Source organism: Macaca mulatta, chromosome 1 (assembly GCF_049350105.2).
Source record: "Macaca mulatta isolate MMU2019108-1 chromosome 1, T2T-MMU8v2.0, whole genome shotgun sequence".
In the NCBI taxonomy this organism is placed as follows: Eukaryota; Metazoa; Chordata; class Mammalia; order Primates; family Cercopithecidae; genus Macaca; species Macaca mulatta.
This window is the reverse complement of record NC_133406.1, coordinates 235,107,563-235,251,741: the sequence shown is the minus strand read 5'-3', so window position 1 is coordinate 235,251,741 and position 144,179 is coordinate 235,107,563. Positions and strand designations below refer to the sequence as shown.

The window sequence follows — 144,179 nt, the reverse complement described above, 5'->3', positions numbered from 1 at the left end:
GACAGTAGGGAGGTGACTAACCCACTCTGTGCCTCATCTTCCTCAGCCAGAAACAGAGTGTAACAGCACCTGCCTCCTGCCATGCTGAAGACACTGAGATGAGCAAGTGCAAGGCTTGGTCACCGCCCCGTCAGTGTGACCTTTTGTCATCATCCACCCTCATCTTCTGGCAGGCAGGGACCCCAAAGCGGGAGGATTAACTTGCTGACACAGGAACAAACATTCCCTGCCTCTGTGACTTTGCAAACATATCAGGAACCACAAGGACCTGGAATTGTTCCAAATGCTACAGTGAGCGAGTCGTAAAAAGCAGACATAATTCTCCTAACACCTGCCTGCTGTGTGCTCTGCAGGTGCTGGGAGGGGCTGGAGGGAGAGGAGTGTCTACTCACCAAGGAGGGGCCAGTGTCTCTCTGTTTCATGAGCTGGGAGGTTTGAAGGCTGAGATTGCAGAGGAGGCGGGAAACATTGTCAAAAAAGGAAAATGGACATTATAGTAAAGTGCTGGACAGTTTCCAAGGCTTTTCACGTGCTTGTTCTCCTTGATCCTCACCACAGGCTCAAGAGAGGAACAGCATGTGTGTCCTCGGTTTACAGGAGAGGAAACTGGGGCTCAGAGACTACCAGGACAAAGCCGACCGGTGCTGGGGTCTTTCCATGCTCCATGACACTTGGAGGGGCCCTCATCTTTCTACCGATAGTTGGCCTCTAATAATGCCAACTATTAATAGAAAGGGCTGAGCTAACTGGAACTTTACTCTGCCCAGTGATGCACATTCAGAGGGACTCTGCAGCTCAGAGACTGGACCAAGAAATGGGGAGTGGGGGTCTGGAGGTGCTGACCCATCCATCACTGTTCCCAAAGCAGCACGTTCCAGAATCTTCTCCTTGGTCCAGCCACTTGCCAGGCACCTCTCTGAGTCCTATCTGAAAGGTACTGGGTCTTCCTGTCCCCAGAATGGGGAGGCAGGGATGGGGTGGTTTCTATTATGAAACTCGAATACTTGGCCCTTTATACTTGGTTGGTTCCTGATAGCCAAGCGGCCAGCTGAGCCTTCACCCCATTCAGAGGTTGGGAAGCCAGCCCTGAGTCACCTGAAGGTTCTGCTGAGGATGCTCAGAGATCATCTGGGAGGAGGGGATGTTGTGGGTTCATTCTCTAGAAACAGGCCCTGAGATAAAGGGTCTGTGTGTTTTCAGGAGAATGTGGTCTGGAAGTAGGGGTGGGGAGGGGAAGCAGGGTAGGAAGGAGAGCCAATCCAGCATGGTGCCGTCTCAGGCACAGCCCCAATATCAGCAGATCATACAAGGAAGTGTGGAGTGGAAGTTACGCCTCAAGAGGTTGTTACAGCTCGAGATGAGGGAACTGGGCAGGTCTCCCCCTCCAGCTGTTGGCCACTGGAGTAGGGCCACCCTGGGGAACATGTCCTTCCCAGTGCTTCTGGCTCCTGCACCTGTGGCAAGGTGCTCCCAGAACCCAGGTAGAGAGGAGGGCCCTGGGCAGGAACATGGGGCCAGGGACACCCACATGAGAACAGCGAGGGTATCCGAGGGCCCTAGGATGAGCAGACCTGCCTCCCTTCCCCAGCTGTGCTGGCTGTTCTCCAGGGGCAGGGTTGTTCTAGAGTTCCCTGATCCAGGAAAATAGATGAGAACACCCAATTGCAAAGAAGGAAGGGACAGCCCATGCTCACACTTGGACACAGCGACTGAGGGAAGACTGGACCAACAACAGGTGACCAGACTTTCTCCTCCACCCCAGCTTCACCATCTTCAACAAGCCTGGTTAAGAGACCAAAATGTGAGTGAACCCCAAAACCCACCCATTTAGTCTCATAATAACTCATTCCATCAATATCGCCAGACACTCACTATGTGTGTAATGTCAGGGCATCATGACAGATACAATGCAACTATCTGTAAAGGAAAAAAATAGTTTTAAAATGTTCTTAAAGTACATTTTAAAATAAGTTAAAGGATGCCATAAGATTGTTTGTAACTCAAAAGACAAATGCTTGAAGGGAGGGATACCCCATTCGCCATGACGTGTTTATTTCACATTGCACACCTGTATCAAAGTATCTCATGTACTCCCTAAATATATATATACCTACTACATATTGATAAAAATTATAAATTAATAATTTTTTACAGAGAAAAATAAAATCCTAAAAATAAAATAAATGTTTTAAAATGTTTATTCTTGATTTAAGAAGTAGCATGCTTGTATTAGTCCAGTTTCATACTACTATGAAGAAACGCCTGAGACTGGGTAATTTATAAAGGAAAAGAGGTTTAATGAACTCAAAGTTCCACATGACTGGGGAGGCCTCATCATCATGGCAGAAGGTGAAGGAGAAGCACAGCACATGTTACATGGTGCCAGGCAAGAGAAGTGCTGAGCAAAAGGGGGAAAAGTCCCTTATAAAACCATCAGACATTGTGAGAACTCACTCACTATCATGAGAACAGCAGCATGGGGGCAACCACCCACATGATTCAGCTACTTCCCACTGAGTCTCCCCCACGACATGTGGGGATTATGGGAGCTAAAATTCAAGACGAGATTTGGGTGGGGACACAGCCAAACTATATCAATGCTAGACTGAGTTTTTATCACTCTACAATTCAACTCACCCAGAGCAAAATCAGAACACCATCCTGTTATCCAAATGAAGAAAACCTTTAGCCCTTTGCAACCCCTGGGTCAAGCCTGTGAATTCAGACTCCATCCCTGCAACATGCCTCTTCTGGTCAGGGTCCAGCACCCAGGAGGCGATGCAGGTGGTAGGCACACGCCCTCCACAGCATGGGGCCTGAGTCAGCAGCAGGAACCACGACCTCCTACCAAGGACAAAGGCCTGGCCGTGCCCTCTGGGCACTCATTGAGAGAAAGGGCGCAGAGGCAACAGGCCGGAGCGGCACCAGATTTCTGGGGCAAAGGGGTCTTTGTGGGTGGTGGAAGTCAGTGGAGGATTCCTGGGGAAGCAGGCCTCACGGGGGCTGGAGGGTTGAAGAAAACCTAAATAAAGGTTGGGATGGGGTGATATATTGATTTCTAGTGGCCGCTGTAACATTTACCACAAACTTGGTGATTTAGAACAATCCAAGCGTATCACCTTACTGTTCTGGAAATCAGAAGTCCTACATGGGCCCCGCGGGACTAAAAACCAGGTTGTCGCAGGGCTGTGCTCTTTCGGGGAGAACTATTTCCTTCATAGTTTATTTTATTTCAGCTGGGGGTTTTTTCTTTTACCATCTACTAACCCAGAATGACTATAAGTCCTAGTTCTTATTTCAGAAGTCTTCTTCGCTGGATTCTTTTGAGCATTCTACCACTCTAGTTTAGCCCCTGCTCCAGAATTAGGAGAACATTGACCCCCAACAGGCATTTCCCCCCTCAACCCACTTCCTTGGCTTTTCCAGCTTCCAGAGACCACTGCCTTCCTTGGTTCACGGCCCCTCCTCTATCTGCAAAGTTGGCAATGACTGGTCAAGTCCCTCTCACATTGCATCACTCTGACCTCCTCTCCTGCCCCCGTCTTCTCCATTTAAGAACTCTAATGACTGTATTGGGCCCGCCTGGATAATCCAGCATCGTCTCCCCAGCTCGGGGTCAGCTGATGAACAACCTGAATTTCATCTGCAGCATCAATTCTTCTTTGCTACATTAGCCAGGGTTCTCCAAGAGACCACATGAGTAGGATGTACATAGATACATAAAAGATTTATTATGGGATTGTCTCATGCAATTATGGAGGCTGAGATGTCCCATGGTATGCTGTCTGCAAGCTGGAGAACAGGAAAGCGGGTGGGGTCATTGAATCTGAGTCCAAAGGGCTGAGAACCAGGAGAGCACTCGTGTAAATCCCGGAGTGTGAAGGCCCAAGAACCAGGAGCCCCGAAGTCCAAGGGCAGTGGAGGATGGACATCCTGGCCCAAGAAGAGACAACGAGAGAATTTGCCCTTCCTCTGCCTTTTTGTGCTACTCAGGCCCTTGATAGATTGGATGACACCCATGCCCATGGGTGAGGGAAGATCTTTTTACTCATTCTACCCATTCAAATGCTTGTCTCTTCCCAAAACATCCTCGGGGACACACCCAGAAATAATGCTGTACCAGCTATCTGGGCATCTCTTAACCCGGCCAAGTGGGATGTCATGCATAAAATTAACCATCACACCATGTAAGGTGATATTATTTACAGGCTCTGGGGATCAGGTCATAGACATACAATGGGCATGATTCTGCTAACCACAGGTTGCCAGTAAAGAGGAAGACATCCAGCCCAGGAAGAAGAGGAAACTGAGCAGAGGAGTGAGGATCTGTTCCAACTATTGCTTCTCAGTTCAACTCAATATACACATCCTATAAGTGGGTCTGAGAAATTGTCCAAAGCAAAGAGAATACTATAAAAAGGAGGAAGATCATAATCTAGCATCCTAATCAAGAGTGGGCTTCAGAATATATCTCTTTGCATGTGTACAATTAAAGGTAACAACACATAATAAGAACAGACCCTGTGCCAGGCACTGTCCCCACATTTTGCCCGGCCATGGCCAGTGAACCTTTAGGTGATATCAGAGTGGACAGCCACCAGTGGAGGCTTATGGCGCCTCCAGAAAGGACAACCAAACAAAAAATTCTCCTCGCAAAACTAGACTCAGTCAGGGGACCGGAGTTTGGGAGAGATTGATGGGGATGAAACATTTGCGTTCAACTAATGCGATCGGATGAAGTTCAATCTTTCCACAAAGGGGTAACAGGGTGTTCAGACAGCCGTACTTAAGTGCTGATTTACTGCATTTCATAAAAGCTGGCAAACCATAAAAGGTGCTATCTGTATTGAATTTCACTTCCATAAGGAGATATAAAACCGATACCTGTCTTCACTGGCACCCAAGATAAATTGTTGTTAATGAACTAATTTTGTTTCCTTGGGATTACAAGAGGTTGAATACTAAACAAATATCACCGCATGACCTGTCTTCCTCTCTGAATTCAGAGCAAACCACTGTTTCCTTCAGATGCTGGGAGCCATGGGGTAGGGAACTAGTGGTAGCCTGCCTGGGGTGACAGTGAATGCAACACACAGGTTTTCACCCAGGTCTCATCCTGCATCTGGGCAGGGGTCTACAGCCCCACCTGCAAAGGGCTCAGATGCCACAGGTTCATGAAAGGAAGTCAAGAGACAGTCCTCCCATTTCCCATTCCCCAATGAACAGCAGCTGGCATTTATGAGAATCTACCTTGTGCAAGCAATTATACTATTCATTCAATCCTCTCAGTGACATGGCAACATGGGGACCCTGATGATTGCCATCTCTGTTTCATCTAAGGTGAAACCAAGACTCAAACAAATGCAGCTAAGATTTGATCTCAAATTTTTCAGTCTACTGAATTCAAGTTCTGCTGATAATCCTGACTTGGCTGAAGGGTGCAGCTGCCTGGTGTAGCACTTCTTCTTTACAATGTTTCAACGTGTTTGCTAAGTGATGTTTGCAGAGGAACTGTGTGCCCCTTCTATTCAATAAATATGTGTTGCACCCCCACCATGTAGCCATGCATCCTTCTGGGTTCTGGGGCAGAATGGCAAATAGGACAGACATTTGCAATCACGAGACTTTCATGCAGAATCATTTCACCTAGCATTTGTCTGTCAGTGGATCCTTTCGCTGTAAGCCTTTTATGTGGTCATCAGTTCAGTTCAGTATGCCGCTGAATACTTATGAAGTGGCATTTGTGAAGCACTTGCCATGGGCCAGGCACTGGCTATGATTAGCGTGATGACTCTTGTCTTCATTTTCTGGATCAAGGAAATAGTAAAGTGAATTTCCTAAGGTCATACAGTCAGTGAGTGTTGAAGCTAACTGCCTGTGTGGCTAGGTATCATTTCTCAAGGACGTGCTATGTACCGCTATGATAGTACTTTACACCTCTGATCCTTTCAGTAATCCTTAAGGTAAATGCTATTGACCCATTTTACAGGTGCAGAATTGGACTCTGTGGCATGATGGGGCTTGTGCAAGGCCATACATCCAGGGAGTGGCAGAGCCTGGGATGGCATTAAAACACAGCTTGCCTAACTTCTACTTCTGCCCATGATGGAGAAACCAGGCTAGACATGGCCTACAGCCATACAACCAGGAGACACGACACAACGTATGAAACAATGGTTATCAGACCCTGGACAATAAGCAGAGCAGACTATTGTTCCCAAGAGAAAGAAAACAAATAAGGTGAGCCCTGTGGTTGCCTAACTTTCTTTTTAGCTTTATGGAGGTACATCTTACCTAAAGGAGGGTCCAGACAGAGCATGGTGAGTTTCTTAGTTCAAGAAGTGGAGATTGGAGCTCAGGGAGATGGACACAGTTGGGCTTTGCTGGGTAAAGTAGTGGAGAGTCATGAAGAGGAGCGTTCCAGAAATCTGCATAAGAACCTCCTTAAGTGTTTGAAGTTGGACACTAAATTCTGTGCATGGAATGAAATTCCACAAGGGTAGGAGCTGTTAGGTGAATGAATCTCAGAGCCCACCCAGGGCTGAGAGACTGTAAAGCTCCAAGTAGTAAGAGTGAAGAGACCTTGGGGAGGACCCAGAGCACTCAGAGAACCACAGAGGGCCACATCTTTGTAGCGGGGCTGAACTAGCCACATAGTAAAGGGTACTCAATACGCCTTCTGCCCTCAACTCTAATAAAACTTAAAAATAAGCCGTTCAAGGATCAAGCTGATCTGCAAACAACTATCTACCAAGCAAAATTATACGTTCTTTAAATGAAGATAGCAAAATCCAGACACCCAAAAATGTAACATGCAAACAATAAAAATTATGAGATATGAAAAGAGGAATAAAAATGTGAATCATAATCAAGAGAAATATCAGCCAATAAAAACAGACACAGAAATAACAGAGATGTTGGAATTAGAAGACAAGGACATTAAAATAGCCATTGTGAATACATTAAATAACTCAAAGCAAAACTAAAACATGATGATGAGAGAAATGAAATTCTAAAAATGTACTAAAAGGAACTTCTAAGGATAATATATATAATGTCTGAAAAAAAGAAATTACCTGAATAGACTGAGATACTTAAAAAAACATCAGATCAGTGACTAGATATTCAGGGGTCTATGGGGAAATAGCAAGCAGTCTAATATATGTGTAACTGGAGATTACAGACTGGGGAGGATAAAATACATTTGAAGAAATATTGACTGTAATTTTCCTAAATTTGATGAAAACTATGAAGTCAAAGACCACAATGGTCAAAACTTGAAGCAGAATAAATACCAAAAAGAAAAACAACAACAACACAAGGTATTTTATAATCAAATTTCTGGACTACAATTCAACACTGGGGACTACAGTGGAGGATAAAATCGTAAAAGCAGCAAGAGAAAAAAGAAGATTAAATAAAGAATTTCTGCTGACTTCTCAGAAACAGCGTAAGCCAGAAGACAATCACAGGGCATTTTTCAAGCATTCAGAATTCAAAGGTGGGGAAAAAGGCCTCCCAAGCTAGAATGCTATATCTATTATAACAAAACCATGATGAAAGCAAAACGAAGACATTTTCAGTTTCACTACATACAAAAACCTGGATCTGTACAAATTAATACAAAGCATGTGAAACAATAAACACTTGGCTAAACATAAAAACATCCTCATGTTTAATTTCTTTAGATGATAACTGATCATCTAAAGAAAACATAATATGGATGATTTGTATGGCTTTTAATATATATAACCATTCATGGCATGGTAACAATTGCTCAAAGGAATTTAGCAAGATCATAAGATACAAGGTCATTATACAAATATCAGTATATTTCTATCTACTGGCAGTGAATCATTGGGGAATGAATTTTTAAAAATGTAATTTACAATAGCATCAAAAATCATTAAGTACTTTCAGATGAATTGTTTTAGTTTCCTTTTCTTAGCTTTATTGTGGTATAACTTGTATGAAATAAAACCTGTCTGTTTTAAGCATACAATTTGTTGAGTTTTAATGGATGTGCATAGTCATGGAACCACCATGACAATGAAGACACAGAATGCTTCCTCCACCACAGAACATTGCTTGGGCCCCTGTGTAGTCAACTCACTTGCTCCCAACTGTTGACCTGTGAATGTCAGTGACTTGTTTTCTATCACAATTGTCTTGCCCTTTTACAATGCTGTATAAATAGAATCATACATTAGAAGTCTCTGGGTCTGGCATCTCCCACTTCACATGATGATGTTAAGATTCATCTGTGTTGCTGGGTGTACCACTAGTCCCTTTGCATTGATGACAAGCAGCATTCCATTATGTGAATTTAGCACAATCTGTTCATCCATTCATGTGTTGAATGACATTTGGGGTTTTTTTTCTGGTTTTGGCTACTGTAAGTAAAGCTGCTATAAATGTTTGCATACAAATCCTAGATATATATTTTCATTTATTGTATTAAAACCCAGGAGTACAATAGCTGGATTACATAGATAGAGTCAAACAGTTATCTGGATAACTGTTTTTCAATATCATTTAAAAAACTGTAAAACCCTCCTTCAGGTATCTGTATCATTTTGCATTCCCACCAACAATTCCAAACCACATGGGAAAAAAGTTTTTATGTATGACAAAATACTTGTATCTAAAATACGTAAAGAACTATTGCAACTTAATAATAAGGAAAAAATGACCCAATTTAAAAACAGGTGAATGATTTGAACAGTCACTTAGAAAAATAATATTTGTAATATTATTGTATACAACATATGATAACATGTATATATACATAAAATAGAAATGTAACTTCATAAACAAATGGACAATAAGTGCAAAAAATGGTGTGCAACACAGTCATCAGGGAAATGCAAATTAAACCATAGAAAGATGCCACAACACGTTCACTAGAAAGGTTAAAGTTAAAAATACTTAGAATACTAAGTGCTGGTGAAGATGTGGAGTACATGGTACTCTTATACATTGCTAGCTGAAGTGTTAAATATTACAGCCACTTTGGAAAACACTGTGGAGGTTATCATAAAGTTAAAAATACCCTTATCATTGGACCTAGCAATTACTTCCCCTGGTAGTTTTCCAAGAGAAACTAACTCCACAGAAATATGTATATACAAAAGTTTATAGTAGCTTTATTAATAATATTCTAAAATTTAAAACCACCCAAAGTCTATAAAAGGAAATAGATCATCAAATTGTGGCATATTCATACAGTGAAATATTACTTGGATGAATCTCAAAAGCATGATGCTAAGCAAAAAAAAAAAAAAAAACCCAGATATACACAGGAAGTCTATATGGTTCTCTTCATATGAAAGTCTAGAACAGACAAAACTAATCAACAGGGAGAAATTTTTGTGTAAATATCCATTCTTTCTAATCAGGTCCTGGGGTCTCTCTCTTGAGAGTGGCTATAAAATCTAGCCCTGACCTGGAAAGCAGTTAGGTTCAAGTGTGTCAGTCAGGTGACACACAGGAGGCAGCACAAAACATATGAAATAACAGAAGCATTTTATAACTTACAGACTACAAAGAGAAGAGGGTAGCACACCTGGCAGGGCCAATGTGAAGGGGAAGCTGTCTGGGACACTCATGCTCAACCAGTGGATGAGGAGCAAGAGAGTTAGAGAGAGACCTGTAATCCAGAGCCTTTACTGAGGCTCAGGGCATTACCTAAGCAGGTTTCCCACAGAGAGCTGTAGTTGGTGGGTTAAAAGCAAGCAGGTGTGAGTTCCACGGGTCACGCTGTACTGAGAGGGAGTCACTGTAGCATATCTGTAAAGTCTCTGTGGGCTTTAGGGAGCAAGAGGGGCAAGTCATGTGGGTTGTGTCTTAGCCCATTCCTGCACTGCTATAAAGAAACACCTGAGACTGGATAATTTATAAGAAAAGAGGTTCAATTGGCTCACAGTTCTACAGGCTGTACAGGAAGTATAGCAGCTTCTGCATCTGGTGGGGGCCTCAGGAAACTTACAATCATGGTGGAAGGTGAAGGAGAAGCAAGTGCTTCTTACATGGCTGGATGTAAGAGGATGTATGGAAAAGCCTGGATGTCCAGGCAGAAGCCTGCTGCAAAGGCAGAGCCTTCACAGAGAACTTCTACTAGGGCAGTGCAGAGGGGAAATGTAGGGTTGGAGCCCCCACACAGAGTCCCCACTGGGGCACTGCCTAGTGGAAGTGGGAAAAGAGGGCCACCATCCTCCACACCCCAGAATGGTAGAGCCACCAACAGCTTGCACCATGCACCTGGAAAAGCTGTAGGCACTCAATGCTAGCCCTTGAGGGCAGCTGCAGGGGCTAAATCCTGCAAAGCCACAGAGGTGGAGAATGGTGGTGGTGGTGGGAGCGGGAGATGTGCCACATACTTTTAAACAACCAGATCTTGTGAGAACTCTATCATGAAAACAACACTGAGGAGATGGTCCTAAAGCATTGATGAGAATTTCACCCTCATCATCCGATTACCTCCCATCAGTCCCCATCTCCAACACCGGGGACTACAATTCAACATGAGATTTGGGTGAGGACACAGTTCTAAACCATATTATTTCACCCATGACCCCTCCAAATCTCATGTCCTTCTCACATTGCAAAAGTACAATCATGACTTCCCAATAATTCATAGTCTTAACTCATTCCAGCATTAACTCAAAAGTCCAAAGTCTCATCTCAGACAAGGCAAAAGTCTCTTCACCTATGAGCCTGTGAAATCAAAAACAAGTGAGTTTCTTCCAAGATACAATGAAAGTATAGGCATTGGTTAAATAATCCTGTGCCAAAAGAAAGAAATCAGCCAAGAGAAAGGGGCTACAGGCCCCAATCAATTCTGAAACCCAGCAGGTCAGTAATTAAACCTTAAAGCTCCAAAATAATCTCCTTTGACTCCATGTCTCACATCCAGGCCACATTGATGCAAGGGGTGAGCTCCCAAGGCCTTGGGCACCTCCACCTCTGTGGCTTTGCAGGATTTAGCCCCTGCAGCTGCCCTCAAGGGCTAGCATTGAGTGCCTACAGCTTTCCCAGGTGCATGGTGCAAGCTGTTGGTGGCTCTACCATTCTGGGGTGTGGAGGATGGTGGCCCTCTTCTCCCATTTCCACTAGGCAGTGCCCCAGCGGGGACTTTGTGTGGGGGCTCCAACCCCACATTTCCCCTCTGCACTGCCCTAGTAGAAGTTCTCTGTGAAGGCTCTGCCTCTGCAGCAGGCTTCTGCCTGGACATCCAGGCTTTTCCATACATCCTCTGAAATCTAGGCAGAGGCTCCCAAGCCTCAACTCTTGCATTATACATGGCTGTAGGTTTAACACCACACAGAAGCCACCAAGGCTTATGGCTTGCACCCTCTGAAGCAGTGACCCAAGCTGTACCTGGGCCTCTGAGCCACGCCTGGTGCTGTAGTGGCTGGGACGCAGGGAGCAGTGTCCTGAGGCTGCACAGGGTGGCAGGGCCCTAGGCCTGACCCACAAAACCAATCTTCCCTCCTATACCTCCAGGACTGTGATGGAGGGGGCTGCTGCAAAGGTTTCTGAAATGCCTTTGAGGCCTTTTCCCCATTGTCTTGGCTATTAGCACTTGGCTCCTTTTCAGTTACGCAAATTTCTGCAGCCTGCTTCCATTCTTCCCGTGAAAATGCGGTTTTCTTATCTACCACATGGGCTGGCTGCAAATTTTTCAAACTTTTACACTCTGCTTCCCCTTTAAGTATAAATTTCAGTTTCTGCTTTTTTTTTTTTTTTTTGAGATGGAGTTTTGCTCTTGTTGCCCAGGCTGGAGTGCAATGGCATGATCTTGGCTCACTGCAACCTACACCTCCCAGGTTCAAGCAATTCTCCTGCCTCAGCCTCCCAAGTAGCTGGGATTATAGGCATGCATCACCAAGCCCAGCTAATTTTGTATTTTTAGTAGAGGTGGGGTTTCTCCGTGGGGGTCAGGCTGGTCTCGAACTCCCAACCTCAGGTGATCCGCCCACCTCGGCCTCCCAAAGTACTAGGATTACAAGCGTGAGCCACCGCACCCGGCCATCTGGTCATTTCTTGAACCCGGGATGCAGAAGTTGCTGTGAGCCGAGATCACGCAACTGCACTCCAGCGTAGGCAACAGAGTGAGACTCCATCTCAAAAAAAAAAAGAAAAGAAAAGAAAGGAAAGAAAGGCATAATAGAATTTTGGGGGGATGATGGAAATGTTCTAAACTTAATTGTGGTGGTTACATAATATATACATTTATTTTAAAAACTTCGTCAAACTATACACTTAAATTTAGTGCATTTTCTTGCATATAAATGAATTCTTAATAAAGATGATTTTTAAAAAACAACTCAGTTTTCCCAGTTCCTAGGCCCCATCTGCATCCAGCGGCCCACTGCACCAGCAGCAGGGGCTACCGGTCTAGGCCACCACTGTCTGGTAGTTTGAGCCACTGCTCTCACCACTTCCTATTCCGGGGGACACAGGTGCCCACTCATCGCTGGTGAAGACGTTGGTCCCCTTTTCACTGGGTTTCTTAGCAGAAAGATCCTCTCAAGAAAAATACGGATCTGTTCTTCCAGTTCCCGTTCCCCCAACATTCATCTCAGTCTCTCCTAGAAAAAATGCTCACAGTGCCTCTTTCTTCCCCAGAAGGAGTTCCAAGTGGAATCAGGATGCCTGGGGATATGTGGCTCCAGCCCAAGGTTGAAGGGTGGGTCTCTCGGGCTTTGGGACCCAGGTGTGGTCCCTCAGTCGGGATCAGACGCTGGATACCCTCTCAGGCTTCTTAGTGGAGTGGGGTGGGGGTAGGATCATCCACAAACACCAAGGTTTGGCAGAGCAAACGCCTCCCGTTCACAGGAAAACAGCCAGGTGGGCTTCCCGGAGGACGGAACACCCAGCCCGAGCATCCAGGGCTCACCTACCACATTTAGGACCTTCCCCCCCACCCACACAGGAGGCAGGGGTGACGCCTGTGACCACCATCACGCAGGACCAGGCGTTGCCAGACACCACACTCTTTCCTTGCTGGAGTCCCAGTATTTTCTTAGCATAACACCCTTGTCATATTTTTTAGATGAAGGCTGAACCATCTCTATCGTGAATCAGACCCAGATGGTTACACATGGCTTTAAGATCCCCAAGAGAATGGGGCCGTCCTCCTTCAAGGTTTTCCCATTGCACTCCTCCTGTCCGTCCCTCTCAGGTGCCTCCTTGTCTGTCAAGATCCCCTTTCCAGGTTCCTCAGGTTACGTGTGGGGCCATCATTTCTTGTGCCCGTCAGACATTGCTGCTGCCTCTGGGGCCAAGTAGCTTCCCCTTTACTTCAGGGATCCCTGATGGAATCCGCATGTGTGGGCGAGTGTGGGGGGCCTGGGGAGCTTTAGGAAAACAGGAGGGAATGACGGAGGAGGAGACAGGGAGGGGACTCCCAGGAGGGAGGTGCTGCTAGAGCTGCTCTCCACCTCCTGCTCTTGTTCTCCACCCCTCGGCTGCTGTCCTTCACCAGGGACTCCTTCCAGCCACTGTGCTTAGGCCGCTCAAGCCAGGAGGTCAGAGGAAGCTCAGGCCTGTGTCCCCCAACCCATGTCATGAGGAGCCATCCTTGCGGGCAAAGCATGGAAGACGCTGGTGCAATCACTATTCAGAGAACACTGGGCTCAGAGAGGTTAGGAGATTGGACCAATGTCACAAAGCAAGCAACTGCTGAGCGGAGCCTCCCCGCAGAGCCCATGCTGTTTGTGATGATATTGCAATAACCACAAGCCAGCTGAGTTCTCCCGGTGAGACTGAGGCCCACAGCTGGGACATCCCCACTCCGCATCCCCCATATCCCGTGCACGCCCCAATGCGAGGCCACCTGGGGGAATGACAGGGTGACTCTGGGCTGCACTGGAAGCTGCATGTGGCGTTCCTCAATACCAAGGAGAGAAAGGTCAGTTTTCTGGGGACCTCTGGTGACCATCAAAAGAGTCAATGAAATTACCGGCAACAATCCCCTAAAGCCATGACCGAAACATAACCACCCAAGGCAAATTCAGTCCGAATCGTTTCCATGACTCCATAACAAGAGGAGACAGCAGGAACACAGCTTCCATTGCCCCCAGCTCCGGGTTCCCCTCATGGTCATCCCCCCTCTTTACTGGTGACACTCACACTGCTCTGGGCAGCCGGGAAGGAGCCTGCGTGGATCTCCCTTTTAACATTTCTACCTGGGCCGTCTGTCTCAGGTCACCATCCAGCCACTATCAAGTTCCAATTAACTTTTTGCCCCAAATTAGACAGGGAGACTCAGTGAATGAGCACTGACTGCAGATGCATGGAGACACTCAGGGCCATTGAGGAGAGTGCTGCCCTGGTTAACTACACTTGCTGATTGCTATTTAATTGCCCAGATGCGTCACGAAGGCACCACGTTTCCCTCATTTAGTCCTGACATTTGTGAGCAAGATGTAACGGTGTGAGATTGAATCAACAACAAAACATAGAAGCTTCTCCGTTTTCCCATCTTCACCAGCTGAGCCCTGCCTGCCTCCTGCCTCTGGGTCATCTCTGAAAGGGACTAAGGGATTAAAAAACTAAGAGGGACAAGGGGGCATTTCCATTGTCTCCCAGCTCCGTCGTCTCCCTGCATCTCCTAACCACACATGACAGATCAGGGAGCAATATCTGGGCACTAGTGGCAGTAGCTGTTGCTACATATCCATGCAGATGCTGAGTTCAAGCTTCTGCACAAGGCACCTCACTTCGTTCTTACAGAAGGCTCCAGATGAGGCATTAGGAGTTCCCCTAGTTTACACCTGGGTAAACTGAGTCTCGGAGAGGAGTAGTGACCTCTCCAGGGCCACGCAGCTAGTAACTGGGAGTGCCACAATTTCAACTCAGTCTCTGTGGCTCTGAAGCTCAGATTCTTCCAATAATCTATCCTGCCCCCATCCCATAATGAACATAAATATTTGGGGCCTTCACACTTAATAGACCTGCACACCCATTATCTCATCTAACCTCATGACAGCCCTGTGACAGAGACATTGCTGTGGGCATTTCACAAAGGCAGAGGTTGAGAATTAGACAGGCTACACATACCAGCCCAAAGGTGCACAGCCTGGAGGGGGCAGAGCCAGGAGCAGAACCAGGTAAGGGATTCTGAATTCTGTTGGACCTACAGAGACAGCATGTCTTAGTCACCCACCAGGCCAGCATAATGTTTAAATACACAGAAGTCTAATGCCCAGGGACTGTCTAATCAACTTATAGGGAATATGGAACTGGACAGAGCTGAGTTCAAGTCTCAGATTCTCCCTTAGAAGCAGGTAACTTTAATCTCTCTGGGCCTCGGTGTCATTATTTGTAAGATGGGGACAATCGTACTCAGTCAGTGTGAAGATACATTGAGACAGCATGTATGGAGAATATGTGCACAGTGACTGGCAAGATACAAACTCAAAAAATATAGCTCATACTTTCTAAGAAAAAAAAAACAGAAAATCTAGGTTCTATTAAGAAAAAAAAAATGATCCCCAAATCTTAGTCGACCTGTTGCAATATTCAGCTCTCTTGCCATAAATGAAGTGAACTTGGTTTTGAGACTGTGGTTCAGAAACCATCCTACTATCTGAGCAGGCTCCAGGCTGACCATCTCCAGCCTCCTGACATACCACATCTGAACCTGGAGCAGACAGACCAATGGCAGCCAGAAGGAAGCCCTCAAGCTTTCTTCAGGGCAGACAGACCCCAGGATCCAAGGCAGGTGGCAAACCTAATGTGGCATCCACATCCCCTGGTCACCAACCTGCCCTGCAGGTCCTCACGCTAAAGCACAGATGATGGAATCTTCCAGAATTAACAAGAGGTTCAAATGGGATAATGTACCCACCCATGACCACATGCCCAACAGTAGAGATATGGTTTAATTATATTGCAATCATAAAATAAAATGCTCTCCAGCACCCAATATAAGCTTGGAGGAGAATAATGTCCATAATAAACATATTTTTATTTTTAGTATTTTTCTATTATGAGACATGTCATACATGCAACTAGACTGAATTTTATGTTTATCTCTCTCTTTTTCTCTTGTGGTTTTTCCACATAAGTGTATAATCCTAAACAATATGTTCTTTCATTTTCTTAGCTTCCAACTTCATATAAATGGATTATATTTATGACTTTGCCTTTGCAGACCAATATTGTTTCTAAGAGTCATGCATGTTTCATTAAGTATCGATATTGGATCTGTGTCTCCACCAAATCTCATGTCAAATTGTAATACCCAGTGTTGGTGGTGAAGCCTGGTGGGAGGTGACCTTGGGGGCAGATTTCTCATGCATGGTTTAGCACAACCCTGCTTGGCACTGTCCTTGCAACAGTGAGTGAGTTCCCGTGAAATCTGGTCTTTTAAAAGTGTGTGGCACCTTGTTCTCTCTTGCTCCTGCTCCAACCATGTAAGAAGCCTGCTCCCACTTCACCTTCTGCCATGACTGTAAGTTTCCTGAGACCTCCCCAGAAGCAGAAGCCACTATGCTTCCTGTACAGCCTATAGAACCATGAGACAATTAAACCTCTCTTCTTTATAGATTACCCAGCCTTCGGTGTTTCTTTACAGCAATGTGAGAACAGACTAATACAAGTATGCACTCTAGTTCCATCACCTTTGCACTGGGTGTCCCTGTGTGTTTATGCATCTCAATTTTTTTAGCCATGCTATTGTGGATGGCATTTAAGTTATTTCCTTTATTTATTTTTTCTATTAAAAATAAGACTGATGTTAAAGTACACGTATCCTGGAGTTCCTCTGGGGTGACATATGAGGACGTGGAGTTGATGGCTTGTAAAGTATGTGCATCTTCAAATGTATCAGACGGCACATTGTTTTCCAAAGGGCTTGAAACCATCTACACTCCCACCAGCAATAAATGAAGCCTGTTTGTTTCATTGCCTCCTCTGGAGCCACTGTCAGACGTATCAGTGAGGGTTCCAGCAGGAAGCAAGCTGTTCCACGAAGAGGCCTTGATGAAGAGAATACTTCCTAAAACAGCAAGAGATTACCGGACAAAACCGAGCTGGTGAGAGATTCTGGTACCACCCCTGGGGTGAAGGGAGAGGGGAGTGTGGGTATTGCCAGAGACCAGAGGAGGACTGCTCTGTAAAAGCTCCAGAAGTGGAGAGAAGCAGCCGCACAGGAGGGGACAAGGGAGGACTCCGGGCTTTCTCCTCCCACCGCATAATCTGTGCTCATCAGAAACCAGCAGGCATGAGACCCAGGTAACTTAGCCCATGGAGGGTAGTGTAAAGCACACAGAGTGGGGAAGGGAAGTTTGGGGGACAGAGAATAGCCAGTCCATCAGATGTTTATGTTTGTATCTATGTGTTGGGGATGAGATGTTTTCTTGTTTTTATTTTAATTTGCATTTCCACAATTACTAGTAAGAGTGGGCATCTTTTCATATATTTCACTGGAGATTCATACCTCTCTCTATGAAATGCCCACTTGTGTCATTTGCCCACTTATTGACTTGTAGGATATCTTTGTGTCTTCTAGATACAATTATTTGTGAGTTACATGGGCAGTAAATAACTTCTCCAGTTGGTGGTGGGCATTTTGCCCTCCTTATGGTGTCTTTAGATATATAGAAGCATTTAAATATTGTCAACTGTATCAATGTTTGCCTTTAGGATTTATTTTACGGTATGTATGTGGGTGTGGATGTGGGTTTGTTAGGGGTGTGGTTTCTCCTAAGCCTTGTTTAGGAAACCAGTCCCTCCCTGAAGTCATACATTCATACCTTCTATGTACCCTTCTAAAAGTATTGAAGTTTTGTTTTTCATTTAAGGGCTTGATACAACATCATTAATGAATGTCATGAGAGAGGGGAGCATGTAATTTTATTTTTCCACAAGTATAATTATTTCAACGTTATTGATTGATTGATGACCCTTCCTTGTCTTCTCTTATCCATAAATACGCAATATATCTAAATGTATTTGAGTATTTTGAAGATATCTTCAACAAAGTTTTATAGCATTCAGTACAAATACCTTGCATATCTTTCATTAGATTTATTCTTAGTTTACTTTTATTGTCATTGCTCTTTGTAAGTTAAATTTGTTTAAGTTAACTGTTAAGTTGATCATTGCTGTTGTACAGAAGTACAATTAACTGGCCAGGCGCAGTGGCTCAAGCCTGTAATCCCAGCAATTTGGGAGGCTGAGACGGGCGGATCATGAGGTCAGGAGATTGAGACCATCCTGACTAACACGGTGAAACCCTGTCTCTACTAAAAAAAATACAAAAAACTAGCCGGGCAAGGTGGCAGGCGCCTGTAGTCCCAGCTACTCAGGAGGCTGAGGCAGGAGAATGGCATGAACCCGGGAGGCGGAGCTTGCAGTCAGCCCAGATCACGCCACTGCACTCCAGCCTGGGTGACAGAGCAAGACTCCATCTCAAAAAAAAAAAAAAAAAAAGTACAATTACATTGTATATTGTCTTATGTCTAGTAATGTTACATCAGGTCATATAAGATCAATATAAACTTTAGTAAAGCTTAATAACTTTACTCAACTCTCTACTTATTTGTATAGTTTGTCTCTAGATTCTTTTCAATTTTTATAAGACAGGCATAGTATTCTGCACATAATGACAGTTTTATTCCTTCCTTCTGATTTGTATATCTCTTATTTATTTTTCTTGTCTTATTGCAGTGTTTAGTTCCTCCAATACAACGTTAAATAGCAGTGGCTTGAAGAAATGCTTTAAGTATTTTGACGTTGAGTATGACATTTGCTACAGGCTTTGAGAATCTAAATGGCTGTTTTAAAGTTTGAGTAAGAAAAGTTTCTGTCATAAATGAACATTGATTTAAGTAAAGCTTTCTCTTTTTCTGTTTACCTGATCATAGCTTTTTGTCCATTAAGCTGTTAATGTGGAAGACATAAATTCAGATATTTTCTATTTTTGCTTTCTGAAATAAAACTAACTTAGTAACAACAGGTTATCTGTTTTATACCTTGCTGCTGTACTTGGCTAACATATTTTTGGGATTTTGGTGTCCATGTTAATGTTTGAGATTAGCCCATAATTTCCCTTTCTCAAATTTGTTTTAATATCAAAATTATATACTTATCATATGTTGATTTTGTAAAACTATTATCTGAAAAAAAGTGCAGAAATAATATTGTCTATTCATTGAATAGTTACCTGAATGTAAAACTCACTGGTACTAGTGTATTCTTTATAGGAATATTTTTAACTAAATTCAATATCTGTAATAGTCATAGGAAGATTCAGATTTCTCTTCAGTCAGTTTTAGTACCTTATACTGTCCAAAGATTTTGTCCACTTTGTCTAAGTTTTCAAATTCACTAGTTTAAAATTGTTCACAGTGTTCTCTTATGATCTTCTGTGCCTATGCTGTATCTAACCTTTCCATGATAAGGTATGGAAGAAAGTGAGTCAAAACATAGCCTATAAAATACCAAGTTACACAGTAAAAGTGTAAGACTGTTTATTGCTGTGTAATTATTTTTGAATTATTAATGATATTTGTTTCCTTCTATATCCTTGTGTACATTTTTTTAATTTTCTAAAATAAACGTGTATTGCTTTTAAAATCAGGGAAGAGACATACGTATCATTTGATTCCAAAAAAGATAAAAATACTTCAGAAAAATAAAGCTGAGACTATTATTAAACAGCATTTGCTCAGCCTTCCTCTCTGTCTGTTTTTAACTCTCCACCACAGACTCTGCCTGTCCTCTGGGCATTCTTCTTCCTTCTCCAATCCAAACTCTCCTGTTGACTGTCCCATTCTCCTGGCCTCCCTGAATGACCCACAGAAACTTCACATTGAACAAAGGAATGACTCCCTTCTCCCTCCCTGCCTATGAGGCAGGCTCCTTCCCTCCCCTTCATGAAATCTCCAGGGAGCTCCAGACCTGGCCTGTTCATTCTCAGAAAACAAAAAGTCTTCCGGTCACATTCGGTCACAAGAAAACTGTCAATTCAGAAATTAAAATGTCCGGTGTGATTTCCTAGCCAAAACTCCAAGCATCCTTTATTTTAAGGGTCCCCACCCAGCCATTAGATGAGCTTGAGGCTGGAGGGTGGAGCAGAGGGAGGGTCATGGCAGCCTCTTCAGGCACTGCCCCATCCCCCGAGTCCTGGCTGTGCCTTTAGACTTAACACTCCTCTAACTGGAGCAGAGACTTGGGTGACACCAATGTCCCCAAGCGTTGATCTCCTCTGGCCAAGAATAGCCTCCAAAATGATACAGAAGAGCTGAGATCCCTGCTAAACCCCACCCTTAAGCCTGGACCCACAGCCCTAAGTGAAAACAACTGACCCCATTTTTCCACCCAAATGTTGCCTTTTGGGCCTGCCCTCCCACCCTCATCCTGTGCCCATAAAAGACTTCAGCTGGCAGAGCAACACCAGCAGCTGAGCTGTGAGCCGAGAAGCAACTGAGCATGGGAGACCATGGATAGACATGGCTACTTCCGACAGTGTGGCTTCGGAGAGGGGCCCAGCCAGAGATGACCAGGCTTCAGGGAAACATCACCTTTCCATCCCCTTTCCAGCCTCCCTTTCTGTTGAGAGCCACCCACCACTCAGTCAAGTCTTCTGCAAGCATCAACTTTCAAACAGTTCATGTGACTTGATTCTTCCTGGACGCCAGACAGGAACTAGGATGCCAAGAGGGCAGGGGCTGCCACCCTGACCCTCCACTGAGCTGGTTGGCATTGGCCATCCCCAGACAGCAGAGCTGAAAGAGCATTGGTTGTAACAAGCTTGGACACTGCTATGGCGCCCACAAAGAGCCTGCTCCAGCCAGAGAGGAGTGACTGGCCAGTTCCAGCATTCATTTGCTCCAGTTCCTGCACTCACTCACTCGCATGCTCCCTACTGCGGGGAGTAACCAGTGCCCAGCTGAGTGAAACAAGCCACTCCATTCCCACCCACAAAGGAGATCAAGGGAACTATCCCATCTCAGGATCATCAGAACCAGTGCCCACTATTGGGACTTACTGTGGGTCCTTCCTGTGCCACCAGGGGAACAGGTATTCATATGATTCATGGAATTTACATAGTTCAGAAAATGTATTTTCCTATCTCTGGCCACTTCATTTTCTCCTCCATCCCTGAGAATCTGACTGTCCACCCCATCTTCAGCTTTCCCTGCATCTCCAGGAAGACGTCTCGGGCAGTGATAGGGTTTGAATCTGTGTCCTCACCCAAATCTCATGTCAAATTGTAATCTCCAATGTTGGGGGTGGGGCCTGGTAGGAGGTGATTGGATCATGGAGGTGAATTTCCCCCTTTGCTGCTGTTCTCCTGATAGAGTTCTCATGAGATCTGGTTATTTAAAAGTGTGTGACACTGCCCCCTGCCATTCCAGCCATGTAAGACGTGCCTGCTTCCCCTTCCCCTTCTGCCATGATTGTAAGTTTCCTGAGGCTTCCCCAGAAGCTGAGCAGATTCCAGCATCATGCTTTCCGTACAGCATGCAGAACTGTGAGCCAATTAGACCTCTTTTCTTTATAAATTACCCAGTCTCTGGTATTTTTTTGTAGCAGTGCGAAAAGGGACCAATACAGGTGACATTTTCAGCATCTCCAGCCTGGCTCTCTCTGCAGTGTCTTTATGGAGCCTTGAAGAAATACTGACATGTCCAATCCCAGGTTGTGGCAGTTGGTGTTGTGGTGGCCCTTCTGCCCCTAAGGTCCAGGGCACTTGCCAATCTCTTTAAGTGGTCCTCTTGAAGCCCCCTAACTACATGCAAACTGAGGACTAAGAGCCCTGCCACCCCTACTTCCTGGAGTTTGACAGCACTGACAACTTTTGGGTATCTTTACACATTAAAAACTTAACTTGTCCAAAATGAAGCCCCTATCTTCGCTAACAAATACCAGCTCTATGCATAGCCTGCCCCTTCTCAGTTGACCATATGCCTTCTCACTAGGGGTAGGTTTTATGGTTTTGTTTTTTGTTTTTGTTTTTTTGAAGCAGTCTCGGTCTGTCACCCAGGCTAGAGTGCAGTGGCATGATCTCAGCTCACTGCAACCTTCGCCTCCTGGGTTCAAGTGATTCTCCTGCCTCAGCCGCCCAAGTAGCTGCAATTACAGGCACCTGCCACCACACCTGGCTAATTTTTGTATTTTTAGTAGAGATGGGGTTTCTCCATTTTGGCCAGGCTGGACTTGAACTCCTGACCTCAAGCAACCCCCCCTACACTTCAGCCTCCCAAAGTGCTGGGATTACAGGCATGAGCCACCATGCCTGGCCTTGGATAGGTTTTGGAGTCATCCTTGACTCCTCTCTCTGCCTCACAATCTCACCTGCTAAGAACCCAAGCTTCAGACCATGTCCAGGATCTCCCCACACCTCTCTTATCCATGGCTGTCACCTGGCCCAGGCCACCTGGACTCTCATATGTTGACTGGGCTCCATGCTTCTGCCTTTCCTGCAACTATTCATGCACAGTACTTGGGGTTCCCCAGTGCCAGCTCTTCGGGGCTCTCCGTCTCAAGCCTGATAATGGTTCCCTATTGCATTATGCGGGGGAAAAGCCAGGTCCTGCAGTGGCTCCCAAGCTCTCCTTGTGTGACTCACTCCCCAAGAGCCTTTCTGTCCTCACTTTCCTCTGCTCCACCTGTGGCGGTCCCACTGACTCCCCATCCTCCCTTGACTTTACCAGGCCTACTCCCAGCTGGGGGCATTTGCATGTGATGCTCTCAGCCTGGAGCAGCCTTGCTCAAACAGATACAGGGCCAGTTCTCTCACTTCCTTTGTGTCTTCCTGGAATCATCACATTCTCAGGAACTTGCTTCCTTTCCTCACCCCCACACACGTGCACACACACACCAGCCCTCCCTAACTCTTTCACTCCAGCCCTTACTGCATCCTCACACACCAGGCCATCTGCCTTCTCATCATGCTCATCATTAATTTCCATCCTCTCCCCGTGTGGAATGTGGGCCCCAGGAGGCAGGGACCTTTGTCTGCTCTTCTCACAAATGAATTCCTGGTACATACAATGCTCATGGCAGACACCCCATTCATGTTGGAATCAATGACCTCTTCCCAGAGAAGGCCTTGGAGTTCCCATCAGCAAAGGGCTGAATACAAGTCCTCAGGGCCTCCCCTGCATGTCCCACTCAGTGTCAGCTGTTACCCACTTTGTGACATGGCTGTGTTTGTCAGCACCATGGCAGTTTGGGCACTCCACTAAACTCAGCCAGGAAGAGTCTCTGGGATGGGAGGATGCTGGCTGTGGATGCTGCTTTCATACAGAAGCAAAGCCATGCACCAGTCAGGAAGCTGAGGCTGAGGAGTGGCAGCTACCAGTGGGGCGGAAGTTGCAGACGAAGCCCCTCTGTTGGTCTTCCTCCTTTTTCCTCCAGGTTCCTTGTCTTCTTCCCCACCTGTGTCCCCATGCACAGGGGCATTGCATTCCAACACAGTCCTGCAGAGAGCCACACCAGGGCTCCAGCTTCAAAAATGCCTCTGGGCGCAGGAGAACTTAGCCCTGAGAGAGGAGGAGTTTGGAAGTTTTCCACCACTTACCTGCAGTTCTGTGGCCTCTGCCAGGCATCTCTTCCCCAGATTGGAAGAAGATGCACCATTTAACTGTGTCATCAAACTTGTTGATAGAAAGCTGACTCCCAGGCTGATTCAAGGCTTGCTTGACGAGTCGCTACCTCTTGGAGATAAATCTCAGTGATGGATCTGCAGCAGAGCTGGGCGTGCCTTCCTGAGAAACATCAGCTCAGATGTCATTCATCCAAGTCCCCATAATCCCCAGCCCCAAACTGCCTCTCGCACCTGCTTCTGACCAATGCAGGGTCATCAACACCATCATCCAGTGGTCACCTCCAAGGCTTTCTGGTGGGACGGAGCCTATGTCCAGGCAGGGGAATGAGCTTCTGGAGTCCCTAGACCCCAAACAGTCAAGCATGTTTCAGGAACTGGCCAATCTCTCCAGAGGGAAATCACAGCCGTTGTCTTACATTTACTGAGTCAATCAGGAGAAAGGATCCCGCCCTAAGGCTTTCCCGCCTCTTACTGGAGCTCCTAACCCAGAGGAGGCCCTGCTAGGCTGGGGAGTGAGGAATGAGAGGGGCTTGGATTGAAGCCACTGGGGAGAAAGGAGCTGTGAAGAGCAGAGCAAGGGAACCGTGCAAAGAAGAGCTCACAGTCTACTGCCTTGGTCTGAATCCCAGCTGCACCACCCCTGCTGGGTGACCCCCTTCCCAATCTGCAGTTCTCTCATCTATCCAATGGGATAACACAATACCTAGCTTCTAAGGCTGTTGTGAGAAATAATTAAGATAATCCATCTGAACAAATTAAGATCTACTGGTGGCAAAATCTGGTATCTGATTCTGGCCAATGTGAGCACCTATTGGGAAGACACAGAGGCACTCGTCTTTGTAAAATGAGAGGAAAAATAGAAGCACAAGATTTCAGGAAGTATGGGGACCAGATGGGGTTCCAGGCACCTGCATCGCAGGAACAATCTCCTGAGGGCATCTACAAATATTTTCCATTTCTGTGTGCATCACATTTCCAGGGAGTCAATTGTCTGAGCCTGGGTCACATGCATAGCCCTGGCCAGGTGTGGGAGGAGCCTCTTGATTGACAGATCCACCAGACTGCATGCAAGTCCAGTGGAATTGCTCCCCAAAGCAAAGTTAAATTTACTGGAACTTAGGGGAATGGATGCTTGGGGGAAAATGGAGGGCAGCACCTTTTCCCTCTCAGATGTGAAGCTCTTTCCATGGTGACCAAAGCTTTGTGGTCGATGCAGGTGAGCAATTGTTATTGCACATGCCAAGCTTTTAAGCCAGGCTTTGGCAAAACAAGACAGACAGACTGGGGGAGAGGGAAGGGTCAGGGTATGAGCCATCCCTGTGTTCAGCTCTACCAAGAAACTTTGAACAACTGCCCATATCACCCCTGAGAGGCGAGACCAACAGACCAGCATCCTAATTCTGTCTTCCCACTGTGCAGCCCTCTGACTTCTCAGAGCTTGTTTGCATCATTGTTTCCTGTGATTCCATTTCATTCCCTCCCTTCCACTGCTCCTGCACCCACAGACATAGCCCAGAATCTCAGCCAGGGTGGTGTTATCCCCATCTATGTATGAGAAAGTCCAAAGCCTCATGTCTGGCACAGAGAAAATATTCAACAAATAGTTTGGGCTTTTCTTGCTGTGCAAAGTAAGGCTCTGAAGAATAAGTGACTTGCGTTAAGAAGCAAAGCAAGATGATTCCGGGTGGGTGCAGTGAGGGCGTGGGAGTAGACGACCTTGAATCCTGACTCGATAAAACTGTCCATTCCCCCAACTGTCGCTCTAGTTCTTGCCCTAGTTTTTTGAGCCAGTCTGGGGGGCTGGTGGGTTAGGAGCTGTATTAGGCCATTCTTGCATTGCTATAAATAAAACATGAGACTGGGTATTTAAGAAAAGAGGTTTAATTGGCTTGCAGTTCTGCAGGCTGTATAGCGAGTATAGCGGCATCTGCTCCTGGGGAGGGCTCAGGAATTTTCCAATCATGGCAGAAGGTGAAGGGGGAACAGGCAGGTCACATGGTGGGAACAGGAGCAAGAGAGAGAGGTGGGGAGAAAATCAGAGTAGAGGAGGCGCTACACACTTTTAAATGACCAGATCTTGTGAGAACTCACTAACATGAAGACAGCATCAAACCATGAGGGGTCCGCCCCCGTAACCAGACACCTCCTACCAGGCCACACCTCCAGCAACAGGGATTACAAGTCAACATGAGATTTGGGCAGGGACAAATGTTCAAACTATATCATTCTACCTCTGGCCTTCCTCAAATATCATGTTCTTCTCACCTTGCAAAATACAATCATTCCTTCTGAACAGTCCCCCAAAGTCTTAACTCATTTCAACACTAACTCAAAAGCCCAAAGTCCAAAATCTCATCTGAGACAACGCAAGTCCCTTCCACCTATGAGCCTGTAAAATCAAAAACAAGTTATTTGCTCCCAAAATACAAGGGAGGGTATACATTGGGTAAACATTCCTGCTCCAAAAGTGAGAAATTGGCCAAAAGAAAGAGTAGCAGGCCCCAGGCAAGTCAGAAACCCAGCGGGATAGACTTAAACCTTAAAACTCCAAAATTATCTCCTTTGACCCCATGTCCCACATCCAGAGCACACTAGTGCAAGGGATGGGTTCCCAAGGCCTTGGGCAGCTCCACCTGTGTGGCTTTGCAGGGTGCAGCCCCCCTGCCCAGCTATTTTCACAGGATGCTATTGACTGCCTGCGACTTTTCCAGGCACAGGGTATGAGCTGTCGGTGGCTCTACCATTCTTCGGTCTGGAGGATGGTGGCTCCCTTCTCACAGATCCACTAGGCAGGGTCCCATTGAGGACTCTGTGTGGCGGCTCCAATCCCACATTTCCCCTTCAGCACTGCCCTAGTAGAGGTTCTCTGTGAGGGCTCGCCCCTGCAGCAGGACTCTGCTTGGCTAGCCAGGCTTTCTCAGCAGATAAGAAGAGTTTTCACCCCTGGGGCATTTGCTGCCTGAAGCCTATTCTCTCTCTCAATCTCTCTGTGTGTGTGTGTGTGTGTGTGTGTGTGTGTGTGTGTATGTGTATGTGTGTGTCTGACTGTCTACCTCTCTCATCTCACTTTTGGTCTCGCTCTCTCTCTGTCTGTCTCTCTCTGTCTCCCTCTCTAATCTCTCTCTGGCTCTCTCTCCCCCGCTCCCATCTCACTGATCTCTCTGTCTGTCTTCCTTTCTAATCTCTCTCTCTGTCTCTCTTTTCCCCCTTCTTTCTCTCTGTCTCTCTCTGTCTGTCTATCTCTCTCTCTGTCTCTCTCTAACTGTCTGTCTCTCTCTCTCTCTGTCTCTCTTTTCTCCTTGCTTTTCTTCTCCTCTCCTCTTCTTTCCTTTCTCCCCTTTCTGGCTTTCCATCCCTCTATTTTCTCTCACCCTTTATCTCCCCCTCCCACTGTCTCCACTCTGTCTCTCTCTTTCTCCCCTTCTATTTATCTCTCTTTTCCTCCCTTCCTCCCACTCATCAACATTCATGCCACACAGCAGCCCAAGTTTGACCCTGGATTTAGTGAAGGGAAAACCTTTCAAAGAAGCAAAATAAGGCCTGCCAGCAGAACCTGAGCCATTTAGATGACTCTTACACTCCCATTAGCGCATAGTGGAAGAAACAGAACATCCCCTGGATCTGGGAGGGTCATGGCAACATCAGGTCAGATTTGCTTCAAGGGAAGAGAAAATCTCATGGAACTTGAGGTTGGAGGCTGAGTTGTTTTTGGTAGAGTTGATGCCACAGAAGAACAAACGTCCCCTTCCTGGTGCCTGCTGAAGTATCCCTTAGGGTTTTACCTCAGTGGGAGGGCCGTTTGAAATCCATTCATCTCCTCTATATTATGTTCTCATGCTGTTAATAAAGACATATCTGAGACTGGATAATTTATAAAGGAAAGTGGTTTAATTGACTCAGTTCTGCATGGCTGGAGAGGCCTCAGGAAACTTACAATCATGGTGGAAGGTGAAGGGGAAGTGTATTCGTCCGTTTTCATGCTGCTGACAAAAGACATGCCTGAGACTGAGAAGAAAAAGAGGTTTAATTGGATTTACAGTTCCACATGGCTGGGGAGGCCTCAGAAACATGGCGGGAGGTGAAAGACACTTCTTATATGGCAGCAGCAAGAGAAAATGAGGAAGAAGCCAAAGTGGAAAGCCATGATAAGCCCATCAGATCTCATGAGACTTAGTCACTATCACAAGAATAGCACGGGAAAGACCAGCACCATGATTCAATTACCTCCCCCTGACTCCCTCCCACGCTCCCATGCTCATTCTGTTTTCCAGATCTGGACTTTAATTTATTCATTTATGTATTGATACCAGTTTACAAATCAAGTAGTCTTTCCATGGCAGTCCTTTGATTTTCATTCCAAGAAACTCATGATCAATTAACAGCACCAAAGACCTTAATTAGCAAGCTGATCATTATTCTTAATGTATGGCAACTCCCTCACTTTCTCTGGCTGTCAAGAGTGGCCACCCAGTCTCTGTTTCTCTGGGATTCCTTTCTGAATTCTGGGAATTCTGGGAGATACAATTCAAGTTGAGATTTGGGTGGGGGCACAGCCAAACCATATCAGGAAGCAAGGCACCTTCTTCACAAGGTGGCAGGAGGAGGTGCTGAGCGAAGCGGGAAGAGCCCTTTATAAAACTATCAGATCTCATGAGAATCCACTCACTACATGAGAACAGCATGGGGGAAACCGCCCTCATAATTCAATTACCTCCACTTGGTCTATCCCTTGATACGTGGCAATTATGGGGATTACAGGGATTATAATTCAAGGTGAGGTTTGGGTGGGGACACAAAGCCCTTTTAGGAGTTAGGCATGATCTCAGGTGCTAGACTCAGACCACCTGGGCTTAAATTCCAGCCTTATTAGCTGTGGGACCTTGAGCTGTCTTTTAAATGTCCTAAGACTCCATTTTCTGAACTGTAAAGTGGGAATGATAATAGTGCCTCCCTTGGAGACGTGTTATAAGGATTAAATGGAATAATGAGTGTACAGTGTCAGCTCTCACCAAATACTGGCTCTCACAGCGATGGTGGGAGTTATGGGTGGATGTGATAAGCATCACCTTGATGACCTCCTTCAGGTCTCTGGTTGTCACACCCCACCCCCACCCCACTCCACCAAAGGCTTCCCAGATATACTTGCTTTTGCCTTGCTACTTGGATGTGAACATGAAGGCTGGGGCTCTCACACTAGTCCAGCCTTGCCTTAGAGCCCGGATTCCACGACTCTTCGTGATTCCTCTGTCAACATGAGCCACAAGGAGATCCCACCTCTTGCTGAGGATACCAAGTACACAACCTGGAATTGGGGAATTGACCAGTAAGTGAACTCAGGATTGAGCATACAGAGGGGCTAAAAGATCTTACCAGGTCACCACACCCCCACTTGACTCCATTCCAACTAGGGGACCATGGGGATGTGTGAGCCCAGAGCCAGTGCCCAAGAGTCCACATTGCAGGTACTTCCCCTTCCTCTGTGCACAGTAAAGCTATGAATAGCATGGATCCCCTGGGAAAGGCTGGGGGAAAGGTCCCCACTGTGCACTTAGGGCTCCCTCCCTGTTCCTTCCGGGACCCCAGATCCCCCTTCAGAGGGCTTTGAGTCTGAGAACTAACTCAGGGGTGGAAATTCTCAGGGCTCATGATTCTACCATGGAATTTTACAGTCATGATTCTGTTTTCCAGATCAAGACGTTAATTTATTCATTTATGTATTGATATCAGTTTACACATCAAATAGGCTTTGCCGGGCAGCCCTTTGATTTTCATTCCAAGAAACTCATGATCAATTAACAGCACCAAAGACCTCTGATTAGCAAGCTGATCACATTCGTAATATATGGCCACCCTACCTCTTTCTCTGACTGTTAAGAGTTGCCACCCAGCCTCTGTTTCTCTGGGATTCCTTTCTGACTTCCACTGTTGTCAGAATTTTACAAAGCCAGCATAAGTTCATTTCTACTGGTGATTCCCTCTCCATTATATGTGATCTTTATCAAGATCTTGGTAAAAGGAGTGTGGCAATGGATTCCCCCCTTCTCAGGTACATGGCTTGGGTGTTTGTACATGCATGTGTGAATGTGTGTGTGTGTGTGTGTGTGTGTGTGTGCCCACGTGCATGCATGTGTGTGTGTCTGCATGTGTGAGGTTGATTGGGGAGTTAGTAACATGAAATGACCATCATAGATCCACTCCATATCTCTACCTCCTTTAGTCTTTAAATCCATCCTGCATCATGCCAAGAATGTGGGTACCTCATGTTCGTTTATGGAGGGATATTTTTGAGCCAAGGCTTGCATTAACCAGCAGGAAAATGATTTGATCCCCTCTTGGTTTATAAGGCTGCCACCTTACATTACATCTATATTGTGTTGGGCTTTACCCCCAAATACGACATGTCCCCATTGTCTGTGAATGTGACCTTATTTGGAAATAAGATGTTGTGGATGTGATAAAGTTAAACTGAAGTTCTACTGGAGTGGAGAGGACCCTAACCCAATAACTGTTGTCCTAATAAAAAGAGGGAACGTGGGGGCAGGGAGAACAGGACCACACAGAGAGACTGTCATGTTGCAAAGAGAAAGAGTTTGCAGTGATCCGTCTGCAAGCACGGAACACCAAGTTGTGATGGCAACCACCGAGCCAGCAAGAAGAGGACAAGGAACCTTCTCTAGAGCCTCTGGCATGCGTGGGCCTGCCTGCAGCTTGATGATGGACTTCTAAGCACCAAGAACTACCAACAGAAAAGTATCTGTTGTCAAAGGCACCCAGCGTCATGGCACTTTGTTACAGCAGCCCCAGGAAACGAACACAACGTCTAGAGCTCATGATCCACACCTCTGTATTCACAAATTATACCCAACGTGAGCTGTGCTCCTCCTCCCTAAACAGTCTTTCCCACATACGCGACCCCAGGTATTTTGTGATGAAAATTAGCAAACGCCTGCAGCTCTTTCATAGCGCAGAGTCTTCATCTGCCGTTTCATTTTGCATTTGGTCCCCTAGGATGTGCCAAGGTCTGACTCTAGTTACCAGCCCGAAGACAGTGCAGGCGATGAGGGAGTTCATCTTCTCTTACAAGGAAGCTTGCTTTAGCTAGGGAGGAACGTTGCCCTCAAGAAGGACTGGACTAGCTGCCTCAAAAAAGGATGGAGCCTGCCTCCTCAGTTCCAAGGCAGGAGCATTAACAAGAGAAATGCAAATTCTCCCACATATTTCTACTTTGATTTTTAGGTTTCCATTCTTTCTTGATCAGTGTCCTCTATTTTACATGCAAGACTTGGTAGACCTGTAAATTCAACTGATAGTGTAATTCAGCATTGGAAAAATAAAACTTAGAGGGTTCTGTGGCTACTGTATTTTTTGGTTGTTTGTTTGTTTGTTTGTTTTGCTATTTCTGCCAGCTGAACAATAAGAGATTCTTCAGCATGGTCACAGAGCAATGTCCTTGAGCTTTATACTATGCCTCAAGCTGAATATATGGAGTTTTGAAGTTGGCATTTTCTTGCCTGTAGTTATTTCATATAGCAGAAATGGCCGATTCACCACTAGAGTCTTTACATTGTTCATAGGTGCTATGGTTCAAATGTGTCCTTCAAAGTTCATGTGTTGGAAACTTAATCCCCAGTACAACAGTGTTGAGAATGGGATCTTTGGGATTTTTAGGAGATGTTTAGGTCATGAGGGGTCTGCCCTCATGAATGGATTAACACAGTTATCGTGGGAGTGGGTTCCATAAAAAGGATGAGTTAGACTCCTGTCTCTCTCTCTCTCTCTCTCTCTCTCTCTCTCTCTCTCTCCCCCTCCCCTCCCCCGACTTGCCTTCCACCACAGGAAGATGCAGAAAGAAAGCCCTTGCCAGATTCAGGCCCCTCAACTTTGGACTTTCAGCTTCCACAACTGTAAAAAAATAAATCTCTGTTCTTTATAAATTACCCAGTCTCAAGTATGCTGTTATAGCAGCACAAAATGGACTAAATCAATATGTCACACTGTTTTATGGTGGCACCAGCGTGGTTCCTCCCTCTCCATATCTTTGCTGCACTGAGTACTGGACTCCAGATCATAACAGGCAATGATTTAGTTCACTCTGTGCTACGGGCCACTGCAATTTCATCCCAGAATATTAATTGCACCTTCCCTGCCTTTCATCCCATCCTGCAGCTGTGACCGCAAATGGCCCCAGCTATTCAGTCTCTTCTTGTGGTGTTAGAATGCCCCCACCCCATGCCAGGAAAGCACAGGGCTGACCTGCTGGAGATTGACTTCCCAGCCTCCATGGTGGCTAAATGTGGCAATGTGACTGAGCCCATGGGATGTCGGCAAATGCGATGCATGCGACTTCCCAGTCATGTGCCCCAAAGGAAAGATGACTTTCCTCTAGTTCTTCTTCCCAGTGTTTTGGAAATATGTTAATTTCTAGGTAACAGCTGCTCGCAGAGAACAGCACCACCTTCCCAATACTCAGACTGTTGTGCGAGAAAGAAACAAACATTTACCTTGGTTTAGCCACTCCCATTGGGATCTCTTTGTTATAGCATCTTAGAGCCTCTCCCTTTACTAATATAAATCCCCAAATCCTCCCTCTATCCTTGAGTGTCTCTTGTCTCCACTCCATGCCTGGCATCAATTTGTGCATTAGAATTCTTGGTTGTATGCAAATAAACTGGCTCTAGGTAAATTCAGTACATACAAACACACACACACACCAGAAAGATAAAAACTGCTTTACACATCCACAAAAAGGAGGCCAGACGTGGTGGCTCACATCTGTAATCCCAACATTTTGGGAGGCCGAGGCAGGAGGATCATGAGGTCAGGAGATTGAGACCATCCTGGCCAACATGGTGAAACCCCATCTCTACTAAAAATACAAAAATTAGCTGGGCATAGTGGTGTGCGCCTATAGTCCCAGCTACTCGGGAGGCTGAGGCAGGAGAATCGCTTGAACCTGGAGTTGAAGGTTGCAGTGAGCCAAGATCACGCCACTGCACTCCAGCCCAGTAACAGAGTGAGAGTCTGTCTCAAAAAAAAAAAAAAAAAAAAAAAAAAAAAAAAAAAAAGGTGGGTGGGGTAGGGGAGGACCAGGCTTATAATGGACAGGAACCAAAGGAATTATAGAGGAGTAAGCAAGAAAAGTCATGAATCGAGATTACTTGACCAACATGCCCACCATGGCCTCCGCTGAAATGAACACGGAATTCTCCCTGCAAGCCGTGGCATTCCCTACAGATTCACAGATCTGTGGAAGAGCATCTGAGGTACTGAGTGTAGGTCACACTGCATCTGCCAGCTGGCTGTGTGGGGCAGGGAAGGGACTGCTTCCCAGTCAGACCCCATTCACTGGGGAACCCACTACAGAGGAAAAACAGGGTCTGTGTCAGTCTGTTCTCACACTGCTATAAAGAAATACCTGAGACTGGATAGTTTAGCTTTTACAAGAGGTTGAATCGGCTCACAGTTGTGACGGCTATACAGGAAGCGTAGCTAGGGAGCCCTCAGGAAACTTACAAGCACGGCAGAAGGTGAAGAAGAAGAAAGCACTTCTTCACATGGACAGAACAGGAGGGAGAGAGAGAGGGGGAAGGTGCTACACACTTTTAACAAGACGTCACGAACACTCACTCACCATCACTACAGTAGTACCCAGGGGGAAACCCGCCCCCATGATCCAATCACCTCCCACCAGGCCCCACCTCCAACACTGGGGATTACAATTCATCACAAGATTTGGGTGGGGACACAGATCCAAACCACATCAGGGTCCCACGGAGAAGGTCACATCTACACAGATTGTTTTTTGTTTATTTATTTATTTTATATGGCGTCTCACTCTGTCACCCAGGCTGGAGTGCAGTGGCATCATCTCGGATCACTGCAAACTCCGCCTCCCAGGTTCAAGCAATTCTCCTGCCTCAGCCTCCCGAGCCACTGGGATTAGAGACGCCTGCCACCACGCCTGGCTAATTTTTGTGTTTTTAGTAGAGATGGGATTTCACCACGTTGGCCAGCTGGTCTCAAACTCCTGACCTAAGGTGATCTGCCCACCTCAGCCTCCCAAAATACTGGGATTACAGGCTTGAGCCACAGAATCCAGCCTTATAGCTACACAGTTTAGAGATGTGTCTATCCCAGCACCCAGGACTTCATTTCATGCCTGAAATCCTGGGTGACTTTGGGAAACATGAAGCCTTGCTTTAGAAAAATAGGAAATGTTGAAACCTCACAAATTTGGACCGTTATATTAAAAATTCAAAAGAAGAAAAGTTTGTGGTCTCAGCAAAACAGCCATTCTGAGAGGAGCCTGCTGTCAGGAGCAAGCCCCGTAGCCTCTTTCCCAAGAACTTCCCTAGGAAACTGTCATTATCTCAGACCGTGCACTGGACCCATGGTCTTGTTTCCCAGCCAGCAAGCTAAGAAACAAAGAGCATGTCCATCTTGCCACTGTTTGCCCTGGTTTATAAAGCTGGCGAGCTTGTTGTATAGACCGTAACACCCCCGTATTGATATGCAGGGAGAAATACACAGGCATTGGAATCAGAGGTCTCACATATGCAGAGCCAGTTCATTCTCCCCCGGAGGAAGACTGTCAGAGGGAGCCAATTACAATCAGAATACTGTTTGGTGAGCATGGAATCAGAACAAGGACAAATATTTAACTTGGGAGAACCTGATGCTTATATCTCATTGCAGAGATGGTCCTTCCAAGGCCCTGGAATATACGAAATCCACTGTGGCTCCCTCTCCCCTGGACAAGCAGGGCATAAGACAATTCAGTTATTTAGAAAATATTTTTGAGGGCCCACCGTGTGCTACACTGTGTTAGCCCTAGGGATCAAGTGATGTGTTCAAGAGACATAAAGGAGCGTGTATGATAGGCACACATTGAGATAGTAGAAGAACAGCCGGCGAGGTGGGTGAGTCAGATGGAGGCTAGGGCCTGGGTGGCCTTTATGCCCAAGGAAGTAGATCTGAAATTTACTCTAAGTGAAATAGGAACCCTCTGTATTTGATATTATATCTCAATAGTTTGAGGGAAGGAAAAGCAAGAAGTTCCATTGGGAACGATTGCAACAATGCCAAAATGCTGGATTGGCCTATAGAGGAGGTCATGAACGTGGAGAGAAAAAGGGAAGTTTGAGACAAATTTGCAGGGACGAGCTGGCAGGACATCTGACAGACTGGATATAGGATGAGAAAAGGAAGGACTGGAGGGCGACTGGTATTTCAGACTTGAACCACAGGTGGAAGATGGTGCTGTTGCCCAAGATGAGAAACATTAGGGTCTCTCTCACCTGAGTTCTCAACTTATTGAGAACTAAGACTAAGAAGGGGCAGATGGAAGCCAAAACATCACCTCTAATGGAGGACACATCAGAGAACTGTGTCCTTGAGGGCTGAGGGTTCCTGCCAGGAAGAAAGGGGGTTGCTGAGTGGGTACCATGCTGAGTTCCTTTTCCCAGGTAAGTTACTCCTCCTCCCCTGAGATCAGACCAAGTGAAGGAGGAGAGAGAGTTAGGAAGTGTCTGGTCAGCAGAGCTTCCCCTACCTGGAGGGAAACTTCAGAAGTGGAGAAGGAACACCAACCCCAACAAGGAAAACTGAGTAAGGTATAGGTCTGAAGAACATGAGCCCGATGTTGGTCAGGCATCCAAGCACAGCCACCAGGAAGTGGGTGGTTTTACTTGGAAGAGATGTCCGGGAAGGACCTACAAATCTGGACTCATGCATGCACCTGTGTTGCTCCAAGCTGTGAAACCAAATGGGATCACCAGAGGAGAGGTTCCCAGGGAGAGAAGAAGATGGCCCAGGACCAAGGTGCTGGTGAGGGTAAGAACCTGGGAGTGGGGGTCTTGCCGCGTGTTCCCTTCCATGCAGAGTAGCCCCCATGGTGTGCTCTCTGCCTTTCTCTGCTTCCCTTCTGGCTCCTCCCCAAGGGACAAAGAGTACCTTGTGTGTGAGTCTGCAAAGAAGAACAGCCATATGCTTGCTACGGCCTGAATATGTCCTCCAATATTTATATGTTGAAAGCTAATGTGATGGTATTAAGAGGTGGGCCATTTAGGAGGTGATTAAGTCCTAAGGGTGGAGTGCTCCTGGATGGGATTAGAGTCTTATAAAAGGGTTTGAGGGAGTTCAGTTCTCTTACGCTATCCCACCTTGTGAGGACAGAGTGTTCATCTCTTTTTTCCTTTCTATCCCTTCTGCCATGTGAGGATGTGGCAAGAAGGCCCTCACCAGATACCAAATGCCAGTGTCTTGATCTTGGACTTCCCAGTCTCCAGAACTGTAAGAAACAAATTTTTGTTTTCTTCATAAATTACCCAGTCTCAGGCATTTTGTTATAGCAGCACAAATGTGCTGAGACAGTGTTGTGCAGTCCTTCTCTTTTCTACCTTTGTTCCCTCTTCTCTTGGAAGCAAGTCCCCTACTTCCAGGAACATGCATTCTCCCCTGCTCCTCTGCTCCTCTGCTCCTCCAGGTAGTTAGTCTTGCAAAGACTCTGCCCTGCACGGGAAGACTTCAGGGGTCAAAATAGCCTGGGGCACCCAGAAAAGGGAATCTGTTTAATTTTGGAGCATCCGATCCAGAAAAAATCAGGTGGCTGCAATATCAACCGCATCCTCCAGGGACTAGCTATATCCATAACAGAGACAACTTCAGGATTTTCATCTGTTTTATTCAAAACATCTTATTTCTCAGTTGATCCATTACGAAGGCAGAGAGGAGTGCTGCTGTTTATTGGGCCAACTTAAATTCAAACACGAGCCCTGATGAAAAGCACCCTGAGACAGGTGCAGCCCCACTGACCCCTGTGAATCTCCTTTCAGTGATTCTGTGGCTGATAAGCCCCAATACTGACCAGCTCTGTTGGGTTTTTGTTGTTGTTGTTGTTTTATTTTGTGTGTGTGTGTGTGTTTTTTTTTTTTTTTTTTTTTTTTTGAGACGGAGTCTCGCTCTGTCACCCAGGCTGGAGTGCAGTGGCACGATCTCCACTCACTGCAAGCTCCGCCCTCTGAGTTCACGCCATTCTCCTGACTCAGCCTCCCAAGTAGCTGGGACTACAGGCACCCGCCACCACACCCGGCTAATTCTGTTGTTATTTTTAGTAGAGACAGGGTTTCACCATGTTAGCCAGGATGGTCTCAATCTCCTGACCTCATGATCCGCCCACCTCGACCTCCCAAAGTGCTGAGATTACAGGTGTGAGCCACTGCGCCCAGCCAGCTCTGTAATTTTTAAATTCAATCCATCAAACTCAGGTTAGAGTATAGTGTAGGGCCTGGGATCCATTCTTTTCTTCAGCCACTTGCATATTTTAATCCATTGTTTAACATTAAAGATAAAATCTTATTTCCACATTTCTGTGGGGATGCCTCCCTTTGCCTTGAAGTATCAACTCTCGTGCTTATCTGGAATTTGGATTAATTATCATAAGGACTAGGCAACCATTTCTTCATGTACTGTCTCCAGCAAACCACAGCAAAGTAATATCATTGACAGACTTGTAAGTGGATCCTGATAGGTCTTAAGGCTGGTCTATTAAATGTTGCAGAAGTGAACTCTGACATCCACAGAAAGAGCCAATTACAAATAAGTATTATATTCAGTAGCACAGTTTGAGTTGCTGCACATACTTGGAAATAATCATCTTTTTAAATTGGTTAATTTAAGAAAAAAGACATATTCTACACTAGAATTTTATTAATGTTCCTTGCTCTGTTTCCCATCAAGTAGCCCAAATGTGAAGTTGGCTATGCACCCAATAGATATAACATATATTAATATGTATTTGAGTGCATGGGCAAATTGTTCTCTGCTTCATGAAAGGATTCACTTTAGGACAAGCCTGGCGTAATTATGGACTTGTTTACACCCTGATAAACTTTCAGTCAAAATGTATCATAAGAGAAAAAGAGAGTCACTATATAATGATAAAGGAGTCAATTCATCAAGAAAATATAACAATTATAAATATATATGCACCCAAAATTGGATCACCTAAATGTATTGAGCAAATATTAACAGAACTGAAAGGAGAAATAGATGAAATACAGTGATAGTAAGAGACTGCAACATCTCACTTTCAACAATGAAGAAGAATCAGACAGAAAATCAGTAAGGAACTAGCATACTTGAATAACTCTATAGACCATATAAACCTAACAGACACATACAGAACATTCCATTCAACAGCAGTAGATTGCACATTTTTCTCAGTGCATATGGAACATTCTCCAGGATGAATGATACATCAGGCCACGAAACAAGTTTTAACAAATTTAAGAAGATTGAAATCATATCAAGTGTCTTTTCTGACCACTGTGATGTGAAGCTAGAAATCAATAATAGGAGGAAAATTGGAAAATACACAAATACGTGGAAATTAAACAACATGCTCCTGAACAACCAATGGATTATAGAAAAAAAATCAAAAGAAAAATTCAAAATATCTTTAGACAAGTGAAAATGGAAATGAAGCATACCAAAACTTATGGGATTCAGCAAAAGCAGTTCTAAAAGAGAACTATATAGAGAAAAATGCCTTGATTAAGAAAAAAGAAATATCTCAAATAAGCAACCTAACTTTATACCTCAAGGAAATAGAAAAATAACAAACTAAGCCCAAAGTTAGCAGAAGGAAGCAAATAATCAGGATTACAGCAGAAATAAATGAAACAGAGCCTAGAAAGACAATAGAAAAGATCAAGGAAACTAAGAGTTGGTTTTCTGAAAAGATAAACAAAGTCAACAAACCTTTAGCTGGACTAACCAAGGAAAAAGATAGGACTCAAATAAATAAAATTATAATGGAAAAGGAGACATTACAACTGATACCATAGAAGTACAAAGGATCATTAAAGAGTATTATAAAAAATTATATAGCAACCAACTGTATAACCTCAAAGAAATGAATAAATTCCTGGAAGCATACAATCTACCAAGACTGAATCAATGAAGAAATAGAAAATCTGAACAGACCAATAACAAGTAAGGAGATTGAATCAGTAATAAAAAAAAATCTTCCAACCAAGAAAAGCCCAGGACCAGAACATTCCATGGGTCAATTCTACCAAGCTTTTAAAGATTAACACTAATCCTTCTCAAACACTTTCAAAAAAATTGAAAAGTAAGATACACTTCCAACTACAAAATTATAGGCTACTATAAGAAAAGAAAATTACAGGACAATATCCCTGATAAACATAGATGCAAAAATCCTCAACAAATACTAGCAAACCAAATTCAACAGTACATTAAAGGGATCATTCAACAAAATCAAGTTGGATTTATCTCTGGGATGCAAGAATGGTTCAACATACACGAATTAATAAATGTGATACACCACATTGACAGAATAAAGGTAAAAATTATATAATTAATTCAACAGATGCAGAAAAGGCATTAGACAAAATCCAACATTATTTCTTGATAAAAACTTTCAACAAATTAGGTATAGAGGGAATGTGCTCAACTCATTAAGACCATGTATGCCAAGTCCACAGCTAACATCATTTTCAACAGTGGAAAGCTGAAAACTTTTTGTATAAGACCAGAAACAAGATGAAGCTGTCACTTCTGTTAACACAGTATTGGAAGTTCTATTGAGTCAGAGCCATTAGACAAGAAAAACAAATAAAAGATATCCAAAACAGAAAAGAATTTAAGTTGCCTCTATTTGCAGATAATATGATCTTATATATATAAAACCTTAAAGACTCCTCAAAAAAATGTTTGAAATAATCAATGACTTCAGTAAAGTTGCAGGACACAAAACCAACATACAAAAATAAGTTGTATGTCTATACACTAACGAGAAACTATCCAAAAAATTAAGAAAAAAATCTAAATTACAATTGCATCATAATGAATAAATTAGAAATAAATATAGCCAATGAAGTGAAGGATCTGTACACTGAAAGCTATAAGATATTGGTGAAAGAAATTGAAAAAGACACAAATAAATAAAAATATATTCCATGTTTAGGGAATTTAAGAATTACTATTTTTAAAATGTCCACATTTCCCAAAGCAATCTGTGGATTCAATGAAATCTAAATTGCAATGGCAACAGCCATTCCAATGGCATTTTTTTCACAGAAATAAAAATTCCAGTGGAAATTTTACAGAAATGAAAAACATTATAAAATTATATGGAACCACCAAAGACCCAGCCAAAGCCACCTTGAGAAAAAAGAATAAAGCTGTAGGCATCACATTTCCTGATTTTAAACTACATTACAAAGCTATGGTAATCAAAACAGCATGGCACTAGCATAAAAACAGACACGTAGAATGGAATAGAATAGAGAACTCAGAAATTAACCTACATATACACAGTCAGCTAATCTTCATCAAGGGCACTAAGAATATACAATGGGGAAAAGATCATCTCTTCAATAAATGGTGTTGGGAAAACTGGATATTCACATGTAGATGAATGAAACTGGACACTTATCTTACACCATACACAAAAGTTAACTCAAGTGGACTAAAGACTTAAATGATACTTTCTGATCAGAACAGCATGCTTGTGAAGCTGTCACTCATGAGCACCTTTCCTGTAGGTAAGCATCCAATAAACTAAAACCTGTACCTACTTCATCCTGGAACATTCTCTTACCCTCTTGTGGGCTGGCCTCATCACCTCAGCTACCTTGTCACCTTCTTGCTCAGAAGTTTTGCCTTTTATTTCTCCTGCATTTCTAGCAACACCTGAGGTTGTTATCTAGCATTGATTTCTTTTTTCTTTCTTTTTTTCTTTTTTTGAGACAGAGTCTCATTCTGTTGCCCAGGCTGGAGTGCAATGGCACAATCTTGGCTCACTGCAAACTCTGCCTTCTGCATTCAAATGATTCTCCTGCCTCAGTCTCCCAAGTAGCTGGGATTACAGGCATGTGCCACCATGCCCAGCTAATTTCGTATTTTTAGTAGAGATGGGGTTTCTCCATGTTGGCCAGGCTGGTCTCGAACTCCTAACCTCAGGTGATCCACCTGCCTCAGTCTCCCAAAGTGCTTGGGATTACAGGTGTGAGTCACCACACCTGGCCTGTAGCATTGATTTCTATTAGTTGCTTCCTTGGAAAAGTTCAGAGGAAATGTTTTGGGGCCCAGACTCTGGAGCCAACACCTGGGTTGAGAATCTTAGGTCTCACATTTACCACCTAGATGTCCTTGGGGAAGTTGCACCGATTATCTATGCCACAGTTTCACCACTTATAAAAGATAAAAGAATAATGGTGTCTATTATTACAGAACATATTCTAAATTTCTAAAGATATACATATATATCTATACAGATAGATATACATCCCACATATGTACACACACATACACATATATACACACACATACACACACACATATGGTAGATAAAATCATGCTCCCTGTACTCAACCCACCCCCCACCCCTGCAACAGATGTCCACATCCTAACCCTGGGAAACTGTGATTAGGTAACCTTACACGTTAAGAAGGGACTGTGCAGATGTCACTAACAAGGATCATGAGATGGGAGAGAATCCTGGATGATCTGATGGGCCCCACATGATCACAGGGTTTCTTATAAGAGGGAGATGGGAGGATCAGAGTCAGGGGAGGAGACTCAAGGATGGAAGCAGAGGTCAGAGAGACTTGAAGATGCTGTGCTGCTGACTTTGAAGATGGAGTAAGGGGGCACAAGCCAAGGAGTGCGGGCAGCCTCTAGAAGCTGGAACAGGTGAGAAACAGACTCTCTCTTAGAGCCTCCAGAAGAGAGCACAGCCCTGTCAACTTTTTTTTTCTTCCTTTCTTGTTTTTTCTTTCTTTTTTTTTTTTCTAGATGGATTTTTGCTCTTGTTGCCCAAGCTGGAGTGCAGTGGTGTGATCTCAGTTCACTGCAACCTCCACCTCCCAGGTTCAAGTGATTCTTCTGCCTCAGCCTCCTGAGTAGCTGGGATTATAGGCGTGTGCCACCATACCCGGCTAATTTTTGTATTTTTAGTAGAGACAGGGTTTCACCATGTTAGTCAGGCTAGTCTCGAACTCCTGACCTCGGGTGATCCGCCCACCTTGGCCTCCCAAAGTGCTAGAATTACAGGCGTGAGCCACCATGCCTGGACTGCCAACTTCTTAATTTTAGGAATTTTAACCTCCAGAACTGCAAGGTTGTATTACTAAGCCACTGAGTTTGCAGTAATATGTGGTGGCAGCCATAGAAAACTAACATAGATTTTGATGCCTGCAAGCACAGCGGCAATAGGAACTGATACAGTGTTATTATAAACAACCCGGAACAGGACCAAAAGCACCATCAGCATCACGCAGGTCTTCATAAGTGACCAACAGAAAGTCCTTCTGAGCTGAGGGTGAGAAACAGCTTCCTGAGTTGCTGGAGCATGAAGCTGGCCTGTGGCTCCCGGGGCAATGAGCACCTTAGCTGCCCAGAGCAGCTGATGAGGAACCGGAGAGGCTGAAGTTCCTCTGAGAAAACAGCACCAAGCAGTTAGAATGGACACACGCACGTGCTGACCGAGCTGCAGTGGGTTCCTGACAGTCTCCAAATCCCCTCCCCAAAGAACACCAAAACGGCTCTACCCATGTGGCTGAGGGAATAATTCAAGTCCAGTTCTGGGGTTCTGGGGTTCTGCATCCTCTCTTGTGCATGCCACATGGGATATTTTCCACCCAGTTTTGAGTGGGGAACCTCTCCAGCTACCAGAGCAGAGATCTGGGGTTGCTGCATAGGCACCTGCTCAGGGTTTGCTTTTTAAACAGGGATTCTCTCTCTCTCTCCCTCTCTCTCTCTCCCCCACCACCCACCCTTCCCTGACTTGTCATGTGTCCCCCCATAACATTCCCCACATTCATCTCCCCATAAGCCAGAGCATCACATGCGTGGAGAGGTGTCTCTTTACATTTCAGTCAGTTTAGACGGGCTGATATGATGAGCATGTCTCTGGGTGAAACAGAATAAATAGGATGGTGGCAGGCACAGGCTCCAAGTGCAGCTGTTAAACATGAAGGGGTGGGGGCTGGAGCATTGTGGTTCTAGGAGAAAGGGGAGAGGGACCTGGGGACCCATGTCATGAGAATGACCAGGACAAAGGAGCAACAAATGACTTTAAAAGACTGGTCTCACCAGTCTCAGTGAACACAAGCGGCATCCCAAAAGGGGCCAGCGTGGACGGAATATTTAGAAAACCTTAGTTTGGTAGAGAAAGGAGGAAGAGCAAGAGAGAGTGGGAGGGAGGAAAAATAGAAGCAAGTGATGATCCCCTGTTACTGTTATAAATGGGTGCTGTTTGCAGTGACAGAGACAAAAGTGTCCACAGTTCACTCCTGGCCTTCACAAAGTGGAGTGGGGAGGAAAAGGCAGCAACCACAGCCACAGAATTCACTCCAACCAGAGCGAGCCCAACACACAAGCCCTGGCTTGGAGGCTCCTAAAACTGCCTCAGGGAGTCGGCCCTCCAGAAAGAATGATTCTAAGCTCTTCTTCCCAGGAGTGTGGGGTCACACGGTCAGATTCACTCCCTCCACTTCACAGCCCTCATTCTGCAATGAGGTACTCACCTGGGGCCCACCTGTGTGACTTTCACACAGTGTCAGGGAGCTGCCCTCCCCCAAAGAGTAACGTATACTCAGCAAGAACAGGTGCCCAAAAACCCCTGTGTGCCTGAACCCATGAGCAGCCTGCAGGACCCCTGCCCCAAATGCCGGTGACTCAAATCCCATCCCTGCCAGGGAACAGACCCCAATCAGAACAGAGCCTGGAGTGAGAAAGGTTGATTTTCACGGACACCTCCACACACAGAAAACACTCCCCATCCTACCACCCAGGGAGTAAACCTCCTCCCCTCAAAAAAGCATCCTCCTCTTTCTCCTCTCCTCGAGCTCCAGCTCATCAGAAAGCACCCACAACAGAAGGTGACACAAAAGCGAACAGCGGGTCCCATGGCTCCTTGGCAGGTGCAGAAATGCGATATTGTCAAGCGCTGTTGATCTCCATGGTGGGGACAATGGCGACTGAGGCGAGACTGAGACTGAACAGGACACCGTGGGCATTTGCCAAGGGTTGACCGTGTGCCCAGCACTGTGCATTTTCTCATTTATCCTAGCAACAGCCCTGTGAGGTGGGATGACGGTGATCCTCATCTGACATCTGAGGAAACGGGGGTTGGGGGATCCTATGCCACTCTCCCAGGCCCCACCAGGGAGCGGCAGAGCTGGGATTCCAGGCTGACTGGGACTACAGAACCAGGCTCTATGCTGGCATGGCCCCGTCTCTCTCCACCATGACATCATTGGACAAGTTAGCTTAGAAAAACTAAGGCAAAAGTTTTTGAAGAAGGAACATTCAAACCAGAATGTTTGCATCCAGGACTTGAAATACTCAGACAGAAGAGTCTTGAGGACTGTTGAGAGCAACCCCTCATTTTGCAGAGGAGAGATATGGCCTTGTGTGGTCAAAGCTCACTCAACTTCATGGCAAGGTGATGATGGCCACTTTGATAATGGCTGTGGGCCTTCTCATCTCAGAAGCCTGCAAGTGTTACCTTATGATGCAAAAGGGACTTTACAGATACAACTCAGTGAAGAATCCTCCAACCTGGGCAACATGGCGAAACTCCGTCTCTTATGTATAAGTACATAAATAAATAAATACGAAAATTAGCCAGATGTGGTTGCACACACCTGTAGTCCCAGCTCCTTGGGAGGCTGAGATGGGAAGACTGTTTGAGACCGGGAGGTTGAGGCTGCAGTGAGCTATGATTGTGCCACTACACTCCAGCCTGAGCAACAGAGTGAGACCTGTCTAAAAAAAAAAAAAAGAAGAAGAACCCTGAGCTTGGGAGATTCCCCTAGATTAACCAGGTGGGCTCTAAATGCAAGCACAGGTGTCCTCATAAGAGGGAGACAGAGAAATATTTGGTACAGAAGCAGAGAGATCTATGTGACCCACAGAGACAGAGACCGGAGTGATACAGCGACGTGGCCTCAGGCCAGGGAACGCCAGGAGCCACCAGAAGCTGGAAGAGCCGGGGAGCAGAGTCTCCCCTGGAACCTCCAGAAGGACCCAGCCCTGCCAACACCTTGACTTTACCCCCCTCAGACTGAATTCAGATGTCTGTCCTCCACAACGGTTTTCCACCACCAGGTTTGAGATAATTTGTTACAGCAGCTAGGGGAAAGCAGCCATGACCAAACTGGGCTGGAACCCTGGTCTCCAGACCCTGTCTTCAGGGCCCAACAAAACCCACAGACACAAGAAAGTGCATTTCCAGACACAGCCTTGCTCATGTAGGTGGAGAAGTGAGTCCACATGGAACTGGACAGAGCCTGGAATGCACCAATGGGCAGCACTCCCACCTTCACGGATGCAGCAAAGGTGATGGATTCGAGGGGTTGCCATCGGAAGGGCGACTATGGAAGGCCTGCAGCTTTGCAGGGAAGTTACTTGCTGATATGTCATAGATTTAATGCTTCTTTTCCCCAGACAGCTCCCCCAGCAGGATTTTGCACACATTTCATTCCTTAGAAAACTCACAGAGAGGCATTTTCCTGCCCTCTCCATACAGCTTTTCCTGTTAGTTAAGAAAACGAAGAATGGATGCCCTGGGCTGAGCCCACACCACTTCCAGCCCAGGGGCTGGGTCTCCAAAATCAAGATCCAGAGATGATTTGGAAGGGAGATCTTCTTTTGGGCAATTACTGATTTCTCATTCGAGGTCAGCTGGTTGAAATATTAGCATTTGTAAAGCAGGAAATTGGATAAGGCAACCCTCCTGCCGTCTGGGGACTCTGTAGTGAAGACCATGTGTGGAGACCAATGACCCACATGCCCTGACCCCCAGACTCAAGCCGGGTCAATCACAAGGGCCTGGGCAGGGCTGGCACCTGATGTCCCCTGGGAGCAGGTGCAGTGGAGCAGGGGCAGCCCCCTCAATGGAAGGAGGCTGGGCAGACAGAACTGAGCCTGCTGCAATCCTAGACCATCCCTGCTGGAGGAAGCCCCGTGCCAGACGGGCCCCAGGTCCCTGTTAGTCCACTCGGCCTATCATAATGAAATACCACAGACTTGGCGGTTCAACAACCAACATTTATTTTTCCCTATTTGTGATCTCAAAGTCCAAGATCGAGGCGTTCATGGCTTTGGTGTCTCCTGGGCTTGCAGGCGATCCCCTTCCTGCTGTGGCTTCACACACTCTTTCCTCTGCACGCGAGCATCCCTGCCGTCTCTTCCTCTCCTTAGAAGGACATCAGTCCAATCAGACAAGGCTCCCACCCTTATGACATTGTTTAACCTTCAATCTCCTGAAAGGTCCTATCTCCAAATACAGTGACATTGAGGGTGAAGGCTTCAACCCATGACTTTGTGGAGAGGAAGCACAATGGAGCCTGTCACAGTGCCCCGGCTGGTTTGTCCAGGCTGCGCACCCAGCCTGGGGAGCCCTGGGAGCATTCTTTTCCCTGCGTTCACTTGCAAGCTTCTACTTGACACGTGTTTTCTCTCACCCTGTTATCTTTCAGAAGAAGGGGAAAGAAAACAGAAACAGACATGAAAGCGGCGTGTAAACTCAATCACCCAGGATCCAGCTAGCAACACTCTTCAATTACCTGGGAAGGTTTCCTCGTCCTGCTCTGGGGAGAGAGAGGCCGCTGACAAGAAAGGCTGCATCACGCCAGAGGGCTTGTTTGAGAAATGAAAGAGTTTGAAGGGTTCATCCTGGGGCCAGAAGAGAAGCCGCGCAGCCCCCCGCACCTTGCACACCATAGAACCAGGTGCTGCATGCGGAATGCAGGCTTGACAACTGCCCCCGCCGCCCCCAGGCTCCATCTTGGGCCTGCATGGGCTTCCCAAGGCAAGGAGGGGAAACCAGGACTCAGTGATTTTCCACAACAAAATCTGAAAAGAGAGACTTTTCCTCTCCCCCCATTAACCTCAAAGTGCCCGGAAAATTAATGAAGCAGAAATCCCTGCTCCCTGGACATTCCAGGGACCAGAAGCCAGACTGTAATATGTCAAGAGATAATAGGAGGGCCAGGGATTAGCTGTGTCTCTTGATTCAGCTCCCCCGGCACCCGTTGATGCTGCTCTTCAATTCTTCTCGGCATAGCTCCTGACTCGGGCCCCAGCCTCTGTCTATCTCGCTGGCATCTCTCTCAGAGCGAAGCCAAGGATTAGCTAATATTTGCAGATAGAAAGGGCTCCCTACAGAATAAACATGAATACCATTATGGCTGGGTCCCTGGCCGGTCTCCGATCCAATTGCAAAACCTTGTTGCCCTTTCAGGCACGGCCAAGGATAACAGAGAAGGCAGCGCTCCTTGAGACTCTGGTTCCAACTCCAGAGCCAGCGCGCACAGACGTCTCTGCACAGCACAGGGAATGGGCGTTCATCCTGAAATCAATCCTCACTGCAGAGCCTCCCACAGGTGAGAGACCAAGCCCAGCGAACGGTTTTCAAAGTCCAACCAGACAAAGATGAAACCACCCTGGAAGATGTCACCCTCGAGCCTACTCCTGCTGTGACCCTGAGGGGCAGTTCGGGGGCAGAGAGTGACTTCTGGATTGGGGGTTGGTATGTTCCCGAAAGTGGACACTGACCTGACTCATGCTCAGGTGCACAGAGCTGCAGTTGCCAGCTGTAAGTCCCAAGTCCCAGGAAGGGAAGGGAAGGTGCCTTATGCATGTTCATTTCATTCCTTCAGTCACCTGGCAAGCATGAGGCCCGCACCTAGCATTGGCAGGCCTAGGGCAGGAGCCCCCTGGAGGCCCATATATAAATCACACTAACAAACCACTCGATAAAATGTGTTCTATCCTCTGACCTTGACAAATATACTTCCTGCCGACCCAGAAGGCCAGGTCTAAATTTAGAAATCTCCAACTCCTTAAAGTTAAGCATCAGAATACACGTGGCAGCAGGAATTGTGATGCTTAAGAGTGGGTCCACCCTCTGGCTCTGCCCCAGCTCTCCCCACCCCATCTCTATCCTGCACAAGGACACACCCTGCCCTGGCACGAGTACCCCAGGCTATACAAGCCCAGACCCAGCCCCGTCCACACCCTCCACTAACAGCCCCTTTGCCACTGTTTGTCCCAGGAAGGTGGATTCAAGTGGGCCCTAAAAACAGCTCGAGATTTAGATCTGGGAATCCTAAGGCTGCAGATACCGGAGCATGAGCTAAAGAGAGGGGCCAGTCACAGACTCTAGATTGACAGGTCCCCTGGTCATGCAGACTCCTGCTCAGATGCAGGAGGTCAGGGTGGGTCTTCAGGGCCCAGCCTCTCTGAGGCTGGACAGAGCGCTGGGCCCAGTACAGATGCCATCCCCCACCAGTCTCCCCTGCTGATGGCCTCTAAGCCAAGAGGGACAGGGAGGCAGCCACCTCAACTCCCCACAGCAAACCCTTTGGGTACGAAGTGTGATGTCAGCAAATTACTAATGAGAAGAAGGGAAGTCACACCACCACATCTCCTTGGTTCTAAGACACTCATTCTCGTTTCTCCGTTTAGCTTGTCTGGAATTGGGACATATTTTATAATTATGATGAATGCTAAATGTAATGGGGTTTCACTTGCTCTCCCTGGGTGCTGTTGTTAAGTCGATGTTGCCCCCTACAGGCAAAGGCATTTTAGAATTGTGGGCTCTAGGAGATCGCAGTGCGAGCCTGGTCTTCGTTCTCACTCAGCAGGGCGGAGAACTTCCGTGAGTCCGGGAACCAGAGGCGTCACATGGTGGCCCACTGTGGGCCGTGCAGGAGCTCAGGAGCTGAGGACTGGGGGGCATGGGCTGGAGGGTCAGGGTCGGGCTCCCTCCTTCCTCACTTGGGTGCAGAAAGCTTCCTACCTGGAGCAGGGCACCTGCAACAGATGGGAAATCCTAAGTCCTGGGCCTCAACCCCAACCTCCCTCCCACTGGGTAAGTAAGGGAGCCTCAGGTTTTGCCAAAGCCAGACACTAGCACAGACATGGAGGGGAACGCTGGGGCCCACCGCTTCTCCACCAAAGGTGACTTCTGGCAATCGCTCCTCGCTCCGACCAGTAAATATTCTAGAAAGAGAAGAAGTTCATTTCCTTAGAAGCAGGCAGGAGTCGCGACTCGCCCTTTCAATCAATAACTGATTATCTTGCTTGCAAATTCAATTCACTGCCTGAAACCAGTCTCTCCTGATGGATCCTGACAAGTGCAATTGTTTTGGCAGACTCTGTCAAAGAGAGAGGCCTCCCAGGGTGGGCAGATTCCATTCTGGCCCAGGCTTTTCAGTGAGTGGAAGAGAGGAGTCACCCGCTCCATGCCACTCATCTTCCAGGATCTGCCAACCATGAGCCCCCCCATCTCTGGAAAGCAGTGGCGCATGGGAATTGCTCTATCTAAACTCACCCCTCTGCTCAAAAGTATGGGCTGCGGGTGGGAGAGCCACTGTTGCCCCCAACAGAAGAGGGGATGACAAATGAACCTGTCATGTGTGGGTCCCTCTAAGCACTTAAGCAGGAAAGGATGCATGAGGTTTGCAGGTGACAGATTATGCTGGCTGACTTTCCAAAGCCAGGCTCCGGGCAATGTGGGTGACAGGGCCAACTCCCTTCCCTGACAGGGCTGCATGTTACAATGGCACCAGGAGACAAAGAGTCTCTTCTATTCATTCACTTATTCATTCATTCCCTTATTCACTACCATCGCCCAGGTTTCATGCTGAGTCCTCTGGATACCAAAGAATGAAAGTTCCTTGTCCTTGAGGGGGACCATGCTTTCATTCAGTTATTCATTCTCCACCTACTAAGCCTGTAACGATGGCCCCAAAGTTTTTAAGCCTTAGTTGAGAATACAACTCAGTCTCTACCTCCAGAATAACTCCTGACTCCTAGCCATAATCCAAAGCAGAATGAGATTAGGATCCTCAGAGACACACATGATGAGATTTCAGACCATGTAGCCCAGAACCCCTCAGTATTTGTTCAAGAATTCCGAAAATGATCCTACAAAATTTCACTGTAATTAAATTTAAACCATTTTTAGAGGTAATGAAAAATCAACACATTCCCAAAGGTGTTAAAGGAAAAGTTTCACACGTCTGAGACTAGCAGGCTGTTTCCTGATGGACAGGCTACCTCGTTCCTAGGGACAACCTGGAACCAAGGCTCTGGCACTCTTCCTGAGGATTCAGGATTGATTAGGTATGTCATCGATGAGAAGGGCTGAGGGTACACTCTGACAGCACCCACACACTGGGCTCTGTTAATGCTGGGCAAGGGTCAGGCTCAAGTGCATAAAGCTCATTCTCATTACAAGGGAAAAACCAGCAAGCATGGGGTGTGGAGACACAGCATGGGGTATGCAGAGGCAGCATGGGGTGTGGAGACGCAGCAGGGGGTGTGGAGACACAGCAAGGGGTGTGGAGACGCAGCATGGGGTGTGGAGACGCAGCAGGGGGTGTGGAGACGCAGCAGGGGGTGTGGAGACGCAGCATGGGGTGTGGAGACGCAGCAGGGGGTGTGGAGACGCAGCAGGGGGTGTGGAGACGCAGCAGGGGGTGTGGAGACGCAGCAGGGGGTATGGAGATGCAGCATGGGGTGTGGAGACGCAGCAGGGGGTGTGGAGACACAGCAAGGGGTATGGAGATGCAGCATGGGGTGTGGAGATGCAACGTGGGGTGTGGAGATGGAGCATGGGGTGGGGGAGATGCAGCGTGGGGTGTGAAGACACAGCATGGGGTGCGGCAGATGCAGCATGAGGTACAGGGATGAGCATGGGGTGTGGAGACGCAACATTGGGTGCAGGGATGAGCATGGGGTGCAGAGACACATCATAGGGTGTGGAGACGCAGCATGGGGTGCATGAGATGCAGCATGCAGTATGGAGATGCATCATGGGGTGTGGAGACGCAGCATGGGGTGTAGAGACGCAGCATGGGGTGTGGGGATGCAGCATGTGGTGTGGAGACCCAGAATGGGGTGTGGAGACACAGCATGGGGTGTGGAGATGCAGCACAGGGTGCGGGAGAGGCAGCATGGGGTATGGAGACGCGGCATGGGGTGTGGAGAGGCAGCATGGGATGTGGAGAGGCAGCATGGGGTGTGGAAATGCATCATGGGATGTGGAGATGCAGCATGGGGTGTGGGAGATGCAGCATGGGATGTGGGAGGCACAGCATGGGGTGCAGGAGACGCAGCATACGGTATGGAGATGCAGCATGGGGTGCGGGGATGAGCATGCGGTGTGGAGAGGCCGGATGGGGTGTGGAGACACAGCATGGGGTGTGGGAGATGCAGCATGGGGTGTGGGAGATGTAACATGGGGTGTGGAGATGCAGCATGGAGTGCAGGAGACACAGCATGCGGTATAGAGATGGAGCACAGGGTGTGGGGATGCAACAAGGGGTATGGAGATGCAGCATGGGGTGTGGAGACACAGCATGGGATGTGGAGGGGTGTGGAGACGCAGCATGGGATGTGGAGGGGTGTGGAGACGCAGCATGGGATGTGGAGACACAGCATGGGATGTGGAGGGGTGTGGAGACGCAGCATGGGGTGTGGAGACACAGCATGGGATGTGGAGGGGTGTGGAGACGCAGCATGGGGTGTGGAGAGGTAGCATGGGGTGTGGAGAGGCAGCATGGGGTGTGAGAGATGCAGCGTGGGGTGTGGGGATGCAGCATGGGGTGTAGAGACGCAGCATGGGGTGTGGGGATGCAGCATGGGGTGTGGGAGGCACAGCATGGGGTGCAGGAGACACAGCATACGGTATGGAGATGCAGCATGGGGTGCGGGGATGAGCATGCGGTGTGGAGAGGCCGGATGGGGTGTGGAGACACAGCATGGGGTGTGGGAGATGCAGCATGGGGTGTGGGAGATGTAACATGGGGTGTGGAGATGCAGCATGGAGTGCAGGAGACACAGCATGCGGTATAGAGATGGAGCACAGGGTGTGGGGATGCAGCAAGGGGTATGGAGATGCAGCATGGGGTGTGGAGATGCAGCATGGGATGTGGAGGGGTGTGGAGACGCAGCATGGGATGTGGAGACACAGCATGGGATGTGGAGGGGTGTGGAGACGCAGCATGGGGTGTGGAGACACAGCATGGGATGTGGAGGGGTGTGGAGAGGCAGCATGGGGTGTGGAGAGGTAGCATGGGGTGTGGAGAGGCAGCATGGGGTGTGAGAGATGCAGCGTGGGGTGTGGGGATGCAGCATGGGATGTGGGAGCTGCACCATGGGGTGCGGGAGATGCAGTATGGGATGTGGGAGATGCAGTATGGGATGTGGGGATGCAGCATGGGGTGTGGAGGTGTGGAGACGCTGCATGGTGTGTGGGGACGCAGCATGGGGTGTGGAGACGCTGCATGGGATGTGGGAGATGCAGCATGGGGTGTGGAGACACAGCATGGGGTGTGGGAAACGCAGCAGGAGAAGCTAGAGATTCTGTCATTCTGGAATCAGTTTAAGTGGTTACTTAAAACCTGAAGGATTCCTATCCAACTTGTGTCTTAATCATAAGAAGCATAAATCTGTCTTCCAAACCTTTGTACCAATTTAATTGGAAAGAATCTTGGGATTGCAAAGTGGACTTTTTAAAGATTGTTTTTCTTTGTAGCTACATTCCTAGGAGTATCAAGACTTTCCTGGCATGTTTCAACTGAAAAAAGCTTTGGAAATAAGGTGGATGCTGAACTGTCTTTCATAATCCCTAATTTTAAAATGTCACATGCATCAAAATAGCTTCATTGTTTTGGCGTGATAAGTAGACGCTATGCATCTGAACTATTAAAACTAAATTGGATGCCAGTACAATACTGATTTAATCTTCCTTAATTACTTTTTCTTATGTTTGCTGTGGAAACCTTCAAACATACAGCAGAGTACAGGGAAGAGTCTAATGATCTCCCACATTCCCACAGTCCCGGGTTTAACTCCCTGTGTATGTGCTCGCAGTGAGACAAGACTGCATGGATTATGTTCACTGACATATGTCCAGCAGTGTAAGTTCACAATGAGCACTTGCTGAATGAGTGAATGTGCTTATTACCAATGTATGAGGGAAAGTTCTTATATTGGTCTGTTCTCACACTGCAATGAAGAAATACCCAAGTGGGTAATTTATAAAGAAAAGAGGTTTAATTGACACACAGCTTCACATGGTTGGGGAGGCCTCAGGAAACTTACAATCATGGCAGAAGGCGCCTCTTCACAGGGTAGCAGGAGAGAGAATGAGTGCCAGCAGGGGAAATGCCAGATGCTTATAAAATCATCAGATCTCGTGAGAACTCACTCACTATCACAAGAACAGTATGGGGGAAACCACTCCCATGATTCAATTACCTCCCACTGGGTCCCTCCCACGACATGTGGAGATTATGGGATTCCAATTCAAGACGAGATCTGCATGGGGACCCAGCCAAACCATACCAGTGCTATCATGGCCACAAACACGGCCTCCAGAGCCAGGCTGGCAGGGTTCAGATCCTGCCTCTGCTGCTTGTTGGCTGTGTGACCCAGGGCGAGTTCCCTGACTTCTCTAATGGCTCCATCCATTGATAATCTTTGCCTGAATCAATTATTCCAGTCAGGGTTTTTTAAAAATGGTATTTTCTAACAATCCTTTCCCATTTATTAGCTAAGATTCTTCTCTTAAGCACTATCACATCAACCAGGGCTATATATTTCTGATCAGTAAAGAAGAAGAAGTGGCTAATTGTCTCCCTTTAATTGTTTTTAACAGTAAGAATTTTGTGTTTCCAATGGCTGTCAATTGATTATTCTTTTCCTCTCTCCCTCTCTCTCTCTCTCATCTCTGTCTTCTTCTCTGTCATCTCTATCTCTTTCTTTCTCTCTCAGCTCTATCTCTTTCTCTCTCACCTCTCTCCCATCTCTCTCATGTCTATCTCCTCTCTCTCGTCTCTCTTTCATCTCTCGCTCATCTATATCTTTCTCTCTCTCATCTCTCTCTTTTTCTCTCTCAACTCTATCTCTATCTCTCATCTCTCTCCCATCTCTATCTCTGTCTCTCATCTCTGTCTCTGTCTCTCTTATCTCTCTCCCATCTCTCTCTCATCTGTCTGTTTCTCTCTCATCTCTCTCACATCTCTATCTCTTTCTCTGTCTCATCTCTGTCTCTTTCTCTCTCTCTTTCATCTCTCTCCCATCTTTCTCTCTCATCTCTCTCCCATCTCTATCTCTTTCTCTCTCTCCCATCTCTATCTCCTTCTCTCTCTCTCATCTCTCTCTCATCTCTCACTCATCTCTATCTCTTTCTCTATTTCATATCTCTCATCTCTCTCCCATATCTCTCTCTCACCTCTATCTCTTTCTCTCTCTCATCTCTCTCCCATCTCTGTCCTTCTCTCTCTCATCTCCACTCTTTCTATCTCTCATCTCTTTCTCATCTTTCTCCCATTTTTCTTTCTTTCTCATCTCTGTATCTTTCTCTCTCTCTCATCTCTATATCTTTCTCTCTCATCTCTCTCTCATCTCTGTCTCTTTCTGTCTCTTTCATCTCTCTCCCATCTCTGTCTCTCATCTCTGTCCCATCTCTATCTCTATCTTTCTCTCTCATTTCTACCTCTTTCTGCCTCTCTCATCTCTATCACTTTCTCTCTCATCTCTCTCCCATCTCTATCTCTCTTTCTTTCTCTCTCATCTCTATCTCTGTCTTTCTCTCTCATCTCTATCTCTTTCTCTCTCATCTCTCTCCCATCTCTATCTCTGTCTCTCTCTCTTTCTCTCTCATCTCTATCTCTTTCTGTCTCTCTCATCTCTATCTCTTTCTCATCTCTCTCCCATCTCTATCTCTGTCTCTCTCTCTTTCTCTCTCTCTCATCTCTGTCTCTTGCTTTCTTTCTCTCTCTTATCTCTGTCTCTTTCTCTCACACTCACCCCACTTTGTCCTACTCTGTTTTTCTTTTTTGGAATATCATTATGAATTTATGGGTTTTTACACATCCCATGTGTTGTAGTCATTATTTTTTATGCTTAAATTGTCCCGTTTGAATAATGGGTGTCTTGTCACATCAGTTCCTGGGCTCTTTTGATAAAATCCCAATGGTCTTTGGTAGGTTCCTAGCTTTGGGGGAACAAGATGTTTTAGGCAAGCACACCTTGTGTATTTCCTACTCAGGCCTGGAATCAGACTTGTTTTATCCCCAGAGTCTCCTGGTTCCTTTTCATGATGAATGAAATTTGGAGACACCAATCTGGGTGCTAGGAACACTTTTTGCTTCTGGGCATTTTTAGTGGGTACCACCAGCACGTGCATTTATTCAAAACACAAAGATATCATGAGATCATACTGATATTCCCAGTTCAAACTTGCCTTTATATGGATTTTGTTTTATTTATTTGGTTTTATAATGGTATCTCTCTTTTTACACGAAAAATCTGACACCTTAGCGATATACACATAATTAATGAACGTGCTTAATCTTTTATATAATACTTTTAAAACGTAATAAGGCTTTCAAACAAAATTTAAGATGGCTTTGCAGCACTACTTGTGCTTTGAATGTGTTGATGAAGGATATATAGTCAATGAAATAATTCTATTCACTATGTAATAACCTCACTTTGTTTTCAATTATCATTTATCTTGGGATTTTTAAATTTTACTTTTTTATTTATAAACTTAACTTTATAATTTATGTGATGCCAAAGTAAAAGGTGTAGAACAAAATAAATTCAGAAAAGAGTTGCTTTCATCCTGTTTCTTACTCTGTCTTCCTTCTAGTCCTTTAGGGTTTTTTATTCTCATCAAAAAGTAACAAACTAAATACACAAACACGAAATAACAGACTAAGTCCACTCCTTCATTGGGTCCATTTAACAACATATTCTGGATACCACTGGGTTTTGTGTGTGTGTGTTTGTTTGTTTGTTGTTTCTGTTTGTTTCTTTTTGAGACAAAGTCTTGCTCTGTCACCCAGGCTGGAGTGCAATGGGGCAATATTGGCTCACTGCAACCTCCACCTCCTGGGTTCAAGCGATTCTCCTACCTCAGCCTCACAAATAGCTAAGATTACAGGCATCTGCAACCACGCCTGGCTAATTTTTTGTATTTTTAGTAGAGACAGGGTTTCCCATGTTGGCCAAGCTGATCTTGAACTCCTGACCTCAAGCGATTCACCGCCTCGGCCTCCCAAAGTGCTGGGATTACAGGCATGAGGCACTGCGCCCAGCCCCACTTTCTATTTGTGAACGGATATCCCTCTCATGCTTTTTAATTGAGGAAAACTTTGAATTCAGTAAATTGCACAGATCTTAAGTGTAAAATTCAATAACTTCTGACAAATATACTTACAGAGTTGACCCTTGAACTATGTGGGGGTTAAAGGCACACAGCCCCTGCACAGTCAAAAATCTGCACGCAAATTTTGACTCCCCAGAAACTTAATACCCTATTGTCAACCAAAAGCACAGTGGTTTGACACACATGTAGTATGTTCTATGTATTATATACTGTATTCTTACAATAAAGTAAGCTAGAGAAAAGAAAATGTTATCAAGAAACTCATGGGAAAGAGAACATATATTGACCGCTCATTAAGTGGAAGTGGATCATCATAAAGGTGTTCCTCATCATCATCTTCACGTTGATTATGCTGAGGAGGAGGAAGAGGAGGGGTTGATCCTGCTGTCTCAGGGGTAGCAGAGGTGACGGAAAATCTGTGTATCTGTGTATAAGTGGACTCATGTAGTTCAAACCCCTCAAACCCATGTTGTTTGAGGGTCAACCGTGTATATATATTTTATTGGGATATATATATATATATCTATATATATGTATTGTGGTATATATGTGTGTGTGTGTGTATATATATATCCCAATGAAACTAATACTTCAATCAAGACATACATTTATTACAAGATACCAATCAAGATGAACATTTAGATTATCTCAGGGTATTCTCTTGTGCCTCTAAGTCAATCTCTACAGGCAACCACAGGTATGAATTCTATCACTACAGTTTATTTTTGCCAACTGTGGGACTTCATATAAAATTAAAAATCTGGGTGAACTCTTGATCAGCATATGTTTTTGAGGTCCAAAACATGTTGTTGCATGTATCACTAATTTATTCTTTTTTATTGCTGAAAGGTTTTCCAATATATAGATATACCACAATTTACTCATTTATCTATTAATGAATACTTGACCTACTTCCAATTTGGGACTGTTATTAATGGAACTGATATTGACGTTCTTGGACATATCTTTTGTGGACATATGTTTTCATTTCTCTTTGGTAAATGCCAAGGAGTCGAATTGCTGGGTCATATAGTAAGTTTATATTTAACTTTATGATAAGCTACCAAAATATTTTCCAAAGTGTCTGTAACATTTTGCATTCCTACCAGTAATGGATGAGAATTCCAGTGGCTCTACATTCCTGCTAACCCTTGCTATTGTCAATATATTTTTCTTTTTACTCATTCTAAAAGATATATAGTGGTATCTCACTATAGCTTTAAATTGCAGCTCCATAGTTATTAGTGATGTTGTGTCTTTTCATGTGCTTATTTTCTCTGCACATATATTTTTAAATAAAACGTCTGCACAAATGTATTGCCCATGTTTAACTGAGTTGTTTGCTTTTTACTGAGTTTGAGAACTCTTTTGTTATTGTGAACGCAAGCCATTTGTCAGATGTGTGATTCACAAGTGTTATCTCCCAGTCTGTGGCCTGTCTTTGCATTCTTGTGAAAGAGCCTTTCCCAGAGCAGAAATTTTTAATTTTGATAAAGCCCAAATTATCATATCTTTTCTCATACAGATCATGCTTTTAGTGTCACATTTAAGTAATATTTTCTTAACCAAGGTTACAACATTTTTTCCTGTATTTTCTTCTCAAACTGTTGTCTAAGATGCTAGTCACTACTTGTGACTACTTAAATTTAGATTAATGAAACTTAAATGAAATATAAAATTCATTTCTTCAGTCACACTAGCCACATTTCAAGTGCTCAGCAGCCAGATGTGCCCAGTGTCTCCCATACTTACTAGAAAGCACAGATCGAACATGCCTATCATTACAGATGGATATGTTCTGTGGAAGAGCATTTTTGTAGAAGTTTTACAATTTTAGGCTTTACATTTAGAAATCATAAGAAGCAAGTATGGGTTGAGGTTATGTATTTATTTATTTATTGGTTTGTTTGCTTAAGTATATCAATGTTCAATTGTTCCAGCATCATTTTAAAAAAGAAGCTGCTTTTTCCGTTTAGTTGCTTTTGTACCTTTGTTAAGACCAACTGACCATATATTTCTTGGGCTTATTTCTAGACACTGTATTCTGCTCTATGCTTTTACAAACGCCATGCTATACTAACTATGGTAGATTTATAGCAAATCTTGAAATCAGGTCATGTGAATCTAAGTAGGGAAATGTTTTCCCTGCTTTTATTTTCTGGAAAAGTTTGTACAGAGCTACTGTTACTTGCTTGTTAAAATATATTGTAGAATTTACCAGTCAAGCCCACCATGGCTGGAGTTTTATAGAAAGGATTTTAACTACAAGTTTAACGTCTTTAAAAGGCATAAGAGGCCGGGCGCGGTGGCTCAAGCCTGTAATCCCAGCACTTTGGGAGGCCGAGACGGGCGGATCATGAGGTCAGGAGATCGAGACCATCCTGGCTAACACAGTGAAACCCCGTCTCTACTAAAAAATACAAAAAAACTAGCCGGGCGAGGTGGCGGGCGCCTGTAGTCCCAGCTACTCGAGAGGCTGAGGCAGGAGAATGGCGTAAACCGGGGAGGCGGAGCTTGCAGTGAGCCGAGATCGCGCCACTGCACTCCAGCCTGGGCCACAGAGCGAGACTCTGTCTCAAAATAATAATGATGATAATAATAATAATAATAATAATAATAAAAGGCATAAGACTATTCAGGCTATCTATTTCCTCCTGAGTGAACTCGGGCAGTTTGTGTCTCTCAAGGAATTGATGCGTTTTCTTCTAAATTGTCAAATGTATGAACATAAAGTGGTTTGTAATATGCCCTTATTATCTTTTGATGACTGTAGTATCTGCATCAATGTCCTCTTTTACGTTCAAGATATTAGCTGTTTGGGTCTTTTTTGTTCTTGCTCCGTCTGTCTTGAATTTTATCAATTTTATTGATCTTTTTAATAAAAAGCAGCTTTTGGTTTTACTGCTTCTCAACATTATTTTTCTATTTTCAATTTCATTGTTTTGAGCTCTTTATTCTTTCCTTCCACTTGCTTGTTGTCCTTTTAATTTGCTCTCTTTTTTCTATTTTCTCATGGAAAATAGAAAATAAGGATATAACATATTAGAATCTGTGTGATGCAGCTAAAATAGAGCTCAGAGGGAAATTTCAAGCATTAAGTGTTTACATTAGAAAAAAAGAAAGGCTGCACATCCTCGTTTTTTCTAATATAAACATTAAAATGCTTGAAACTTCCCTCTAAGCTCTACTTGGCCACATCACACAAATTTTGATATGTTGTTTTCTTATTTTCACTCAATTCAAAATATCTTTAAAGTTTCCTTTTGGCTTCCTCTTTGCCCCAAGAGTTATTTAGAAGTGCAATGTTTAATTTTCAAGATTTTCTAGCTATCTCTCTGTTATCAATTTCTAGTTTAAATCTTATATAATCAGAGAACATACTTTTCATGATTTCAATTCTTTAAAATTTTTGAAATCTGTTAATGTTTTCCATGTGCCCCAGAATTTGGATTATCTTAATGAATCTTCCATCTGAATATTCCTTGTGAATTCTGGTTTTTAGTAGAATATTCTGTATATGTCAATTAGGTCATATTCATTTAAAGTGTTGCTCAGGTATTCTGTATTCTTCCTGATTTTCTATTTGTTCTGTTGATCACTGACAGAAGAGTGTTGAAGTCTCCAAGTAGAATTGTGAATTTGTCTGTTTCTCCTTCAATTCTGGTTTTTGTTTCACATATTCTGAGGCTCTATTGTCATGTGAATAGTGACATGGGATTGTTAGGTCTTCTTGGTTAAGTGACCACTTAAAATTACTCACTGTCCCTCTTTTTTTTTCTGGAAGTGTTACTTGCGTTGAAGTTTATTTTGTCAGATATTAGTATAGCCACTTCAGCTTTCTTTTTCTTGGTTTTTGCGTGAAATATGTTTTTCTATCCTTTACTTTTTACACACACACACACACACACACACACACACACATATGTTTAAGCAGATTTTTCATGCATACACATATTTTCATCCAATCTGAAATCTATGCTTTTTATTTGGTATATTTAGACTATTTATTAACACAATCACATTTAAAGTGATTACCAATATGGTTGAATATAGGTGAAATACATTTTCCTTAATTTCATTATTTTCTATTTGTCCCCTTTGTTTCTTGTTCATTTCTTTCCCATTCTTGCCTTCGTTGGTCCTATTTAAATGTTTTTAGAACTCCATTTTAATTTTTCTTTTGGATTTTTGGCTGTATCTCTTTGTTATTCTTTAGAACTTGCTCAAAGGACTACAGTATTCATACCTAACCTATCATCACATACCTAGAGTTAGTATATGCATGTAAGAGCTGCTCCTTCTCCTCACCAACCTTTGATATGATCAGTCCTTGTAATTTTAACTCATCTGGTAGAGGTATAGTGGTATTTCATAGCAATTTTAGTTTCCTTTTTGTGTCTAATGATGTTGAATATCTTCTCATGCATTTATTTGTTATTGGAATAACATCTTTGAGAAAGTGCTGTTCAAATCTTTTGCCCATTTTTATTGAGTTGTTCATTACTACTGAGTTTTAAGAATTCAGCCTAGTGCAGTGGCTCATGCCTGTAATTCCAGCACTTTAGGAGGCTGAAGCAGGCAGATCACCTGAGGTCAGCAATTTGAGACCAACATGGCCAACATGGTGAAACCCTGTCTCTACAAAAAATACAAAAATTAGCCAGGCATGGTGGTACTTGCCTGCAATCCCAGCTACTCAGGAGGCTGAAGCAGGAGAATTGCTTGAACTCAGGAGGTGGAGGTTGCAATGAGCCAAGATTGCATCACTGCACTCCAACCTGAGCAACAGAGCAAGATTCCATCTCAAAAAAAAAAAAAATCATTATATATTCTGGGCATACAATCTTTAGCAGACATACTCTCATAATATCTTATTACCTGTCTAATGTTTGTAATATTTGTAGAGTTATTCCTATTCCCTTTTTCATTTCTGTTATTGGTAATGAGTTCTCTTTCTTTTGTTCTTGATGAGTTTTCTTAGGAGTCTGTCAATTGTATTGATCTTCTCAAATAATCTACTTTTGGTGTTCTTGTTTGCCTCTATTGTATGCTTGCTTTCTATGACATTTATTTTTGCATTGGTCATCATTTCTTTCCTTTTATATTTTTGAAGTTGGCTTGGTATTCTTTTTCTTGCTTCTTGAAATGAAAGCTTGAGATATTTATTTTTAGCCTTTCTTCTTTTTTATATATAAGGCTATAAATTTCTCTCTAAGCACTACTTTAGCATACAAGTATGATATGGTGTACCTTCACTATCGTTTAAAATATTTTCTAATTTCCAAGTTTCCTGTGTGATTTCCTTTTTGAACCACAGGTTACTTAGAAGTGTGTGGTGTGTGGCTTAATTAATAATCAGTTGGAGATTTTCAATTATCTTTTTGTTATTGATTTCTGGCTTAATTGCACTGTGGTCAGAGAACATACTCTGAATTATTTCAATCCTTTGAAAATTGTTAAGGCTGCTTTACAGGGTACTATATGGTCAATTTTGGCAAATGTCCCATGTTCATTTATTCAGGTAGAAAAAAGGTACATTCTATCAGTGTTTTATATGTCCATTAGGTCAATTTGATCTATTGTATTGTTCAGATCTTCTATATCCTGTATGATTATCTTGTCTGTTTGTTCTATAAACTATTGAGAAATATGTCTTGACATCTCCTAACAAGATGGTTATGTCTTTGCAACTTTCCCATTTTTACGTTTTCTGAATTTTTGTTCTGTATTTGAAGTATAAACTTAAAGTGGGAGTCTACTTTTTGATCTGCTTTAGACATTGGAGTAGTTGATGAAATACTGACTTTGTGGGGGAAATACCGCTTCTGATAAGGAAAAATGTGTGAAAATTGGCAGAGAGGAATTCAAGAGAGGAAACACTATGGGTACTCCCTGATGGACACTCTGCAGCCTAATAATTAGGAAAAATAGTGTAAAGCCCTCCGTGCCTTTAACTAGCTCTCCCCCCTAACATGCCAGCCCTTGAGAAACATTCCATTGACACACCCAAGACTTTGAGCTAGAAGCCTTTCCCAAACTGCTGAACTGGGAATTAAGACACAAATGAGTCACACACTAAACTGACTTTCTGTTAATTGAAATCAAGATAGAAACCTAAGCAGTCCGGAAAGACACAGAGGGTTCCAAGGACCAAAGCAGGGAAGAAAAAGCTGCCAAAGGCAAAGAAACATGACAGAGTTACATTTCCCATGAGCTTTGGAAGAACGGGGACATGCAGGGTGGAGAATCAGTGGTTCTCCTGTACTTGCAGTAATCTCCGCAGGGCTCACCCAGACTGCTGTATGTGGTCTTCAGGTCTCCATGCAGATAGGCACTCCCTCTTAAAGAGATGGACTTCTCTATGTAAAAGTGGCCCTGACTCACAGTCACTACGGGTGAGTAACAACATGGCTCAGTGACTCACATGAAGAAGCAAGTTACATGCTTTTGTATATAGCTGTCCCCAAGGGGCAGGGTGATGGCCAAGGATGTTTCCTCTTCAGTGGGACTGAGAGTCAGATTATCAAAGGGGTCCTGGGCACAAACCACATGTCCGCACCACAGGAGCTGCAGGCAAAGTGCTCCATGGCCCCTGCCCTGGAGGAACTTGCAAGTCAAGTGAAAATGCAACTGATAAAACCACCTGAGAACACAGCAAGGTGACCCTTGGAGACTCAAGAACCAAACTCTTGGAGACCCATGGAGACTCAAGAACAAAACTCTTGGTTGCTATAGAAGCTCAGGGAAGTAAGGGCTCAGGGAGGACTAAAATCGTCAAGAAAGATTTTAAGAAAGCAGTGGGGCTTGACTAGACCCTAGGACAATGGTCAGGACACAGGAAGTATAAGAAGAGACCATTCAGCGGTGGGAACAGTGTGATTAGGGGACCAAGGGAGCTGAAAGAGGCTGTGAGTCCTGGTCAAAGCAGCAGCCAGGACAGGCTTGAGCCAGCCCTGGGGCTGCCAGGCAGAAAACCACAAAGAAAACATTCATATGCTTGGATGTTCAAGTATCATTCTTAAACAGCTTCATTGAGATATAATTTATATACCATGTAATTCACCCATTTAAATTGTACAATTCAATGTTTTTAATGAATACACTAATATGTATTGGTGTATATGACCAGTACCACCATTAATTTTACACTTTCATTCCCCCAGAAAGGAACTTCATATCCATTAGCAATCCCTCTCCTTTTCCCACGAATCTCCCGAGCTCTAGGCAACCACTAATCTACTTTGTCTCTATAGATTTGCATATCCTGGACATTTCATATAAACGACATCTGTTATGGGTGGAATGCATTCTCACCCTCACCAAATACATATGTGAAGGTTCTAATCCCCAGTATCTTAGAATGTGGCACTGTTTGGAACTAGGATCACTGCAGATGTAATTAGTTAAAATGAGATCAGTCTGGAATAAGATGGTCCCCTAATCCTATATGACTGGTGTCTTTATAAAAAGAGACCGTTTGGACATAGAGACAGATGCATGCAGAGGGAAGATGATGTGAAGGCACGGGGAGAAGGTAGACACCTACAAGCCAAGGAATATCAAGGGTTGCTAGTAAACCACCCTAGCCCAGGGAAGAAGCAGGGAGCAGATTCTTTCTCACAGCCCTCAGAAGGAAGCAATCCTGACAACACCTTGATTTTGGACTTCTGGCCTCCTGGACTGTGAGAGGACAAAGTTCTGACGTTTAAGCCACCTGGCTTGTGGCACTTAGTTACAGAAGTCCTAGCAAATTAACACAGAATCATACACTTGGTGGTCTTTTGCGACTCCCCCTTCACAGAGGGTCATGCTTGTTGCAGTGTATGTCAGTACTGCTTTCCCTTTGATGGCTGAATAATATTCCATTGCAGGGACAGCACACATTTTGCTCATTCATTCACCAGCTGTTGGGCATTTGGGCTGTTTCCACTTTGAGGTTATTATGAATAATGCTGATATGAACATTTGTGCACAAGTTTATGTACGGACATGTGTTTTTATTTCTCGCAGGTACACACCCAGAGGTGGAATCTCTGGGTCACAGATGATGCTATGTTTAACATGTTGAGGAACTGCCAGGCTGTTTTCTCCAGTGTCTGCACCATCTTCCAGTCCCACCAGCAGCCTATGAGGATTGCAGTTGCTCCATATCCTTGCCAACACTTGTTATTGTCTTTTTTTAATTGTAGCCATCTTTGTGGGTAGGAAATAGTATTCAAGAATCTGTTTTTCATGTTTCTGTAGCCAGGCAGCATATAAACAGCCATGATTTTAAAGATAAACCATGCTATTTGCAAGCATAAAAGGAATGTCCCTTCTTATCAATGCTACTTTATTCAAACTCTAAGATCCTCTCCATCCTACCTGAAGACCAACCAAGCTGACACAGCATCTTTGTCACCTTGCCTGGGAGTTCCCAGGCCTGCCCCCCAGCAATTAATTAGGGGTGTGGTGGGACAGCCCAGACCTCACCAGCTAAGCTTCACATCCTTTCTTCTGTAAAGTTACTATGGAGACTGTCATAACCACAGGCTCCCTTTTGCCTTCTCAATGTTAATAAACAGCCTCATTATTTTGCAGAAATCACTTCAGAAAATCAGCAGCTCCACAGCTTCATCCTGGTCCAAATTAATGAGGAAAGAGTATGGGGATTTTTTTATTGCCTATGAAAGGAAGAAGAGTTATGGCTCATTTGTGCACTTTTGCTGTATTTATGTTTTATGCATTAGAAAGCGATTTCCACCTCCATTACACATCACTAATGTCCTCGTTACATTAAAGCTACAGACCAGGAATCCTTTTTTTTTACAGACCAGGATACATTGCAGCAAAAGATGTGAGGATGGAGAATGCCTAAAAATCAGGTGGGCTGGGCTGGGCTGCAAAGCGGGAGACAGACTTGTTTCTCCATCAAATGTCACTGAGGGCCGGGCATGGTGGCTCACACCTGTAATCCCAGCACTTTGGGAGGCCGAGGTGGGCGGATCACCTGAGGTCAGGAGTTCAAGACCAACCTGGCCAACATGGTGAAACCCCATCTCCACTAAAAATACAAAAATTAGCCAGGTGTGGTGGCTTACACCTGTAGTCCCAGCTACTCAGGAGGCTGAGGCAGGAGAATCGCTTAAACCCAGGAGGCGGAGGTTGCAGTGAGCTGAGATCACACCACTGCACTCCAGCCTGGGTGATAAAGAGAGACTCTGTCTCAAAAAAAAAAAAAAAAAAAAAAACAGTCATTGAAAAGAGAAAGGTCTAGCAGCTTCTTTGTAAACAGGGAATCATCCAGGGGCATGGTAGCCTCACAGACTGAACTTTAAATCTAAGCAAGGTCACAAAATAGCTGTGAAACACTGGCCCCAAGGTAAGTTGAGACCAATACTAGAAGCTAAAAGGTAGCATGCACTAAATATTAGTGAGTCTCTCTCTCTGCCAGGGAACAGTAGGATGAAGATGAGAGAAAAGATCCCTGTTTTAGGGAGCTTACAATCAGCTGCCACGTGGGGACTGTGTGAGGGTCACTGTGGGGACTGAGTGAGGGGAGAGGCTTCAAGCTCCTGCCACACAGGAGGCGCTGAGCAAATGGTCAGTAGTTCCCTTCGGCAACCAAAACACCGCAGCCCCAGAGGGTAGAGACAGGCAGCTGGTGGCAGGACCTGACTAGCTATTACCTCTCTCTGCAAAAGGTGGGGAAGGAAGAAAGGACCAGAAGAACAGGAGAGGGTGGTGCAGTGACAGACCACACGTGAAAGATACAATGGCTCCAGGCTAAGGGACCCAGACCACCCGGGTCCAAGTCACAGCTCCATCACTCAGGTAGGTTCCTAACCTCGCTTCTTCTCACTTTCAACATCGACTCAATGAGAAAATCAATGCACAGAGCTTGCACATGATGACTGCATGGACATCTGAAAAGGGCTAAGGAGCAGTGTTAGCAGGGGTCCACAGGTGGCTTTCAAGACAAAAGAAACGAAAGCTGAGTACCAATCATATCTGCAGCAGTTGAGAGATTGCCATGAAAAACTGATGCTTCCACTGGAGGCTGGGACACCGGGCGCCACCGTAGCTCCGGCAGCTCTGGGAGTTGAAGATGCTATGCGTGAGAGAGGGCCTCCTATGCTCTGTCCTCAGCTCTCATGTTCCTAATCCTGGGATCCTGAGATTCGCAGGACACAATGCCTTCCAGACCTGCTAGCCTGGAAAGGTTGTGTGCAAGGGAGCTGAAAGAGGCTGTAGGCCCTGGCCAAAGGGGCAGCCAGGACAGGCTTGAGCCAGCCCTGGGGCTGCCAGGCAGAAATCCACAAAAAAAAAAAAAACATTTCTATGCTTGGATGTTCAAGAATCATTCTTGAACAGCTTTATTGAGATATAATTTATCTCAATGTAGGATACAGTGAAAGAAAAATGAGCAATCAGTATGTGTATACAGTGAGAGAAAATGAAGGAACTAAGTTTCCAAAGTGGAGCAGGGAGATTGCGGGAGGATTGCTCCCACACCTGCTAAAGGTCGAGCTGCAGAATGTTCCCATAGACTTGAATAACAGCTGAAGTCAGTGTCCACCAGCCTTCAGCATCTCCCAGCTGGGAGTACCCTCATTAACTGACCAATCAGTACAGGTTTGCCATTTAGGATTTATGCCCCACCAATGACAGCCTCCGAAAACAACTTTTTGCAGAAATTTCCTATGAGAAAAACTCTCCTGCACTGTCTGTTAGGACCCTCTTCGGGGCAGCCCTGATCCAGTGTACCCAAATTGCAATTCTTTGTTTCTAGATAAAAGCCATTTCCTTTAACCTCCATGCGAACCTCGTCTTAGGTAACAATACCCAGCCTAAAAATGCTCCTATGTTTTCATCCAACTTCAACAAACTGCTCCCTGGATATTCCTCCCCGGCATCACACGACAGCCGCCGGAGGGTGGAGCTGCACAGGTGGGTGGGAGTCTGGGGGGGACGCACTCAGAGGCTCCTTACCAAGGACTGCTGGGGTCAGCGGCCACCCTGAAGAGTCGAAGACAAGGAAGGTGGTGCTGGAAAAGGGGAAAACCAATTCAAAGGTGAAGGCCAGCCAGAAGAACCAAGATACTGGAAACCATTAGATGTAGCAGTAAGCAAAAAGGAAGATTCCAGAAAGATTCTAACTTCCAGCCTGGGTACTGCAGGGGTCCATTCACCAAGATGAGAGGGAAATAGCGGAAGGGAGGCTGAGTCAAGCCTAAGCATCCTGAGATTGAGGGGTTTGTGGGGAGCCCCAGGGAACAGGCAGACTTGGAAGTGGATTCTGTGGCCTCGGCTCTCAGGGCTGGGCCCCGGGATGGTTTCAGAGGAGGAACATGGAGGAAGGCTGATGCATGGTAAGGTGAGAACGTCTGAGCGGGGTGGCCCTTGCAGGGACTGGGAATGAGAGGCCATCGAGAAAGGAATCGAGTCACAACCAACAGAGTGAGCTGTGTCACATGATCCCAGAACATCAACCGCAAACTTGGAGACGTAGAATTTTTCCATTGATTTTGGCAACAACACGAGAGTTATTTGTATCTCCAGTTAAAGAGTCTCTGGGATGCGAGAGGAGCCCACAGGGAATTGTGGGCAGCCTGGGCAGAAGGCAGGGGCAGGAGACCAAGAGGAGACACAGCTGTGTCTGTGCTGAAGAGGAAGAACCAAGATTGCAGGAGACTGAAGAGGCCCTGAAGAAGAGGTGAACGGTGCAGGGAGGGTCAGGCCCCCCAGTCACGACCTCGGGGAAGCGCCCCTAGAAGGGGTGTGATTGGAGTCCCAGAGAGAGTAGAAATGGGTTACAGTCCACGTCCTCAAGGGGCCTTGGGAGGCTGTCCACGTGTGGCCTGACCCACTGAGAGACAAGGACAAGATACCAGGACCGGAGCTGAGGCCATCTGCGTGGTTTGCAGCCACTCAGCACAGCTGCAGGAAAACTGACCCCCAAGACATCCTCCCTGGGAAACCACAGGGGTCAGACACAGCACAGTTACAAATCAACTAATGCAAGAGAGGGTCCCCGACGTGGTAGAAAACAGCCAGACGCTGGGACACAGTCTCTATCCCACACCCCTGCCCACCAGCAGCGTCTTCCCCAGAGCCTCTGGCAAGCGCTCACTTGGACTTCTCCATCCATCCCGCCCCCCACCCCCTGCCCCCCAGTGGCAACACTAATGAGCAGTGAAATGGTCCATAAAGACCCCGGCATGGGGGAAGCGCGAAGCCCGGGCAGTCCACAAACCAGCCAACCATCCTGACTGTCGTGGGAAATTGCTGCGACACTTGTCTTTCTACTCCACCGCCTTTAAGACACACGCAAGAGAAGGATCTGACAGCTGTTTCTACGCAGAAGCTTTTTTCCCCTTTTTGCTTTTCCTCGGTGGCTTCCTTAACCCCGCCAGGCGCCAGCCCGAATTGGTGCTGGCCTCAATGTGACGCCGCGTGCTGGGAGACGTTCCGCATAGGAGTGAACACCCTGTAAAGCCGTTCATTTCCGAAAACAGCGACAAATACGGTCATAAACTTCTGCGGTGGCAGCTGCCCTGGTGCCATCTAGGTAGGAACAGAGAGGCTGACAGAAGGCAGAATTAGCAGACTCGGCGAGGTATTAAAGTGGGTAAATCCTGAGCCACCGGGCACAGAACTAACGCCAGGCCCCAGGAAACCCTCAGCTGTACATGTTCTCTCTGACTGGAGACTTCTAGTCTTTTAATCTATTTTTATACGCATATAGGCATAATACGTGTATAATGCATTAATAATCTCACTATGTACACAAACTCCTTCTGTATATACAGATATTAAAAATGCATGCAATTGACATGCATAAATACTGCTCTTAAAATGTTTGTATGGTTACTGTGTGAGCCTCAAAGCCTAGAGGCTGCCTTCCTTGAGGCAGGAGCTGCACCCTGATTCCCCATGGGGTTCATCTACCTCTCGGGACCTGGCGTGGGCTCGGGAGCGTGTGGGGGTGGGCCTTTCCAGAGCAGGAGAAAGCCATCCTTTCCTCCGTTCAGTGAACCTCTCCTGTGCTCCACGTACACCAGGGGAGCAGTGCAGACGGCCTGCCCAAGCAGACACAGCCAACAACAGAAGAGATCTCGTGTCAGACGCTTTGGGAAATAAATTAATTACAGTAAGGAGGCCGAGAGAGGGGAAATGTGAATGGGGCAGTCAGGGTAGAGTGCCTGAGAAGGCACCTTCTGTGCAGAAACTGAAGCAGGATGAAGAAGTGAGCATCTCAGACATCCAGGTCATGAGGTGCAGGCAGAGGAGCTGTCCCTCCAAAGGCCCTGATGGGGAGGGGGTCCAAAGGGCTTGAGAGGCAAGGGAGGGGTTGGTAGCGCAGAAGTTGGGCTGAGCGGGGAGGGGAATGAGAGGTGACTCCAAGAGCTGCAGGAGGAGCGGGGTGCTGTGTGGGGTCTTGAGGCCTTTGGACAATTTGGGCTTTTCTCTAAGTCAATTGGAGATTTATGAGTTTCCTGGGAATACTGCAACAAATTGCCACAAACCAGATGGCTTAAAATAACAGCAATGTACTCTCATTGTTCTGGAGGCCAGAGGTCCAAACCAAAGTGCCGGAAGGCCACGCCCCCCGGGAGGACCTGAGGAAGAATCTTTCTCTGCCTCTGCCAGCTCTGGTTGGCTCCAGCAACCCTTGGCCTTCCTGGGCTTGTAGACACCTCACTCCAGCCTCAACCTTCCTCTTCACGTGGCCTTCTCTCTGAGTCTGTGTCTTCTAAAGACACCAGTTATTAGATTTGGGGCCCACCCTAATCCAATGTGTTTGCATGTAAATCATTAACTAATTGCATCTGCAAGGCCCTTAGGTCCAAATAAAGTCATATGCTGAGGTTCTAGGTAGTGTTAAAAAATTCTTCCATGATGCTTGTTAAAGTACAGTAAGGAAGAGTTCACTGAGGACCACTGAGATAGGCACAGGGATCACAGCAACGGGATTTTGCAGTGGGAGAAAGAGATTGGGCTCCACTCTGAACACAGCCCAGGCAGGGCAGGATTTATAACCAAAGAGCGGGGTGGGGTCCGTGGATGGAAAACTGCCAAGAGGAAACATTAGAGGTAAGGGGGATTCTGCCTAAACCCACCTAATGGGATTCTTGCTGAAGGCAGGCCAGGGTGACCAGATACTGCTGGGGCATGATGGAGAATGAGGAACTCCATCAGACATGGCTGAGGTGGTCAGATATCAAGGTGTAGTGGGCTTTTGTTAAACTGACACATCTTGGTTCTTTGCTAAAACTGGATTTTACAAGAAAGTGCACAGAGGGGCCTAGGAGACGGTTCGGGGACCTGGCTAAAGCTTGGTCAAGCAAAGAATCTATGTCAGTGGACGTGAGTTTGGGAGGGACATTATATTAATCCACTACAGGGAGCCATGGGAGGGCTCTGGGGACAGGCAGGACATGAGCTGCCTTGGGTTTTAGAAGGATCCCTCTGGCTACTGCAGAACAAGCATGGAAGCAGAGAGGCAGAAGTTCAGACACCGCTGCAGTGACCCAGACAAGGGAGGGTGCAGTCTGGGCGGGGTGCTTGCCATGGAGGTGGGAGAAGCAGTTGGATTCTAGCTCAATCTTGAAGGCAGAACCTAGAAGGCTTGCTAACGTGTGGGACTCCTTCACCTGCTAGCCAGTCTCCCCCAGACCCATTTCTGTGCTTTAGTTTCAAATCATCCCCCGCTGCAGCCTGGCCCTCCTGCACGCATATTGCAATGCCCTTAGCCCGGACCCATCTTCAGGCTGCTGTGGTCTGAGAGAGCTATTTCCAGCCAAACAGCCTGCGGCTCACACGGCCCCATCCCCTCACCCTCTTTGGGGTGTGTGTGGTGGTGGCGGGGGCCGGGCGGACAACTTCTATTGGTCAGGCCAAGGCAAAAAAAAAAAAAAATGTAGATGTGAATCTTGAGACTAGACTGAAGTGCTGGTTGCTGAGCCCAGGCCACTGTTGCCTTTTTTGCGATGGTGCAGAGAACAGTCAGCCATAGGCACACATGGTAGCCCCCCGGTGGGGACAGTGGTCCCTCTGCATCTTCTAAGCCCCCATGATAGCTTTATTCCTGATACTTCATGTCCCCTAAAGAGTCACGGGGCATAGGGCAGAAAACATTGCACAAAAATGCCTTCCTCTGGGCCTCTTCAAGTGTCTCAAACTGCGGAAGGCGCGTTCGTTAGAGGCCACTAAGGAGCCCCGGGTAAGCAGAGTTCCTGCCCCACCGCACAGGGTTTTGATCAGTAGCTGCACCTGGTAAGGAACAGAACGTCCTCTTGAGAAACACGCTGAATTTATTTTAAGGAAAAGCAACTTCAAAGCAATCACTGACACCATGGAGACCATCTGTGTTCCAGAGGTAGGCACAGAGTGATTAAGGGAAGACATAACAGGCAGGACCCCCTGAGTAAGGCAGCCTCCTAAATATGCAGTCCTGGGGTTCAGGTGAGGTCTAGGGAGAACCTGTTTCATTCCTTCAATTTCACATGTCTCTCCGGGGTAGACTGAGCCAGATCCTCAATGCTGGGAGCTGACCAGCACGCAGTCAGTGCTGAGGCTGAATTCATTTGATCTGAGCCCAGTGGCAAAGCAAGCGGAGAGAGGGCAGCCTTTGGGAGCTGCACTCCCTCTGCTGGGCCACCTAGGGAAATTCAGGAAGGGCCCTCCCACCTCCAATCCCAAATGAAAACTCTCTTGTGATTTTCAAGACTTAGAACTGAATTTCCTACTTCTAGCCCAGATGCGAGGGCTGAGTGAGGGCGTCTGGAAAACAGGCATCTGAACCTCATCACTCACAGGCTGAGCAGGGAGCAGCTCCAGTGACCCAAGAAGTAGCCCCAAGCGGGGCGAGGTGGCTCACACCTGTATTCCCAGCATTTTGGGAGGCCGAGGTGGGTGGATCATCTGAGGTCTGGAGTTCAAGACCAGCCTGGCCAACATGGTGAAACCTCATCTTTACTAACAATACAAAAATTAGCCAGGCGTGGTGGCACATGCCTGTAATCCTGGCTACTCAGGAAGCTGAGGCAGGAAAATCGCTTGAACCCAGAAGGCAGAGGCTGCAGTGAGCCAAGATCACATCACTGCACTCCAGCTTGGGCAACAGAGCAATACATTGTCACACACACACACAACAACAACAATTTTAAAAAAATTTTTAAAAAGAAGAAGTAGCCCTGGGAGAGGGTCCTGCAACAGGTCTCCTGCTATCTTTCACTCTAACGGGAGTGGAGTCACGCTTGCTGCCAGGCGGCCTGGCCAAGAATTAGATGCCCTGACCGAACCCACTGGGTGTGGGGCATTTTGAGCCTCTTCTCTCTGGTACAGCATCCATGGGCATCGCTGGGCAGGGGCCAGGTTGCTCTGCAGGTTCTTGGTGATGTATGTGTGGGCACAAGCCCTGTTCAGCAGGAGAACCCAGAGTAGAGATGTTTGTGGTTTCTCATCTCGGCAGATAATGAATTTCAAACCCTATCTTCACGTCCAGGTCTCTAGGGGAGGCAAAGGACGCCCAGAATCCTCTCATTGCTGTGGATAGTCAGGACCTCACCTAAAAGAATGATACTGCCTTTTCCCACATGCTACTTGGGAAGGAAGGGAACAATCATGGTTTTTTGTTTAATATTTTTTCAGATGTCTGTGACTATATACACATTTGTACCACTGTCTTAAATTCTTTTTGGAACAAAATTGGGTTTAAATAAATAGCAAAATAATAATATATTCATATAGTTAGAATACAGCTACTTATATTTTAATCGACCTTCCACTTAACATTGTGGCATAAGTGTTTCCCTATATTATTGTAGATTTCCAAGTCTCATTTTTAATAACCATTATGTTTTTTCAAGGACGGTAATTTAGCACAGCTTTTTTCTGTAGTTGGTCACTTATTTCCAGTGTTCCTGGGTTGTAAACGTTTCAGGGAACATATGGACCAAATTATTAATTGTCAAAGCACTCACATTTCCTGTTTGCACAGCCTTGTGCAACGGGGGTTGCAGAATGAGGAGCTGGCATCAACGCTGTCCTTGAGGAATTTGCTATTTATGGGATGGAAAGAGGGTGATACATATTAAACAATGATGGGGCAATGCAACAGCACATATAAATACGGGGAAAGGCGGTGGTGCTAGAAAAGACTTTAAATATATAAATAAAAATATTTTAAATGGTAGTGCCAACCGTAAGTCAAAGCGTGTGTGTGTGTGTGTGTATGTGTGTGTGTGTGTTCCAGAGAAAAATCAAGAGACATTGACTTGTTGTAAACATTAGGAACAATAGAACCAATGAAAAGACCTTCCTGACCGCACTTGTGTGGTGTTGTGGAGGAACTGCATCCAACATGCACTGTTTGTGTTAAGCTTCTGGCAGCCAGGAAGGCCTGGAAGAGACAGAGGAAGATTGGGTGTGGTCCCACGGAGAAAGAACAGCCAGAGCAACCAAGGCTGTCTCTGCAACTATGTCTGATCCCCTAAGAAGCTGTCTGGCCTGGTGAAGATGGTAGAGGTGTTTATCAGCAGATACAGACCCGCTTCCCTCACAGGGTCCCCACGATGCAGGAGCTGGTCCACACCTGCAAGCGGTGCTCCTGCTCCCAGGTGCCGAGCGGGTTAATGCACACGGGGCAGGGCAGGTTGCCCTCCTGGCTGTTAAGATCCACAGCTGTAGATGGAGCACAACAGACTGTGAAATGCCAATAAATCTGGCGTTGCCTCTCAATTTCACCAATAATAATTAGCAAATTAAAATGGAAATGTCACCACAAACCCATAAAAATTCTTAAGTGCAGCCTGGAAAACTGTCTCAGGAGCAGAAACGGTTTTCGCCCAGGCAAGACCCAGGGCAGACGTGCTGTCAGATGTTCCTCAGGACAGCCGTCGCTCCCAGAGAGCCCCGCTCAGGGCTGATTAATCACAGGGCCGCCGTCTTTACATGTCAGCAAGCTAACACAACTGTGTAATCAAGCCTGCTTTATGGGGCCTGAAATACGTGGGCAGGGGACAGAAGCCATCACTCTAACAAGGCAGAAGGGAGAGGAAAGCATGCCAGCCACACCCCGACTTCTCTGTGGCCAGCACCCTGGCTGCTGTGCAACCATTTGGCCAAACGAGGGGAGGATTGGGAGGTCGTGAGCAAATTGTGTAGCATCTGGCTTGCATTTCAGAGAGCTGGAACCAGGGAAGGTTCGTCTGGCACAGCAGACCCTATTCGTGGAAATCCACTCAACAGCCAACCAGTGCTCTACTCCTGAAGGCCAGTGATTTTCCCTTATGGTGGCCATGAGTTCCCCAACAAGAAAACCCAACCTGTGAACACCCAAACTTCCTGAATCAATGAACGATGGAGAAATGATCTGTGTTGCACAAAATGATTCTTTGTATCCATACAGATTGATACATTCGGCACTCCCTCTTCTGAGCCAGATAGAAAGACAGGGGCCAGATTTATCCTCCAGCCTGAAGCAAACAAATATCTCTATTCTTTAGAGTTTTCCAGAGACACAGAACCAATATGATGCATATATAAATCTATACTTATGTATAGATTTGTACATGATATATACAAGAATATGTAATATATGTTAATATTATATATTATATAATAATATAATAATATATAAGAAAGAGATTTATTATAAGGAATTGCTTCAAGGGATTATGGAGGCCAAGTCCTAAGATCAGTAGAATGAGTCAACAAGGACCCAGGGGAGCCAATGTGTTGGTTCAAATTTTTTAAAAGGACCAAATAAAAATGGTCAAGACATGTCTGGACATCAGGCAATGAAGATCCATGACCCCCTGAGAGATGGGAAATAAAAGAAGCAAGCCCCAAGATCGTCCCAGCTGACCACCTCCCATTGCCTGCTGTGGCACAGACAGAGCACAGATGCCTCAGCTGAGGAGGCTTAGCTGAGTCTTGGGAGACCAAGGCAGCAAGAGTTTGCAGGACAGGGGACCACAGAAGAGAGTTGTATAGAGACAGAGAGGGCTCTGGAGATTTGCAGGTGACCCCCTTGAATATTCAGCTGGGCAGTGACTGGTACATGCTTGGGAGAAAATGACTCAAGTCTATAGAAAGACTCACCCAAGGATTAGAGAGAACGGAGCCCACTGGTGGGGATGCTGCCTGTTAACACCAACTAGACTGGAAAACTTCATCATTTGTGGGACTTTGAGTCGACTACCCAGAAGAGTCTTGCTTCAGTCATGGGGAATAATTAGTCCTGGACTGAGTGGCGTCAACAACTTCAGCTTCCACCTTAAGAAACTAGAAAAGGCCAGGTGCGGTGGCTCACGCCTATAATCCCAGCACTTTGGGAGGCCGAGGCCAGTGGATCACGAGGTCAGGAGATCGAGACCATCCTGGCTAACACAGTGAAACCCCATTTCTACTAAAAGTATAAAAAATTAGCCGGGCGTGGTGGTGGGTGCCTGTAGTCCCAGCTACTCGGGAGGCTGAGGCAGGAGAATTGCTTGAACCCGGGAGGTGAAGGTTGCGGTGAGCTCAGATCGCGCTGCTGCACTCCAGCCTGGGCAACAGAGCGAGACTCCGTCTCAAAAAAAAAAAAGAAAGAAACTAGAAAAAGGAGAGAAATCTAAACCCAAAGTAAATAGAAGAGAGGAAATCATAAGGATCAGAGCAGAAATCAATAATACAGGGGAAAAGTGGGGAAAAAATCAGTGAAATCCGAAGTTGGTCTTTGAGAAAACCAGTTAAATTGATCAATCCGATCTGAATAGCCTGACTCATCAGAATAGAAAACAGAAAATACACAAGTTACCAAAATCAGGAATGAGACAGATTCTACAGATGAGTGAGTTTAGCAAGGCTGCATAACACAAGATCAATAGACAAAATTTAATTGTACAAACAAAAAAAAAATGAATAATACACAATTGTGTGTCCCAACACAATTGGAACAACAAACAATTGAAAACTGAAATTTAAAAGATAAAACCATATATAATAGCATCAAAAATAAAATATTTAAAGATAAATATTATAGAAATGAATATTTAGGGATAAATCTAATAAAAGAGGTGAAATATCTGTACACTGAAAACTACAAAACATTGGGAAGAGAAATTAAAGAAGACTTCAATAAATGGAAATATATACTGTGTCCATGGATGACAAGATGCATTATAGTTAAGATGACAGATCAGGCACAGCGGCTCACACCGTAATCCCAGCACTTTGGAAGGCCAAGGGGGGTGGATCACTTTAGGCCGGGAGTTCAAGACCAGCCTGGCCAACATGGTGAAACCCCATCTCTACTAAAAAAATGCAAAAATTAGTCAGGCATGGTGGCACATGCCTGTAATCCCAGCTACTTGGGAGGCCAAGGCACAAGAATTGCTTGAATCCAGGAGGTGGAGGTTCCAGTGAGCCAAGACTATACCACTGCACTCCAGCCTGGGCAACAGAGTAAGACTCTCAAAAAAAATTAAAAAGGTGACAGCTTTCCCCAGGGGTTCCATAGATTCAAGGCAATCCCATTCAAAATGACAGCAAGCTTTTTATGTAGAGAGTGACAAACTGATTCTAAAATTCATAAGAAAATGCATGCTAAGGACCAAAATAGCCAAAACCATGTTGAAAAAGAACTAGCTGATGTCAACACTTATTGTAAAGCTATGGCAATCTTGACAGTATAGCATTGATATCAGCATCAATAAATGATCAATGGAATAAAAGAGAGTTCAGAAACAGACCCACACATATATGGATAACTGTTGTGGTTTTTCTTTTACAAAGGTGCAAAGACAATTCAATAGATAAAGGATAATCTTTTCAACAAATGATACTGAAACGATTGCTTGCCCACATGCAAGACAAAATAAACTTCAATTCATACCTTGTACTGCCTATAAAAATTAACTCAAAATAGGTCTTAGTTATAAATATAAAACCTAAAAGTATAAAGCTGTAAAATTCCTAGCAAGAAGGCTTTGTGACCTTAAGGTGGGCAAATATTTTTTTATTTGACACCAAAATCACAATTCATAAAGAAACAAATTGATAAATTGGATTTCACCAAAATTTAAAACTCATGTTATTTGAAAGATACTGTTAATAAAATGAAAAGACATGCCACTGTCTAAGAAAAGTACAGTTGCAATGTGTCAAAGACCTTGTTAGATAGGTCAGATATTACACAAAGGGCTTGTCTCCAGAATATATAAGAAGAATATATTTTTAAAAAATAAATGACCCAATTTTTTAAAACTGGAACAATCTTTGAAGTGATACTTCACCAGAAAAGATGTCCCAATGGCAAATAAGCACATGAAACGATGCTGAGCATCATTAGTCACTAGAGAAATGCAAATTAAAACCACAAGGAGATCCTACTACACATTGAGTAGAATGTCTAAAATTGAAAAAATTGATCATAGCAAGCATTTGTGCATATGTAGAGGCACTAGAACTCTCATACACTGTTGGTAGAAATATAAAATGACACCACTACTTGGGGAAAAGGTTTAGAGTTTCTTAAAGAGTTAACTATACACCTACCATACAATTTAGCCATTCCACACCCACATACTTACATTTATCCAAGAGGAAATAAGTCTTAGGTGCACACAAAGACTTGTGTACAAATATTCCTAACAGTTTTATTTATAATTGTCACAAATTGGACACAATCAGAATGCCCATCATCAGGTGAAGTGACAAATAAATCCTGGTATATCTGAAATACGACTTAGCAATAAACAAAAATTGAACTACTGATACATGCTGCAAAAATGAATGAATGTCAGAATAATTAAGCTTAATGAAAGAAGCAAGACCTACCCCCCTCCAATAAAAGAGTGCATCCTGTATGATTCCAGTTCTATAAAATTCTACAAAATACTAACTAATCCACAGTGACTGAAAGCAGATCAGTGGTGGTGCCTAGAAACAGGGAGGGAAGGGAACATGGGAGGGGCTACGAATGACCAGGAGGAAGTTTGCAGAGATAACAAACATGTTCATTATTGTTATCATTGCAGTAGTGTGTTCGTTCACAAGGGCTGCTGTAACAAAGTTCACGAGGACTACCGTAACAAAGTACCTCAGACTGAATGGCTTCAACAACACAGACTTATGTTCTCAGTCTCAGAGGCTAGAAGCTCAGAGTCAAAGTGTCAGCAGGGTTGGTTCCTTCTGAGGCCTCTCTTTCTGCTGTATAGGTGGTTGTCTTCTCCCATGTCTTCTCATCTTCCCTCTGTGTATGTCTGTGCCCTAATCTCCTCTTCTATGAGGACACCAGTCATATGGCATAAGAGGTCTACCCAATAAGCTCATTTTAACTTACTTGCCTCTTTAAAGACCCTGTCTCCAAACACCGTCACATTCTCAGGTACTGAGACAAATGTCTCAACAAATGTCCAGGTGGGAGGACACAGTCCAGCCATTGTACACCTTAAATACGTGTAGTTTATTCTGTGCTAATTACACCTCAATAAAGCTTTTTTTCATTAAAAAAAGATTACTTTCCAATTGTTTTATTGCGTTTGTTTAATAAGAAACTCTTTCATTGCATGGGGTTTGGTTCATCAATGTATGGTTTGAACATAGTTGTTAAGGAATGAAACTGCTTCATATAAAAGCCTGTCTGCATCTTTTCCCCATTTCTTTGTAACTTTTCATGCTTTGCTGTACTATCTTAACCCTTGGAGAGTGAACTGCGTTCTGTTGCATATGGAAGACGAGGAGGATGGTCAGAACTCTCCATGGTTCTGAAAAAGAAGAGATGGAGGAGGAAGACAGCTGTTTTGGCACTCAACTGGGGTTGGCATGGCAGTCTCTTGCTAAGCCCTCAGCTTTGCTTCTCAGATGCCCTGGTAGCTAAACAATCTCCCTGAGAGTCTTCACTGGCCCAAATCAAGGATGTATAACTCCCCTGCTAGTGATTTATGATTCCTAGAAAGGACAGCTAAGCTCATCATCATCCCTAATTGTCATCCAAACATGCCCACCTTCAATCTGTCTACAAATGTCCAGATGTGCCTTACATCACAATCATTTTCAAGAAGACTGGAAAAGGCGTTTTGCGAAGTTTGCCTCTTCCATCAGTCCTTTCCTGAACAAGTCTCTGCTTTCTGGTTTGCCTCAGGAAACACGGGGCATTTAAGAACCTCCTTTCAGGTGGTGCTAGGTCTCAGAAAAATGAGTGGGCCTGGGGGAGAAGGGCACCATGAAACTCAGATGGGTAAGTCAACAAGGACAGCCCTTTCTCCAGCCAGCAGCCCCTACCCTGTGGCTCCATCTCATTATCCTGTTCATTTCCTGCGTGACATGTAGCAAAATGTGCCAGTGTCACTTGCTGGAATCTAAGCCCTATAAAAACAGGGACCTTGTTTTTCTCATCTGTTGGTGTATCCCAAATACCCAACAAAACCTGACATATGGTGGACACTCCATAAATGTTTGTTAAATGAGTAAATTGGGCTGTAAACTCTTATGGGAAGCCCTGAACCACCGAAATGCTGCAGCCTGGATGGAGTCCATTTGTTGTTTCCCCTTTACTTACAGCAGGAGGCTTAAAATTTGCTTTTAAAAATGCCTGGGATGTCCAGGGATGGATACATGGACCCTTGACCCTACCTCAATCAGTATAACTCATTTTTCCCTGTTTCATAGATTGCAGTTCCATGAAAATTTTTGTCTCAAAGAAGATATATCACTAGTTTTGAAATGTCTACAATCCACCAATCTGAACTTGAGAAAGAAATCATACCCTTTTAGATTGCATTTACTTGCACAGCTAAAGTGACAGTAACCTTCAAGATGGTATCCTCTTCAAGACACTCACAAATGCAGTCTGCAAACATTCTCAATATTACTCCACGTTAAGGAAGTTTTACAAACCAATGGATTTGTTGACTCTACAGTCTGCAGTAGGAGGTTGGACAAGATATTCTCCAAGTTCCTAAATTTGTTTGTTTGTTTCTTATTTCATTGGAACCTTGCTCACTTCCTCTGCTTTCATCAAAGGCTGTGTGAGACAGTTATAATGCTGCCCAGATATAAAGCAAATGAGAACAAAAGAGGTGGCAGAGGCAGCTGAAAGGAAACGTGGCTGTCTGCAGAAAATGAGCTGGGTGGAAGTTGGCAGCGATGACAAGGTAGGTGCGTGGTGCTAGAGAGCCAGGAATCCACAAATACAGAGAACAGGGAAAGAGAACTGGCTTTGTGTTCCAAATGCAAGTGGCTCCTTGTTTTCCCATCCTTCTCCTCTTTAATGAGCAATTTGAAATTTTCCTGAGTGTCCATTTCATCACATAACAGCTCGGATCAGGTCTCCTTTCTGGTCAATAAAATCCAAGGTTACTGCACCATGAGGCATCTTTCATGGGACACATTACTGATCCAACATCTCTGTGATGATGGAGTGGAGCTGGGCTACACCTCTCTGTCTCCCACCCAGTCCTGCTGCAGGGTGGTACATGTCTGTGGGACAAAGTGCCCCCAACACAATACACAGTACAAGATTCTAGCATTGGCTCCTGAACCCTCTAAACATTTGAAACGTAGAAAATTCAGTGCTGAAAATTGGGCATGAGCAGCCCTCTGAGATGGGCCAATTCCCCACCATAAAGGCAAGGGCTGTCGTGTCCAGATGGGAGTTTTATCTCTGCCAAGATAAGATCTAGTCTTCCGGTAGAGAGTGACTAGCTGACTGCTGAGTTTTATCGCCCCACAAACATTATTCTTTGTAGTCCCAGTAAAATGAGAGAGGCCAATAATGACCAGCAGGCAGAGAGGCATATGCAAGATTCCTGTGGGGAAAATGCTGAAAGGCTGCCCTTGAAAACCCTCCCTAAAGAGCTATTCTGGTGCCAACCCTCCTAAGACCTCAGATCTTTCAACACAACTTGAGTACCTTTGATCTCATCCCCTCCACCCCATCCCAGACCCACCTGCATGAGTCCTCCCTAGGCTGACCCAATCTCTACTGGGACAGGCTTGGTTGGATGGCCTATTCCAACTTTGAACTGCTCAGACTTTGAGAAATCCCTTCCTTTTGACAGGTGGAGGTCTACTTCTCTGAAACCTCAAGTCTGCCTCCAAGGTCACACATAGAAATGGTTTATTTCCTGTCTATAGAAACATACACCCAACATTCAAACAACCATACTCTTCTGTTGCAAGATAAATATGTCTGGTTGCTTCATTCCTTTTTAGAACCTAATCAGCTTTATAAATGACATAGTTAAATGTGGTATTAAACACTCAACAGAGTGGTTCCAAGATGGCCAAATAGGAACAGCTCCAGTCTACAGCTCCCAGTGTGAGCGACGCAGAAGACGGGTGATTTCTGCATTTCCAACTGAGGTACCAGATTCATCTCACTGAGGCTTGCTGGACAGTGGGTGCAGTGCACCGAGTGTCAGCTGAAGCAGGGTGAGGCATCACCTCACCCAGGAAGCACAAGGGGTCAGGGAATTCCCTTTCCTAGCCAAGTGAAGCTGTAATAGAGGGCACCTGGAAAATCAGGTCACTCCCACCCTAATACTGTGCTTTTCCAATGGTCTTAGCAAACGGTACACTAGGAGACTATATCCCGCACCTGGCTCAGAGGGTTCCACACACAGGGGGCCTCCCTCATTGCTAGCACAGCAGTCTGAGATCGAACTGCAAGGAGGCAGGAGGCTGGGGGAGGGGTGCCCTCAATTGCTGAGGCTTGAGTAGTAAACAAAGCAGCCGGGAAGCTCAAACTGGGTGGAGCCCACTGCAGCTCAAGGAGGCCTGCCTGCCTCTGTAGACTCCACCTCTGGGGGCAGGGCATAGCCCAACAAAAGGCAACAGAAACCTCTGCAGACTTAAATGTCCCTGTCCAACAGCTTTGAAGAGAGTAGTGGTTCTCCCAGCACGGAGTTTGAGATCTGAGAACGGACAGACTGCCTCCTCAAGTGGGTCCCTGACCCCTGAGTAGCCTAACTGGGAGGCACCCCCAAGTAGGGGCAGACTGACACCTCACATGGCCGGGTACCCCTCTGAGATGAAACGTCCGGAGGAACAATCAGGCAGCAACATTTGCTGTTCAGCAATATTCGCTGTTCTGCAGCCTCCACTGCTGATACCCAGGCAAACAGGGTCTGGTGTAGACCTCCAGCAAACTCCAACAGACCTGCAGCTGAGGGTCCTGACTATTAGAAGGAAAACTAACAAACAGAAAGGACATCCACACCAAAACCCCATTTGTATGTCACCATCACCAAAGACCAAAGGTAGATAAAACCACAAAGATGGGGAAAAAATCAAAGCAGAAAAACTGAAAATTCTAAAAATCAGAGTGCCTCTCCCCCTCCAAAGGCATGCAGCTCCTCACCAGCAATGGAACAAAGCTGGATGGAGAATGACTTTGACGAGTTGAGAGAAGAATGCTTCAGACGATCAAACTTCTCTGAGCTAAAGGAGGAAGTTCAAACCCATTGCAAAGAAGCTAAAAACCTTGAAAAAAGATTAGATGAATGGCTAACTAGAATAACCAGTGTAGAGAAGTCCTTAAATGACCTGATGGAGCTGAAAACCATGGCACGAGAACTACGTGACGAATGCACAAGCTTCAGTAGCTGATTCAATCAACTGGAAGAAAGAGTATCATGATTGATGATCAAATGAATGAAATGAAGCAAGAAGAGAAGTTTAGAGAAAAAAGAGTAAAAAGAAATGAACAAAGCCTCCAGGAAATATTGGTCTATGTGAAAAGACCAAATCTACGACTGATTGATGTACCTGAACGTGACGGGGAAAATGGAACCAAGTTGGAAAACACTCTGCAGGATATTATCCAGGAGAACTTTCCCAACCTAGCAAGGCAGGCCAACATTCAAATTCAGGAAATACAGAGAACGCCACAAAGATATTCCTCGAGAAGAGCAACTCCAAGACACATAATTGTCAGATTCACCAAAGTTGAAATGAAGGAAAAAATGTTAAGGGCAGCCAGGGAGAAAGGTCGGGTTACTCACAAAGGGAAACCCATCAGACTAATAGTGGATCTCTCAGCAGAAACTCTACAAGCCAGAAGAGAGCGGGGGCCAATATTCAACATTCTTAAAGAAAAGATTTTTCAGCCCAGAATTTCATATCCAGCCAAACTAAGCTTCATAAGTGAAGGAGAAATAAAATCCTTTATAGACAAGCAAATGCTGAGAGATTTTGTCACCACCAAGCTTGCCCTACAAGAGCTCCTGAAGGAAGCACTAAACATGGAAAGGAACAACCGATACCAGCCACTGCAAAAACATGCCAAAGTGTAAAGACCATTGATGCTAGGATGAAACTGCATCAACTAATGAGCAAAATAACCAGCTAACATCATAATGACAGTATGAAATTCACACATAACAATATTAACCTTAAATGTAAATGGGATAAATTATCCAATTAAAAGACACACACTGGCAAATAGGATAAAGAGTCAAGACTCATCAATGTGCTGTATTCAGGAGACCATCTCACATGCAGAGACACACATAGGCTCAAAATAAAGGGATGGAGGAAGATTTACCAAACAAATGGAAAACAAAAAAAGCCAGGGGTTGCAATCCTAGTCTCTGATAAAACAGACTTTAAACTAACAAAGATCAAAAGAGACAAAGAAGGCCATTACATAATGGTAAAGGGATCAATTCAACAAGAAGAGTTAACTATCCTAAATATATATGCACCCAATACAGGAGCACCCAGATTCATAAAGCAAGTCCTCAGAGACCTACAAAGAGACTTAGATTCCCACACAATAATAATGGGAGACTTTAACACCCTACTGTCAACATTAGACAGATCAACGGATAGAAAGTTAACAAAGATAACCAGAAATTGAACTCAACTCTGCACTAAGGAGACCTAATAGACATCTACAGAGCTCTCTACCCCAAATCAACAGAATATACATTCTTCTCAGCACCACATCGCACTTATTCCAAAATTGACCACATAGTTAGAAGTAAAGCACTTCTCAGCAAATGTAAAAGAACAGAAATTATATTAAACTGTCTCTCAGACCACAGTGCAATCAAACTAGAACTCAGGACTAAGAAACTCACTCAAAACTGCTCAACTACATGGAAACTGAACAACCTGCTCCTGAATGACTACTGGGTACATAACGAAATGAAGGCAGAAATAAAGATGTTCTTTGAAACCAATGAGAAAAAGACACAACATACCAGAATCTCTAGGACACATTTAAAGCAGTGTGTAGAGGGAAATTTATAGCACTAAATACCCACAAGAGAAAGCAGGAAAGATCTAAAATTGACACTCTAACATCACAATTAAAAGAACTAGAGAAGCAAGAGCAAACACATTCAAATGCTAGCAGAAGGCAAGAAATAACTAAGATCAGGGCGGAACTGAAGGAGACAGAGACACAAAAAAAAACTTCAAAAAATCAGTGAATCCAGGAGCTGGTTTTTTGAAAAGATCAACAAAATTGATAGACTGCTAGCAAGACTAATAAAGAAGAAAAGAAGAAAAGAGGGAAGAATCAAATACATGCAATAAAAAATGATAAAGGAGATATCACCATCTATCCCACAGAAATACAAACTACCATCAGAGAATACTATAAACACCGCTATGCAAATAAACTAGAAAATCTAGGAGAAATGGACACATACACCCTCCCAAGACTAAACCAGGAAGAAGTTGAATCTCTGAATAGACCAATAACAGGCTCTGAAATTGAGGCAATAATTAATATCTTACCAACCAAAAAAAGTCCAGGACCAGACGGATTCACAGCCGAATTCTAACAGAGGTACAAGGAGGAGCTGGTACCATTCCTTCTAAAACTATTCCAATCAGTAGAAAATTGATTCATTTTATGAGACCAGTATCATCCTGACACCAAAGCCTGGCAGAGACACACCAAAAAAAAGAGAATTTTAGACCAATATCTCTGATGAACATCGATTCAAAAATCCCCAATAAAACACTGGCAAACCGAATCCAGCAGCACATCAAAAAGCTTATCCACCATGATCAAGTGGGCTTCATCCCTGGGATGCAAGGCTGGTTCAACATATGCAAATCAATAAACATAATCCAGCATATAAACAGAACCAAAGACAAATACCACATGATTATCTCAATAGATGCAGCCCTTTGACAAAATTCAACAGCCCTTCACACTAAAAACTCTCAATAAATTCGGTATTGATGGGACGTATCTCAAAATAATAAGAGCTCTTTATGACAGACCCACAGTCAATATCATACTGAATGGAAAAAAACTGGAAGCATTCCCTTTGAAAACTGGCACAAGACAGGGATGCCCTCTCTCACCACTCCTATTCAACATAGTGTTGGAAGTTCTGGCCAGGACAATCAGGCAGGAGAAAGAAATAAAGGGTATTCAATTAGGAAAAGAAGAAGTCTAATTGTCCCTGTTTGCAGATGACATGATTGTATATTTAGAAAACCCCATCGTCTCAGTCCCAAATCTCCTTAGGCTGATAAGCAACTTCAGCAAAGTCTCAGGATACAAAATTAATGTGCAAAAATCACAAGCATTCTTATACACCAATAACAGACAAACACAGAGCCAAATCATGAGTGAACTCCCATTCACAATTGCTTCAAAGAGAATAAAATACCTAGGAATCCAACTTACAAGGGATGTGAAGGACGTCTTCAAGGAAAACTACAAACTACTGCTCAACGAAATAAAAGAAGACACACACAAATGGAAAAACATTCCATGTTCATGGATAGGAAGAATCAATATCGTGAAAATGGCCATAATGCCCAAGGCAATTTATAGATTCAATGCCATCCCCATCAAGCTACCAATGACTTTCTTCACATAATTGGAATAAACTACTTTAAAGTTCATATGGAACCAAAAAAGAGCCCGCATTGCCAAGACAATCCTAAGCCAAAAGAATAAAGCTGGAGGCATCACACTACCTGACTTCAAATTACACTACTAAGTTACAGTAACCAAAACAGCACTGTACTGGTACCAAAACAGAGATATAGACCAATGGAATAGAACAGAGCCCTCAGAAATAATACCACACATCTATAACCATCTGACCTTTGACAAACCTGACAAAAACAAGAAATGGGGAAATAATTCCCTATTTAATAAATGGTGCTGGGAAAACTGGCTAGCCATATGTAGAAAGCTGAAACTGGATCCCTTCCTTACACCTTATACAAAAATTAATTCAAGATGGATTAAAGACTTAAATGTTAGACCTAAAACCATAAAAACCCTAGAAGAAAACCTAGGCAATACCATTCAGGACATAGGCATGGGCAAGGACTTCATGTCTAAAACACCAAAAGCAATAGCAACAAAAGCCAAAATTGACAAACGGGATCTAATTAAACTAAAGAACTTCTGCACAGCAAAAGAAACTACCATCAGAGTGAACAGGCAACCTACAGAATGGGAGAAAATTTTTGCAATCTACTCTTCTGACAAAGGGCTAATATCTAGAATCTACAAAGAACTCAAACAAATTTACAAGAAAAAAACGAACAACTCTATCAAAAAGTGGGCAAAGGATATGAACAGACACTTCTGAAAAGAGGACATTTATGCAGCCAACAGACACATGAAAAAATGCTCATCATCACTGGCCATCAGAGAAATGCAAATCAAAACCACAATGAGATACCATCTCACACCAGTTAGAATGGCGATCATTAAAAAGTCAGGAAATGACAGGTGCTGGAGAGGATGTGGAGAAATAGGAACACTTTCACACTATTGGTGGGACTGTAAACTAGTTCAACCATTGTGGAAGACAGTGTGGTGATTCCTCAAGGATCTAGAACTAGAAATACCATTTGACCCAGCCATCCCATTACTGGGTATATACCCAAAGGATTATAAATCATGCTGCTATAAAGACACACGCACAGGTATGTTTATTGCAGCACTATTCACAATAGCAAAGACTTGGAACCAACCCAAATTTCCATCAATGATAGACTGGATTAAGAAAATGTGGCACATATATACCATGGAATACTATGCAGCCACAAAAAGAATGAGTTCATGTCCTTTGTAGGGACATGGATGAAGCTGGAAACCATCATTCTCAGCAAACTATCACAAGGACAAAAAACCAAACACCGCATGTTCTCACTCAAAGGTGGGCATTGAACAATGAGAACACTTGGACCCAGGAAGGGGAACATCACACACCGGGGCCTGTTGTGAGGTGGGGGGAGGGGGGAGGGGTAGTATTAGAAGATATACCTAATGTAAATGATGAGTTAATGGGTGCAGCACACTAACATGGCACATGTATACATATGTAATAAACCTGCACATTGTGCACATGTACCCTAAAACTTAAAGTATATATATAAAAAAAAAAGTCAACAGGTCACAAATATGTCTGATCCATATGAAATACAGTGAGACCACGCACTCCCAGGTTCTGGATGCTCCAATTCAAATGCTTTCTGGCCTGTCATTTCCAGAATCTGCTTTTTTCTCTGATTTGAAATTGAAATATTCTGTCTCTGTCTCTCTTTTTTTTAAGTTCCGGGGTACGTGTGCAGGTTTGTTACATAGGTAAATGTATGCCATGGTGGTTTGCTGCACCTATCAACCCATCACCTAGGTATAAAGCTCAGCATGCATTTTTCCTAATTCTCTCCCTCCTCCAGCCCCTCAACAGGGTCTAGTGTGTGTTGTTCCCCTCCCTGTGTCCATGTGTTCTCATTGTTCAGCTCCCACTTATAAGTGAGAACAGGCAGTGTTTTGTTTTCTGTTCCTGCATTAGTTTGCTGAGGATAATGGCTTCCAGCTTCATTCATATCCCTACAAAGGACATGATCTCATTCCTTTTTATGGCTGCATAGTATTCCACGGTGTATATGTACCACATTTTCTTTACCCAGTCTGTCATTGATGGGCATTTAGGTTGATTCTATGTCTTTGCTATTGTGAATAGTGCTGCAGTGAGCACATGAGTGAATGTATTTTTATAATAGAATGATTTATATTCCTTTGGGTATATACCCAGTAATAGGACTGCTAGGTCAAATGGTATTTCTGGTTCTAGATCTTTGAGGAATTGCCACACTGTATTCCACGATGTTTGAACCCAAAACTATAAAAACCCTAGAAGAAAATCTAGGCAATACCATTCAGGACATAGGCACAGGTAACAATTTCATGATGAAATTGCCAAAAGCAATTGCAACAAAAGCAAATATTGACAAACAGGATCTAGTTAAACTAAAGAACTTCTGCACAGCAAAAGAAACAATCGTCAGAGTGAATAGGCAACCTACAGAGTGGGAGAAAATTTTTGCAATCTATCTGTAAAAGGTCTAATATCCGGCGTCTACAAAGAACTTAAACAAATTTACAAGAAAAAAAAAAAAAAACAATGCCATTAAAAAGTGGGCAAAGGACATAAACAGATGCTTCTCAAAAGAAGACATTCATGCAGCCAACAAACATATAAAAAAAGCTCAACATCACTGATCATTAGAGAAATGCAAATGCAAATCAAAACCACAATGAGATACCATCTCATGCCAGTCAGAATGGCGATTATTAAAAAGCCAAGAAACAACAGATGCTGGCAAGGTTGTGGAGAAACAGGAATGCTTCTACACTGTTGGTGGGAATGTAAATTAGTTCAACCACTGCAAAACATTTTCTTATCTCTATTTTTCTGGAACCTCTCCCGTTCTCCGTGATTCCTCACATCTCGAGTGCTGTCTATAATTAAAGTGCGGCCTCTGTGCTCTAATGTGACCGGCTGAGACCTCAAAGGCATAAACTGGCCCAAGCAAAGAACTCAGGTGTTCCTTCTCCTGCTTAAGTCAAGCATCATGCACAGGTTCCTTTTTCTTTCAAATGAAATTTATCAGGACAAACTTTCTACTCACCCATTTCACTGATGATAAAAGCAGGTCACAGCATCACGGCAATTCCCAAAGGCCCAAGGCCAGTCAGTAGTGGACTCTGTCATAACTCAAACCTTCAAGCTCCCAGCACTGAGCCTCATCACTAGGAAGAATGATCCTTCACCATTCTGGAACACCTTGCCCAGAATGGGGGCAGCTGCAGGCACAGAAGGCGGCTGTCAATCATGATCACTATCCTTGGCGGGGAGGGTGAATGATGTGACCCCAGTAAGGGAACATTTGGAGACTGCAGGTGAAGACTAAGCCTAGGGGTGAAAAGGGGGCTTCTGCTCTCAACTCTGCCAGGCCTCCTGGCTCTGCCCCAGAGGTCAGGAACTGTCACTCCTCGGGACACAGGGAGAATATTGGCTCTGGATAATACAATTCTGAAAGACAGTCCCTAGTTGGTCCCTCCTTGTGCCAGTACTGGGGCAGAAGCCTCTGAAAACAAATGAGTCATGCCGTGCAGGCTGCAATGGGGCCCAGAGGTGACAGGAACCAGGACTTTCCAGTGACTTTTATGTCGCCTTTCAGAATGGCTGTAAAGAAAACAAGACATAAAATGCCTCCCCTGTATAATTTGCTGGTTTATAGGTGGTTTCATCACTTTTTAAACGGCTACCCAAAGTGCTCTTTACAGTCCCCTTATGACTGGTAATGAAAGCTCCAGGAAGAGCCCAGGGAGCCCAGGAAATAAGGAGGTTCCCACTCCCTCCTGCCCTGTGGCCAGGCAGCAGCTGGGGGCTGCAGGGTGGGCCCCGCCCTCAGGGCATGCAGTTCTGCTCACCCTGCATGCTGCCTGCAGCTTCTAATGTACTGTCCTGGGGTTCAATCCGTTCCCATTCCACAAACCCCCAAAGGAAAGACAAATGAAGCTCCCTCAAAGGTGAATTTAGACCTGAAAGGCTGTACATGTGTGAAGATGCACATCTATAAATGCCGCAAGGTGGATAAAGAGACGGTGGTGGAGGCGGCACACACTCCATCCTGTGTCACCTTGGCTTCCTCCTCCTTCCTGATGCTCCGTGATGTGCCGCTTAGCACCTACACAAAGGCACCAGCCTTTTGCTGATTTTGTGCTTGCTTAGTTATTTTTTATGTTTATAAATAGGGATGGAAATCACTGAAAAACTTTGCCAGTAAGTAATTTCAATATTTAGACCACTGGCAAGGATTTGTCATTATTTTTATGTTTATATTAATTTATTATTATATTAAATTTAATTTATTTTAATAGCAATTAAATTCGATTAATACTAATGTCTTGTGTCCCCAGATATATTAAATGGTAAGCTATTAAATTATTTTTACATTTGAAAAAAGGGTCGGCTCATGGGAAGTTGCCAAAATAGCAGAGAGGTTCCAAGTCCCCTTCCCCCAGCTTTTCCAGTGGTTTCACCTTTGATCATTACAGTCCAAAGCCCAGCACAGAAAACTAACACAGGTGCCATCTGCAGACCCTTATGAAGATCTCACCATTTTCTCCATACACTCGTGTGTGTGCATGTGTGTCTATGTGTACATGTGCATACATGTGTATATCTGTGTGTGCATGTGTGTCTATGTGCACATGTGCATACATGCGTACATCTGTGTGTATGTGTGTCTGTGTCTGTGTGCATGTGTGTGTCTGTATGTGCTTGTGTGCACATGTCTATGTATATATCTATATTCATGTGTGTACATGTGTGTCTATCTGTGTCTCTGTGTTTGCATATGTATGCCTGTGTGTGCTTGTGTGCAGATGTCTATGTGTATATCTATATTCATGTGTGTACATTTGTATCTGTATGTGTCTCTGTATGCCTGCGTGTGCGTGTGCCTGTATGTGCTTTTGTGCACATGTCCATGTGCATATCCATGTGGACGGACATGTGTGTCTCTGTGTGTGTGCATCTCTGTATCTGTGTCTCTGTGTGTACACACGTGTATATCTGTGTGAGCATGTCTGTGTATGTGTATGTGCTTGTGTGTCTGTGTGTCTTTGTGTGTATGCACACACATGTATATCTCTGTACATGTGTGTCTCTACGTGTATCTCTGTGTGTATGTGTATATTTGTGTGTGAATGTTTTTAATCTGTGTGTGTATGTCTGAATGTGCATGTGTCTGTCTTTACATATGTGTCTCTGTGTGTCTACATGTATGTCTCTGTGTGCACATGCATGTACATGCATGTGTCTCCGTGCATGTTCACATGTGTCTGTGTGGTCATGTATGTATTTCTATGCAATTTCATCAGATGTGTAGACTGCTAGGACTGCCCCAGTGCAGCTACAGATGGTTTCATCACTCTGAGACCCCTCCTGAGACACCTGGTTGTACTCTGTGAGTTTGTTCACTCAGATGCCCTTGAGGACCCACTCACCTGCCTACTCATACCACATGGTCAGCACTCATGTGGCGCCTCTGCAGGGCAGGGCTCACCATGTTTATTGAATGAATGATCCTCTACTTAGACATGGACAATCTGAAGATAATACTGGGAATGACAAGCCAAGTTCCTCCCAAGGCTGGTGCTTAGTGTGAGGCAAGATGAGGCTGGATACTGGACTCCCTGACCTCAGAGCAGCCCCCCAAGGCCCACCCACTGCACCTCATCCCACCCCCATGCAGGATACGACAAGAGGGGCATTTCATGATTGGGGGACACTTTCCCAGGGCCGACTCTCGGGTACAGAACATTACGATGACTTCCAAGTAACCCATCCCTCTGGGGGCCTGTAGGCTTCCGAAGAGTGATGAGGAGGAAGGAGTGCAGAGCTCTACAGACAGCCTGTGCTCTGCTCTCAATAACCGCCCATCTCCACACTCTCCAATCAAGCAGCCCCTGGGGAGTGTCTTCCTTCAGAGCTGCTCTAGGTGGGGGTCCCATCAAAGCAGCACCACTCGGGCCATAGTGTTGGAACCCCCAGACAAACTTCCCCGCCCTGGGCCTTTACCCAGGTCATCTGTAAGGGGACATAGCTCTCTTATCAGGGGCCTGGACCAGAATCCCTAGACATGGCCTGACCCTCTCAGTTCTGATCCCCTCCTTTTCCTCCTTCTCCAGCCTGCCTACCACCCTGACTTATGTCCCACCATGGCCCAGGCTTTCTCCAGCACCCAGAGACTGTGGCTCTCAGACCAGTTGATGGTTTTCAGATCTCCATGGCCATCATGTCCATGGCAACAGCAGCTTCCAGCTCTCCCACCTCAGTGGTTCTTTCCAATAATGGTTTCCAAAAAGTACAAAGACCACTGGCCTTTTTGGGGCCTCAAATGCCCCCTGAGATCACAGTTGGGTCAGGCAAGCAGAGGCTACCCTTAGATACACCATCAAGCCTGGAACCCTAAAATGCACACACCAAAGCTTGCCAGAAAAAAATGCCAGTCTCCAGGGTGAGGCAGTGCAGTGGGGGCTCCATCTGTGGGCAGGGGCTGGCTATTGGGACTTCCTCACCCCAGGTGGGACTGAACAGATCTGGTCCTGATGGTCATTTCTAGGGTGGCCTCTTTGACTCTAGCTGCAGATGCCAGATCTGAGAAAGAGCTAGACCCAAAGTGCCAAAAACATCAGTGAGGGTTCCTGTAAGTTCCACCCCCAGATGGGGTCAGGGGCGATCTCTGATCTTCAGCTCACAGCTCTCTGCCCCACCCCAACCATGGCACCTGATACCTGAAGGTTCGTGAGTGCTGAGACCATGCCTGTTTGTGTTTGCACCCTTACCACCCAGCCCCTCGTCTGATATTCACAACATTCAAAAAAAGTAGTTGTTGAATGGATGAAAGCATTAATGAGTCAACCAATTAGTGAATGAATTCACTGAAGGTTGGGACTAAAATGACCCCAGTGGATATCAAGTGGACATTGAGGCTGTCTCTTTACCCTCCACATCTCCCCTCCCCTGGACCCTTCACAAGAATTTCCAAGAACTTGATCTTTGCTATGTGGGAATCTCCAATCTCTGCAGGAGGGATTTGCTGCCTCCCTGTGACACTCACTCCATCCTGGGGACACTAAGCATTATAAAGCTATTCTTCATGCTAAGCCTAATCTAACACGTTCAGACTCAAAGCCACTAAAGTTCAGGGAAGACATAATTGTGTCGTTTGATTTGCTCACCAAAGAGCAGGTCAGATGGAAAGGTTACAGTCCTCTTAAAAATATTCTGACAACAAATTTTTAAAAATTTTAATGTTATCATTTTGCCTTTTCGGAGAAAGGGTTTCTATTTATCAGCGATGATTAAATGCTTCTGAAATCTGGGATTACTGACTTTGACCTTTTCTTTATCGGCAGGTAATAAAACGAATGGGCAGAAGACAGAAATGTAATTTGAGGATTACAAAATTTACGAGGAGGCAGCACATTGGGGAGGAAAGTGACGATGATTTGAGTGAGAGCGAGGGATGTGGAGAAAGGGAAGATTTAACCAAAATAGTTTCCTTGGACTCTTGGCTTTAGAAATGAAGATGTCAGTGTTTGTGTTCCATCCACTGCTCCATGCAGGAAAGAAGAGCTTGCTCGATGTTTGCGAATAAGGAAGGGGAGAGGGGAATGACCTTGTTGTAGGGCAGCAATGGAGAATAAATGAGATGATCCCCCTAAAACACTGAATTCAGACCTGACATGGATCCAGCATTCAACAAATATCGGTTATTGTTATTTTTATCGCACCATCTCGTGAGTCTCATTATCTCATGAAACAGTGCATGAGAACAGGAATACTGTATGTAAACTACACGTGCAGTGCTGCTTCACATTCATCTTTTTGGTTCAAAACTGCAGATCCCTGACTGCAAAGCTGGGGACTCTCTCCCATTCCTAATGTTGCATCCATCAGTGTTGTGGGTTACATTGGGTCCCCTAAATGATGTGTTCAAGTCCTGACTCCTGTTAGCTGCGAATCTGATCTTATTCAGAAATAGGGCCCTGACAAATGTAATCAAGTAAAGATGAAGTCACATTACAGTGGGGTAGACCCTAATCCAATGACTGTGGTCCTTATAAGAAAAGAAAAATTTGGGCCGGGCGCGGTGGCTCAAGCCTGTAATCCCAGCACTTTGGGAGGCCGAGACGGGCGGATCACGAGGTCAGGAGATCGAGACCATCCTGGCTAACACAGTGAAACCCCGTCTCTACTAAAAATACAAGAAAATTAGCCGGGCGAGGTAGCGGGCGCCTGTAGTCCCAGCTACTCGGGAGGCTGAGGCAGGAGAATGGCGTGAACCCGTGGGAGCGGAGCTTGCAGTGAGCAGAGATCGTGCCACTGCACTCCAGCCTGGGGCACAGAGCAAGACTCCGTCTCAAAAAAAAAAAAAAAAAAAAAAGAAAAGAAAAGAAAAATTTGGACATAGGCGTAGAGACATGGAGGGGAGAAGACCATGCAGAGAAAGCGGCAGAGATTGGAGGGAGGCAACCACAAGCCAAGTCATGCCAGGCGCTGCCGGCAGACGGCAGAAGTGGGAGAGGTAAGAAAGGGCCTTCTCCTGCAGTGGCGGTCCTCAATTTTTGGCACCAGGGACTGGTTTTGTGAAAGACAGTTTTTCCACAGAGAGGTGAGGAGGGGTTGGCTTCGGGATGATTCAAGCACATTACATTTATTGTGCACTTTATTTCTATTATTCTTACTTTCTAATATGTAATGAAGTAATTCTACAACTCACCATCGTGTGCAATCAGTGGGAGCCTTGAGTTTGCTTTCCTGCAACTAGACAGTCCCACCTGGAGCTGATGGGAGACAGTGACAGATCATCAGGCACTACATTCTCATAAGGAGAGGTGCAGCCTAGATCCCTCATATGCACACTTCACAGCAGGCTTCTTGCTCCTATGAGAATCTAATGATGCTGCTGATCTGATAGGAGGTAGAGCTCAGGTGGGTAATGTGAGCCACGGGGAGCAGCTGTAAATAAGATGAAGCTTCGTTTGCTCCACACTGCTCCCCTCCCGCTGCACAGCCCACTTCCCAACAGCCCAGGACTGATGATACCTGTCCATGGCCCGGGGGCTGGGGACCCCTGCCCTAGAGCCTGCAGAAGCAGCACAGCTGTGCAGACACTCTGATTTTGGACTTCTGGCCTCCAGAACCGTGAGACAATAATTTCGGCTGTTTTAAGGCCCCCAGTTTATGGTTATTTGTTAGGACAGCCCTAAGAAATGAATACAACAGGTGCATTTGGCCCACAGGTATTGGCGTTTTCTCTGCTCAGGAGCTCCGGTAAGCAGGACGTACGCAGTCCCTGCCCTTGTGCTCATGTGTTGCCATGTGCCGGGCACACAGGGTCTCCCGACGGACACAAGAGACAAGGCCTCAGACATCACAGACCCCACAGCAGGGGGCAGGAAACCGCACAAATATCCACGTGATATGGGAAAAGTCCTGCCAGTGAGAAGCACAGCTGAGCTGTGACTGTGTCAGGGGCCCTGACTCAGAGGGGGGCTTCTGTTAAGGAAACAGACCGGCTTCCGTTAAGGAAACAGACCTGACTCTCAGCTGGTGGAAGATGAGTGGGGCATGTGGAGTTTATACAGCTTGGTCAATAGGAAGATTTTGTGTGATGGGAAAGCCCATTTTTTTATTCCTTATAGTAAAGTAGGGAAAGTAAGGCTCAACGAAGTCCCCTTAGCTTGTACAGAAACAAAAGATAGTGGGATTCCCCCCAGGGGCTTGGCCCCCGGAGAGGGTCTCCCAGGAGGATGCTCCAAGCAGGTAATGGGATAGACCATGAGGCGTTTATGTTTTCCAAAGCTGTAAACAACCTTGAGAAACACTGTTCACTTAGGGCTGCAGCTGGGGCTGCATAGAAGCAGGCTGGCGACAGGGTGAGTGCTGTCCTTGTCCATCCTTAGAGAAACCAGGAGCCCTGAGAACCTGTGCCCAGCACAAAATGACTGACAGCTGGTCTCTCCAATCAGAAGACAGCTTCTTCACCCCCAACACCTCCTGGGTCTCAGGGCGATTTCAAAGATGAACTTTTCTACCTTCTACCAGGTGGGTGGGTCAATGTGAAAGGGGCAATAGTTTTTCATTTGTAGGGTGAAGGTCAATATTAAAAACCTGTTTTGCTGGCCATGCAAGGCTCTCCAAATATTATCTGACTTTGGGACATGATCAGAGAAATTCCAGGAAGTCGCCACTACTCCTATAGAAAGCAGAATAAGGAGGCTACCAGAGCAGGGACTATAGGAGCACTGACCTTGGGCCACCCTCTCCCGCAGCAACTCTTCTGGGACACGAGGCTGGGAGCCTCGGCTGCACTGTCCTTGGTGAGCCGGGAAGGCCTGCTCTGCGGGCCCCGTCTGCTATCTGGATGAGCTCCTCATCACTGTTGTCACAGGATTCATAAAGCACACAGCTCAAAGGTTTCCAATATGTAACACAATTTCTCCAGGCTCATTTAAATATTTCAAACCAGAAGAAGGAGTCGGCTGTTACATTTCACCTCCCAAAACTTAGTGAAACACGTGGCCAGGCTCGTGACCATGCTGTCTTCGGCTACAGTGGCTCTCTTTCCAAGGAGATTTCTCTTATTCTTAACCAGGAACCAGTGTGTCCTGGGTTCAGAGTAGTAAACTCTGCTCCCAAGACCCAGCCCAGGCAGGGGTCTCAGGTCATGGGAAAGTTGTGTGACCTTCAATCAGGACGGGGAGGGGAGGCAGGGACAAGACGGCATTGTTCAGGGGAGTACATGATTGACTCTACCGACTGTTTGAGCACCTACTATGTGCTGGGCATGCCTTTGGGGGCTGTAGATGGAACAGTGAACAAAGCAAAGCCAGCCAGGCATAGTGGCTCACACCTGTAATCCCAACACTTCGGGAGGCCAAGGCAGGCAGATCACTTGAGACCAGGAGTTCGAGACCAGCCTGGTCAACATGGGGAAACCCTGTCTCTACTGAAAATACAAAAATTGGCTGGGAGTGGTGGCATATGCTTGTTGTCCCAGCTACTCAGGAGGCTGAGGCAGGCGAATCACTGGAACCCGGGTGGCAGAGGTTGCAGTGAGCCAAGATCATACCACTGCACTCCAGCTTTGGGGACAGAGCAAGACTCCATCTCAAAATAAATAAATAGATAATAAAAGTAATGCCTCATGAGACTTGGTCATTTAGAAAGAAAAGAGGTTTAATTGGCTCACAGTTCCACAGGCTGTTCAAGGCGAGGCCTCAAGAAACTGTCAATCATGGCAGAAGGCAAAGGGGAAGCAGACAGGTCTCACATGGCTGAAGCAGGAGGAAGATGGGGCAGAGAGGTGCTACACATTTGTAAACAATCATCTCTCATGAGAACTCTATCACAAGACATCACTAGGGGGAGGTTAAATCACCAGAAACTGCCCCCATGATCTGATCACCTCCCACTATGCCCCTTATCCAGCACTGGGGATTACAATTCCACATGAGATTGGGTGGGGACTCAGATGCAAACCATATCACTGCCATTGGTGGACATTTGGATCTTTCTATGTTCTGCTACCCTGAGTGATGCTCCCACAGGTGCTCCAGCAGGTGTACCCATCTCTGTGCACATGCACAAGTCATCTGTATGATCAGCTCCTAGATGCAGACTTGCTTAAACAAAGGGTGTGTGCATTGTTACATTTGGATAGATCTCAGCAAATTGTCCTCCCCCCAAAAAAGTTATTCCAATTTACATTCCCACCATAAGAAGAACTATTTTCTTACTGTCTTTGTCAATCTGATGGATCGAAAAAGTTTTCATTACAGAGGCCTCAGAAATAATGCCACACATCTGCAACAATCTGATCTTTGACAAACCTGACAAAAACAAGCAATGGGGAAAGGATTCCCTATTTAATAAATGGTGTTGGGAAAACTGGCTAGCCATATGCAGAAAGCTGAGACTGGATGCCTTCCTTACACCTTATACAAAAATTAACTCAAGATGGATTAAAGACTTAAACATAAGACCTAAAACCATAAAAACCCTAGAAGAAAACCTAGGCAATACCATTCAGGCCATTGGCACGAGCAAAGACTTCATGACTAAAACACCGAAAGCAATGGCAACAAAAGCCAAAATAGACAATTGGGATCTGACTAAACTAAAGAGCTTCCGCACAGCAAAAGAAACTATCATTAGAGTGAACAGGCAACATACAGAATGGGAGAAAGATTTTGCGGCCTATCCATTTGACAAACGGCTGATATCCAGAATCTACAAAGAAATAGATTTGCAAGAAGAAAACAAACAACCCCATCAAAAACTGGTTAAAGGATATAAACAGACACTTCTCAAAAGAAGACATTTATGCAGCCAACAAACATATGAAAAAAAGCTCATCATCCCTGGTCATCAGAGAAATGCAAATCAAAACCACAATGAGATACTATCTCACGCCAGTTAGAATGGCAATCATTAAAAAGTCAGGAAACAACAGATGCTGGAGAGGATGTGGAGAAATAGGAACGCCTTTACATTGTTGGTGGGAGTGTAAACTAATTCAACCATTGTGGAAGACAGTGTGGTGATTCCTCAAGGATCTAGAACTAGAAATACCATTTGACCCAGCCATCCCATGACTGGGTATATACCCAAAGGATTATAAATCATGCTACTATAAAGACACATGCACAGCTATGTTTATTGCAGCACTGTTCACAATAGCAAAGACTTGGAACCAACTCAAATGCCCATAAATGATAGACTAGGATAAAGAAAATGTGGCACATATACACCATGGAATTCTATGCAGCCATGAAAAAAGGATGAGTTCATGTCCTTTGCAGGGACATGGAGGACGCTAGAAACCATCATTCTCAGCAAACTAACGCAAGAACAGAAAACCAAACACTGCATGTTCTCACTCATTAGTGGGAACTGAACAATGAGAACACATGGACGCAGGGAGGGGAACATCACACACAGGGGCCTGTCAGGGGTTGGGGGAAAGAGGAGGGATAGTATTAGGAGAAACACCTAATGTTGATGAGGGGCTGATGGGCGCAGCAAACCACCATGGCACGTGTATACCTATGTAACAAACCTGCATGTTCTGCACATGTATCCCATAACTTAAAGTATTAAAAAGAAAACAAGGGGGGAAAAAAGCATATTCTATATGCCAAGATAACCCTTTGAAAAACACTGGGCTACAACAATGAATTAGATTCTGCCCTTAAAGCACTTTTATGGGCTAAACATAAACCACAAACATTTCCTGGACGCATACTATGTGCAGAGGAAGTTAATCCAAAAGAGGGAATAATCATTTGAATTTAAATATGCAAAAAAAGAAAAACATTGGGTTGCAAAGACATAGTATGATAAAAATAATGTAAAAATCTCATTACATGCTGAAGCGATTAAGTTTGGGATATGTCAAGTTAAATAACATCATAAAAATTAATTTCATCTGTTCCTTTATCCTTTAAAAAATATCCTAAAATAATAACATCATTAAAATAAAAAGCAAAAAGAAAGAAAAAGTGCTTATCATTAGGACAAATAGCTAATGTCTGTGGGGTTTAAAACCTAGATGCAAGTTGACAGGTGCAGCAAACCAGCATAGTACACGTGTACCTATGCAACAAATCTACACGTTCTGCATGTGTATCCCAGAACTTAAAGTAAAATAGAAATAAAATTTTTAAAAAAGAAAAAGTGCTCATTTCAGGTAGGATTTCATATGAAGGATGAGACCTCCCTTGCATAGGTTTAAGGGACCTGCTATTTCCTTTTCCTTGACTTGTGGGTTTGTGACCTTGGACAAGATGTAAGGAAGCTGAGAAACCCAGTCTGACCTCCCTCCTCTGGCCGCCACCACAGTTCTCAATACAGGTTTGTGGGCCAGCCCGGTCGCCACCACCTGCCCTCCTGTATCCAGAAAGCGAGGGGCGCATTTTAAAAGTAAATTGGAAGAGATACTGCTGTGATGATTTTGTACCCTTGTCAAGACAGCTGATACCCCATTGGCATCTTTCAAGACCAGGGTTTGAACCAAAAGGTCTGGAAACCTCACAGAGCTGGAAGAGGAAGGTCGGAGGCACAGGGCACTGACTGGGGAGCAGCCCCTGCCAGCCACGCTCTGATGGCTGCTCCCCCAGCTTGCCCCGTGAGCTCACGGTTGGCTCATGAGCTGCGTGTCCCTGGGCCCACAGCTGTGCATCGCTAGCAGAGCACTGAGCCATCTGCCCTGCAGGTTGGAGCCATGAGCTAAGGAGCCAGAATGCGAACTTCTGTGGGCTGCTGGGCCTGCCACAGAGAGCCCAGAATCAGGCTGAATGGAAGCCCCAAAGGTGGCGAGTCTTCTGCACCCTGGCCCAGTCACAGACAGCACCCCACCCTACTGGGTGGATGCAGAAAAGTGTTTCCGAATGCCCCACCAGGAAGGCATTGGGAGCAGACAATGGCTTCTCTCCCCACTGCACACAGCCCTGAGTTTGTTTTTCAGCACCAGTCCTGTCCTGCTCCTGGGGTGAAGATGAAAAGACCCTGGAAACTACAACACAAAGCAGGAACCCTAGCGTACACCCTCCTTTTAGACTTTTGTTAGTTACAATGTATCAAAATTGGTTCCTCAGCTGTGATAAATGCATGCCCTAATACAGGATGGTGACAGCAGAGGAAGCCGGCAAAGGGCAACTTCTCTGTAAACCTAAAACTGTGCTTAAAAAATCAAGTCTACGGGAGGCTGAGGCAGGAGAATGGCGTGAACCCGGGAGGCGGAGCTTGCAGTGAGCCGAGATTGCGCCACTGCACTCCAGCCTGGGTGACAGAGCGAGACTCCGTCTCAAAAAAAAAAAAAAAAAATCAAGTATAAAAGGTGCTGACCCAAGACCTAAGACAGGTTTTCAGCTCCTATTTGGCATTTGTGACTTCGTGGAGGCTGTGCTGGCGCACTTAGACCCTCCTTTGGGACATTGGAGAAATTTATTTGGAGATGGAGCAGAAGCTGGGATTCTAAAAACGAGAACTCTCAGGACCATGTGCCAAGCAGGAGCAGACTGAACAGAATTAGCTCAGATCAGGGGAGAAGCAAGGAGACATAGGGGTCCCAATGGAGCTCCGGAGCTCAGACCTAAGCCAGACCCTGGCAGAGAAGCAGCACTAAGAAGAAAGCCCAGGAGGGCTATGGAATTGTGACACCTGGTGCCCAGAACCCCCCTTCCCATGTCTGCTCAGTCACCCGAGAGGGGACAAAAGCCAGCTCCTCTGCTAGCCTCCATCTCCATCTCTCCCATCCCATCACCCACCCGGCAAGCCTGGCTCCAGGACCTCACAGGCATTCAGAAGGAAGGGGCTTTGGAGCAGGGCTCAGCTGCTTCTCTGGAGCTCTGGTTACCCCTTTCCCTCATCCATCCTGCAATGGCTGTCAAGTGCCCAGGATGCACCAGGGGGTCCAGTGCTGTGTCCCTGCTCGGTGGCATTCAGAGTCTGTGGCTTTGAGCAAGGGACCTGTCAAAATGACCCCATCTGATGGCGAAGGTGGGTAAGAAAAGGCCTCAACCAAAGGTGTCAGCAGCCTTCTGAGGATTCCCACTGGGATTCCCGCTGGGTGGGCAACAGCAGACACTGTGCTGGGTCCTGCCCCGGTGAGGTCTGAGGACCCTGCCTTCCGGGAGCCTGAGAAGTAGGCCAGAAACAGAGGAGATGTTGGAACTTGAGCCGGAGGACAGGCAAGAGGCCTCAAGACCTTGTCTTGAGGATGTCGACCCAGGGATGGAGGGGAGGGCCCAAAGTGGAGACACCTTTGCATCCAGGTGGCACTCACTCGCATCCTGTGGGATCAGGGAGTCTTCACCCCAAAGGGCAGGGAGTGGGGAGGGCACTTCACCATTCAAGGTCATCCCAATTCAGCTTTCCATTTTGAAATGGTGTGGCTTTGTCCCCACCCAAATCTCATCTCGAATTGTAGTTCCCATAATCTCCATGTGTCATGCAAGGGACTCGGTGGGAGGTAATTGAATTATGGGGGTGGTTACCCTCGTGCTGTTCTTGTGATAGTGAGTTCTCACAAGATCTGATGGTTTTATAAGGGGCTTCCCTCTACCCTACTTTGCTGTTATTCTTCTCCTTCCTGCCGCCATGTGAAGAAGGACATGTTTACTTACCCTTCCTTCTTGATTGTAAGTTTTCTGAGGCCTCCCCAACGCTGCAGAACTGTAAGCCAATTATAGCTCTTTTCCTTATAAATTATCCAGTCTCAAGTATGTCTTTATTGGCAGGTAAGAACAGACTAACACACAGTTGCCACAGAAAATGTCCCCTTCCCACCCCCACACACCAAAAACTCTACCTGTCCCCAAGTTTTATTTGGGAACAGACAGCAAAATCTGTAGCCAAGAATGACAGCTGCCCAGAAGACACTCATGGGCAGCCACAACCTCCAGGAGCACCCACTGGGAGCCAGAGCCTGGGGAGGAGGAACGGAGTAAAGGCTTTGATGGGGAAGGGGAGACAAGACTGCAAATGGAATGTCCCGGGTGGCTAGAGCCAGCACTTGCCACAGTCATGGGAACCCACAGAGTCCCCTGGCTGTTGGCCACACTGAAACTGCCTTCTGCTGCCTCCTGGAACTCGTTCACGCAGGCTCAGCCACATGCGCACACTCCAGGGCTCCCACCCCTGCCAGGGACCAGAGGCTTCTCTTAGGTAGGGAGAGAGTCACATCCACTTCCAGAGGGGACTTTCAGGGGCTTCCAGCAGAAACAGCACAGCTGGACACCTGCTAAGACATCCAGCTTCTACCCCCAGCTCACCTGGGCACCTCTGGCCATGCCTTGCCTTTGGTTCCCATAGCATGTGGCCTAATCTCTACAGAGCCGTTCACCTTACTCCACCTTACTGGGACCCCTTGGGACCAGGATCCGGTTCTAGCCACCTGCACCCCAGTGCTCAAATCCTGATGTACAATGAACTGCATCTGAAGGATTCCTCAAGTCCAAAACCCTCCCATGGTCAAACTAAAGCCCCTGTTTTCCACGGCTTAGGTCACCACTTCCCCACCGAGGTAATGTCTCATGTTTACGCTCTTGATGACTCATCCAGCCTTGCTGGCCCCTACTCTGTGCTGGGAGCTCCTCCGGGCCCCTGAGAAACTGCAGTGAGCAAGAGAGTGATTGTCCTGCCCTCCCGGAACTTCCAGTCTCGCTCAGGGCTGCCCGCCTTCCCTGGAGGACTCAATGCAGGTGTTCTTGGCCTGCGGTGCAGCTGAGATGACTTGCAAAGTCTAAATGGGCCACAGACCTGGCAGGAGAGAATGTGTGGGAAAGGAAGAGCAGCTCAGCCAAGACAGAGAGCCTGGCAGGAAGGCTGGCCAGGCAGCTGGGAAAGCGGTCAGGGAATGGTGAATGTGGTCAGGGAGGCTGGATTAGGGCCCTCGGCCCAGGGAGGGGCTGGTACAGTATTTCAGGCAATGAGATGGGATGGTCCAGTGGAACACCAGGGTTTATAAGATGGACGTGGGGAACAGGAGGAGGATTACGCATTTGCAGGTTGAAGCAGCTCTCAGGCAGGAGGAGGTGACAGCACTGGTTAACCAAAGCTGGGAGAACCCCCAGGGAAGGGCCTTGGCATCTCAGAGAGGGGAGGGTGACTTCCAAGTTTTCCCCACTGGTGGGGGTGGAGCAGGGATTTGACCAGGAAGCTCAGCCCTGACCCCGCATTTCACCACTGCACCCTCCTGCCTCTCGTGAGCAAGAGGGTCCCTCTGAAGACCCCCTTCCCTGATGCTGAGGTCACCGCATTTCTGGTGGGCTGTAGTGCTGGGATGAGGAGCTGGTCCTGGGACCCAAACTCTGTGGCCACCTCCTCACTTTGCTCCAGGCTAAAGCAGCATCTCCAGTCTGAATGAATCAGATAATCAATAAACTCTCTAGAGCATCCAGGCAGTAAAAAACCAAAAAAGTCTTTATGTCTGGAGAACTCAGTAATTAACCCAAGCATGAAGGCTGGGGTTTGTTTGTCTGGGCGTAATTGGCTTTTGGAAGGAGAGGCGGAAGGACTGATGGATGTCCCCAGCTCTGCCAGCCCGGCTGGAGAGAGAGGTCTGTGTGAGGCCCCAACAATCAGAGCCCCCTATCTTCTGCAGGTCTGAGGGGCTCGGAGCCTGGAAGACGGACTTTGTCCCTGATGCGGCAGGCACCGGCCGTGCTGGATGAGTGATCCACCTAGCGCTCTGCACACACACCATTAATCTAGCAGCCAGCGGGGCCTAGGGGAAGATGAGGAGGCTGGGGACAGCTCAGGTCACCTTTCCCATCACAGAGTGCTCAGCCAGCCTGGGCGGCTGCCACACACACCGGGCCACCTCCGGCTGAAGGTCAAAGAGAACACATGTATGAGAGCAGGGTGGGCGCTAGGGGTGCAAAACAGGATCCCCACTGGGTCTAAGAAGGAGTATAAGCAGGCGTCTTTTCAGCTGGAGACCTGGCCTTCCTCACCCCAAGCCCACTCCAGTCCTGAGGACAGAATGGGAGAGTGGTGAACACCAAGGGTAGGGACTTCCTCTCGGCCCCCACCAGGCAGAAGGGAGGCACCACACAGTGAGTGAGATCAGGCTGCAGGGTGGGCCAGGAAAGCCCCCAGGTATCCTTATGAGTGGCCATGACCTTGGAGTCAAACAGACCTGAGTTCCAATCCAGACCCTGAGCTCGTTAGCTAGACAGAACACTGGACTCCCATCTCCAGGTTCCTCTTTGATAAAGTCAGACAAGGAGAGAGTAACAGTGACCCTGTCACAGGGCAGAGTTACGGGAACGGAGTAGCACGGTGCAATGGTCTGGTGCTTCAGCGGCCCCTACCCTTCCCCCGATGCAGCCCCTCTGCACGTTGCCCTGTTCTGGGCACACAGGGAAGGGGGAAGGAGAAGTGGGAGGGTAGTTGCCCACATGACTCAGCAAGAGAGCTTTCTAGACAGAGTGGGGCATAGGCTGGGTCTTATAGGAAAATGTGGAATTCGAGTTGACAGAGGGGCTTAGAGAGGGCATTCTCAGCTAGACACCTGTGCCTGCAAGGGTGCAGAGGTGTGCACAGGCTGACATACACCTACTTGGCGGAGAAACCAGCCAGGATAGCCCCAGGGTTCCACTTGATGGGCTGGGCCATTGAGGAACCAGAGCTGGAGGAAGGAGCTGCCAGTCACAAAGAGCCATAAAAGCCGGAATGACTCCAGAGTCAGAAAGGTCCTTACGGGCATAAGAATCAGTTTCCCCAACAATCTCCAGAGAAAAGTACTCAGGCATCAGGTTCATGCAAGGAGGCTGGCTCTAGGTGCTGGGGAAATGTCTGTGGGAATCAGGACTGGGATTCAGATGTCAAAGTTCGGTGTGACCCCAGAACACCCACAGAGGTGGTGTGAGTGATTTCTGCAGAAGGGGGCCTTCCACGTGGGCACAGTGACGGGGCACCTTCATGAAGGCAGCCGCCTTTTCTTGGGTGTTGACTGTGTGTCAGGCCCCAGGATGAGTGTTTTCTGGCCATGACAGCAACCTTGCAGGCAGGCACAATTATCCTTGTTTTGCATGTAATGAAACAAGTTCAGAGAAGTTTAGTCACTTGTTCCAGGTCACTCAACTGCTAAGTGGCTGGGTAGAGTTTGAACCCATGCCATCTGACCCCAAATCTCACAGCGGGTTTGCAGTCAGGCAGGTCCTTCTCTTACCAGGGCAACCTGGCCCTCTGCTCTTCTCTAGGGTACTGACAACCACTAGGCAGAGGTCTCACCCCATTCCTGGGACCCATGAGAGCAGTCACTTCTGGCTCCTGTGAAAACGGCTGACTGAGAGCCAAAGATCAGTGTTGTCACCTCCCAGTATTGTATAATTTCCATTTCATAACAGCCCTAAGACTCTAAGCATCCACAGTTTGCAGATGAGGAAACTGAGTCTACGTGTGAGGGCACCCAGCTAGTGCCTGCCCATGTCCCCAGGGGGTGAGTCCACAGGAAGGCAGGAAAACTGAGCTCCCTCCGCCTGGAGCGCCCGAGCCTCCGGGTCCTGCACTCACAGAGGCAGGAACCGGCAGGAGCTGACACATCGGTGGGAAAATGATTAATGCGTCCAAGGCCAGGGAGATAAGGTGAATAATGCACTGTCTGAACACCCTGTACCCTGCTGGCTGCAGGGGCAAATCCAGGCCACAGGACACCAGGGATGCGCCCCACTCCTAGGGTCCCCCCAGCTCCTCACAGCCTGTCTGGGGTCTGGACAGTGCCGGCCCCGCTTCTGCCAAGATAATCACCATAGCAGGGACTTGCTCCGGAGAGGTGGGAGTGCCTGCGGAGGGAGGCTGCTGGAAAGCGTTGCTAGGAGACAGGAGGGGGCGAGGGCATTGGGACCACAGGACCTCCAGTGCATCAGCAGGCAGCGAGGCGGCGTCCAAGGGGCCAGAGGATAAAGAAGATGGATGCCAGTCTCTGGATGTGCTGGATCCTACCTAACGTTGACAGAGGGCTCAAGGGGTAATTTGAAATCTAATTGCTGAGTGTTTTCATTTGGCATTAGGGACATTCTGCTTGGTAAATATCAAGGAGCTGGAAGCCTTCCCTGATCCTCTGGGCAAAGTTTATTGGTGCTGTCCTGACCATGAATGAAGAACTTGCAAAAGCCAAAGGAGAAAGAGAGAGTGAGACAGAGAGCGCGAGAGAGAGTTTGCACTCCCTGGAAGCCGGGAGGGGCAGGCGCAAGAGGGGAAGGAAGTCACTGGGCCAAGCCCCTCTGGGATGCCTTGTCTGCAGTAGCTGCCTTCTATGTCCGATATGAGAAAGGAAAATTCCAAGAGCCTGGCTTTCCTGGTGATCTCCGCATCAGCCCCGCTCTCTGCTGACCCCAACCCTGCATCCCAGAGCCCACCCGCCCAGACAGAAGGACAGGGGAGACCCTGCTGAGGGTGAATGTGTCACTTCGTGAGCAGCCGAGAGTGTGAGGGTGGAGACGGAGGGAACGCAGCAGTAGTGGGGTCAGCTTTATGCCCTAGTGAGTGGGGGACTAGGTCAGGGGAGAGGCAATGTGTCAAGATGTGTAGTAGGAAGTAGCTCTAAATATAAATGCTCCTGAAATAAAGAAGGATGGAGCCTTACCTCCACCTTCTACCAAAAGAAATACCCGATGGGTCAAAGATTTAAATGGAATGAAAGAAAGAGAAAAAGGGAGAAAGAAAGAAAAATCAAGGGAGAGAGGAAGGCAAAGAAAGCAAAACCATTAAAATATTTGATGAAATCCTGACTTTAAAAAAAAAAAGAAAAGAGGGAATCATCTCAGGGTGAGGAAAGGCCCTTCTAACAAAGATACAAAATCTAGGAGCCACAAAAAGATAAATGTTAAACCACATTTATGTTTAACGTTTAAAATGTTAAAGACAAATATTAAGAAGATGCAATGTTCTTCTGGGTAAAAGCAACCATAAACAGAACTTTCTGTTTTGTTTTGTTTTGTTTTATTTTGTTTTGTTTCCCTAAGGATAAACCACAAAAACATCTGCAATTTCTAACGTATGCATGGACTTAATTTCTCTGTTAAATAAAGAGCTGCTACAAAAATCAATAAGAAAAAAGTACAATAGCCTTAAAGAACAAGATAGTTCACAGAAAAGGAACTGTATGGCTCAATGGATGAAAACATGACCAACCTCCTCATAAGAAGAGAAGAAATAAAAATAAACAAAATAAAACTACAACAACATAACATTTCCACCCAGCAGATGTTCAAAGACCGAGTTTGGTAGAGCACTGCCAAAGTTGTGGTAGAGCACTGCCAGTGAAGTTGTGGAGTTTCAAGCGGTCCTCACATCTTGTTACTGGGATTATAAATTAGTACAAACTTCATCAATTGCGATTGAACAATATATACCAAAATTATAAATGGAAGTACTGTCTGATTCAGCAATTTCATTTCCAGAAATTTACCCTACAGACATACTCATTATGGAGGAACGGGAGAAAGTGTTATAGCCCTTTTTTAATTAACAAAAGTCTGGAAATCACCTTCAAGTTTATCAATCACATTAATGATTATCACCTTACTGTTTATTGAAATTATGCTTATTCATATAATAGAATAGTATGCAGCTATTTTTTTAAAAAAACAAATTTTAAAAGGATGCTCAAAAATGATGTCCAAGATATGTCATAAAGTAAAAATCCTGTGTGCAGAGCCACGTGTCAGATATGCCTCCATTCCTATAAAATCAGGGTGTGTATAAATGCATAGAGTATCTCTATTAACTGGTAACTGTTACAAAATTCAAAGTTAATGCAGTCAAAACTTCTCTTTTTTAATGCTAAAGCTCCAAGGAACTGCACAACATTTGAGGCTTTCCAACACATGCCAATCTACCTCTGAACCTATAGGTTTCAGGAAATGAGGCTCATGAAAAATCAAGCATTAATACTCCCAGCTACGGTTGAGACATAATTAGAATGATCCATTCTTTGGAAGTTTGTAAAATTTGCTCATACAACCATCTGGGCCTAGTCGTTCCTTTGTGAAAGATTTTATTTTACTAGAGATTTTATTTTCTTCATGTTATAGTACTTCTTAGGTTTTCTATTTCTTCTTAAGTCAATTTTGGTACCACTTAGTTCCCCACAGGGTGTTTGGGCTCAGAACACATCAGTCAAAGAAAGAGAGAAGAAAGGAAAGCAGGAAGGCAGGGAGGAAGAAGGGCGGGAAGGAAAGAAGGAAGGAAGGAAGGAAGGAAGGAAGGAAGGAAGGAAGGAAGGAAGGAAGGAAGGAAGGAAGGAGGGAAGGAGGTGAGTGAGTTGGGGGAGGGAGGGAGAAAGGAAGGATAAAATGAAGGAAAGAGAGAGAAGGAAGGAAAGAATGAGAGAAGGAAGGACGGAGGGAGAGAAAGAGAAAAGGAAATAAGGAGAGACAGAGAAAGAAGGAGAGAAGGAAGGAAGAAGGGAGAGAAAGGGAAAGACAAAGAAGGAAAGAGAGAAGGAAGGAAGGAGGGAGAGAAAGAGGAAGAGAGTGAAAGGAAGGAAGGAAGGAAAGTGGGAAGGAAGGGAGAGAGAGAGGGAGAGAGAGGGAGGGAAGGAAGGGAGAGAGAGAGGGAAGGAGGGAAGGAAAGAAAAAGAGAAAGAGAGAAAGGTGAAACGTGGGGACAGGAAGGGAAGAGGAGCCAGCCACAGGTTACAGGCTATTTGTTTACTCTTTTACTTGACCCAGGCAGTTCTGCCTTTTAAATATTCCACCTTCTGCCATGAGTTACACTGTTCAATATTCATTTCTCAGAGCATTCAAAGGTCTATGTGTGCCCTGCCATGATGGACCATGGCTTCAGCTCTCAAACACAACTCTCAGCCAAAATATTAATGACTGGTCCCTCCCATATACTCATCAATCCCCCATGCTATGGTCTGCATGTGTCCCCCAGAGCTCATGTGTTGGAAACTTAATCCTCTATGTGACAGTGTTGAGAGGCGGGGCCTAATAAGAGTGATTAGGTTATATGATTCTGCCCCCATGCACGGATTAATATCATTATCTCAGGAGTGGGTTAGTTATCTTGGGGCTGGATTAGTTATCTTGGGAGTGGGCTTGTATTAAAAGCAAGTTTAGCCCCTTTTGCTCTCTTTCTTTCTCAAACTCTTGTTCTTCTGCCTTCAGCCGTGACATGACACAGCAAGAAGTTCCCCACCAGATGCAGACCCCTCATCCTTGGACTTCCTAGCCTCCAGAACTCCAAGAAATAAATTTATTTTCTTTGTAGATTCCCCAGTCTATGGTATTCTGTTATAGCAGCACAAAATGGGTTAAGACGCCCCATTACATGGAGAGTGCTGATCCACAGGGTTGAGATCATTGACTTAGGGCTTGGAGTCTTATACAACATCCGTGTGGGAGTTGACCTCCACATTCCCTATCTTCCAGGAATCTCAAATGGTGATATCAGACCAAAATATAGCCCAGATATTTTGCATTTGGCAATATTGCCCACTTTTCCACAACTTTATCATGGCAGCTCACTTCTATGATCTCTGCAAGGATATGAGTTCAAGATCCTACAAGGTTACAATCCAAGGATAGAAGATTGACTTGGAATAGGAAATTGGATGAATCTTTGGTAATCTTTCATTTCAGGATTTATCTTCAATCTTGGGCTATGAAGGAGGCACCTCTGGTCTTCAATTTTGTTCAGCCTGTAAGAGAAGTGCCAAGGCTGATTTGCACACACAAATGTATTTTTAGTTTACAAAAACTGTCCTCCTTTTCAATGCCTCCCAAAGAGTGTTAAGGGAGATGAGGACCAGGCAGTGGGTTCAGCAGAAGTCACAACAGAACAGTTCCTAAGGGGACTTGTGGAGAACCTATGTGTGGGACAGAGCCACATGGAGACCCAGGAAAGAGAAGGCAGAGACAGACAGTACAAAGAGTGGCCATGAAGGTGAATCAAAGGCCACGTGGCAGAGCTACTTTTTCATCCCCAGTAAAGGTAGTGCTGACTTTTTTGAAGTCTCAAAATGTAATGGTTGAGTAAATGACTGTAGGACCAAGTAGTCTGGGTTCAATGCTGTCTTGGACCCTGCCTAGCCAGAGAACCTTGAGCAAATCACAGAACTTCTCCATGTCTCACTCTGCTCATCTGGAAATGGGACAATAGCACACCAAGCCAGCGCTCCACAGGCATAAACTTGTGGAATCCTCACAGCACCCCTGTGAGATGGGAGCCATCATTGGCACCAGCTTCCACATGAGGAAACTGAAGAAAGAGAGGAAGTGAGTTTTACAAGGTCACAGAGCCCAGAAGAGGCAGCATGGTGGCTCACGCAATCTGGTGCCAGGGTCTCTGTTCTTCCACCAAGCTGCTTCCCCTTGGCACAAGGATTAAACAAAATAAGCATTTAGGACCAGGCCTGGCACACACAGAGACCCCCAAAATGGGTGGCAATTATTACCTTTTTTAATGCAACAGAGTCTTCCCTCTGCCCTTCTGGGGAAATTCTTTTTCTTCTATCTCCAGCCCCTTCCTGATCAGGATCCTCAAGGGTATATGGGAGTCTTCAATAGGCCGGTGCACAGAGCAACTGCCAACTCAGGAGACCCAGAGGCTCCTAAAGAGGCCTACTTGGTAAGAGGTGCATGCAATTACCCAAGGAGATAGCATTGATTAACACATTAATAAATAACATGGCTTTTAAAGTCAGTCGCAGAGGCTGGGGATAATTGCCTTGGATAGGAATGGCCTCAGCCTCTTCTATGAGCTGCCTTCCCCACCTCCTTCTCCCAGTAAATCTTCACTGAAGGTGCTCTTTGGCAAAGTGCTGGGCCTGAGCCTGGGAGGCAGGAGCCCTGAGCTGGGCCTGTAATGAGAACCAGAAGACCAAGGGGCAGCTGACTCCCAGGGGATAACCTGGCATCCTGATGCCAAACCCTGCAAGAGGAGCCTCAGGCATTTCATTGGTCAGCTCTGGCTGGGTCACGTTGCAATGACAACCACCAAACCTGGTGGCTGGTGACATCAAGATGACGTCTTGCTCTTGCTGCATCCTTGCCAAAGTGCAGCCGGGGCCCTGGCCCACTGTGCTTTTCTCTGCCATCCAGGTTGCAGGTGTGCCCCCACCTGGAACACTCCCCCAACCTAGGATGCACCGCCTGGAACATGCCCCCCCTTGGACACGCCCTCACCTGGGACACGCCCCTCCTGGGACACACCCTCTGGGACATGCCCCCACCTGGGACAGCCTCTAGGACACGCCCTGTCCTGCAATATGTCCCTCCTGGGACTCACCCTCTGAAATATACGCCTACCTGGGATAGCCCCCAGGACACCCCCTCTCCTGGGACATGGCTCCTCCTGGATCACGCCCCCTGCTTGGATATGCTCCCACCTGGAACACGCTGCCTCACAGGAGAAGGAGAACAGAACAGCACGGAGCTCTGACACAGTCAGAGCACCCGCTCAGACGTGGAGCGTATATCCTGGCTCCCCTACAACCCTTCACGTGGGCCCATCTCCAGGTAAACCTTCTCACAGCTGCTCTAGGTCAGTGTATTTGTGTCCTGGGGCTGCAGTAACAAAGCCTCCACAAACTAAGTGACTTCAAGCAGCCATACTTCATTCTCTCACTGCTCCAGAGGCCAGACATCCAAGATCAAGGTGGGAGCAGGGCTGGTTCCTTCGGAGGCTGTGAGAGAGAATCTCTTCCATGTCTCTCCCAGCCTCCAGGGTTTTGTTGGCAACCCTTGCCCTCCGCCGGCTTGAAGAAGCATCAGCCCCTCTCTGCCTTCACCTTCCCGTGGTGTCCTCCCTGTGTGTGGGTCTGGGCCCTCCTTCCCCTTTTTGTAAGTATACAGGTCAAATTGCGCTAGGGGACCCTCCTACACCAATACTACTCCATCTTAATTAATTACACCTGCAAGCACCTTATTCCAAATAAGGCCACATTCTGAGGTCCTGCAGGTTAAGACGTCTACCTATGAATTTCAGGGAGACGCGGTTTACCCCATAAAAGTCCATAACTTGGGATTTGGCTTCAGACTCACCTGAGGGGCCACCCTGGTGGCCCAGGGCTTGCTCCTCCTATGGCTGTGACCCCTCGGCCCTGCTCCACCCACCCTGCCTCCCTTCCCTGCAGGAGTCTCCCAGCAGCTGGCCTTCAGCTCAGAATCCCAGTCCCTGCCATCTGCTATCGGATTCTCCAGTCACCAGCTGCCTCCTAGTACCTGCTATAGCCAGATCTGTCCCTGCAGGAAGTGAGTGACATAGTGTGAGAAGTTTACAGACATGGGTTCAAATCTCAGCTCCTCCACTTAGAGACTGTGACACTGGGCAAGAATTCTACTTCCCTGAAGGAAGTCCTGCCGGCACAGGGCAGCTGAGGCTTCAGCAGGGTGCTAAGAAGCCTCAAGGTCTAACACTCACGTCCTCTTCCTGACGGTTTGCTAACCTCCCAGGACTGACAGCCTTGGTCCATCTAGGCTTAAGAGTCTCTGACCCTTCCCTAAACACATGGGAATATTCCAGGGCTCCTGCTGTGTGCATGGCAAAGCCCACAGCAGGCTCTCTCTCCCACTTCTGACCACATCTGGACCAGCCTTCAGGGCCCCTCTGGTGTTGGAAAGAAAGGAGGAGACTTTGCCTGAGAATCTCACATGAATTGTAGTATTGAGCGGCAGTGCATACACGTGCACATACACACACGTGCACACATGCTCCGTCATAGCCCGTTTCCAATCAGTCAACACTTCCTCCTCTCCAAGCCACAGCCTTCCTAGGGCAGCCCTGTCCCTGCCAGAAACCAGCCCCTACCCAGGATGACTGAGCACTATTTAATCACCCTCAATCAAGAGTGTGACTCCCACAAAATGACGGGTCGTATATACACACACATTAAAAGCAAATGAACTTCCATGATTATTGTTATTACCATCATTATTAGGGAAATTAGTGATCATGAGCTGCCCGGAGCCCCATGCTGGAACCCATGTGCAGCCTGGCCTCAGCTCTGCCAGGCCCTTCTCCCCACAGGAGGCAAGAGCCAGGCCCTCGGCTCCAGCCCCCTTCACCCCTCACCCCTCCTCTAGCACCCAGACATTTGGGGCATTGGGCATTTTGCCCTGACTTGGAACAAAACTCATCCTGGCTTCCATGTGATGAGTACTTAACACCAGCCTGGGAGGGAGGAAGGACCATCATCACTCCCATCTTACAGAAGAGGCCACTGGCCCTGGGAGGTCAAATAGCTGCTGGGGGCAGGACCCAAACTTCTGTATTCACCGAAGACATAACACTGTCATCTTACCCCAGGGCAGGGGCGGAGGAGGCAGAGGTCGGACCCTGGTGCCAAGGAAAGGATCATCAGAGACTATCATCCAGGGATGTGCTTCAAACCCACTGGTGTGGCCCCAGTCTGGTCCCAGGCCCCTTCACCTGAGCCCATGAATACAGTGACACCACCTAGCCCTGCCTCTAACAACATATTAGAAGCTAATGGACCATACATTGGTTTCCGTTTTTGTTTTTTTTTTTTGTTTTTTGTTTTTTGCTTTGTGTTTGCTGAAGGCCTTCAGCTTTGTTTATTGCATCCCCACCTGTAGCCTGAAACCATTCCTGAGGGACATACTTGAGCAGGTTCCTGGGCTCTGAGGCCAGCTGCTTAGTGGAGACACTTCCATCCACCAGCACCTGCCTCATGCCAGGCACTGTCAGGACAGTCCCGTGAGGCAGGCATTCACCCCCCACCTTCCAAAGCAAGAGTGAGGCCGGGCAGGTGACTGACCACCCAGAGCAGATCACTGGGGGATCCAAGACTGGGATGGGGGCTGCCTCTCTCCACCATCTGGGCCTTTCCACCCTTGTGCTCCTGAGACCCAGGCTCCTGAGACCATAAGATGCCACCACCCTGGCCGATGACCTCCACGCCTGGCCAGCCCTTCGCGGAGTCCTCCCTGGCCCTGGGCCAACGCTGCTTTGCCAATCCCTTTCACTCTGTGCTCACCGACCTCAGCCTCCAGAGGCCCTCAATCATTCACTTATGAACATCTTCTGGATGCTCATAACCACATATTAGGGCTCTTTCATCCCTGTCCAGCCCTGGAACCCTGAGGGGACTTCAAAGCTCCTTCCCAGTGACCTTTGACAAGGCACAATTCTTGCCACCCAAGTGCTCGTCTCAGCTGGAGCACAGCCATTCATGCTCTGAGATGGAGAAGCCCGGGTGTGGGATTTTAACCACTCACTCGCAGTTCTCCATATGCCTGGGTGGCCAGTGACAGAGTGTCCCGCCAGAGCTGGTGGCTGCCCCTCTCAGGCTCTACCCGGGCCAACCTAACAGTGGGGTCTTGACCTTGGTGGGAGAAGAGCCCATGGTTGCACAGGGCTTTGGCCGACCAGGAGTGGGGCTGGTGGGAGGTGGAGGCTGAGGGCCCCGGGCAGACAGACCTCCACCCTCCCCTCACCCCACCAGGAGCTCAGTGGGCATGGGACCCTTCCTGGGCCCAGCAGGGCATCTTGGTTGGTTTCTTTAACTTGTTTATTTTCAGAATATTAGGTTCCCAGCTCCCATTCGAGCAAGCAGTGCCGAAGGAATGTAACCTTCTCCTCAGCACCTGCCACTCTGACAATTTGCAGAGCTGTGGCCCTCGTCCCTTGAAGCCCTGTGATCAGATGAGCTGAAGACTGCACAGGGAGTGGGCAAGGCTGGCTGCATGGGGGTCACAATGCTCCCTCTCCCACCCCAACACACTCCCCGCCACCCTTTCCAGGAGAAAGGAACGCAGCTTAGCCAGGACCACCAGGCAAACGCCCTGTCAAGACCCCAAGCTCTTCAGTCACTGCTGGAGAATAAACAGGGAGGCAGCTCTGGACCAAAGGACCCTCTAAGGTGTTTGTCCAGCATGGGACTGAATTTCAGACAGATGAAGACCCCACCCTGGGTCTCCAGCAGCAGCAGAGGGTGGGGCTTCCATCCTCTCACCCCACCCAGACTCGGCACCACTGCACAGGGCAGCCTTCCCAGCAGGCGCAGGAGGCCGGGGAGGGGACCCACAAGGTGGGGCAGAGGCTCACACTGACTGCAAAGCCAGCCTCTGCTGAGATCGGCCTCTCCACTCCTTCAACAGCAAATTCCGAGTCAGGGGGCTCCAGCCTGTGCTCTCCTGAGGGAGGCCCCAGAATCCACATATGTGGCGCCCACCCACATCCAGGCATGTCCCACCCACCATGTCACCCCCAAGAGTGTCCTCTCTCCACCCACACCCAGGCCAGTCCCATTTACCACGTCACTCTCATGAGTGTCCTCCGTCCACCCACACCCAGGCCAGTCCCACCCACCATGCCACCCCCATGAGTGTCCTCTGTCCACCCACACCCAGGCCAGTCCCACCCACCATGTCACCCCCAAGAGTGTCCTCCCTCCACCCACACCCAGGCTAGTCACACCCACCATGTCACCCCCATGAGTGTCCTCTGTCCACCCATACCCAGGTCAGTCCCACCCACCATGTCACCCTCATGAGTGTCCTCTGTCCACCCACACCCAGGCCAGTCCCATTTACCACGTCACTCTCATGAGTGTCCTCCGTCCACCCACACCCAGGCCAGTCCCACCCACCATGCCACCCCCATGAGTGTCCTCTGTCCACCCACACCCAGGCCAGTCCCACCCACCATGTCACCCCCAAGAGTGTCCTCCCTCCACCCACACCCAGGCTAGTCACACCCACCATGTCACCCCCATGAGTGTCCTCTGTCCACCCACACCCAGGCTAGTCACACCCACCATGTCACCCCCGTGAGTATCCTCTGTCCACCCACACCCAGGTCAGTCCCACCCACCATGTCACCCTCATGAGTGTCCTCTGTCCACCCACACCCAGGCCAGTCCCACCCACCATGTCACCCCCGTGAGTATCCTCTGTCCACCCACACCCAGGCCAGTCCCACCCACCATGTCACCCCCGTGAGTATCCTCTGTCCACCCACACCCAGGCCAGTCCCACCCACCATGTCACCCCCGTGAGTGTTCGCCCCTCTAGCTGCTCATCCTTCAGGCTTCTCCAGAGGGAGTGGTGCTTACAAACCAGAGATAGCCTCAGGTATCATGATATTTGAGGAGCTCACACCCTGGCAAGGGGTCAAACATAACCAGCCTTCCAAGGCAGAGCTTGGTAGGAAGCCCTTTGTTTAAAGAGTTTCAGGATCCAGTACATTCAGGTTTCTGTCCCCACAGCAACTAGACCATGAGGTCTGCAGGCTCCACATGCAGGTCTCGCTGTGACAGCAGAGAGTACACACGTGGTGTGGTTTGCAGCCCTTTCTCAGGAGACCAACCCCATCAAGAAAACCCTCCCCCAAGGCAATCATTACACCCCAAAGATTGCCATTGGCAGCCCCTCCGCTGCCCTGCCCTGGCCAGGTAAGCAGATAGCTTCTGAGCAGTGCAGGGTGATGGGAGCATGTTACCACTAAGCAAACAAAGTCATGCTCAAAAGCTGGGCCTGTGCAAGGAGAAACAGGTATGTGCACCTCCAGAACCTCCTGTCCATCAGGAAGCAGTGACTAGAAAAGAAGCTGGGAGTCTACACTGAAGGCTGATGGGAAACCAATTCTAATAACATTAGATGGAGGGAGAAGGACTGGGCTCCCCTGGGAGATCTATGACCTGCAGCTGCCTCTGTGGAGTATGGAGGACTCCACGTGCACTGCCTGTTTCCAAAGTTGATGCTGAGAGTCCCCCGTGCTGTGGGGAAACCATGTTTGGGTGTCAACTGTTCTCTTGGGTGCCAACTGGCAGAAGACTCATGGACAGGATTGACCCCACCCAGGGAGCGGATTTGTACCACAATGAAACTTCAGACGTGGAGAAGGAGACTGAAGAGGGTTTAAAGAAATAAACACTGTCCATAAAACCTTGTGATATCACTCCATGAGGAAAAAAATCCTTGCAGGCTCCAAGGTGGCCTTGCACTGTGACTGCTTCTCGGGAAACCAGAACCTCTGCCAATGTCAAGGGGTTTGAGCCGCAAACACCTTTGGAAGCCAATGCAATGGGTGGTGGGGGAGGGAGATCCTTGGGGACAGGCACCCCTGAGGCCTGCCTGGGAAAGTCCTGCCTGGGAGGGTTGAGCAGAACCCTTCACCCAGGGCCCAGCATGTCAGGGCTGCTCCCACACAGCAACTGAATGCCCCATTGGCCCTTTCTGTGAGCCAGGCACTGATCCAAACACTCCGTGTATCCGGTCATGCAATCCTGCCTTCCTGTATCCAGGACAATGCTGTTGTCCCAATTGTACAGATGAGCAAACTGCCCAAGAAGGTTAAGTATCACACCCAGGGTCTCCCAGCCAGGGTACAACGGAACACAGCAGCAGATCCCAGCGTCAGTGCCTTGTCAAGAGACCCAGTGTCCAGTCCAGGGTGCTGGAGGCATCCTCAGGGGCTGGTTATGTGGTTTCCAAAAGGCTTTCTCTCCCCTCCCGGAAAACAATCCAGAGCTCACTCCTGCTGCTTCCTGTACATTCTCCTTCTCAGGACCCTGCTGTCCTGAGCAGACTCAGTGTGCCTGGGACAAAGCTGAGGGGCCTCGCTCCTGGGCAGGGTCCTGTCACTCACAGAAAAGGAGTGTCATGGTACCCTTCCGTGGCAAGCAGCTGGTGGCTTAGCAGAACACCGTCCACCCCTCAGGGTCTCAGCTTGAATGCAGGACTCAGCTCAAATGCAGAAACATCGTAAAGGGGTCAGCCAGATGCAGCAGTGCTCGCCTCAGGCCTCAGAGCCTGTGTGTGACAGCTAACTTAAAACAGCTCAGGAGAAGGAACACCTGCCTGTGAAACAGAAACAAAAGGTTCAATAAAGCCTGGGACCATGCATAGTGCTCTTGTCCACCTGGTGGTGGTGTGGACAGAGACAGGAAGTGGCCCAGAGGAAAAATGACTCTCAAGAGCCAGCCCTCCCTCCACCAGCCATGAGCAGGGCTGTGCATCGGTGCATGCATGCGCGCCATGGAAGCACATGCTCACGTGTGCAGGTGTGTTTGTGGGCATGTGTTCACACTGTATGGAGCCAGAGGACAGGCCAATCACCCAATCACTGAGGACAATCTCGGGTTAACCTGTGTGGCCCTTTTTCCTTTTCAAGTACCTGCTCTTGCAACTTCACCCTGGGAACTCCTGGCTATTTTAACCAAAGGAATGACTTCACATGTGGAGTCACCCTCCCTTTCCTACCCCTGAGCCAGAAACACTTCCACAGCCATTCGATGAGCCACACATCAGTTCCCGACAGGCAAACAACGACGACAACTTATTTTCATCCCCACTTCAGTCTTTGAGGTTAGACAGACCTGGATTCAAATCCAAGCTCCACCCCTCGCTGTGTGAGCTTGCTCATGCTGCTAACCTCTCTGAGACTTGACTCTTCATTTGTGAAATGAGGATAAAGCCCCTTCTCTCAGGGGCTGTGCCAAGGATGAAATGAGTTATGCATTGGTTAGGACAGGTGATGCTGTATAACAAACAAGCCCCCAAACCTCAGTGGCTTCAACAGCAAAGTTTACTTCTTTTCCTTGTTTCTTTTTATTTGGGGGGTGGGGTCGGGGGCATGGAGTCTCACTCTGTCGCCCAGGCTGGAGTACAGTGGCGCTATCTCAGCTCACTGCAACCTCCACCTCCTGGGTTCAAGAGATTCTCCTGCCTCAGCCTCCTGAGTAGCTGGGACTACAGGTGCGTGCCACCACACTCAGCTATTTTTTGTATTTCTAGTAGAGATGGGTTTTCATCGTGTTAGTCAGGATGGTCTCCATCTCCTGACCTCATGATCTGCCCACCTCAGCCTCCCAAAGTGCTGGGATTACAGGTATGAGCCACCACATTCGGACTTGACTTCTCAATTGATTTCATGTCCCCATCACGGGTCAATGGTGGGCTCTGGTGGTCATAGTCATTCAGAGGCTCAAATAGATGGACCCTTATCCCAAAAGATGCTCCCACAGTTCCAGAAACGGAGCAAAGAAAACAAAATAAGCCATGAGCCACTTCTTAAATCCCCTGCCCAGAAGGGATACAAATCTCTTGTCACAGCTGTTGCCCAAAATGTCTCAGGCGGCCGGGTACAGTGGCTCACATCTGTAATCCCAGCACTTTGGGAGGCAGAGGCGGGCAGATTACCTAAGGTCAGGAGTTCAAGGCCAGTCTGACCAACATGGTGAAACCCCATCTCTACTAATAATTTGAAAATTAACCAGGTGTGATGGTGCATGTCTGTAGCCCCAGCTACTCAGGAGGCTGAGGCAGGAGAATCACTTGAACTCGGGAGGCGGAGATTGCAATGAGCCGAGACCACGCCACTGCACTCCAGCCTGGGTGACAGAGTGATACTTCATTTCAAAAAAAAAAAAGAAAAGAAAAGAAAAGAAAGTCTCAGGCTATGTCTGAAGTAGGAGGGTAGAAAGAATAGTCATTTTGGTGGTCACAAACCACCGAAACAAAGATGCAGATCATTGATATAAAATTACAGTTAGCTCCTTCCTACTCCTTTTCAGATTCTCTTCGTTGCTAAGAGCCAGTGTCTCCTGTGTCAGTTTTCAGTCTATTGCCTCCCAGCTCCTAGTGCACCTTTCAATATGTGCACTGTGATAAACTGGGAAACACTTTTCAATAGACCTCCTGGAAGTGAACATTCTGCAGGCATCTAGGTAGAGGATAGAGAGACATTGCAGGGGGCAGGAGCTCTCTGGCTGGGCCTTGATCATGTTCAAGCCCCCACCACAGACCTAGGTGTGGTCCCTCAGCCACCGTGCAGCCTTGGCCTACAGCATCTCAGCATGGAAACCAGAATGCAGCAGGGCCCACGCGATCTGAAGTTTCCTGAAAAGTTGCCCAGACCCCTTCTTGTACCACTTGTGCAACCTGCACACAGTGACCTGTATTCCAGAGGGTCCACACAGAACTGCCATTCCTCCTGCCAGACCTTGTGGGACTCACGCATTCTGGAGGCTTCCTGCCCTACAAAGGCAGCTAGACTCCCACCATGCATCCCTGCACCAGCGGCTCATGGCAGGCTCCCTCACCTGCACTCCAGTGGGTGGCCTAGTGCAAAAGCTGCTGACTAGCTCCAGCCTGGCCAAATCCACAAACGTCTCTCATGTGGTGGCTGAACCAATTTTATGACATCTGAACCCCTTTCAAATCTGTGCTTCCCTGGGTACCTCCCTCTGCACTAGGGCACCAGGCAGAGTTGCTTTATGTCTCACAGTGACTCCTTTATCATAGTTGCAATCCTTTATACTACACTTCCCCATTAGACTCACTGTGTGGTTTCTATCTCTTGATGGGACTCAGGCTGCTGCTACACACCCTAACCCATGCACGTTGCACTTCATTAGTTCCTCACCATTGGCCCAAGATCATGCTCCACCATCCCTTTCTGCCCCCTGACTTTCTTTCCTTAAGTGAGACCCCTAAACGCCCTCTTTGTGCCCAAAGCTTACCTGCTCCTCCTTCCCTATATTCTTGGCCAGACACAAAAATCTGATGCTCTGGCAAATGCAGAAATGGGGAGAAGGCAGGGGAATCATTTCTCCTCCCTTAGGGAAGCACTGAGGTTAATGTCATTCCGTTGTGTGAGGAATTTAAAAATGAGGCATAGAGAGGTGCCGTGATTTGCCTGGACACAAGAAACTATCATGGCAGAAGTGGAACAAAGGTTCAGGTCTCCCGAATGTCAGTCCAGCTCCTATGCCTTCAAAATGTGCCCTGGAGGAAGACACCAGGGGACCCCACTCATGCTGAGCACTCAGGGATACCCAGGTGCTGAAAGTGGGGACGTGACAGGCTGAGTTGACCCAGTCCAGTCCTCCTACACCAAATAAGGACGGAAACCCTCACAAAATAGAAGTGAAGAGAGGGAACAAAGCCAGGAACCATTAACAGGCTGATGCCTGGAAGGCCTGAGCAGAATGACAGGGAGATTGGAGCAGAACAGAGGCCCTAGATGGGGACAAGGAGAAGGAAGGGGCCTCAGTGGCCAGATGGCACCCATCCACTGCACAGAGGCTAGAGCCTTGAGTTCCATCTAGTCCTTGTCAACTATAATCATTGTGCCCTGTGGCTCAAGGAGTCCTGGAGAACATGTATTTTCTGCAGTCTGGGGAGGTGAGAATAAAACAATTCAGCCTCAAGAAGTTGAAAGCCCAGGAAATCATAGCACGTGGAGAAGGGATTCATACTTAAACTTCCCGCCCTTGACTTCTGGTTTGGCCACGTGACTCAGTTTGGCCAGTGGATGTGGTAAAGTGGTAATCTGTCCACTCTGAGCCTGAGTGGTAAGATGAGACACCTTCACATTTCCCTTTGTTCTTTGCACTCCCACCATTGCCGTGAGAAGAAGGCACCCTGGCAGACCCCTGACCCCAGAAGGATCAGAGACACTTGGAGCAAATCCAGCTCAGCCACCACAGTCCGAGCCAAAACCCCCCAGGCAACCCAGGCTCCTGAGTGAGAAATGGGGGCCTATGGTCCTCAGCCTCTGAGATGTAGGGTTATTTGTCACAAAGCAAGAGTTACAGATTTTGACCTCACATCCCTGCGAAGGAAATAAAACATAAAATGTGAAAAGTAGATTTCCAATTTTTAGAAGAAAACAGAGGATATATTTTATGACACTAAGCAGAGAAAAACATTTTTTAATATGACACAAAAAACAGGCACCGTATAAGAAATTACTGATAAATTCAACCATATTAAATGTAGAAGCTTTGATCTGACAAAAGAGGCTATGAATAAAGTTAAAAGACAGAGACAGTGCATGATATGGTTTGGCTGTGTGTCCCCACCCAAATGTCATCTTGAATTGTCCTCCCATAATTCTCATGTGTTGTGGGAGGGACCTGGTGCAAGATAATTTGAGTCATGGAGGCAGTTTCCCCCATACTGTTGTCCTGGTAGTGAATAAGTCTCACGAGATCTGACAGTTTTATCAGGGGTTTTTGCTTTTGCATCTTCCTTATTTTTCTCTTGCCACTGCCATGTAAGAAGTACCTTTTGCCTCCCACCATGATTCTGAGGCCTCTCCAGCCATGTGGAACTGTAAATCCAATTAAACCTCTTTTTCTTCCCAGTCTAGGGTATGGCTTTATCAGCAGCGTGAAAATGGACTAATACAGTGCACAAATAGGGAAAACATATTTGTAAGGTATTTGGCCAAAAAAGCATTGATATCCAGATCTTAAAAACAAAAACAAAAACAAAAAACAGGGCAGGCACAGTGGCTAATGCTTATAATCCCAGCACTTTGGGAGGCTGAGGTGGGTAGATCACCTGAGGTCGGGAGTTTGAGACCAGTGTGACCAACATGGAGAAACCCCATCTCTACTAAAAATACAACAATAGCTGGGTGTGGTGGCACACACCTGTAATCCCAGCTACTCAGGAGGCTAAGGCAGGAGAATCACTTGAACCCGGGAGGCAGAAGTTGCGGTGAGCTGAGATCGCACCATTGCACTCCAGCCTGGGCAACCAGCACACAACTCCATCTACAAAAATAGCACTTACAAGTCAGCAAGGAGAAACCAAAGACCCAACAGACAAATGGGCCAGGAGCAAATCACAGAGGAGGAGACCCGATGGGCTGGGAAACACAAGGCACGCGTTCAGCTGCACTGCAAAATTCAGGAACAATATTAGAAAGTGGGGTCACAAATATTGACGAAGATAAGTGAAGACGGATGTGCACACTGCTGACGAGGGGCACTGTGAGAACTCCAGCCCCAAGATCATATGGTTGTGCTTCCTAGGAAGGGCTGACAATGAATCTGTCCCAAGACCCCAAGCCTCACCAGGCTACCAGCAGGCCTTGGACCAGAACATCAGCATCACCTTGGGGCAGGCGTTTGGGTGGGGACTGGGGGGAGTGCATCTTCTGCTCACTGGAAATGCAGAATTCTAGATTCATCTGGGAGATACTGTTGAAGGGAAAAGCAACTTTCAGGAGAGTATTATGGACTCCTATTTGTATAAAATTGCAAAAACAGACCAAAAAACACTCCCCATTCTTCATAGGCATGCACACTAGGTATTAAACATGGATGGGAAGACACACATTGACTTCAGAATGGTGGGGAGGGAGGCGGTAACAGGACTAGAAAAGAGGCATATAACTCCAGCATCAGCTTGAACATTATGGCTGAATCTATAATGTTTTCTTCCCTTAAACTCTGGAGCAAATGCATCCAAAAGCTACCACGTGTGAATTTTAACTGGGTGGTACATGAAAGTTTGATATCATTATCCTCTTCACAGTCCTGTGTGTTTGTAATATTGAGCCATATTTTTTAAACACTTGATACGGCATGAAAGGAAGCCTGCCTACATGGTAACAATGGTTATCTTTAGGTAGCAGAATTCGAGACTGCTTCTTTTTTCTTTTTTTCCTACTTGTATATTATCTCTATTTCCCTGTGTGAGGATTTATGACTGTTGTGATGAAAAGGCTTGTATTCTAACTCCCTGCGTCATAAGCACGCCGTGCCCTGGCTGGCGGGACGGGGAGGAGGGAGCACGTCTGTTCACCTGGCCCGCCCTAGGCAGCTCTGCAGAGAAAGATACGGGCACTTCCCCTCTGCAGCCAAAGAGTTAAGAAGGCTCGGTGTGAAATGAATCATTCCAGGGGAGCTAAATCCCGGCCTTATCTAATTCTGTATCCTGAGGCTGATTAATTTAAACTCAAAAATAAAATAAACATCAGCTTTAAATAAGAATTAAATACTCAGCGGGGTCCTTAGTTGAACAAACTGACATTACACATTTTATGGTATGGATTCAGGGGGTCCGGGGTGGGACGTGGGGGGTCTGTGGGGATGCTGTCTGAGCTAAGGAGAGAAAATTGCCAGTGCTCCTGGATTCCGGAGGGCATTCACCTTTAGCCTCTTGTCTGGATACCCGCCGAAAACCAAAGAGCCACGCTGTGGCAGGATCTCCACACAGAAGGGGCGCTTGTGCCCTGCGTCCCAGCTGCCCTGTGTCCCTGAGGGAGAAGGGATTAGTGGAGGCAGTGGGTGAAGAGTTTGGAGGAAGCCCCTGATGTTCTTAGAAACCAGCAGGGAAGAGATTCCCCTGCCTGGGCGTTGTTCCCAAATAGGAGAGAAGAGCATGAACTAAAAACAGAGACCCCCAGCTCCCTCCATGGCCCCTGAGTTCAGAAGGGAACCCAGCGAGGTGGGGCAGGTAAAAAATGGGGTGGGCTGTCTGACATGTGCCTGGAGGGACCCACAAACCTGAGCCAGGCACGAGAGTGGGAAGCTGGTGGATTCTTCCAGGCCTGCCGCACAAAGCCAGGCAGTGGTCTCAAGAACAAGCCATGTCTGCGGAAGCCTACTGCATCCCTGCCTCGTGGCCACAATGTCACAGAGCAGAATCACATCATGTAGGAGGCCATGTTCAGTGTGAGTGTCATACGGGAGCTGGATCCAGAAGGTCCCAGGCCCAGGTCCAGCTACGTCTCTGCTATCGTCAATGTTTGTGTGCCCCTAAAATCCATGTGTTGAAACCTAACCCCTGATAGGTTAGGCTTGAATTAGGAGGCAAAGACTTTAGGAAGTGATTTCGTCCTGAAAGCAGAGACCCCATGAATGGGATTAGTGGCCTTGTAAAAGGGAGCCAAGGGAGCTTGTTCTGTCCTTCCACCATGTGAGGACACAGCTAGGAGGTGCCCTCTAGAAGGAACAGGCCCTCAACCGACACCCAATCTGCCACCACCTTAACTTTCCACTTGCCAGCATCCAGACCTATGAGACCTAAATTTCTGCTGCTTATAAGCCCCCTAGGCTAAGGTATTTTGTTATGGCAGCCCAGATGGACTAAGACAGCCTCTGACCATCTTGAGCAACTCACTTATCTGCTGAACTCTCCACAGATTCAACTGTGGTGAAATCCCTTCAACAGATGTATATTGAACACCTACTTTGTATAAGGACACACTGTGTTATTGGATAGGGTATAAAACAAGTCACGGTTCCCAAAGGTCGGCACTGCCATAGCTGAACAGCAACCCCAAGTGGCTGTGGCCAATGGGGGAAACGGTGGGTGTCAGATAAGAGAAGAAGATAACAAGACAGAGTCCATGTCTGCAGCCATATTGGAATGTCTAATGGATGGTTCCTAAAATGGTGACTTCTCATCTTCCTACAAATACTTATAGTTATCCCTATGTAAAGTCTTCCCAGAAGTGCAGGGTGGCTGAGAATATGCAGATCAAAAAAAAAGGAGAGGACAGAGAGAGCACATTCTTGGCATCAGCAGCCACGGACTTCTTGCAGGAAGGAAAGCAATTCTCCTGGATCTCTGGGTAGCAGACAAATGTACAGAAATACATTTGTTGGCTATTTGGTCCATGGACTTTGAACATTTGCAGACCAAGAGGCTGAGAATCTTCTCCAACCAGATGGTATTGGGTGTGGTAACACAGAAAGGGATCAAAGGAGGAGGAAAACAGAGCAATGAGAAGGCAGCTTTCAGCATGACCAACACAGAGACCTGGGTCTCTGCTACCAACAATAAGAGCTAATATATAATGATTGCAGGTCTGCAAACAGCAGGCTTTCCATATCACATGTGGCAAGCTCTGATGACAACCCTGTGTGATAGGTATTGTTGTCTGAGGCAGAGAGTTGCTAAATAATCACACGCAACTGGTGGAATGCCAGAGAGTTCGGTTTTAATTGGTCATCTTGCTGCTTGCTTTCCATTTGTCCCACCTGTAGTTTGTTGTCCTTTTCCTCTTTCTTTGACTTCTTTTGAATTTGTTGAGTATTTTTGTTTCATTTAATCTTCTCTGTTGGCCTTTTATATATAACTATTTTTGCTTGGTTTGGTTTTGAGTTTTAGTCTTTGCTCTATGGTTTATGGTCTATCATATGGTTTGGATCTGTGTCCCCACCCAAATCTCATGTTGACATGTAATCCCCAATACCAAACGTGGGGCCTAGAGGGAGGTGATTGGATCATGGGGCCAGTTTCTCATGGTTTAATACCATCCCCACTTGGTACTATATAGCAAGTGAGTTCTCACAAAATCTGGTTGTTTAATAGTGTGTGGCACCTCCCTCTCTCTCTCTCCCTCCTGCTCCAGTCACATAAGATGTGCCTGCTTCCCCTTTGCCTTCCGTCATGATTGAAAGCCCCCTGAGGTCTCCCCAGAAGCTGAGCAGATGACAGAATCATGCTTCCTGTACAGCCTGCAGAAGTGTGAGCCAATTAAACCTCTTTTCTTCATAAATTACCCAGTCTCAGATTTTATTTTATTTTTTTAATTTATAATTATTATTTTTGAGATGGAGTCTCGCTCTGTCACTCAGGCTGGAGTGCAGTGGTGCGGTCTCAGCTCACTGCAACCTCCACCTCCCTGGTTCAAGAGATTCTGCTGTCTCATTGCACTCTCAGGCTGGAGTGCAATGGCGCCATCTTGGCTCACTGCAACCTCCGCCTCCCAGTTTCAAGCGATTCTCCCTGCCTCAGCCTCCCGAGTAGCTGGGGTTATACATGCGTGCCACCACGCCCTGCTAATTTTTGTATTTTTATTAGAGATGGGGTTTTGCCATGTTGCCCAGACTGGTCTTGAACTCCTGGGCTCAAGTGATCATCCTGCCTCAGCCTCCCAAAGTGCTGGGATTACAGGCATGAGCCACCATGCTCAGCCCATTTTTATCCTTGTTCCTCTCTGTATAATGTCCTTTTCCCTTTGGTAACCTTTCAGATTTTCTCTTTGTCACTGGTTTGGGGCAATTTGATTAGGAAGTGCTTTGGTGTGTCATCCTCACGTCTCTTGTGCTAGGGGTTAATTGGAATTCTTAGATCTCTGGGTTTACAGTTTTTATCAAATTTAAAATTTTTCAGCCACAGTTTTTTCAAATATTTTTTCTTGTACTCCTCCCCACCTTCTTCAGGAACTCCAATTACACATACATTAGTACCATTGGTGCTGATTTTCTGTTCCATTTTTTTCCATTTTTTTCCTCTATGTTCCATTTTTGATAGTTTCTACTGCTACATCTTCCAGTTGACTAATCCTCTTTTGTATAATATCTATTCTGTTTTAAACACCATTTTAGTATATTTTTCATCTCAGACATTGTATTTTTCATCTCTAGAAGTTCAAGCTGGGTCTTCCATGTCTCTACTTCCATGTTCAAGCTTCCCTTTACCTTCTTGTTGTAGAATGTTATCATTACAATAATTGTTTTAATATCATTGCCTAGTAATTCCATCATATGTGCCATTTCTGTATCTATTGATCAAGTTTTCTTCTCATTATTGAGAAATTTCTTTTTTTCTTCACATGCCTGGTAATTTTCAGCTGGATGGCAGACAATGTGAAATTTATCTTATTGTGCATTGGATATTGTTGGGTTCCTATAAATATTATTGAGGTACGTTCTAGGGTGCAGTTAAACTATCTGGAAAGATTTGGGTTCTTTGAGGGTTTTCTTTGAGGTCGTGTTAAGTAGGACCTTAGCAGCCTTAGCCTAGGTCTAATCTTCCACACTACAGAGGCAATTCTTTTCTGAGTGTTCTATCCAGTGGTCTGGGAAGTATAAGATTTGTCCACTGTTGCTGGTGGGAACACCAAATATGCCTGGCTCTGTGGGAGGTTTAAGCATTGTTCTTTCTGTTTCTTTCAGGTGTTTTCCCCCAGACTTGGGTAGTTTACACACATACATGTGCTGATCAGTATTTAGTAGAAGACTCTGGAGTTTTTTTTGTTTTGTGACTTTGCCCTTTTCATGCCCTGAATACTCTGCCCTGCAGAGTTTATCTGAGCTTCTTTGGTCTACCTGGATTCCCAGCTTCATCTCCTCAACTCAGGACCATCACCAGGCTCAGCCTGGGTTCTCCCTCCCTGAGCTGTGGCCTAGAAACATGTGACCCATGCTATTCACCATTGGGCTATGCTTGTCCCTCGTCCTGCCTTGAGGGTTTCATCGACTTCCTAGTGAGGAGTAATTGGTGACTGTTATCAGCACTACCCTGTCCTACGTATCATTATTAGTTGCAGGGTCCTTACGTTCCTGCTTAATAAGTTGCCTATCATTCACTCCATAGCATGAGTCCCATCATTATTAACTAATCCCAGTACTTCGTTCGAGTCTTCCAAAGGTGCTGAGCTAGATCCATTCAAAGCATTATTAGCAACCAAGATCTCTATGTCAAGCAATTACAGTCAAGGTGTGATGCTCTGAGCCAGCACATCAGCAAGACATCCCCCATTAAAGAGGAGGTCTTAGGAAGACTACCTTGAGCAAGTGCTTCACACATTACAAGTCTGGTCTTGAGGGGCTTATAGTATTGAATAAGGGAATTGAATGTGGTAATTCTTCAGACCTTCTCCCTTAACAGCTATGAGTTTATAATTATCCTCTTCCCCTCAGGGAAATAAAAACCGTGATTCTTGATTCACTGACGAGTTTAGGAAGAGGAGGTGGAGAAGACTGGATCAGACCTATTCCTGGAATACGCTAGACAGCTTCTGGAGATTAAAATAATGACCGCTAATGGATATACATGTTTAATGTTTCAGTTACTGGTAAAATTAATATCCTGTTTAATATTAATAGAAGCAATGTATGTCTCTAGGGTTGTTAATCTGCTACCTTTCCACTATGTCAGATGTAAAAATAGCTACCCATGATCAGCCAGGTGGGCACAGACAGGCGGACGCTGGGGAGGGAGGAGGGAGAAACTGAGGAGCAATAATGGGATGGTGACAACAACGTGCATTTTCAATGCATTACAGCTCATCAGAATTCTAAGGGAGAAGATTTTCTTCCAAGTAAAGATACTTTTTCAACTTCATTCATGGGTTCATTCATATTCAACAAATATTTATTGAATGCTTTCCACATGCCAGGCACTGTGCTAAGCTTCTTACCACTTACCTTATCTAACCCTCACAGCAACCCTTTAATGAGAGCACTGTTAGATTTCCATTTTAAGAATGAGAACATTGAGGCTCAAGGTCCTATAATTAGGACGGGAGCAGAGACAATACTGGAATCCAGGTCAGTTTGACTCCAGAGCCAGCACTTCTAACCCTAACCTTTTCGGTCTTTATTCTTCTCAACCATCTTCAAATTTATAATTGCATAAAATCTTAAAGAAATAGGTGGGAAGGTAGACCAGGAGGTGAAAGGGCCATAGTCCAGCAGGTCAGGTGCTCAGGCCCTGACTCCACAACCCACGGAAAGATTTTGGGAGAATTTTCTTCCTTGATGGTAACTTCAGATTTTCATAATAATTAAGCAAATGTGTGTCAAGCATCTATTATGTGCCAGGCACTGTGCTACACAGTGAAAACACTGATCAAGATAGACACAGACCCTACCTTCAAGAAGTTTATATTTTATATTCTACTAGGAGACACAGAGACACAGAAATATGTAATGAATAAAAACCAAAGAAGTACATAGACATAAATGAAATAAACACAAGGGATGGCATATATGTTGTCCTAAAAGCCCACAGGGCACTCGTGGTACAAGGCTCCTCAGCAAATGAACACATATTGTGAACCATCTGGACGGCCCAGGCATCCTGCTCCTCTCCTTCTCTTACTGCCTGCAGCTCCAAGTGTTGATTGCTACTAAGAAAACCCAGGGGAAACTGAGGTGGTGAGGGACCACCTTGAAAGCGGGAATCATCAAAGTACTCTCTGATGATGTCTATCTTGGAATCCTTTGCCAGGGAAACCATCTCTAGGACCCTTATTGTAAAAGGAATTGCTAGAGGAGCAGTGAGTAATCTGGAAATGGGTGAGGAGCTGGAGCTCAGAGGAAGTCTACGCATCTGGCAGCAGAAACCACTCCTGGTGAAGCTGCTAAAATAAACACCTTCTAACGATTTGTTCTCACTTCCTTCTCTCTCTATACTCAAGACTGAAATCCTGAGAAGTGGAGTGAGGAAGGCAAAAGTTCATTTGGCCTGGCTTAAACCACATGCCCATTTCTTGGCTGGAAATAGAGCACCTTAATTTTTGCTACCCCACCGAGGTTGTTCATAATAGGGGAGAGGAGATTCTAAAACAACAGTCAAAAAACGAGGGTACTGTTAGGAATGGAGAATAGATGCTGCATAGCCAGAAAAGTTAATCACAAGAAGGGACACAGACTAGAATTGAGACTTAAGAATAAAGAGAAGCAAACATTCTAGTGTGGAGGGAAACACAGTCTAGGGAGTAGGGATAGCATGTTCCAAGGCCCTGAGGTGAGAATTTATGTCAAGTGAGGTGAGAATTTATGTCAGGTAAGAAGAGATGAATTTCATTATCTACAGGAAAGGGGACTGATCTGTGTATAAAGATACACAGTGTAAATACATGAGTGTGAATAGATCGATGTTGGGAGGTAGGTAAGTAGGTAGGGAGATAATAAAATAAAAATATAAGCTTCCTGAAGTTGGTAGGCGAAGGCCTGGATGGATGGGTGGATGAATGGATGGATGGATGGATGAGTGGATGGATGAAAGGATGGATGGATTCATGGATGGATGGATGGATGGATGGATGGATGGATGGATGGATGGATGTGGGATTAATGGCTGGATGAATGGATGGCTGAAATGATGAATGGATGAGTGGACAGATGGATGAGAGATGGATGGGTGGATGAATGGGTGGATGGGTGGATGGATGGGTGGATGGGTGGATGGGTGGATGGATGGATGGGTGGATGGATGGATAGGTGGATAGATAGGTGAGTGGGTGGATGAGAGATTAATGGATGGATGGATAAGGAATGGATGGATGAGTATGAATAGATGGATGGATGAGTGGATAGCTGGATGGATGGATGGATGGATGGATGGATGGATGGATGGATGGATGGAATAATGAATGAACAAGTGGATAGGTGGATGGATGGATGGAATGACAGATGAATAAGAGGATGGATGGATGGATGGATGGATGGATGGATGGATGGATGGATGGATGGATGGATAGGTGGGTATATGAATGAATGGATAGATCTTCCTGAGCTGGTAAGATTTTGGCCTTATCCTCAAGTCTATAATTCTTCAGTATCTCTTTCCTAACACGTTGGCTTGAATGTCATGGCTGGGACAAAGGTGAGGTGAGAGAGGTATCTTAGGCACAAACCATAAGGAGGTGTTGAATCTGAGTCAAGCAAGTGCCCTGCAAGTCTACAAGTAGATGCCTCCATGAATCTCATACCCTAGGCACCTCACTCTTGCTTCCCCTAGACTGTCCCTTTTGGGTTTTATCCATGCACTTCTCCTAAGAAGGAAACAGACCCTCCAACCAGAGACAGACAGCCTTGTCAGATGCCATGCTGCAAATGACTTCAGGGCCCAGGGTGTTCCTAAGGCCTGTTCCACCTTCTGATCTTTGGCCCTTTGCTGAGACAAAGTGATGTGACAGAACAACCATCTGCATAGTTCTTGTCCCAGATCTATCCCATCGTCCTGCTATGTAAACTTGAAGAAGCCTTTTATGCTCTCTGAGTTTCAGTTATTTTCTTTGTAGAACAAGAGAGGTTGGACTCAACTCTGGAATAATTTGTTTCAAAGTAAGAGTGGAAAGAAAGGTGAGAGGCTCCCAGAAATCTTCAAGGCAACCCCTTCTTAGAAGGTTTTGCACTGACCACTTCCCACTCCCCCAGTATTTTCTTCACTTATTGACCTTTCCTGGAGGAAATGGTTCCCACAGATGAGCAGGAAGAGATCAAGCAAATAAAGAGAAAGAAATGACAGTGCCCCCAGAGTCTCACTCAAAGATATGGGGAGGTGAGCCAGGCCCCAACACTGTGAACCCCTCATCAGGTCCCAGGGACCTTGGTCATCTGCAGTAGCAGCACTGCCTCCAGATTAGCGTGCACCATCTTGGAGTCCTTAAAAGTCCTTTCCTCTGCTTTTCGAGGTTGTATCTTGCTGAGCACACAGAGGAGCTTTTAAGCTGTGACTTGCTGGAAGAGAAGCAGCAGAGGGTGTCATTCTTAACACACATTGCCCTGTGGCAGCCTGGCGTGAGGCCTTGGAAAGATGATTAGGGTGTTTGTTCAAAGGATGTGATTGCCACATTTTCTTTTCCATTTTTGATGTTTATGACTCTCTTTCTGTCTTCTGGCTGGATCCTGAGCCGCACAGAGCTCACTCTTCAAACCTCATCTCATTATCCATTTTTCCCCCAATTGCATATTTTAGGGGCTGGTAATAGGGCTGCCTACGGTGCTATGTATTACAGCTGAAGGATCTGCAAGACTCCAACACCCCCACACTCCCCTGCCATGCAAAGGAGACAAAATATTTTCATTTCTAAGCCTCTAAGCCTGGAGGGGGAAAAAGTTATGCAACCATGTGACAATTGTGGCTTCTTAAAAGTCTTCGGTAGCTGGGGAAGGGATCCAGTCTCAGCCTCAGCTGGGCTTTTTTTAAGTAACAAGTGACTGGGTCACCTGACATGTAAAGAGGGAAGTGAGGTGCTCCTGAAGCTTCTGCCTCTGCATCCAAGTGCCTGCTTGGAGGTCTTGCTGGAGACAGGTAGCGTCTAGGGTGAGGTGAGGATGGAGCCAGAGCTGATTCAACACCTGCTATGCAGAAGTGCTGAGCCCTCCATTACACACATCTTTCGGGTTGCACAGACTGGTATGTGTACTAGCTTTCTGTGCTGTGTAACAAATTTTCACCCACTTAGCAGTTTACAACAGCACAAACGTGTAATTTCACAGTCTCCGTGGGACTAGGTGTGGGTTAGCGGCGTATGTACTAACCAAGGTGAAATCAAAGTGTCAGCCAAGGCTACAATCTCATCTGAAAGACTCAGGGTCCTCTTCCAAGCTCAGTGGTTGTTGGAAGAATTCAGTTCCTTGCAGTTATAGGACTGAGGCCCTTCCTCCCTAGAGCACCCAAGATTGCCTTCCACGTGGCCCTCTCCACAGTGTGGCAGCTTGTTTCCTCAAAGCCAACGGGAGAGCGCTTACTGCCTCAAATCTCTCTGGCTTCCTTCTTCTCTAATTTCTAGGCTATTTTTAAAAGGGTCAGGCTCACCAAGGACAATCTCCCTGATAATGAGCTTAAAATCATCGGATTAGAGACGTTAAACACATCTACAAAAAGTCTTCACAGTTTCTCACAATGTGACTTATTCATGGGAATGTCACCCCATCATAGTCCCAGGCCTGCCCACCCTCAATGGGAAGGGATTATACCAGCCCTGTGCCTCAGGGCTCATCTTAGAAACCAGCCCACCACAGCTCATGTTTTCCTTTTTTTTTTTTTTTTTTTGAGACGGAGTCTCGCTCTGTTGCCCAGGCTGGAGTGCAGTGGCCGGATCTCAGCTCACTGCAAGCTCCGCCTCCCGGGTTTACGCCATTCTCCCGAGTAGCTGGGACTACAGGCGCCCGCCACCTCGCCCGGCTAGTTTTTTTTTTTATTATTATTATTATTTTTTTTTTTTTTTAGTAGAGACGGGGTTTCACCGTGTTAGCCAGGATGGTCTCGATCTCCTGACCTCGTGATCCGCCCGTCTCGGCCTCCCAAAGTGCTGGGATTACAGGCTTGAGCCACCGCGCCCGGCCAGCTCATGTTTTCCGAGGCACACACAGTGCCTGGCGTGAGTCGGCTTCCACTTGGCACATACATGAGTTCATTCATGGGGAGCCAGAGAACAGGGAGTGTGGGCTTCACAGGGGCTGTAGCTCAGGCAACCTGGGTTGAATCTCTGCTCTGAGTCTCACTAGTTTGTGGGACCTTAGGCAAGCCATGTGCCTCCATTTCTTCATCTGGGAAATGAGGTCCATAATAGCACCCGCCTGGTAAGTTGTTTAGAAGCGTCAATGACAAAGGCCCACGGCGGGCTTAGCACCGAGCCCAGTGTGCAGTGATTACCCAGTGATGTTATGATTCCGCCTAATGCTGCCATCCTTCCTCAACACGGTGCCAGCACCAGGAGGCTCTTTCCCCCAAATCACCACCCCTCCCTCTCCCCACCTCCAACATCCCCCTCCATCCCAGGAGCAAACAGAGATGGAGCAATTAGCCCTCCGTAATAAAAGTACACAGGGCCGTCAGCTGGCCTGCCAGAGGAATTTATGAACTCTGCAGAAGCTTGTACTGCTACAAGATAGTTTGTCAGGGGACCACTTTCCAGGTAAGAATAAAAAACACCTCATCTGTCACTGCCAGATCCTCCCTGTGGCAAGATATTAAAGCGTTGCTGTCCCTTTCCGCATTTTCCAAACCTTCTACAGTGAACCTGCATTATTTTTATATCAGATAAAATAAGGTAATAGATCTGATTTTTCACAGGAAATCTTTGCAGTTAGAAACACCAACTTCTGCCAGGTTGCGTCTGCAAGTACAGCATTACCAGAGTGCCTGAGAGCTTCTGTTTTGTTCTTTTCTTTTTTTAAAACAAAGATCCATTATGCAAATCGATTGTAAAATTTTAAAAGCCTCTTGTCCTGTCTCAATTAATCACAGTCTTTGTGGGCCCAGCTTCAGCAGCAACGAAATCCTCATGCTGCATGGAGGGTGGCCAGAGAGGCAACGGTGCTGGCCTTGTCCTGCCCTGGAGATTTCTCTCGTCCCGTCCACCCAGCCCTGCCTTTCCTGCCATGATGACCTAGGCATCTCGCTGGTGGCTGGCCACCACCCTTCACCACGATCATCGCACACACACACACAAAATCTCTGGTAGTAGCCACTGTTCCATCCTCCGAAAGGGTCCTTCTCCAACTGGAGTGAAACTAATGGCCTGTAATTTACTGCTCAGCCCCTATGTTGCCGACTAAGTGAAAGCAGCCGCTTGGCTTAGTTCCACCCAGAGAAGAGAAGGGAACGAGGCAGGCCTCCACCAGCAGCAGCGGTGACGCCTCTGGTCTTAAGCCCGCCCTCCTTCCCCCTTCCTTCCCTTGGAGGAACTTTCAAGTTCCTCCACAAACCCCCTTCTCTGCCCCGACAGCTATACCGAGGTGGCTGAATGTCTACCAACAGCCACACTTGATCAGCCATCCCCAGATCAACATGGCCGAGCATTCCCTGAGGACCAGCCTCCCATTTCTGCACGTCCCCACCACTCACTCCCAGGTCCTTTGTTCTGCCCATCTCAAGCACCTTTTCCGAATCGTTCCATTGAATCTCACTCTCAAGAAAGGAACTTATTCTCACTCAGGTATGAGGCCAATAAACCCTGAAGCTGTTAGCTGAGCATGAAGGTTTTAAGCTCAGAATCTCAGTGAGAAGCCAAGTGTGGGGGAACTATCCCATCTCATCGGTGGGAGCTGCAGCCCACATCAATGCTGAGTAACCCACAGGAAACACAGGCTTCCTGACCCATGAAACAGTAGGAGGTATATTACATTCTGTGGCCTGCAAATCAGAGCCCAGACCTCACACCTTCACAATGCCATTAGATGAATACAATTGCGGTGGTGCTGGGGAGGGAACACTAGCTTCTCACTTTGATAAGGTGCCAGGCCAGACCTGCCAGAGACCCTGGAGCTGTGGACAGACAGACGAAACAGGAAGCTGCAGCTGGTGGCAAGATGCAACCTCAGGCCCAAAGAATACAAGCCCACCGTAAGTCCTCACACTTCCTCACTAAGGCGGTTTCCACTCTGCTCATGCAGTGTTCAACCTGAGCAACCTGACAGGAACCTCACCCGCCGTCACGGGACTGCAGTACAAGCAAACACGCTAAGAGGCAAAGCCACAGGCAAATAAGGAAACTCAATTCCAAAAGCATGAATTCAGCAATCGCTCCATCTCAGGCACAGAGGTTGAATGAATAAGACCTGGCCCTGCTATTGCAACATGGAGAAGGCAGATGATTCAATCACTCAGCAAGTACTCACCGTATTCTCAGGCCAGGTCCTGGGGTACCAGGATGATGGAGATATGGTCCCATCCTGGGTCTGCATGTGCAAAAGGAGGAAAGAAAGCACACCTGATGAACCGCGGACAGTGTGGTAAAGGCTCAGGCAGATGCATGGAAAGAACATTCTGGAAGCCCAGAGAACCCTGCAGATGGGACCCTGCCTGGCCCACCTGCACTCTGCCACACCCATAATGAGCTGTGTGCACCCTATACCTTCAACGCCCTTGGTGCCTCTTTTTACCCCCAAGCTTGCTACCTGTCTCCAACCTTGTGCTCCTCCAGCCAGCAGCATCAGCCTCACCTGGAGGTTGTTGGGAAGGCAGAAGCTCAAGACCCACCCAGACCTGCTGAGGCAGAACCGCCCTTCACCCAGACACCAGAATGGATACGCACACATTTGAGAACCACAGTGTTGAGGGGGCACACCCACGTGACTCTTCTCCATGCCCCATGAGTCCTGTGCAGCCCCTCCTGGGATTCCAGAGAACTTCAGCTGGTCTATGACACCCTCCCTCCCCCAGGCCCGCTTCATGGAGCCTGCTCACCCTGGTGCAGATGGGCACTGAGCCACTTCTCCCCAAGGCCACACTGTATGCCCCTCGAAAGCAAGGACTGAGGTCCCCAGAGTTAACCCCTGCCAGGCACACTCTGTGTTCCATGTTCAAGTGCAGTAAAGATTTGCTGAATGAATTCATAAACCGTACTTCAACTGTTTTAGACATTACACGCTTAGTATATGAACGAGAGGAAATGCGAGGATGCAGGGTATAACTATTTAAAAATGATCTGATTCGTTCACCACCTTTGAAAACATCCAGAGAAGCGAAGGCCATGGCCTTTCGTAAAGAGCCGATTAATGTCAGAGGCCTGGGGCTGACTGCACGCACTGAAGCCGGGAGGGAGGCTGGTAAAAGCCTCCCTGGGTACCAAGGTCGGGATGAGGGATTCAATTTGTCATTTTTTTCTTTTGTCCAGGAGATTAAAAGTTGCTCAGAGCTGGCTGCTCTGGGAATCTTGTGGGACTGGGTTGGGAGCGGGGAGCACTTGGCAGGAAGCAATGCACCCCGACGCCCACCGCCTCCCTAGGAAGACAGCCCCACCCCAAAAGGAGGCATCCTCCTTTGTTTTCATAGAGAGTCTCAGAGACCCAGGTGCCTTCCCAGGTGGTTTGGGGTTTGAGCGTGAGTTCTGTGCCCCTACGTCCTTCCAGCTCCAGCAGCTGACCTGAGGGCTCTCAGGCTGGAGGAAGAAGCCCAGGGGTTTGGGGAGCGGACACCAGCGGAGGAGGGATGTACAGGAGGAAGACGTGCCACAGGGATGAGCTGTAAGGCTGCAGTTACTAATTCATTTGGATGAAGCTGCTAAACTGTAATTAAGGAAGAATCTCTCCAAGTTTGGAGTGCACAGAACAATAAACAGCTGCCTGCTTTGATTAATAGCCAGAACGTCACTGAATCCGTGCCCAGCAGCCGTTCCGGCAGGAGCCTACTGACTCAGGAAGGCTTTCTCCTCCGGGCCAGGCCAGCCGCTGGGCACTCATTCCATCGACCCGGATGGCATGCAAGAGAGGGCTCTTTTGTCACATAGGTTGAGGGAACACCAAACTGAATGAAATCACAAAATCAAAATTCAGTTGGTGCCCCGACTGCAGGGCTTCTCAGAGCCGGGGCCAAGCCTGTTAGCTGTGACTCTCCCAGAGAAGCAGGGAGACCACAGTGATTAATCACAGAACCCTTCCAAGGTGGGGATGGGGAGTGTTGAAAGGGAAAGACAAGAGAAGGAACCTGGAAGGGTCTTGTCCCATGGGGACACAGCCCTCACTGATCCTCACACTTTCCCTTTTCCCCCTTCACTGTTAGGAGGTGGGCACAAGACATGCCCAGCCTCATTCTTGACTGTCAACAGCACCAGGTCCCAATTTCTGAGGCTACAGTAAACGTTGGTAATAGCTTGTAAGCAGCAGGGTAGGCAACTGGAAGGGATCCAGAGCAGGCCTGGGGACGAGATACAGTTGAGGAACTGTGTTTAGATGGCAGGAGGAAAGACAGAGGAGAAACCATTATTACTTAAACCCTACAAGAGACTGTCATTAGAGTTGCTCCTAATATCTAGAGTCATTCCTACTGAGTAGAAGATCAACTTCTCCCACCTTTCCTGGAGTTAGGTATGGTCATGTGACTTACTTTGGCCAGTGGAACAGGTGTAGAAGTTGAGTGTGGTCATGTGACTTGCTTTGACCAATGGAACAGATGTTGAAGTTGAGTGTGGTCATGTGACTTGCTTTGGCCAATGGAACTGGAGTAGAGGTTGGGCAGGGTCATGTGACTGACTTTGGCCAATGGCAGACATGTATAACCTCCCATACTCCCTTGACTCTGCCATGGTGCCCAAGGGTCACTCCAGATAGTGAAGGCTGCAGATGGGGAAGCCTAAATCTCAGGCAAGCGCAGTGTGCTTCAGAGCCCTGTGGTTTAAACCACTGAAATCAGGGTATTGTCACTTCCTCAAAATCAAGCCTGGTTTAACTAATACAGAAGCTGATCCCAGGAGTGAGTTGCTGTAGCAGAAACCCAAATATGTCGTTTTGGCTTTGAGATCAGGCAACAGGAGTTTAGAAAACTGATACCAAAGGCTAGAAAGATGGTGATCATGTCATGCAGTGGCCAGATTTTTGTAGAACTGTTGCCTGAGGTGCCTTGAGAAGTAGGTCAGCCATTTGGTGAAGAAACAAATCAAGGGAGTGGGCGCTACACCCAGAGAAAAAGCAAATGGATCGGGGGTCTCAGGATAGCAGTTCAGACAAGGGTGTATCATCCAGAGTAGCCTGAATGGAGGACAGACAGAGCAGTCCAGGGGAAAGAGCCTGCCTGTGTGACTCTCCCGCTGAAGCCAGACATCTCAAGGGCCTTGAGAGTAGGTTTGACAGGCCACATGACCACACCCAACTTCTTCTACTCCGGTTCTATTGGCCAAAGAAAGCCACATAACCACACCCAACTTCTTCTGTTTCACCAGCCAACGCAAGTCACGTGACGAGGCAGTCGCATGACAAGGAAGACAGGGAAACACAAGGAAGAAACAACAAAGAAATTTAGAAATGAGAATTACATCTCCCAAGGAAGGGTGGCGTGGCAATTGGAACACGGAGCTGAAGAGATGAAGCCCTCACCACATTTTCAGAGGACTTCGAGGCCACAAGCCTCCCCAGCATGCACAGCAGGGCACAGAAACACCTTAGGCAAAATGAGCCTTGGCCTGGCCCAATTGTCTACAGCCAGGAGTGGGCTGGGAAGACTGCTCTATCCCCAGGGAGAGCTGTCCCCACGCCTACTTCACATGTGGCTAAGAGGAGAATGGAGAAAGCAAACCTGCCAGAGAATGGAGCCAAGGGCTGCAGAGGACCTAGGGAGCTGCTGCCGGGGAGCAGAATCAGTATCAGATCAAAGAATATTCCCCACCCAGAAGGAGAGTCAGGCCTCAAAATGTTTACCTAGCCAACAGGTGAATGCCGTGGGCCCCTGCTCTGCCCCTTTCTGAATGGGGTGGCCACCCTGTCCTTGTCCTGTAGTCCTTGGGTCCAGGAGTGCAGGTAATTTGTCTTTTCAGCTCCTAGATACCTGAGCAGGAGGTGCCATGTCCAGACCCAATGCAGAGGCCACTGTGCCTCACTAGAGATCCCAGAGCAGACCCAGCCAGCAAGCAGGAGGCTCCTGGGTTCTTCCCCAAGTGGGCTAGTAGCTGGCACAGCCTCTTTATATTTATATTTGGAAATATAGCATTTGCTGATTAAAAATAGAACTAATGATATCTTTGTTCAACATAAGAAGACAACGGTTTAGAGAAATTATAGTTTCCCTCTCTTTCAAATGTTCTGCATCTATGGCATTTTCAAGTATTATAGAATTTTTCAGAATATCTCTAAGAATAGCCTCTCCCAGGATCCACACAGAGGGCATGAGATTTACCCTCTTCAATGGAAGGAAAACTATTCCCAAGCCTTTAAAAGAGTTTCCCTGTGTCTGAAGCCACATGAAGTCACCAGAACAATCGTTCCAGAAAAATGTCTTTTCATCACCCTGCGGTGGGAAGAGTGCCCTTTTAGAATCCAGATCCAACAGGGAGCCCTGGATCCCCACTGCACTCCCCTCCCCTTGCCGGCCTTACCACCCCGTTGCCCCTAGCCTGGTGGGAGAGGGGGTGTTTCCACAGATGCCCTAAGCTGTGCAGGCCACGGCTGGCCCCCATGGCGAGAGGAGGGGGGCTCCTGCAGGCTCTAGCAGCCAAGACCCCCAAGGAGGCCTGCTCTGTGTGTGTGTGTGTGTGTGTGTGTGTGTGTGTGTGTGTGAGAGAGAGAGAGAGAGAGAGAGAGAGAGAGAGCACCAGCATGCTCCTCAGAAACGATTTGCAGTCACCGGTAATAGAAACACATCTAGAATAAGGCAGTGAAAAATGAAGGGAAAAAGAATTGTACAGTGAAAGCACATGAAACTAGAATAAAAAGAGAAACAACGGACTCGGGGAAATAACAGCATGGAACATGACAAAGAGTCAATATCCGGACGCGATAAAGATCTCGGCCTTGTATCTGCTCCCAGACAGTCATAAACTGTGGAGAGGGCCCAGCAGAGCACCTGCCTGTGCGAACGTGTGCGTCCGTGTACAGGCACGTGTGTGTGTGTGTGAGTGTATGTGAAGGCATGTGTGTTCACGAGTGTGTATGTTACTGTGTTCCCATGAGCGTGAGAATGTGTGTGTGCACATGTGTGAGTGTGTGAACATGTGTGGGCGCGTGCACCCAAAGGCAACTGACAGTACCGAAGCAATGACCTGAGACCAACACTGTCCCCAAAGACGACCCAGTGTGGAGAGGCAGCATGGGAGGAAGCAGAGACTGCTGAGCTCTGACCCTGCCCTGCACTGGCTCACCATGGGGCCTTCTGCACAGTGACTTGGCATCTCCAGCTTTGTTTCCTCGTCTGGAATGGGAAGAATCCCGCTGTTGCTGCGCAGTTAAAGGATGGAATGCGTGTGGTGCCCAGCACAGCTCAGGTCTCAGTGCACTTTCACTGTCGTCCTTCCATGTGGAAATTCACTCTGTTGGAGAATTCGCCTTCTAGAGAGACATGGCCAGATGGGCCTTTGGAGTGCCTGGGCTGACAGGGTTTTCTCTCTGCAGATGCAAAGGTTCTAGAGATCTGCAGACCCCAACCTGGGGTACACCAGGGAATGGAACCAGGGAAGGTCCAGGCCAGGACAGGCAGTGCTTCAGTGAGGGATGGGACCCTCCAAAGACAGATGCTGTCAGTGCCAAAGAAGCCTCCCTCTACCACCCCCTTTGTAGACACTTCCGACACACATAGGGAGACAGGAGGGCTCCAGGGTCCAACAACCAAGGCCCAGACCCCAGCACTGCTAGACCCTAATGCGTCCTGTTGGCCAAGTTACTCCTGGCTCCAATATGAGGTGCCAATGAGATGGTGCCTGCACACCATGCTCTGGTGCTCAGTAAGCCATGTTCTTTGTCATCACATGAAGAGGAACACTTCCAAAGGCATGGGCACCTCCACCAAGCGGGACAGGCACCCACCCAGCGCTGCTTTTGATTTGCCTTTACTCTCCCTCTCCAATGTTGGAAGGACGGTCCCGCTTCACAACGAACTCCCTTGGGTCCTTGGGAACATCCCCGAGACCCCGTGGCTGAAGGGATGATGCAGTGGAGCACTAGAGATGTGAGCCCTCTCCAATAAAGAGCTGCACAGCCTAGGACTGCTGAAGGGTTGCTTTCACTCAGCAGACAAACATTTGTATGATAATTAGGTTGCAGGAGGCCAACGTTTTAGAAGACCGTGAATATTTTTACAATCATTCAAACGTCCAACCCTGGGTCAGTGGTTAAATTAATAACTATTCAAAGGAATTCCAGGTAGCAATGAGTGAGTGTTGTCACATCCATACATGACTATGAGTGATTTTTGTCTGATTATTTCTACTCTTTGGTGTTTTCTGAATCATCTATCTCATACAATGAGTATGCATTACTTTACTGAGAGTAAACAAATTAATTTTTTAACATATGCATAGGGTGAAGAGCTACAACGTGTTTGGAAAACAGTTGTATAAAGTTATTAAGGATGTAATGGGTGCGTTTGGCCCTTTGGAAAATTTCCTCTAATACTTAGCCTATCATCTTAACAACAAAGAGAAATGGAGGTTGAAACCCTTCTGAGGCTGCAGGGGATACCATTTTCCCATGACTCTAAAGTGGACCCCACTGGGCCCAGGGGACCCAGGCCCCACCCCAGCCGATTCCATCACCAAGTTCACTCCCGACATTGAACCAGACCCCTGCTCTTCCTCCTGCTGTCCCCATGGTCCCCTGTCCCACCCACTCTCAGCGCATACCCGGGTCATCAGACAGATCCTGCCCCCCACCTCTCCTGCCTCCCCTGCTGGTCCTGTTACGGGAGGAATTTAGAGAAAGATATGTTACAGTCCGAACCCCCCAGGACCTGTGAATGTGGCCTTATTTGGAGGCAGGGTCTTTACAGAGATAACGAAGCTAAATGAGGTCCCTAGGGTGGGCCCTAGTGCAAACACTGGTGTCCTCACCAAAAGGGAACTTTGGCCACACGGAGAGGGAAGACGTACCTGCAAGCCAGGGAACACCTGAGCCTCCCAGAGACTGAGAGAGGGGTCTGGGCAGGTCCTCACAGCCTCAGAAGGAGCCACCAGAATTAGTTTCTGTTTTTTAAGCCCCCGGTGTGTGGCACCTTGTGATGTCAGCCCCAGGAAGCTTGTGTAAACCCTTCCTCTACAAGGCAGCCAAGGTGATTTAAAAAAAAAAAAAATCTGAGCACATCATAGCGTGCTTAAACCCAGCTAGCCACTTCCAAATTGGCGTAGACTCTGAAATGTTAGCAGAGCTGGCAGGCCGGTCCCCACCTGGCTTCTTCCTCCCTCTAACTGCAGAGCAGTTCAGCGCCCTGGGCTCCCCTCGATGCTGCACCCACCTCGAAGCTCCGCCACTCTCACACACGACCCGAGGCACTCCTGCCTGTCTCCCTCCTCTCTCCCCCGCACAGGCACTCACGAAGCCACGCCGCCTCCCTGCCAATTTCTCCAACTCCCTTGTAGGGTGTCGGTTTAAATAAGACCACTTATTCTAAGTGAAGTAACTCAGGAATGGAAAAACAAACATCGCACGTTCTCACTTGTAAGTGGAGCTAAGCTATGAGGACACAAAGGCATGAGAATGATACAATAGACTTTGGGGACTTGGGGTGGGAGAGGGGTGAGGGATAAAAAACTACATATCGGGTACAGTGTACACTGATCAGGTGATGGGTGCACCAAAAATCTCAGAAATCACCACTATAGAACTTATCCATGTAACCAAACACCACCTGTTCCCAAAAGCTGTTGAAATTAAAAAAAAAAAAAAAATCTATAACGCGTCTCAGCAAACGGCGCGCGTCTCAGCACCCAGCTTAGAGTGACTGGGACAGGAGACCATGGGGACAGCCCCTGTTTTTTCCCAGTGCCTCCCTCCTCTTCCTCCTGCTTGGAGTGACTCCTTTCTCCAGTCCGGGGTTGATCCAGCTCAGCACTGTTGACATTTGGGGCCAGATCAGCCTTTCTTATGGGGGGCTCTCCTGGGAATTTTAGGGTGCTTAGCAGCGTCCCTGGCAGAACCCCTCCCCAACCACAGTGATGACAACAAAGGTGACTCCAGGCATTGCCAAGCATCCGTTGGGGACAAAATTGCAAAACCGCCCTTGACTGAGAGCTGCTGCTCTAGCGGTAAAGGCCTTGAAGGACTGGACAGTGCCCGCCTCCCTCCCCACTGCATCTCCCCTACTTCAATCGCCATTGCATCTCCCCCACTCACTCCCCACCACATCTCTCACAACAGCGGACCCTGGGCCCTCTGCAGACTCAGGTGATGGGCAGAAGGATGGATGGGTGAATAGGAGAACCCGCAGACACATTTCAGTTGCCGGTGGCTCAGCTGCAGCGGAACCCTTACTCTTGCCCCTGGTGTTGGAATAAGCCCTGCATCACTCCCTGACAGCCTGGGGGCCTGGGGTGGGGATGCCCTCGTGAAACCCAGTCCCCATAGTGGCCGTCTCCCATCTCCTGTTCCTCTCCTTTGGCACATTTCACGTGCACCAGGGCTTTGTATAAACTTGTTATCCATCAAGGTGAAAGTCAGATA

The 144,179-nt window shown here is 46.6% G+C and overlaps 1 long non-coding RNA gene across 1 annotated transcript; it reads right to left on the bottom strand.

The window, feature by feature from the left end:
- Positions 1 to 45,631: 45,631 nt before the first annotated feature.
- LOC144336786 (uncharacterized) lies at positions 45,632 to 142,992 on the bottom strand. The gene is made up of 6 exons (XR_013409108.1): positions 142,613 to 142,992; positions 135,942 to 136,001; positions 48,553 to 48,610; positions 47,731 to 48,421; positions 46,171 to 47,322; positions 45,632 to 46,076 (listed from the first exon to the last, which is right to left on the bottom strand). It is a non-coding gene; the product is annotated as an uncharacterized LOC144336786 (long non-coding RNA).
- Positions 142,993 to 144,179: the final 1,187 nt, after the last annotated feature.